Source organism: Neolamprologus multifasciatus, chromosome 22 (genome assembly GCF_963576455.1).
Source record: "Neolamprologus multifasciatus chromosome 22, fNeoMul1.2, whole genome shotgun sequence".
NCBI lineage: Eukaryota > Metazoa > Chordata > Actinopteri > Cichliformes > Cichlidae > Neolamprologus > Neolamprologus multifasciatus.
In genome coordinates this window covers 1730195-1855827 of record NC_140459.1, presented here as the reverse complement: position 1 = coordinate 1855827, position 125633 = coordinate 1730195, and the positions used below count along the sequence as shown (strand labels likewise).

The 125633-nt window shown below is 40.8% G+C and overlaps 4 protein-coding genes and 1 long non-coding RNA gene across 7 annotated transcripts in view; 2 read left to right on the top strand and 3 right to left on the bottom strand.

The window, feature by feature from the left end:
* LOC146492539 (ATPase family AAA domain-containing protein 2-like) overlaps positions 1 to 5105 on the bottom strand; it is a 17693-nt gene extending 12588 nt beyond the window's left edge. Inside the window, exons 1-8 of the mRNA XM_085149186.1 lie at positions 4715 to 5105; positions 3784 to 3872; positions 3515 to 3543; positions 2958 to 3042; positions 2542 to 2614; positions 765 to 843; positions 558 to 683; positions 319 to 385 (exon numbers count right to left, since the gene is read on the bottom strand). Of these exons, the coding sequence (XP_085005312.1) occupies positions 319 to 385; positions 558 to 683; positions 765 to 843; positions 2542 to 2614; positions 2958 to 3042; positions 3515 to 3543; positions 3784 to 3872; positions 4715 to 4852 (686 nt within the window). The 5' untranslated portion in view covers positions 4853 to 5105. The remainder of the gene's footprint in view (positions 1 to 318; positions 386 to 557; positions 684 to 764; positions 844 to 2541; positions 2615 to 2957; positions 3043 to 3514; positions 3544 to 3783; positions 3873 to 4714) is intronic.
* A 1295-nt stretch (positions 5106 to 6400) lies between these two features.
* Positions 6401 to 28730, bottom strand: LOC146492538 (uncharacterized; the record flags this gene model as incomplete). The annotated part of the gene is made up of 16 exons (XM_085149346.1): positions 6401 to 6749; positions 9234 to 9277; positions 9404 to 9442; positions 10019 to 10051; positions 13664 to 13693; positions 14331 to 14441; positions 14868 to 15152; positions 18048 to 18338; positions 18593 to 18868; positions 20914 to 20988; positions 25066 to 25156; positions 26093 to 26160; positions 26503 to 26559; positions 27069 to 27353; positions 27970 to 28260; positions 28451 to 28730. Coding segments are annotated over 16 exons (2346 nt in total), but the record flags the coding sequence as incomplete, so codon positions are not given.
* A 17078-nt stretch (positions 28731 to 45808) lies between these two features.
* LOC146492535 (uncharacterized) lies at positions 45809 to 111808 on the top strand. Of its 3 annotated transcripts, XM_085149246.1 has the most exons (7): positions 45809 to 46372; positions 47238 to 47348; positions 47959 to 48006; positions 48616 to 48678; positions 48758 to 48862; positions 49118 to 49257; positions 49400 to 50622. In XM_085149246.1, the coding sequence occupies exons 1-7, from the start codon at positions 46216 to 46218 to the stop codon at positions 49523 to 49525; spliced, it is 750 nt and encodes a 249-aa protein (XP_085005372.1). In that variant the 5' UTR covers positions 45809 to 46215; the 3' UTR covers positions 49526 to 50622. The 3 variants fall into 3 exon arrangements, with proteins under 3 accessions (XP_085005372.1, XP_085005373.1, XP_085005374.1); XM_085149247.1 differs by lacking the exon at positions 47959 to 48006 and having other exon boundaries at positions 45810 to 46372; XM_085149248.1 differs by lacking the exons at positions 48616 to 48678; positions 48758 to 48862; positions 49118 to 49257; positions 49400 to 50622 and adding exons at positions 111256 to 111366; positions 111524 to 111592; positions 111673 to 111808 and having other exon boundaries at positions 45817 to 46372.
* On the bottom strand, positions 48575 to 54583 carry LOC146492537 (uncharacterized). The gene is made up of 3 exons (XR_014872055.1): positions 53801 to 54583; positions 53593 to 53654; positions 48575 to 51755 (listed from the first exon to the last, which is right to left on the bottom strand). It is a non-coding gene; the product is annotated as an uncharacterized LOC146492537 (long non-coding RNA).
* Positions 71161 to 94033, top strand: LOC146492536 (uncharacterized). Its single transcript, XM_085149232.1, has 7 exons — positions 71161 to 71705; positions 72573 to 72683; positions 73994 to 74062; positions 74143 to 74238; positions 74494 to 74633; positions 74888 to 75015; positions 93656 to 94033. Exons 1-7 carry the CDS (start codon positions 71549 to 71551, stop codon positions 93774 to 93776), a joined length of 822 nt encoding a protein of 273 aa, XP_085005358.1. The 5' UTR covers positions 71161 to 71548; the 3' UTR covers positions 93777 to 94033.
* Positions 111809 to 125633: the final 13825 nt, after the last annotated feature.

The window sequence follows — 125633 nt, the reverse complement described above, 5'->3', positions numbered from 1 at the left end:
TGGCTGCTGAGGTTACAGCACTAACAGGGCTGAGCTCCAGTTTGGTGAAATTGTAGGACTTTAAAAGCAAGTTTGCAAAGGTTTTAAAAGCCAGTGATGTCACAGTTTATACATCAGTCTATGGTGGCCCCTCAGGATCAAACGGATACAGGAACATTTGTGAGGGAAAATAAAAACAAGAATGCAGAAAAAGTGTGACCTGAGTTTTTGAGGGTTTAGCCTGTGCAGCTAACCTGCTTCAGATTACATCATACTTCAGCGTTCAGCTGTGTCCTGCTTTATTTGAAGGAGAGAGGAAAGGCGTGTCCACGCTCTGACCTGAAGGCTGCTCTGCGGGTCGTGTTCGCTCCGGAGGCGCTGACCGGGAAGGTTCCTCTCAGGAAGTCTAATCGATACCAGAGAAAACAAAATCATCAGAGCTGGAGCTTCAGTAAGTTTCAAGTGTGTGGTTTGATTTTTCTCCTGAAGAACCCGTCGTTCACCGATTTGTAGTCTTTTAGGGTTTTTATTGTATTACTCAGCATGTACAGACGGCGTGTTTGGAGCGGCGTACTGACCGCTGGTCGGGCCTTGGTACAGCGACGAGGCTCGGCTCAGTTTGGCATCAACGTTGTGGCCGACGCTGCAGTTGCTGTCTTCATCTGCTGTTACGGCCTTCCTGCTGTCCTCATCAAAGCTTGCCCCTGGAGACACCAGAGAAGACCTTTTTACCACCTCGTCTCCCTCTCGTCATCATTCCTCTGCTCCTAACCATCTGCACTGACCTCGGCTGTCCTCGCTGTCGCTGAGCTCTCCTCGTAGTGGGACCGGTGTTTTACTCCTCTGGGCTTTAGAGTAGATCTTCTGCAAATGTATCAGTTATTAGGTGTGTAAAGATCAGTTAATCATCCCGTTGTTTATCATAGTAATGCATTTTTCATCTGATTAAAGTGACCAACGTGACAACGAGGGATGGGACTGTTTTTGGACATTTCACAGATCAGTTAACTCGTTACTGAGGAACATTTCAGAATCGCTAATATAAACTCCCACTCTGGACACAGAGCTGTGGGCCTGTGTGATGTCACAGCTCTGACACGTTCTGCTCGTTTCCAGCTCCATGTTTGTGTTCTAACCGTGACCCCTAATGAGGATGCAGGTAATCACTGATTGATATGTGGCAGTGTGGTAAATATGTTAAATGGTCACCTCGGCAACCAGAGCCTCGAATGTCCGCTAGGGGCCAACCGCGAGCTACAAAGTGATGATAGGTGGACTGACATTAGACTGGAGCACAGTGCCTTAGAATAACACGCAGTTTAAAGTAATCCTTATTATTCTGGGCCTTGCAGCCCCTCAGGTCATCCTCTGTCAAGGTGTTGTAGCTCCTCCCCCTTTAAGGTGCACTTTAGGATTACACAGACATTACACAGATCCACGAGTAGAAGAAAACTTGACCAAACTGAGAGTTTCAAGCAAGCTTTTGGTTCACTGGGATGACTGCACATACAACAAACTCATTATTAGAAACCTGACTGATGTGAACATCCACGGCTGGGACAGAAGATCTGTGAGCCTGCTGTTGTTCTCTGACAGGATGTAAAGCACACGCCACACTTCACACACTCTGATTACAAACGTCTCAACGACTCTCATTGTTTTACTCATTCAGAGCAGGAGAAACTCCATGTGAGGAGGAAATATGAACATGTGAACACAAAAATAAGGGCTGGTGCTTGTCGGCTGCTTTCCAATATGGTGCCAGCTGATATAGACGTTGCCCCCTCCCCACAAGCCGCGAGCAGAGGGAGGGGGGTGGGTGCAGCCGGGTCCACCGCCCTCACAAAGACCTGATAAGAGAGGCAGCGCCCACCGAGACGGCGGCCTCAGCTGAGGGTTTACAGCTGACTCGGGATGTAAACAAACTCTCAGCGTTGATTATCAGCGTAAAAACATAAACACAGCTCCACGGCAACAGTGACGCCACAAAGCGCACACACGCGTGTGCCTTTATAAACACTGCAGCTGCCTTAGATGTTTGTGTTGCAGTGCAGTCTGGGTAATGATGCCAAAAGGTTACGGTGAGGAAAACATGTCCTCTGTTCAGTGTTTTCTATTTGATCCTTAAAGACTGTTTGTGATGATGAAGACGATCACAGACGATTACAGTTACTGACTCCAGAACAGCTGGTGACCAGCGCACAGCTGTCTGCATCTGAGCAGACTGTTTGAGCCGACGTCACTCCTGGTCAACGGGGTCGTGACCTTTGATGACCTTGGACTTGTGGCAGAAAATACTTGACACAGCGTCTGGTTTGAGTCCTCGCTCATACAGATCAGCATCTGTGAGCTCTTTAATTACAGCACTGTGTTGACCCTCCCCTCGTTTCTTTATATTTTTCTTCCAATGAGCCAAAAGTCAAAAAGGTTTTCTTTTTCACTCATTTTCAGTCCAGTCCTTCTACCTGAGCGTGTTCAGAGGAATGACTTTGCCTGTAATAACTGAGAAACAGGCAGGATAAATACTTATAATCACTGATCCACTCTAACGGCTCTACTCACTCCTTCATTGTTGTTACTGAGCCGCCTCTTCTTCTTCATGCTGTCCATCCTGTTCAGGACCGACCTGGCGGCGCTGCAGAGAGAACAGCGTGGACGTCACCACGATTCAATCTACCGTATTATCACAATCGTACAGGTTTGTGGCATAAAGATCAGTGCAAACATGGCAGACGGCCACATGTGGCCTCATTCATCACATCACTCTGAGCTCCTCAGGTTAAACTTCAGACTTTTAATGTATCAAATACATCCGTGAACCCCAGCAGGGACGATAAAACACAGACCTGTTGTTCTGTGAGCTTCTTTCTTTGGCTGTCTCAGTGTTAACAATCATCATAACCTGAACTCATCTCAGTTTCTATGTCACTGCTTTTACTGCACGTCCATCACCTCACATGTCAGGAGGATTTTCTTACTTGGTGCTGATGCCGTCGAACATGTTGGAGGCCTCGTACCTGCTCGTCCCTTTGGTCAGCCTCGTGCTTCTCCTCAGCCGGCCACCTGACACACACACACACACACACGCACACACACACACACACACACGGAGGAGAAACTACAACCTTTAATTCCTGAGCTCGTGTTTCCGACTGATGCTGGACTGTTTTACATTAAGAGGTGTTTCTAATGTTGTGTCCAACGCATCATCAATATGAAGTCATAATATTAGAGACATGTGCAGGTACACAGCACTGATGAGTAAAACCACCACTGAAGCTCAGCATATTTTAAATACATATTAAAACCGTTTCCCCTCATGAACATATAAAATATCAGGACTTCAAATGATGCTCTTACATAAATAAATATTCAGAGAAATGTTTTGTTCTGCAGCTGGAAAAATAACGGACCATTTTGTGGTCTTGCGCTGTTCCTGTGTGAGATGTTTTCCTGTCTTTGTGTGTAAAGTTTAATAAAGTGCACAGTGTAAACTCTGAGACCTTTCGGAGCGTGTTAGCGTTGTTTTTCTCACCTGAACGCTTCTGGAGCCGCTGAGATTTCCTGCCAACACAAAACAAACGTCAGTGACAGTAAAATGAAAGATTCACGTCATACACTGACTCATGAACCACTGTTAGAGCCGGTTTAAAAGCACCGTTCACATCTGTATCCTGTGGCCTGCAGCTGGATTGTTTCTGAGCGCAGTTCCTACTGCACGCCGACACAGGTGCCATGATGAATTGTAATTTTAGCTCTGAGCATGCTCAGTAAAACAGCTTTAACTGGTGACTTTTGTCTGACCTGATGACGCTTCCTGCTGCTTTCTCATCTTCATCCTCGGGTGTTTCGGAATCGGTGAGGTTCTGCTCCTCATCCTCAGATTTACATACCTGAGGAAGATTTGAGAGGTCGGGTCACTCGCACTCATCTGGAGGCGCCTACAGCACTACACGTGATACACGCATCACAGACAGTTTTACACTCAGTGAGCTTCACACGACTGCAGCTGTAAGACCAGAGTGTTTATTTTACACCTGTCATATGACCAGGAAACCTGCTGCACCATGTGACCTTACAGTGGATTACATGAGGCTGATGTAAAGTTAAGAAAAACAAAATAAGAGAGTGACCCGCTCAGAGCCACCTGAATGTCCGGTACTTTGTGAATGACAGTTAAAGATGACCCTGACGTCACATGCAGGTAGAAGGAGAGCGCTCATGTGTGAGGAGGCAGCTGTAAGCCGCTTCTCTGTGTGCGGCTGAGCTCAGAATAAGCTAGTAAAATATCTGCAGCGTAATTAAAAAACGTTAAGTTTCCGATTTAAGCCCCAACACTAATGATAATATCTGGAAGTTTTTTTTAATATTCATAATAATGATGATAAAAATATGGTTACTTTTAAATGTAATTTATACATTTAATTTGTTTTTTAAACGTATTTCTTTCCATTTCGTTCTCAGAAACTAAACTAAGCTTCGCTTTCACACGGCGGCCATCTTTAAACAGGGTTTTTATTTATTACCCGGACTTTTACTAAAGCTCGTTAAAGCAGAGCGAGTGCGACCAGGAGGAAACTCCAACTGTTTACTGATTTTTACTAAAATAAGTTTAAAAAGCTGCCCCCCAGTCCTCTCCCGGTCAGTTTAACGTTTTCCTCCCTCCGGTTAAACTGACGGTCATTTAAACGTCGCCGTGAGTTAAACCTTACACACCGAACACGGACACACTCACATCGGACCGTCCGGACTCTTTAGTCCGGGGAGCCTTCTTCCTCCTCCGGGTCTTTATCTCAGATCGTGCCGGGGTCCCGGTGCTCGAGCTCAGCCCGTTTCTCCGGTCCGCGTCCCCTCTGTCTCGGAGCGTCACCATGGTAACGACGCAGGCATAAGCTAACGGCGTTAGCCTTAACGACAAAATTAAAGAAGAAACTCCGAAGAAACTCAGACCTCCGAGTGTCCGCCGGCTGTTTGTTCCCGAAGAGCGTCTCCGACTGTGGAGGATCAGCTGAAGCTGCAACACACCCAAACACGAGCTCGATAAGCCGACAGACCGCACAGCTACACCGCTGTGGTTCAAACGCGAGGGTTCTGCCGCCACCTGCTGACGTCATGCCGTAATGCGCGTGGTGCGTAAACTGATAATAATAATAATAATAATAATAATAATAATAATAATAATAATAATAATATAGATGTTTTAAAAGCTCTGTCCTGTCGGCAGCTGTTTAACTGTGTCGATCTGCGGCTGTTTGCTTTATCAGTGAAGATAATTAATTATTTTAGTGAATAGAAATCCAGTTTCTCTCCCCCCTCTGTTCTCAAACAACCAGTAATAATGGTTAAATTAAGAAATCTACTTGGAACCTGAAGTTTTCAATTAAAATAAATCACATCGAGTACCTCAAAGCTGCACAAGTACAGAACTGTGCAGCTAAAGTGATGCCACTTTATCAGCCACATAAATGATCCTTTAATTCAAAAGATGAACTCATGTCATTTTTCATACTTCATACTGTCTTTCATTTTCCTACTTAAACACTCAGTACAGATGCTCACTAAAATCTTTTTCTCTTTCCTTTCCTGAAAACTTCCCTCCAATGGGACCTTTGTTTGTCCAACCAAACATCCAACAATTTACCATCTACAAGCCACTGCTGCACTGTGGTAGTATTTTGTATGCAGGCAAAATAACCTGAAAGTTGCGTTTTATGGTTTATTTATCCAGTTTGGCAAACAATAACAAAGATCCATTTCTGTTGCTTACTGCTGCTTCTCCTGTTTTGATAAAAAAAACAAAAAAACATAGGCCCTCCCCAGTGCATGCTGGTCCTATACCAGTCTCTTAATTTATAGAAAAAATGGCCCCACAGTTCTTCCTGACTGACTTAATAAGATAACAAAAAACAAACAAAAAAAATGATGCAAGTATTAACCTACAAATAAAATGTGTAAATAACAAAAAATATAAGTAAACCAACAACAAACTTTAACAAATTTCAAAATAATAAAAATAAAGAACAAATCGCTCCAACAAGGACTGCATGAAATTCTCCATCCATCCTTTTCTGGATGCACGCTGCACATGTGGTCAGTCTGCAGGGCTCACTTGAAATTATACCAGGAAATACAATAATAATGAAAAAAGACTTATGAACAAACTGAGATAGTTTTATTAAAATACATAAAATCCTGAATTCACCTCTGACTGAGGTTCAGCTTAAAGAGGAACGTTTTAAAAACTCATTTCAAAGGACCTCATTTTAATGCTGACTCATCAGTTTCTTAATCTGTAAAATGCATTAAAAGGAAAATATTCCACTTTTAAAAAAGCAAAAACAAAACAGTCTTAATGCTATATATATATATATATATATATATATATATATATATATATATATATATATATATATATATATATATATATATATATATATCATTAACGTAGTGTATATCACTGTGTTTGCCTAGAAAGTTGATTCTGTTCATCTGGACGTTTTCAGTGGGAGAAACGTTTCATCATCATCAGGTGACGTCTTCAGTCTCAGCTGACTGCAGGTTTCAATCTTATAAACAGGACATTTGCATAATGACTGAAACCAGCCCACTGAAGGAACAATGGGCAGGGAGGTCAGTTCTTTGATCATTAATGCAACTTATTCTGTTGTTCCTGCAAGTCTTTAAGTCCTCTCTGATGGAAGTTCTTGTTGCTGGTCTGTAGAAGAAGATTCAGGATGGCTCCTGGGCTTGAGCTTGTTTGGCAGAATCAGCTGCAGGGATGAACAACAGCATTATTTTACATGTAACACAGACGCTGATCTGCTCTGGCTTATTCTCATATTTTCTTTGGCAAAGCTGTTTTCTGCCCTCGCTCTAACTGTGGTTCAGATCCTGAAAACATACAGCAGGCCGGAGTCGTCTCTATTTTCTGAGGTGGCTGAGGTTTTTAAACATTTTTTACAAGTCACTTGTGGCCAGTGCCATCATTTATCCCATTGCACGTTCTGCATGACTATATACACATGAACAGTATTAACGGAAACATTTTTTAGTATGTGGATCTGGTGGGGGTCAAATTCTGGGGGGGATGTAATCCTTGATGTGCTGAAGGACTAGTCTCTCAAAGCATTTCATGATTACCGTCGTGAGGGCCACAGGGCGGTAATCGTTCAGGCTGAGATGGGAGACTTCTTCGGCACTGGGATGATTGTGGCTGATTTTAGACAGGATGGGATGGCTGCCTGATCCAGTGAGAGGTTGAAGAGTCTGGTGAAGATGAGGGTGAACTGGTGGGCACACGCTTTCAGCACCTTGCCAGGTCCGTCTGGACCGGCAGCCTTCCTGGGATTCACTGCTAGGAGCGTCTGACATCGTGTTACAGTGAATGGAGCGGTGCAGGAACCAGGTGAGGATGAGGATGGGAGCAGGGCTGGAGGAGATGCATGCTGCTGTTGTGGTGTTTCAAAGCGGGCGAAGAAGCTGCTTATCTCCTCTGCCAGCTGCACACTCAGGTTTTCTGCTCTCACAGCCTCTGTGGTTTATGATGTCTTGTGTTCCTGCCACACCTCCCGTGTGCTGTGGCTGGACAGGTGGGACTTGATGTTTCTTTTGTGGTCTGTCTTGGCTTTTTTAATTCCCCTTTTCAGATCGGCTCGAGCAGCCCTGTACAGAGCTCTGTCACCTGACCTGAAGGCGGCATCGCAGGCTTTGAGGAGTGATCGGCCCTGGTTGGTCATCCAGGGTTTTTGGTTTGTCCACAGTCACATTTCCAGTCTGTGAAGCAGTCCTGTAGTCTTCCAGTTCTATAGAGTCTTGTAATGACCTACTCCTTTTATTCAGGTGAGCTGCAACAGGGACACGTGTAAAAGTTTCAGGACACCAGCCCTCAAGCCTTGAGTTTGACACCTGTGCTTCTGTGCTGGGGCAGCAGGTTGAGGATCGCAGATGTCAACAGACTCAATAAACTGATCACAAGCCCAGTAATGTTGTGGGCTCCTTTAGGGTGGTGTCTAAGATATGGGCAATGCTGGACAACACCTCCCACCCACTCCATGATGTGCTGGTCAGTTACAGGAGCATGCTCAGTGAGAGACTGAGATTACCCATAATGCACCACTGAATGGCACAGGAAATCCTTCCTGCCTGTGGCCGTCTCCCTGTACAACTCCTTCATCTAACACAGTGAACACTGCAATAGTTACACCCTTTTTGCACATCATCTACAATGAAAATAAAGTTTTACAAGTTAGAGTAAAAATGTCAATAATATATATTTCACCTTTGTAATACAGGGGTCCCTCGCTATAGCGCAGTTTACTTTTCACGACCTCGCTGTTTCGCTGATTTTTTTGGGTGGAATTTTGCACGATTTTTTTTTCAGCACATTGTTTTCTGCATCCAATCTCGTGCCGTGTCTCCTGTACAGTACAGAATGCGTTCAGTTTGTCAAATTTACACAAACCTTAGATTGCTAGCAGTGTGACTCTAAAGTGCTGCACTGTATGTTTGTAAGTTTGTAAAGTGCATTAAGCAAAATGAAACAGTCAGATGAGTCAAACTTTACTCAACTCATTCTTCTTGCTTCCTCTACTTCTGTACCATTGATTCATTAATGATTCATTAGTGTTGAACTCTCTCACAGCTGCTCTGTTTCCATGTTCTGGACCTAAAAACAGGGTTTGATCTTTGGTTTCATCCTATAATACTGGACTTATTTTTCTACAAAGGTTTGAACTTTGAGAGTTTAAACAAGAGAGAAAATGTGAAAATGTCCATGCCTGTCTGAGAGAAGTGTGTAGTGACGGGTTTTACAGCCTTAAAACATCTGTAATAACTGTAAAACATTTAAGTTGGCTACTTCCTGGATTTCACCTATCACAGGTTATTTTTAGAAAATAACTCCCGCAATAAATGATGGACCACTGTATTCTGGATATTTATAATTGAATTTTTATATATCAGAGCTACTTCTTATATTTTGTAAACTTTGTAATATGTTGTATTATATAATTTAGTTCAGTTAATTTAGTTTAGCTCAAAACCTACAGGTTCGATATTTATTAGTGAAATAAATGAAATCAAATTTAAAAAGATGTCATATCAGTCACATTTATTAATGTGTAACAGCTAGCAGCGATCGTCTAGCTGTGGGTCCAGCGTTGTGAGACCGATCCCACACTGGTGCATCCCCCTCTGTATGTGCACTTTTTACTATCCTATGTTAACAAACTGTGAAGTGCATCAGAGATACTTACAAGAGACGCCAGAGACGCTAAAATTCTGTTCGTATATCCATGGACTCTGTGAAGGGAAAAAAACAAAGTATTCAGCTGCAACATGAGTTTAAAATCAGTCAAACCAGAGTACAAAATTATGTGACTTATAACTACACATTGATACAACACATTAGCTGAGACAGACTTACTGTTGCTGCCTCTGAAAAGTTCGTCGTCAGCATCACGATCTACAAACAGACACAAAATGTTAAAGCTCATCCTTTGTTGTATGTGCTGCTACATTTCCTGTAAAGACGAGAAACATTTTGAGCTGAATGAAGCAAAACACCAAACTTCAGTCACAAACTGATGTGATGTAGTGATCGTTCTGACGTGAGGTCATTCCTTTCATTGCTTATTGATCTGTTTCCAAATGGTTATGGTGATAAGTGGTGCTGTCATGTAGTTAAGAGTGGAAGAGTATACACTAGGTTATATTTGTAATCATAAATAAAAACATGGTAATTCCCCAGTGTTCCTGAACATCTCACATCAAAGGGTCCTTGAGAAAACTGGAAAAAGGACCAAAGACTGCAGAAAATGAGTCGATGTTCCTAAAAACATTTTTTGTTCCCCACAAATGTGAGGAAACATTTAAAGCTGATCTGTTTCTTTTATTTATGAACTTTAAAATCAGCTCTAAGGTTTTCAGCTGCTGCTGTATAAATATTATTACCACATCAAATAATAAGAGCTTATGTGCTAAAACTTAAATTAAAAGAAAATGTTTACCAAAAACCAGAGCAGAAAAATAAAGTGCTTACGTGGTGTAGTAGTGTAAACAACCTGAGGAGAATCTGTAAACAAACACAAAAGACCAAAGGACATATTTATTCAGTCAGTGCTTCATGTTTGATTCTTTTGATCTGTTCATATAAAAAATTACATTTTAACAGAGTTAAGTTAAAGAGCAGTGACTCCACAGAGACACTGAAAGTCAAAAGTACGTCTGAGTTTTTCTTCTGTTTGTTTCATAAAGAGAAACTGAGCAGCGCAGTCACAGAGAGGAACCTCTGTCCTCTGCACACACCTGACAGCAGCCATGTTTCACCTGTCGGGCTCAGGTGTGAACCACTGCAGGGTGGAGCCAAAGCTCACAGCTGGCTGTGTGGAGCCCAGCTGTTGTAAAGGAAGGAGCTCAGCAGCAGACTGACAGACCGTCCTCTAGTGGTTGGAAGAAAAAGTAAGGGAGACTTAAGACTTTGTGTGGATCTGCGTGAACCTAACAAGAGTGTGATCATGGACTGTTACCCTCTTCCTCACATGGAGGATTTGTTCGCACAGCTGGCTGGGGCTACACATTTTAGCCAGATTGATTTAAGTTCAGCTTATCACCAACTGCCTCTTCACCCTGATAGCCGAAGCCTCACAGCATTCATAACCCATGAAGGTCTCTTCCAGTTTACCAGAGTTCCATTTGGACTTGCTTCAGCCCCTTCTGCCTTCCAAACGATGATGCAAACAGTCCTAAAAGACCAGACAGGAGTACAGAGCTACTTGGATGACATAATAGTGTATGGACATTCCAGAGAAGAGCATGATGAACGGTTGCAGGCTGTCCTCCAACGCCTGAAGGATGTCGGTCTGCAGATCAACTTCAACAAAAGTTCATTTGGACAGACATCTATTCCGTTCTTGGGACACATCATTTCCAAGGATGGCCTGAGTCCCAGCCCAGACCACCTGACTGCCATTGCCAAAGCCCCTGCACCAAAGGACATGGCTGCTCTTCGTTCCTTCTTAGGCTTGACTTCGTGGTTCAGCAAATTCTTAGCGAACTATGCAACTGTGGTTGAACCACTCCGTGAGTTACTTCGGACAAGTCAGACGGCTGAACTTCAATGGACTGATACAGCAGATAAAAGCTTCAACAAACTGAAGGAAATGCTACTAAAAAGCCCAGCACTGGCAATCTTCAACCCAAATCTGCCAACGTTCATCACCACTGATGCGTCAGATTATGGTCTTGGAGCTGTGCTGACCCAGATGAACTCAAACAATGAGGAACGGGGAACGGGAACGGCTTTTGGTTCCCGCACCTTGTCCCCAGCCGAGAGGAAATACTCAACAATTGAAAAAGAAGCCCTCGCCTGCGTATGGGCCGTCGAAAGATGGAGGACGTACATATGGGGACGCAGATTTACTCTGAGAACTGATCACCAGGCCCTCACCACCCTGTTAAGTACTAAGGGGATGAACAGAGGTGGCATGAGGATAGCACGTTGGTCAGCCAGACTGATGTGTTTCCAGTATGACTTAGAGTACCGTCCAGGAAGCCGAAATGTTATAGCTGACTGTATGTCCCGTGTTCCCCTGCATACCACAAACACAAGTGAAGACTCTGAACAGGACTTAATCACAGAGATTGCTGAAATTTCTCCTCAGCTAACAGCGCTTCCACTGGCTGACTTCAACGCAGAATGTGAAGACTGTCCTGAATTAACAAAACTAAGACAGATCGTTCTTTCGGGCTGGCCGAAAGTAAGCAAATCCTTACCAGATGATGTCAAACCCTACTTCCTGGTCCGACATGAACTGGCAGCAGAGTCACCGCTGATATTTAGAGGAACACGGCTGATCGTTCCCAAATCTCTGCGAGGGAAAATGGTGCACCTAGCCCATGAAGGACATCAAGGCATGGTCCGAACCAAACAACGCCTGAGAGATCTATATTGGTGGCCAAACATGGATGAGCTGGTCCATGAAATATTGTCCACATGCACAACCTGCCAATCATGTGACAAGACAGCAGCTGTTTCACCTGCACCGTTACAACCCATCAAATTCCCAGAGGGTCCGTTTTAACATGTTGCTGTCGACATTGTTGGTCCGTTTGAACAAGGAACCTATGACTGCAGGTTTGCCATCACATTAGTTGACTATTTCAGTAAGTGGCCTGAAGTTGCATTCACACCAAACGCCTCAACTGCGACAGTGATTGCATTCCTGACTTCTATTTTTGCCCGTGAAGGAAACCCTTATGAAATTACAACTGATAATGGTCCGCAGTTCACCTCAGCTGCCTTTGCTGAGTTTCTCGCTGAAAGGGGCATAAAACACATCAGGACAAGCGTCTATCATCCTCAAGCAAATGGATGTGTGGAGCGCTTTAATAGAGTACTGAAGGACTCCATACAGACAGCACAAGCTACTCAGCGACCTGGAAAACTGTGGTTACAGAACTGCTTCAAAATTATCGAGCGACTCCCCATGCTACAACCGGTGAGTCTCCTTTCCAGCTCCTCAGAGGAAGAGCCATGCGGACTAAACTCAACATCCTGCCACCACCGAAGGATGCTGGACAATATGACCACATCAGATCCAAAGTGACATTGACACAGAAAAGAAGTGCACTTTATACAGACAGAAAGAGAGGTGCTAAACCTACTAAAGTGACTGTGGGTGCTTCAGTGAGAGTACGAAAGCCATTCCATGTGGGAAAAGGAGAGCCACAATACACCAAGCCGCTGGAGGTACAGCAGCAGACGGGTGAGAGTTCTTTCATCCTCAGCGATGGGAGAAGATGGAATGCAGCGCGTCTCTCACTCATCCCAGAGAACTCAAAACACACACAAAGAGCTGATACAGAGGCGGAAAACATCAGCTCAGCACAGACAGCTACACATCCCACCCTGCAGAGGGACAGACAACCACCAAGATGGACAAAAGACTTTGTTATGAAATAGTTCAGAGGTAAAAAGAAAGGTGAAATATGCAGATGTGAGAAATGACTGTGAATGGAAAGTGCATTTGAGTTTCATTACCTATCTTTAATTCCAGCTGTGACTTCTGATAAGCCGAGAAGAAGGCACATGGTTGTTCCTTTTGATTCAGGGTTGATCCGGGGCACGTTTACTTTGCCATTACAGTTCTTTTATCAGGATATATATAATACTGTTCTGAAGTTACTAATTGCCTCAAAAGTAACAGGCTGTTGAATGTTCATGTTTTGCTGCAAGGGAGAGAGTATTATTTGAGAAAAGGGGGAGATGTTGTGTTTACAAGTTTCTATAATAAAGGAAGCAAATTAGCAAATTAACATGCTGTTACCCTGTCAGACCAGGGGTGCCGCTAATGAGGCTGGGTAAGAAAGAGGGGAGAAGAAGAAAGTAGAGAGAGGTAACAAGATGGAGTGCCGCTGTAAAGCCTGAAATAAAGTGTTGAACCCAGACGTCGCCTCCGCTGCCTGATTACAAACTCAACACTGACCTACACTGAACACAGGGACCAACATGAGAGCAGAGCTCTCTGAAGGGACCTGAATCACAGACTGTCTGTGATCCTGCAGGGACCAAACTGACAGACAGCTACTGTCCTGTTACTGTCAGATTAAAGGTGTTAAAGGATCGGCTCAGACTGACTCGAGTCTCTGAGCATCAAACTTCATAAGAGAAAAATAAAGATGTTACCTTGGTTGTCGTTGGCTCCACGTCTGCGTCCTGTAAACAGACGTAACACAGACTGTCAGTGATCATGGATGAACTCAGTGGTTTGTTCTGCATGTGTGAAGCAGCTCAACTCTGATGTCATCATCAGACCTCAGCAGCATGTTCATTAACATGCAGTGTGAATGAATCACATGCTGAAGTGTAATCCTACAGTTTACTGTGATCCAGACTGACTGTTGTTGAAGAGTTTCACAGTTCTACATGCAGATGTGTCTGAGTGGAGACGCTGGAGGAAACGAGCTGCACACTATCAGCAAACATCAATCGTTTCTGTTCTGCACAGAAAAACTACATTTATGTCCCAGAGGGGTCAAAGTTATTGGATCAGAAGCTGCAGACAGGAAAGTCTGACATCATGTCACATGACTGTGACCTTTGACCTCCTCATGGAGTCCTAATAAAATAATAAGTGAAGTGTTTGAAGGCTGAAAGACTGGAGCAGCTGATATTCAACATTTCTTACATTCATTTCAATGATTTTCTTCATGTGTTTCAAATGTGATGATCAGTAACAGAGCTCCATGTTATCACTGTCTGAGACCAGGACAGTTTCATTTTTACAGGATACAAAGACAAACATTTTAACTCCACTCAACAATAATTACACACAACAGCACACTGGACTTACCAAGATAGAAGATCAGACCCACAACTACAGCAACAACAACCACGACTCCTCCCACTGCAACACCGATCAGAGCTCCAGGTCCTGCTTCAGGTTCTGGAAGGTCACCGATGTCTGAAACACAGACACAAGTTTCAGGTTGAGGTCACTGTCAGTTACTTGCTGCTGTTTGTTACTGAGATGTAGATTTGAAGCCACAGTCATGATGGAGTCAGTGATCTGACAGCAGTGATGTGGAGCAACAACAGGTGGAGCAGAGCAGGAGGTCAGTGAGAGGGGACGGCACTGAAACAGAAACTGTTCATATCTGGAACTATTCAGTGATGCTCTGGAGGAGATCGCTCCTCTGCTTCTTCAGGGCTGCAGAGCTGGGCTACATGTGACATGCTAGCTTAGTTCTAGATGGACTGACATGGATCTGACCTCAGGACTGTGATCAGGACAGTAATGATGCAGATCTGCTGGACACAGAGGAGCTCCAGGCTCTGACTGAAGAAACAAAGTTATGATCAACAACAGAGACAATAAAAAGTTTCTTACACCAAGTCTTTGTAACATCCACACTGGTCGCCTCGTGAACGACTTCACAGCTGAACTTTGACACGTCAGACTTCAAAATCTCCACGTGGTCTCGTCTCTGGAAGGTCTCATCGTTATTTGGAAGAACTCCTGAGGTCATCAGGCCGTCGTCTGCAGTCAGAACACGTCTGTTCCTTCTGATCCTCACGATGATGTCTTTGGGGTAGAAGTCTGTGGCGAGGCAGGTCATGATGAGGTTTGTCTGCACTTTGGCCTGCTTTGCAAACAGGTAAACGTCAGGTGGAGCTGGAAGCAGGAAATGGAAAACTGTGTCACCACATGTGGTAACTGTAACACTGATTTAATGAATTTATCTGTGACACATTAAAGAATGAATCAGCTGGTACTGGATGTCTTATATGAGCTGTAAGTATTAAAGGAGCAGCTTCCATAAAAGACAGACTTGTTTGTTTATTTATGAAAGTGGTTTAATTCTGTACTGTGATTCTGGTCTGCAGAGATCTCACAGACTGTGTGGAAGGAGCCGCAGATACTTCACAATACAGCTTTCACAGAGTGAGACCTGATCTGTTAAAGTCTGATTTCTAGTTTAAACCTGCAGAGAGGCTCTGCTTCATTTTACAAAACATGTTCACACAGGCTGCAAACATGCAGACAGTTAACGCGACACAATTATTGAAGGAATATTTGGTTAAATGTTGTGAGCATTTATTTTGGTTCCACAAAAACTGATATTTCTGCTAAACAAAGGACATTACATACAGCTCATTTATACTTAACTTATAAAACTTTAAAAATAGAATCAGTTATTTTTTAATTGTTCTTTTTCATTCATCCATTTTTTTTTTTTGCTTATCCTCCTCCAACTTCTTTTGGAAAACACCAAGCTGGCCCTAGGGAGGGGCATCCTCCCCTCCCTTCTTTTCCTCCCCATCCCCGGCTACCTCCCTCTTCCCGCTCCACCACACCCACCCACACAGGTAGGGCCTTGGGGTGCGGGTGTGTCACCAGGGTGCAGGGGAGACATTCCCCCCCCTCTGTCCTCTTCTGGCCACCTGTGCCTCAATTTTATCTCACAACTTAGACATCCACATTACTTACACTCTCATAACACACACATATATATATATATAGGGCCTTGAGGGTGGGCGGGCACGTTAACGGCATCCAGTAGACGGTCTGTGTATTCAAACCTGCCTCTGGCGCCGGTGCCCACCTCTCAATTTTAAATCCATGTAGACATTGAGGGTTCTCGGGAGGGGCCGTGCTAACACCTGCTGCTCTCTGGCAGCAGCACCATGCTCTCCCTTGTTTTAAATACACTTTAGAGCAACACGCAGCAACACTACACTTGAGCGGGAGGAGGGAGGTATGGGGTCTTAACACACCCCCGTTCTCTACTAGCCATCAGGGCGGGGGGGCTGGGAGGAGGTGTTGGCTGTCCGATTGGCCTCCCTGCTGCTGCGGAGCCTGGGGCGGTCTGCTTGCCTCCACCCCGGAGGGAAGGGTAACATCTCTTGGGTCTGGGTGCCGTTTCCCCCTCTGGGGGTGAGGATACCTGGACCCAGGGTATAGAGTATGTTTGGGGAGTGTGATTGTGTGTACATGTCCATTTATGTTTATTCCTGCGTTGGGTGAGTGCTGAGTGTTTGTATATGTGTGCATGAGGGTGGGAATGCATGTCTGTGTCTGTGTGTGCCTGTTTGTCTGTGTCTATATGTCAGGTCGGGTCTTAGACTCCACCTCTCTGGGAACTCCAAGGCCCTCCAAAGTGTGGAGGCCTATCTCCCCTCACCACACTCCCTGCCGGTGACTGATGCCCTCAGGGGTCGGTGCATTGGTGGTTCTTGGTGTCCGGGGCTGGGCGCTCAGGTATGTACCAGCTCACTCCCGGTGACTACTTGGCGGGGCCTGGTGCCTGCTGCTCGGTCAGGCCTCTTCCGGGGTGTAGGGGGCCCTCGGGCCTCCGGCCTCTGGGCCTGCAGCTCGGTTCACTCTGGCACAGCTGGCTGCCGGCAGAGCCGGTGGGCACGCCGGTGCAGCCCCCTCTAGCTTCTGCCCGGTGGCTACTGGGTGACCCCTCATCTGGGGATCCTCAGCCCTTCCCATGAAGGTGGCACGGATGCCCCTCCGGTGGTCCTCCTTGGGCTCTTGCACTCTGGGGCCTCTGGATGTCTGGGGCCTGGATCTCCTCCATGCCTGCTTCATGCCCTGGGGGACGGGGCTATGGCTCTCTACATCCTCTAGCAGACCATTACATGGGGAAACCATTTGAATACAAGCGCGCCGATCCACACAGGTGTGCACACAGGTGTTCACTGTTCGTAGACTTAAATCACACCTTTCTTGGCTGCTACTTCAAAGCACATTGTGCGCTGTCTGTCCTGCGTGCTGCACAACAACATTCAATATTTGGTATTTACTGCTGTTTACACTTAGCTAGATTAATGCGATGGTGTTGTGTTTAGTATGTTGCTTTGTTTTTTTTGCTTATTTTCTCTTCTTTTTCTCTCAACAGGTGATCCAGGAGATATTTTTCCCCCTTTCTCACTGTCCCTCTCCCCTTCTGTTTTTCTTTTCCTTCCTCTTTCTTTCTCCCTTTCCTATCCCTCACTCATGTCTGTCCCGTCTGTAACAACTGAAAATAAAATAAAATAAATAATAACAACAAAGGTCGATCAAATGGACCAATACGGCAATGCCATGATGATCCATTTGGCAAAATAAATCCATTGGGTATCCTTGTTGGTCTTCAGACAACAATTCTGACGACTAAAGAACCAAATGGGACAGAAAAAACAACAACAAACAAACAAAAAAAAAAGGAAAACACCAAGGTGCTCCCAAGCCAGCCGAGATATATAATGTCTCTCCTGTCCTGGGTCTCCTCTGGACACCTACATCTATGCTGATCTCACCTGGACCCCCGACACCAACACCCTGGTAAAGAAGGCCCAGCAGTGGCTGCACCTCCACCTCAGGAGGTGCAACAGTTAAAAAATAGACTAGACAGAAATAAAAAAGCAACATTATTGATACTTTTTAATGTGAAATGTTGTCACACACTGAGCTAAAAATTTAAAAAAGGGTTCATGAATTTATAACTTTTAAAACTAAAACTACTCTACAGGCTCCACTAATAATGAATTTAAAAACACAATTTTTTCATGTCATACATACATTTCCTTTTGAGCTGCTTCTGTCCATAATTCACAAACTTGCTCAGCCAATCGATGCACTCGTTCTCCAGGTATCCCTTGGTGTACTTTTCCAGCATCTGGGCGCCGTCCCACTTCCTCTTGGTGGGTTCTGCCTCCAGAGTCGGAGCGACCCAGACTCCGTTTTTATCATCGAAGGACAGGAAGTCGTCTCCATCGTAGCTGTACATGTGCACGCCTCGGACAAACCTGAGCGTGCCGTCAGGATTCGTTTCAGCCTCACAGCCCACCATCCTCTGAAGAACGTGGAGGTCTGGAAGCAGGAGCGTGAAATAAATAAATAATGTTTAAATAAACATCAGAGGAGAAAATATGAACATAAATCAAATCATTAAAACCTTTTTAATTTAAACCAGTAAGCAGGAACAATTTGTTCCTGAGTTGAGGAACTTCAAGCTCAAACATTCCTCTACAGACAGTTTAGTTCATTTCATGCTTCGTTATTGATCATTCAGATTTCATGGATTTTACCTGAGTGATTAAATCATTAAAACAGCAAAGACTTACTGGCTGAGTCATTCTGTCTCATTCGCTCCATCAGGATGCCGATGTTGACCTTGAACCACTGCTGCTTGCTCTTGCGGGACTGTGTGCCTCTTTCCCAGTAATCAGCAGGTAAACGCTCTCTCATCCACTCCTGTCTGGGAACTGTTGCCTGATGTTCGCTGTCAAAGTAGTCGATCATCCTCTTATCCAGCAAACCCATGGCTGTGAACTGGTGGATGCCCGGGAGGCCGACAGGTTTGGAGAGCGCCGTGTAGATGTAGGTGAGGGAGTGAGTGTCTGAAAGTCACACAGGAGGAAATGTTTTTATCCCACACAATTTCCTTCTCTCACCCCAACCAATCACAGCAGATGGCCCCGCCCCTCCCTGAGCCTGGTTCTGCTGGAGGTTTCTTCCTGTTAAAAGGGAGTTTTTCCTTCCCACTGTCGCCAAAGTGCTGCTCATAGGGGGTCATATGATTGTTGGGTTTTTCTCTGTATCTATGAAGCGCCTTGACGTGACCTTTGTTGTGATTTGGTGCAATATCAATAAAATTGAATTGAAACTGAGAAGCTCCATGTTCAGGATGAGCTCTGATCTTTGTACTGGGCAGGTATGTTTGCAGATCCATGGATCAGAAGCTCTGGCCCTTTGGTATTTCAGTCATGAACAATCAGTGAGCAGCAGTAAATAATCAGCTGTGTTATTTCTGTCACAGTTTGGAACTGAACGATTTTTCTGTTCTTGCTTCTTTCAAACTGTGCAAGTCAGAAATAAATCAGAGATTTTGACCCAAACCTTCGTCTCCAACATCATAAACACGTCTTTCTTTAAAGCTTCAATCTGTAATGCAGTGATTTCAGTCTCAGCTACAAACTTAGAAATGTAAACATCCAAATACACTGATAATAACTGAACTATTTTCTTTAATTGTTAAAGGAAATAAAAAGCTTTGTTAACAAGTGTTTTTTACCCTCCCACCATCCCAAACTTTAACTCAACCTCAGCATTACTTTAAACTCAGAGCCTGGATCCTTTTTATTAAATGTTTAATTGTTTTTAATAGTTCCAATTTTACATGTTGAGGTGAGTTTGTGTCCCTGTTTTTGTAAATGGAGTCCAGTCCTGCCACCAGGTGGCAAAGAGGAGTGATACACCTCCTGCTGTCGGGCCTGCAGGTTTATCCCTGTGCTGTTCTCCTCTGTCTAGTGGCGGACAAATCATTTTTTCTTTTTACTGGCACAAATAATTTGTGGGGCATCTTACTGTGACACCTGATTGTTCTCTCGTTTTAGTTTTAGTAATATTTTTTATTAAAAGGTTTTGTATTATTCCGCCAGATGCATTTTTAGATAAATAGTTGTATACAGTGGTCCCTCGTTTATTGCAGGAGTTACATTCCAAAAATAACCCGCAAAGTTGTGTTGTGTTACTAAAGTATGTCAAAGAAAAAATAACTGTAAATTCAGACAGGTGAGGTTGAGCTGAAAAGAATGATACCAAGCAAGGCAAGGGGAAAAACAACATAAAATAAAATAAAATGAAACAATTTAAAGGTGAAATACAAACGTAAAATCAAAAGGAGTCAAAAATGGACAATTATATTTGGACCTCAGAGGGTTAACCCAACAAATCATTAAACATTAGATTTAAAGTTTTGTTCATCACAGTGCAGATTTCTGACATTTTGTGTATATTTAACCAACAATTTGATTATTTCTAGAAAAACAGTGAAACTTCAGTTAGACTTGTGTTTGTAAATGAACCGCCCCATGTTGTGCAGCTTTCTGGAGTTTATACTTATTGGGCTCCATATTTATTTATTATACAGGCTGTACAGTACATAAAATCAAAACTCACATGTTTTATGTAACTAAAGTGTGTAATTAACTGGGCTGCAGAAAATAAGTTAATAAGTTATAGACTATATTTATATGAAACGTGTATGCTCAGTGCGTTTGAATCAATCTAACCACATGTAACAACTGCATATGTGTTTGAAAAACAAACAAACATTTGATTTCCATCACACCCTCATGCTACCTTCAGAACATTTCTCTAGCTCCGCCCCTGATCCGGGTTATACGCCATTTTGGAAACACCCGCTATCCACTTCTTAAAGTTTCTCTCTGACACATGACCACATTAAACCAGAATAACAGTGAAACTAATGAATAACCTCCACATTTAAACGAACATAACTAAAAGTAAAGTTAGCTGAAAATAAACTCATTAAAACTTTATAAAAGTTCAACTCGTCTGAAATGTTTATTTTTAACAACGTCGCGCTTTACTTTCGATTTGAACCCGCCTCATCAACGAGTGTAAAAACACTAAAACTCACCGCTGTTTACCGTCAGTCCTGCCCCCACAAGGAACAAAACCGAGATCGCGAACATTTTAATCCAAATGAAGTCATCTTATCCGATATGAATGGAAATTTATTCCCCTCGGTTGGACCGGCTTCACCCCTCCATCTCTGCTCCTCTCTGCTTCCTTGTTGTCTGCTGAGTGATGCATTCAGGGGCCGCGCGTAAACTAAAGACGCATTCAGGCCCACCTGTCTCCGTTTTTTCGTTTAACTGACAAAAAATAAACTTTACCTTTACTGCGCTTTAATAGAGAAATGTTCAATATTCAGAGGTGAGCGTGAAACTGAAAGCTAACCGAAGAAAGACGCAGGTGAGACTCTACATATATATAAAAAAGAAAACTCAGTAAGACCTGCCACAAAAGCTGCTGTGGGTTGTTGCAGTGTGTCTCACCCTCATTTTTAAGGATGTTTCATGAACAAATACTCATACACTCATTAACACTTCAAATCTTAGCGAGTTAACGCAGCTCGCACCATGCGAGGGCTGCACGGGGGCAACGCGTCAACGCAGTTAGGTTGTTAATGCGTCAGCGCCGTGCAGCCCCTCACATGTGGCAACCCATCTAAGCCAAAAATTGGCACTTTTCTAACCCGTTAGGTTAACAAATGGCGTAATAAAAACGCCGTTTAATAATTTAAAATGCTGAAAAACGGCGTTTGCCCCGACAGAACACCGTATATTACGCCAGAGACTGGCGTCTGTCTTTGAACGCGTCTGTCTTTGAACGCCGCTTTTTATGTCACTCAGCAGAAAGCAGCGTTCAAAGACAGATAAAAACGGTGTTTTGTCTCAGCTGTGATGGTGTTTAAAACGCCATTTTGTTTAAATTATGCAGGGCACTCCCCATGGTTCCCTCATCCAATTACTTTCAACACCTTTCACCCAATCAAAGAAGTGCAGACCACACTAATGCATCACAGATTCACCTTGCTGCTAAGTGACTGCCTATATGGTCTCAAAATGTCGTCATAAATATTTTGTACTTGTAAATCGGTTTTGTATGTGTAAAAAAAATTTGTGTGTGCGTAAAAAAGATTTGTATGTGTAAAAAAGATTTGTGCGTGTGTAAAAAAGATTTGTGTGTGGACTTAGCCAAAAAAACCCTGCAAGTTACAAGTACGAATTTTGACCCTATTTTTCTTCCTTTCATCTGATTGGTCAATGTCATGTCAATCACAAATGTAACAATCCAACCAGAGAACAGATGGGTTTGGCTGTCGGAGGGGCGCTTTTTTGAACTGCAGGTCCTTGAAGGGTAATACAGGTTGAAGCTGGAGGATCTCTATATAAATATCCGATAGCAGCTAGGTCCCCTAACTTTCAGTTGCTGTTGAAAGGATAAAGTTGTGGTATATCAGTGGTTAAAAATACCATTATTACTTTAGGATTAGTTTAACACAAAGTCAGGGCTGACCCGGGACCATGGCTGTGAGTCACAGTGCGCAGCATAAAAGTCCTTTCACATCGGACACAGGATGTGCTGCTAATGCTAACTGCTAACTAAAAGCAAAGGATCCAGAATTTGTTGCTGGCTGCTGAGCTCTGTGGGTTTTTGCAGCAGCTCTACCTGCACTAGATGCAACTGCTCCTTGTCTTTTCTATCTCTGACTTTATGTCCTCTACAAGAGTTTGTTTTTTTTGCTAGTTCTTCAAATGTTCAATAAAAACATCTATGCTAATTCATAACGAAGAAAGCTTTGTAATGAAGACTGTCATTTCCAAAACACTGCCCGCCCCCACCCCGCGGTCCGCAGCGCTGTTGAAAAGGCTGTGGAAGTCCCTATATTAAACACGTCGTGACACAAAAATCACCAAACTCGGACGACCACAGACTGTTTTCCTTCGCGGTGATGAAGGAAAACGCTGGGTTGGCATGTAAAAGGGCATTTATTCCCTTCAAAGACCTGCAGTTCAAAAAAGCGCCCCTCCGACAGCCAAACCCATCTGTTCTCTGGTTGGATTGTTACATTTGTGATTGACATGACATTGACCAATCAGATGAAAGGAAGAAAAATAGGGTCAAAATTCGTACTTGTAACTTGCAGCGTTTTTTTTGGCTAAGTCCACACACAAATCTTTTTTACACATACAAATCTTTTTTACGCACGCACAATTTTTTTTTACACATACAAAACCGATTTACAAGTACAAAATATTTATGACCACATTTTGAGCCCATATGCCTATTTGGTACCAATGCTTGTCACAGTATCTACTTGTATTATAATCCCACTATGCACTTTGATGTGTTTAAAGCATGATCAGACAAACAAATGACAGAATGCTTTTTCTGAAACCTTAGCTGTGTCTGTTACGGTATTTCGGCCCATTTCTGAGCTTCTTTCTTATTTTCCTCTTTACATCTCTTAACTTTTAACTTACGTCTTGGCGATTAGATTGTGCCATCGTGTACCGTTTCGTGCTAGTTCTTTTTATTTTTCTCTGTTTTTTCTCCACTTTTTTCACCCATGTTTAGAGAACCAGTGCTCCTTTGTTTACGTTTGGGATCAGCTGTTAGCACTGCTCCCTGCAGCTGCACTACTGGCAGACAGACCCGACATCCCCGGCGAGCTGAGGAGGAAGAGACGGGGGTGATGTCACCTGAGAAGGAGATGTTACAGACCATCTCTCCCTCCTGTAATCATTGGAAATGTGAGATTGCTCCCTAATAAGATTGAGGAGCTAATGACCCGGTCACAGAGTGTTCTGACAAAACACCCTACCTATAAAGCTGTCCTACTTGTTGTTACTGCGCATGCGCACAACTCAAAACGGCCGTATTTTTGGTGTTAATAGTGGACGCCTATTATTTGATCCTACCCTGCCATTCCTTAAAGAACACGTTTCTGTACAGCAGTGTTGTTCCATAGCGAGGTGTAAGGTTATCTTAAATGAGATGCTCCACACATCAAGCACTATTGAAAAGGAAGCCCTTGCCTTGTTGTTAGCCCTGCAGCATTTCGAGGTGTACATCGGACCCAGCTCTATCCCCGTTCAAGTATTGACCACAACCCATTGGTGTTTCTCTCCCGGATGCAAAACTCATAATGCGTTGGTCCCTTCTTTTGCAAGATTTTAACCTGCGAATCAAACATAAGAAAGGAACAGAAAATGTCATCGCTGACGCCCTGTCGAGAGCAATCTCATAGTTTGGGAATTAAACAATAGGAGGGTTGTTTAAATCACATTGTAACAAACGGATTTGTTTCCTGTGGCTGCTTGGGTCTTGGGGGGGAAGCGAGTGCCTCACTCATGTTATTGCCTGGCCCTAGACGGGTCGTAACACCCAGATTTTCTTTAAATTCACTCTTGGCTTCTTGTTATTCCACAAAACATCTTTAATTAGCTTCTCAAAATTAACTAAATATATGTAAAGGAATTCTTACAGGTAACATTGTGGAAACATAATTGAACTGCGGGGCCACCGTCATGTTAATCACATTAATTTTACCCCATAATGTAAGATTTGATTTAGCCCATTTATCCAGATTTGTTTGTATCTTTAGGAGAGGTTCCATCTTTGGAAGCATAATATCCTCCAGTTTGGGTTTAATATTATTCCTAAAGACTTCATACCTGAAGGTAAATACTTAAAATTGAATGGAGTCATGCATCTAGAGTGACATGATGCTGATAGTGGCATGCCTTCTGATTTGTACCAATTTATCTTATAACCTGACAACCTTAAAAATGACTCAACGCATGTGAGCAGCGCCGGTAGAAATTAAGTGTTATCCATTAAAACTGCTAAGATGTTGTCAGCATATAAATAACTTGCTCCCTGCCGCCTGCGTGAACACCTCTGATAGCCATGTTAGCTCGATTAGCTAAGATCAGTGGTTCCAGAAATATCGTGAAGAAGAGCGGGGACGAAGAACACCCCTGCCGGGTCCCACGACTGAGATGGAAAAACTCTGACACCAATCTATTTGTCAAAACTGCTCAGGAGGACATTTTGTCAATAATCAGGTTCTCTGGCAGCAGGTCAGTCACATGACTGAACAATGAGTATGTGTTAGTCCCTGTAGGGAAATGACTCCTCTGCATTTAACCCATTCACCCAGTGAAGCAGTGGGCAGCCACCAATGCAGCGCCCGGGGAGCAGCGTGTAGGGACGGTACCTTGCTCAACCTCAGGGCCCTTCAGTGGAGTTGAACCACCGACCCTCCGATCACGGGCAACTACTCTACCTACTGGGCTATCTCTGAACAACTGGGTATAAAAAGAGGCGGAGTTTCTCAGGAATTAAAGATGGACACAAAAATATCAGAATTATGTTCTTCAGTGTTAAATTATCTACAGGAAATAATCCAAACGTGCTCATCATCGTTTTATTTTGAAATAAAACGTTCATGCTGTACGGTGGTATAATCACTCACTTTGGTCACTGGAGGACTTTAAAACTGCTTCAAACGAAATAATTATAAAAACTGTCATTGTTTGGATGCAGGAAGAAAAAGACTGAAGACAAATGAAAGGATCCATCAGCAGCACCTGACGCTCGTCGCTCCAACATCGATAAAAACACTCAACTCATGATTCACACATTAAGTTCAGTTTATTATAAGAACAACACAAAAATACTTTTATTTTCTGATCCTTCACATTACGACTGAAACACTTTTTAAACAGAAGCTGTAAATATTTCTGACAAATATGACTGTCGTTCACTATAATGACGAGGTTTCAGGATTGTGGGAGAGTTACACTGAAGGTCCTGCAGCTGATGTGTTGCTGATGTATAAAAACAGATTCCTGTGTTTCTTGACTTTTCGGAGCTTGTTGTCAAACACTGAGTGGATTTTTCTCTACAATCTTCTCATCTTTCATGAATCATTTCCTTCCAGCGGCTCTGAATCAAACTGCTGCTCTGAGGTTTCCAGGCTTTACTTTCTGAGCTCTTTCAAAGAATCCAGTTTATATGAAACTGCAGCAGCTTTGAAAGTTCGATTCACTTTTTTATTCTCACTGCTGCACAAACCTGATTTGACATGTTTGAGTAAAAACTCCAAGTTTAAACTGTAAAATGCAGCAAATGTGAGCCTCCTCTTAGTCTGCATGTTGGGACATGTGGTAAATACACTTGTTTTGGTAAATGTGGCTTCAGGGAGCCTTCAGGCGCTCTGACGGACGTTCTTGCAGACGTCAGAACATCAGCTGGACGGGCTCCAGCAGCAGTCTGCCTGAACCCGGGCCTCGGCTGTCGGAGTCATCGGCTGCAGGGATGAACAGTGTTAGAGTATCACAGAGGAGCACGTGCTCTGGCCTCTTCTTCTGCTTTGACTTTTGAAAACCTGCATTGACTGTGTGTTTGCTGTGAGCATGACTCAGCAGGAGGAGGCAGTCACATGACAAACAGCTGTATGAATGAGATCTGCTCAGTGCATGATTTCTGTTCTTTATAAGGAACTGAAATATTGACTCTATGAAAGACGAATGAAGCAGAAGATATAAGTGTGACGCACAAACAGCAACACCTCACAGTAATCAGATTACTAGATTAAGGTTAGTGATTACATTTCCTCCACACACTGATTTCCTTAATAAACGATACTTACAGGAGACACCTGAGTCAGAGGCGGAGTCAGAGGCGGAGTCAGAGGAGCTTTGAGAGTCTGAAGGAAAGAAATTAATTCAGGTAAACTTGTGAGTTGAATATGTAAAAATAACAATATCATGATAAAAAATAATTAACATGACTTTCATATTTACGCATCACTGCACAGTTGAAAACACACAAACCTGAAAAACTTAAAAAAATAAATAAATTGCTGCACAACCAGTAAATTTTTAAGCTAATGTTCAGGAAAAGTATTTCCTGTTTAGAGTTCAGGTTGGACTTTTCCAGAGAAAATCTAAAGGAGCCGGCAGAGACCCTGTAGCAGACTGACGGATGATCCACAGTAGACGTGCACACAGGAAACTCTCCACACTGTGGACCTAACTCTGGATTCACCCACTCAAATTCAGTTCAGTAACTGACTCTGAGTTCAAACATTGGCCTGAACAGAAAAGTGATTGTGGTCAGAAAACTAAAGCTGCAGGGATCTGCTGCTCTCCAACACAACGTTAAACAAAGAGGAAAACTGTGACAAATCAAAAAAACAAAAATAAAGTGTCTCACCCCAAACTCTGGTAACGCTCACAGCAGATGCTGCATGAACGACTTCACAGCTGAACGCAGACAGGTCAGACCTTAAAACCTCCACATGGTCTCTCCTCTGGAAGGTGTGGTCTTCATTGGGAAGAACTCCTGAGCTCATCAGGCCGTCGTCTGCGGTCAGGACACTCTCATTCTTTTTCATCCTCAGGACGATGTCTGCTGGGTAGAAGCCTGTGGCGAGGCAGGTCAGCACCACGTCTGCATCCACTCTGGAGGTCTTTGCATACAGGGACACCTCGGGTGGAGCTGGAGGAGGAAATGTAAAGAGGTGTGTATCTCCTCAGCTATCGCTGCAAACAGGAACCGTTCAGCTTTCTTTGACCCCTAACGACTGAGCACAGCTGTGGCAGACGTGTCGCACGCTGACGTTTAGTTTGTGGCTTCCACACAAAATGCTTTCACATCTGTAGTCTCACATCTGGAGCTGAACGTCACTGAGCACTTGGAGAGACGCTCGTTTATCTCGTCTCTGTGACTTTTTTATCCACCAGGTGTTTCTGTAGGTGAACACCTGCTGTGTGTGGGGAGGGCGCAGCGAGGTAGTACAACGACAGTTTGAAGATAAAAAGTCAGTTTATGACTGATTACTGATTTTGCTGATAGGTAGTCGTGTGTTCTTTCATTTATATTGAGCTGTAAATCTGCATTACTGCTGCCATAATGACACTGTTGTGTTCAAATAAAGGAGGAAATAATCTTTAAGCTTTTTACATTTATTTGACCTGAACTTAGAAAAGTTGGAAGTTTAACTGAAGGTTCTTGGATTTCTGAATGTTATTGAACCATAATCACACACAAAGCCTCCTCTGTGGAGTCTAATAATAATAAATATCAAAATACAGAAACTAGATGTCATACATACAGGTGTTTCGTGGCTGCTGTTGTTCATAATTCAAGAACTTGCTCAGCCAATTGATGCACTCGTTCTCCAGGTATCCCTTGGTGTACTCTTTCAGCACCTGGACGCCGTCCCACTTCCTCTTGGTGGGTTGTGCCTCTGGAATCGGAGCGACCCAGACTCCACTTCTATCATCGAAGGACAGGAAGTCGTCTCCATCGTAGGCGTACATGTCCACGCCTCGGACAAACCTGAGCGTGCCGTCAGGCTGCGTCTCACCCTCACAGCCGTGCATCCACTGAAGAACGTGGAGGTCTGGAAGCAGGAGGGCGAAATAAAGGAAGAACAAACAAAGGACAAGGAAATGAAGATTCAGAGGAGATAAGATGAGGAAGCAGGAACAACTTGTTCCTGACCTGAGGAACCTGATCTCAAATGGAAGCATTTTTCAATAAAATGTTATTTTGTTGATGTCATGCAGGTCTTCAGCTTTCGAGGGTCTGACCTGAGTCATTCTGCCTCATTCGCTCCATCAGGATGCCGATGTTGACCTTGAACCACTGCTGCTTGCTCTTGCGGGACTGTGTGCCTCTTTCCCAGTAATCAGCAGGTAAACGCTCTCTCATCCACTCCTGTCTGGGAACTTTCACCTGATTCTCGCTGTCAAAGTAGTCGATCATCTTGTCGTCCAGCAAACCCATAGCTGTGAACTGGTGGATGCCCGGGAGGCCGACAGGTTTGGAGAGCGCCGTGTAGATGTAGGTGAGGGAGTGAGTCTCTGAAAGTCACACAGGAGGAAATGTTTTTATTCCAGCCAGCTGAGAAAAACCATCTGAATATTTACATCCACTATGAATCAGGAAGCTTTGCTCTTTGGTATTTTAGTCAGTCCCTGATAAACAATCAGTTGATAAACTTGTTCTTTTCTTGGAAAAACTAGGATTGTTTAATGTGACAGTTCTGAGACCCGACCCATCGTTCTTCTGTTCTTGCTTCTTTTCTCGTGACTGTTTCCAGAACACAAGCTGCTCTCTGAGGTGAGCCTGTATCTGTGTCTTCATGCTTTAGCTCCAGCTCTTCCCCACCACAGAGAGGATGACACAAGCACACATTTACAAAACACACAGTCTGATCCAAAACAAAATATAAGAACACAATTTTCCGCTGTGTGATACATGAACTAGTTCAGCATCACTCTGAGACAGGTGACCCTGAATCCTCCCTTAGTTATGCTGCAATAGCTGCCGGGGATTCCCATGATGCATTGAGTTTTTCCTTTCCAGTCACCTTTCTCACTCACTATGTGTTCACAGACCTCTCTGCATTGAATCATATCTGTTATTAATCTCTGTCTCTCTTCCTCAGCATGTCTTTATCCTGTCTTCCTTCTCTCACCCACCCAATCACAGCAGATGGCCCCGCCCCTCCCTGAGCCTGGTTCTGCTGGAGTTTTCTTCCTGTTAAAAGGGAGTTTTTCCTTCCCACTGTTGCCAAAGTGCTGCTCATAGGGGGTCATATGATTGTTGGGTTTTTCTCTGTATCTACTGTACAATATAAAGCCCCTTGAGGCAACTGTTGTGATTTGGTGCTATATAAATACAACTGAATTGAATTGAATTGAACTGTCAGAGGCCATAAGAAGATCATTTGTAACCTTCACTAAAGCTGTTTCTGTGCTGTGATGAGCTCTGAAACCTGACTGAAACTCTTCAAATAAGCCATTCCTCTGCAGATGATCTGTTAGCTGTCACAGACGGGACAGACATGGCTGGGGGATAGGAAAGGAAGAAAGATGAAGGAAAAGAAAAACAGACAGGAAGGAGGACAGTGAGAAAGGGCACTTAAAAAGAAAAAAAAATTCCCAGATCACCCGTTGAGAGAAAAAGATAAAACAAGCAAAAAAGAGAGAAACATAATAAACACCATCAAAATAATCTAGCTGGTGAGGGGAGGTAGGCCTCCAAACTTTGGACGGCCTGAGATGTTCCCAGAGAGGTGGGATGAGGTGGAGAGGTGAGTTACATTAGAAAGATTAGAAAGTGTGTTTGGATTGACAACAACTGTGATGACACATTATAACCTGTAATCTAAGTTCTGCCCCTGCTTTGATCAAATGTGGGTTACTGCTGGTTAGTTAGTGTGACTTCATACAAACCTGTGTGTTACACCAGTGGAAGAAGCTTTTCCTTCATCAGTCTTCTTGTTTCTTACTATAGGGGTGAACAGCTACACTAACACTCTCTGGCTCTATGCTGCCCCCCTGTGGTCACAGTTGTAGTCAGAGTTGGTATGAAATGTTTGAAAGCTTCAGCACCACAGACAGCTACAGGCAGCTCCACCCTCTCTGTACCATGTCTGCAACCTGTAACTTCAGTGTGTTGATTTAAATAATGAAATAAACTCTGGCTGCACATCGTTCTGCTTTTCTTTAAAAACAAAAACAAAAACGGTTAAATAGTGTAAAATATGTAAATGTACAAACAAAATGTACAAAAGTTAGTGGTCCCAGAATAACTACAACTTTAAATAATTATAATCATAGCGAGGTTTGGCCTGATGGTGGCAGTAATGGAAACATTAGAGTACCACCATCATCAGTTTAAATTTACCACATTTGATTTGAAGAACACTCAAGGACACTGTACACAGCAGAATAATAAAAGCAACAGAAAAGCAGGCAGTTTACACAATCATAAAGTCATAAGGCCTAAAACTAATTTAACATAGCAGAGTGGAGAGGTTATGTGGGATAAGCTATTTTGAACGAGTGAGTTTTTGTCTAGACTTAAAGAGAGAGAAGGAAGAGATATTTCTTAAATCAGGAGGTCGAGAATTCCAGAGTTGAGGAGCAGCTGAAAGCCACGGTGGCAAGACAGGGGGAGGGGATAGAGAGAGAGAAGAAGAAGATCTAAGACACCGAGATGGGATCATCATCAGAGATAGATGATGAACAGCCTTAAATGTATACAAAAGTTGTTAGGTTTAATGTATGTGTTGTAGGTTGCCATTTAAAAAGCTAGAATGCTTCTGTTTGCTATCTATGTAACCTACGCATATGACTACGTGCACGACATTGATAAGGGGAACAAGCAGCCTTGAGAAGAACAGATTCTACCAACAACAATCTGGGAGAGCTGCACTCCCATCATATAACCACATACAATGTATAATCATGATTGCACAGCACAATCACACTTTGTAACCAGAATACAGCAACAAGCTTTATGAATATTAATGTGTGTAACCAATAAAAAAAACATGCAGGGAGAAAGCAAGTTGAAGTGGGTTGGAAACAACAAAGCTGCTGCAGGACAGGAGTGATGTGATCTATAGAAGGGGTCCTGGTGATGATACGAGCCACAGAGTTCTGGACACATTAAAGCTTATTAATGGATTTTTGAGTAAGACCAAAAAGAAGTGAATTACAGTAATTGAGTCGAGCAGTAACAACGCTGTGAACAAGAACGGCAGCGGCATGTGGAGTGAGAAAAGGACGGAGACGATTAATGTTGCACAATTAAAAATATACAGACTGAGTAACATTGTTAATGTGTGAATTGAAAGATAGAGTACTGTCAAGGATGATACCCAAACTTTTCACAGAGGAAGAAACGGAGACCGGCAAGTTATTGATCGTAATAGAGAAACTGTTGGTTCTGAATAATGTTGATTTAGAGTCGACCAAGAGAAGCTCAGATTTGTTATTGTTGAGTTTAAGAAAAGTAGAAGAGAACCATGAATTTAGTTCGCAGAGGGTGAGGGAGGATGGGGGGAGAGCAGAGTAAGGTTTAGTGGACAGATAAAGCTGGGTGTCATCAGCATAACAGTGAAACTGGATATTATATTTATGAAAAATGTGTCCAAGCAGAAGAAGGTAGATAATGAAAAGAAGTGGCCCCAGGACAGATCCCTGGGGCACGCCAGTGACCAGAGGAAAGGGCTGAGAAGTGAAGGATTTGAGTTGAATGAACTGAGTGTGATCAGACAGGTACGATTTAAACCAGGCTAGTGGAGTATGGGAGAGACCGATGGAGGCTAGCCTACTGAGAAGTACAGAGTGAGAAATAGTGTCGAAAGCAGCGCTCAGATTGAGGAGAATAAGAATGGAAAGTAAACCGGAGTCAGCTGCCATAAGAAGATCATTGGTTATTTTTATAAGTGCTGTTTCTGTGCTGTGGGAGGGACGAAAACCAGACTGGAAATGTTCATACAGATTATTATTAGTTAAATGTGAGTGGAGTTGTGTGGCAACTATCTTCTCAGGAATATTTGAAAGGAATGGTAGATTGGAAATAGGACGGAAATTATCAAAATTACTGGGATCTAGACCATTTTTTTTTCACTATTGGGGTGATGGCAGCAATTTTGAGGGAAGCAGGAACAGTTCAAGTTCAAGTTCAAATTTTATTCACCACATGCAGTGGCAGGTTGCCCTGCAGTGGAATGAACCCGCCCCCCGACCTTACACACACGACACAGACATCACATGGAGATACAAGTCAGAGAACAGTTGCATTACAGAAAAAACACTGAAATATACACTACAATGGGAAAGTACAAGAGGAAAAAAAGAGACCGTTACGGTTATCGTTATCAGGGAGTTTTTTTCGTTCAGCTCCGCCCTTGAGCCCACAGTTGGCGCCGAAGGGGTAGCCGCATCATAATGGTGATTTTTCTTTTACAAACAACTCATGAGAATTTCAAGCTGTTTTCAACACTCCAACACTGGTCTCTCAATCTCCCGTTGGATAGCTGCGAGTTTCTCCATGATGTTATTTACCTTCAATTCTGTGGTCTTTTCAGTCTTTTGCTCACAGAGCAGATTCTGAGACCTCACGACCGCAGCCAACTGATCCGCGATGTAATCCAGCTTCTGCCCAGAGGTGTTGTTCCGAGTGGATTCTTCCCTGATTTAATCCAATATACGCTAAGAGGTGTTATTCTGAGTATTCACTGCAGCCGTAATTGCCTCCAAGGTCTTAACCGTGCTGCACTCAGTGAGCCCTTTCTGAGAAGCTGCACCTCATCCCATCATTTCAATCCCAGCGGGCAGCCTTGTGGGGGTTTGAACAGCCGGTTCCGCTTTCTTAATTCTTCGATAAGCCAGGGCCAAGCCAGCTCCGATCAGCAAGAACCCTGTTATCATGGTTCCGAATAGGTAGATATCTTCAGCGAAGACTGTCAGGACTTTCAGCGTCCTCGATCGACAGTCCCGCCAGGTGCACGATCCTCCATATCTGCCACCTGTCCATCGTGTATCCGAGTTCTTTCGAGCCCAGACTTCTCGTTGAGAAAAGGGTGTCAATAGCATTCAGAGACCAGTTGATCAAATCCATAATTCTCTTTAGGTTTTTAGACACAGACTGTGAGAGACTGATCCAGGGAAGTGAAATACACACGAGACAAGACAAGGACACAAGAGGCTAAGCAGGGAAGATAAGGGGAAGGAGGAGAGGAGAAAAGTGCAACCGCCTTTGCCGAGAGCCAAACGAGTTCCAGTGGTTAATGAAGAATAGACGATAGCAGATATGAGGGGAAGCAAAGAGGGCAGACAGGCATTGACCAAAACTGTAGGAATGGGGTCTCGCTGACAAGTAGAAGGTTTCGACTTACAGATGAGATCTGAAATATCAGTAACAGAGGGGAGCTGGAAAGCAGAAAAACAGTGTGATGGGAGAGGAATCATGAAGGAAGAGCTACAGGGAACATTGGAAACCAGGTCTTTGTGTATTGTGTGAATTTTCTCAATGAAAAATAACATCAGAGAATCACAGAAGGAAGATGAGTAAAGGTGAGCAGGTAAAAGATCTACTGACCTGAAAGAAGAGTTGGACAGTGAAAACAGTATCTTGGTTGAGTCATCATTTGAACAGATAATGGTGGAGCAGTAAGCAGAAGCTTTTGTTGAGCAAATAAAATGTATTTATTTTCTGCTTGATGTTCAGATTTTCCCCTCAGTGGTTTCATTCGTGTAAACATTGGATGTTTAAACATCTCTAATTAGGAAAACAGCTGAAATTTCCATGAAACTAAATTGTGTGTTTCCTTAAACGACCTCATTTCCAACCTGTTGCAAGATTTCTCTGCCTGCCCACTAACAGCAGTCGGTAAGATTTTTACCCAGAACTTAAATGAAAACCAGAGAGCAGAAAAGTAAAAAAAACAAAAACAATGGTGGGGTTGGCCCGGAACCAGAGAGGAGAAGAAGGTCAGAACGTGTGGACAGTATGAAAATGGAGGAGGTGAAAGAACTTCTCTGGAGGTCGGACGTGTTGCTAACAGTGGCTGCATTGAAGATTGGCTGCAAAGGCAGAGTTTCTCTGGAGACTTGGAGGCAGACAGGAGCCCTCCTGGGGCTTGGCTGGATAACTCAGAGGTCTCAGACAAATAGAAAGGAAAATCTTTAGGCTCGCTGGCTCTGGTTCCATAGGGATACCCGGCTGGGGTACACTCACTGGGGCAGTGTGTCCACGCTCAAACTCCAACCAGTTACTGGGGATGCCCCTGGTGGAGCAGTCACTGAGCTGGAACTGGTTTCATTATGGGACCTCTCACCTCTGACAGACCTAGCAGCAGCATCAAGGTTTGAAGGCTGCCTGACTCAGACTGGGCTTGGATGCTGGATGGCTCAGGTTACAGGGAGACACACTTCCACAGCCACCTCCTCCAGCTTATCCAAGGGAACATGAAGGCGTTCCCAGGCCAGCCAAGAGATCTAATTTCTCCAGCTTGTTCTGGGTCTATCCAGTGATTCTACTATAGAAGCATGAACAGGTGGAGACGGAGGCTGCAGCCTGACTGCTCATCAGTTACCTGCTGAAGTTCAAGGTCTGGCTGCTGCGCTAGTTATGGTGTTCTTTTTTTTTTTTTTTTTTTTTTGCCTGTCCCGTTTGGTTCTTTTGCCATCAGAATTATTGTCTAAAGGCGAAGAAAGATGCCCAACGGATTTACTTTACTAAATGGACCATCCCAGCCTTGCCGTATTGGTCTATTTGATTCACCTTTTATTGTTTATTTTATTTTCACTTGCTGAATATGGGACAGACTTGACTGGGGGAAAGAAAGAGGGAAAGAAAAACAACTGAGAAGAGGGACGGGGGAGAAGGGCAAAAAACAAAAACCAACAGAATAAGCAGACAAAAAATAAATAAATAAATAAATAAATATATCGATCACCTGGATCACCTGTTGACAAAGAGAAAAGAAAACAAGGAGAAGAAAACGAGAGTAATAGAATAAACAACATCACAATGATATATGGGAATATAAAAGTAAATAGTAAATATTAAACATTATTGTGCAGCACGTAGGATTGACAGCGCACAGTGTGCATTGAGGTAGGAGCCAAAAAGGGTGTAGTTTGTGTGTGTGAGCACCCGTGTGTACACCTGTGAGCATGGACGCGCTTGTTTTTAAAAGGTTCCTTCATGTAATGATCTGCTAGAGGGTGTGGGGGGGCCACAGCCCCGTCCTCCAGGGCATGAAGCTGGTATGGAGGAGATCAAATCTCCAGACATCCAGAGGCCCCCAGAACACAAGAGACCAAGGAAGACCAACAGAGGGGCAGCTGCACCACTATCCCAGAAAGAGCTGAGGAGAGCCCCAGATGAGGGGTCACTCAGCAGCTGCGGAGCAGAAGCCAGGGGGGGTTACAGTGACGTGCCCGTGAGCTCCGCCGGCAGCCAGCTGTGCCTGAGTGACCGAGCCCAAGGCCGAGATGCCGGGGAAACCCCACCTCCGAAGTGGCCCGAGCGAGCCCGAGGCTCCAGGCCCCAATAAGCAGCCGCCAAGGAGTGAACCGGTGTGCACCTGGACGCCCATCCCCGGACACAAAGAACCACCAACGCACCGATGTCTGAGGGAGTCCGCCACCGGCAGGGGAAGTGGTGGGTACTCTACGAACCGGGTCTAGGTTCCTTGCCCTTTCCTTGCCCCTGGTAAAATTGAGGCAGAGGCAGCCAGAAGGGGACAGGGGACGGGGAAGGGTGGGGGGGAGGGGGGGAACGGTGGGGGGGGGATGCCTCCTCTGCACCCTGGTGACACACCCCTACTCCAAAGCCCTGCATGTGTGGGTGGTTGTGGTGGAGCGTGAAGAGGAAGACAGCTGGAGATGAGGAGGGAAGGAAGGGAGGGGCAAGTGACCCCTCCCTGGGGCCAGCTCCCCCGCTGTCCCCAGTAGGCACCCCCATACTCCACGACCCGCCAGGGAAAGGGGGCCCAGGCCCATCCGGACCGGGGCCCAGTGCAGCAGCGCTGCCCGGGCCCACAGAGCCCGGGATAGTCCACCCGACCCCACTACAGAGAAAACTGGGGCCCCCATACACCCACCCGCCAACAACCCCGGCAACACACAATTGAGCCTCTGATGGCCCCAGACAGGAAACTCTTTGAGGATCGAGGTGGAAGAGCTTATGAGGAGGCAGGCCAATGAGCGGGCAGCGGAGAGACTGATCAAGAACAGTGAGCAACCAGAGATGGGTGGATGATGCCCACTTTCAGCTGCAGAGGATCAGGTGCAGGTGGGGCAGCAGGTGGACGAACACGACGTCTTTGAGGACCCCTTAGTGCCCGGTGAGTACCACTGAAAATGTTCTCCTACCAGGGGTGAGCCAACACTTCCACTTCAGCTTTTCCTCAAGAAAGGAAACGGCTACTTGCTGCCACTTGTAGGCCGGAGTCTGCTGCTTTATTTTAGTGCTCGAGATCTCCTGTCATGTACCGCTGTGTGAGGCAAGGCAGGATAGCAGATAAAATGTGGGAGTCGGAGACAGAAACCAAACTTAAAGACAATTTATTACTGACTACAAAAACACCATAACTAGACCAAGAAATACTAAACAGACGAACACACAGCTGGAGGGAATGAAGGAGGCTGTGAGAAGAAACACAAGGGAACAGATCACAGGTGGGAACAAAGCTGAACATAATCAAACTAACGAGACCAGGAAGCAAAACTAAACAAGATGCACACAGGACGAGAGACTGTCAGAGTAAAACAGGAAACAGCAGAAACACACACTGAGACACAGACTGACTGAACACAGAGAACAGAGGGAGTGAGAGAAACACAGAGACACGACTGGGGAACAGGCCAATCAACATGGAGACAAGACTGACTTCACAGAGAGATACTAACACAGGAAGAGGGCGGGGACACAGAGGAGGGATGATAACAGAAAACCTGAGGCTAGATAACAAACTAAGACCTGGGGACACAAACAGAGACACAACAATCATAACCAAAACTTCACCTCAGAACATGAAATGAACCAGAATCAGACGTCAAACACAAACGCTGGCTCACAGACCAGGACCATGAGCCTCCACACAGAAAGACTTTACCCAAAACAGGAACTCTCTTTCTGAGAAGTGATGGTGCTCACCACTGCAGCACCACGCTGCCCTGTTAGTTTCTGTGCTGGTAAAAATAAAGATGAATAAATAGTTCACTCTGACATATTTCCTGTGTCACAAACACTTCTTCTCTCTGCTGCTTCTATGTACTTACAGTTTGTAGAAGGCAGGGTCTAACAAAGCCGTGTTATTATAAACATACTGCAGCTGCTGAGTTAAAGCTTATTATCTCTGTGATAGAAAATATTAAAAACAAAACTTCTTTCAGTGTTTTACATTCTTGTAACTGAACTTCAGATCTTGTTGAATGTTGTTTTCATTTGTACATAACTGACAGTTTGACGCCTCCTGATGTGTCAGAAGAACTGTGACCTGTCCTGTTTTACTTCCTCTTTGTTTTCTCTTCAAAGCTGTCGGACTTAAAGACACAGACAGACGGTGAAGCTGCTCAAAGATCTTTCAGCTCAAAATGTCTACAGAAATTCAAAGTGTTGAAGATTTCAGGGTGAAATACAGCAGAGGGTCCCAAGAGGATGGAGGAGTGAGAGAGCAAAGTGAGGTGGAGGTGTTAGATGATGGAGAGCAGCACCCTGACGTCGGCCTACAAGAAGCTGGTAAGCAGGAAATCATCAAAGTGACAAAACCAAAGAAAATGTTGATGATGAAAGTGTTGTTCAGTGTCTTTTAAAGCTCTGATATCCGATATTAAACCCGATTCTTTTGTCCCCATGATAGAACAGAGAAAACCGACTCTGTGTGTTAAAATATTGATATTTCTTTTATTCAATCATCTTCCGGAAGAGAGAGACCTCTGCACAGCTCAAACGCCAGTTGCAAGAGCTCTAACATTAGAATCATAAACTGTGCTTCATATAGGTTTTATTTTGGTACTTTACACATCACACATTCTCAAACATTGCTTATATTGCAAGTTCCTCATTTCAGTGTCTTAAATATTAATATGGCTGTGCACTAAAACTTCCTGTTTTTCACTTAGTTTGTGAGTTAAAAGTGGCCTTGCTCTACAAGCCTTTATTAAAATACATAAAACAATATAATGAGCAGATACACATTAAAGATATTTCTCTTAACACCGACGACTTTAAGACATTTTAGTGTTCGTGTCACATGTCCCCAGAATATGTTTCCAGTTTCAGTCCAAACTGGCACTTTTGTAACAAACTCGACTAATTTGTTTGGTAAATCTGATTTACTTCATTTCTCCTGGGATCATTCCTTCAGTGAGGATTAATAAAAAGCTCCAAAGTCTCTCATTAGTGCTTCATAAACTGACTTTTTGTTTTATCTTTGTAGATCTTCACACCGAGAAGAAGCTTCCAGCTGTGAGAAGAAGCTGGTTCAGAGCTTTTGAAGTGAACCTGGGAGTGCTGTATCTGCTGATTGTGGTGGGAATCATGACACGCTGTGAGCAATTTTATTCCAATATGTTAGATGTTTGATTTTAAACATTTGAAGTGAAATGATTTGATGCTGCAGACCTGATTGTGTTTATTTCCTGTTCCCACACTGCTGTGTTTCTGCTACTTCACTGGAAAACACACAAACAGCAAACTTGTTACTGTAATGTTATTGTAGGGTCTACCTCACAACATAAAGCACCTTGAGGCTGTTGCTGTGATTTGGAGAAGTAAAACTGAATTGAATGATTAAGACAACGTGTGTCCTCCAGTTGGACAAACCTCAAACACCTCATCTAAGTAGCACACAGGTGTAATCCTAGTCAGGAGCTTTCAGTGTGGAGGAGCTCCAGCTCCTTCGGCCCTGCCCAGAAATTCTGTCTATTTGGCAAATCTGATTTATCTATTTATTTGCCAGTGATGCGAACCGAGGTCTGATCCTGGTTGTACAGGCAGCAGATAGCCGACAGCAATGGTGGGACTGATACATCAGACTCCTTAATCACCCCACACAGGCCCAGCCAAGGATGTGGTTAAGTGTCTTCTCTCCACAAAACACTTGCAGACTATATGGGTAAAGTCCTACACATCCTTGAGAGCATGAAGAGTCCAGTGTTGCATGGAAACCACATTGTTGCTCTGAGTTTGAGATTTCACAATTGGATGGACTGTCTCCTTCAATATTCTGACATAAACCTTCTTAGGGAGGCTGAGGAGTGTGATCTCCTGAAGTTTGAACCCACCAGCCCAGATTTACAAATCCAGAGGCCGAGTACCCGACTCTCATGTAATGTTGCAGAGGTGTGTTAACCAGGACGGCCCAGCAACAAAGTATGAATGAAATGCATCAGTTTTTCTGCGCAAAATGTAGAAATGAAAGGAAAAGTTAGTGAATGACATAAAAAGGGAAGAAGTGAAATATAAATTGTTGTTCATTTAAAGAGTGACTGAGACGTGGTTCAAACTTTCCACATCGACTGGATGAACCTCAACAGTTCAACAGTTTGTTTCTCTATAAGGCAACAGCAAGAAAACAAACTGTAACTGAGAAAATAACACTTCCTGGGTCGAACCAACTGTGACACTGAGGTGTGACTGTGTTTGTGCTTTTATGTGTGAACGTTCAACGTCTTTAGAAAAAGAAGTTTATACATTTTCTGCTTTATGCAAACTCAGTTTGATATTTTCTCAAAAACTCAACAAACTACACATATTGTACAACACAGAGTTTTATCTGTAGTTAAGAGAAACACAAAATACAGTTAAGAAATTTTTATGCAAATTAATCACAGGGTCTGTGTTTCTTTACATGCTGCCACTTCCACTTACTGAATCCCAGCAGCCAACAAACATGCAGCTTCACAACCAGAACGTGTCGTTCTGCCACAGCAAATACAGGAAGTACCAAAAACTGCAGTTCCTTTAATGACCACTGGAGGCTGATGCTGAAAGCGAGTCAGTCCCCACAGACTCCCATGATTATATCAACAAAGCAGACAGGCAGCAGCATCTGCTGCAGACTGATGCAGGTGCAGTCACACTATGTTAGACAGTGGCCGTCTGTCATTGTGCGACTAGTTAGTTCACTTGGTGTATTAAGCAGGTAGCTAACAAGCTAATGTTAGCTCCATTCATCTGCTGGGATATATCAATTAATCTTTTTTTATTACATCAAATCACATCAACAGTTGCCTCGAGGTTCTTTATATTATCAGGTAAAGACTCCACAAGAACAAAAACAACAACACAGAGAAAACTCCCAGCAGCTGCTGATGTTTGGATTTTAAGGTGGTTTGATTCTAGGTTTTAAATCAGTTGATGATCTTCAGCTGACCTTTAGGCCCTGGTGGAGCTGTGACAGACTTAATGCTGAATCAGGAGAAACATCACAAATCACTAATGTGAGAATAGAGACGCCTGCAAAAGGACGTCTGAAAGCAGGAAAAACTGTAACAGGAGTTCCTGGAAGCTGCAGGAAGAAACATTTATTAATTATAAATAAGCAGAAAGAGGAAGTGTTGAAGCCTCAGAGCAGCTTTGACTGAATGTAAAAAGACATATTTTCAGTGAGAACAGGCACATGTCACATGAGTCAGAATCTATTCTTTCAAAGCATATAGATAACATCTCTGACTACAGGTGTAGAAATGCTGTTTGATTCTTCACCTTCTTCCTCCACACTGAAGCACAATTATTCTGAATCTTGTCAGTGGTTTTTGTTCACAGTTGATACGTATTTAGCTCATCAGATTTCCTGTAGTTCTAACACCTCCACCCACAGGACATGTTAAAGAACAATGGCTGCAAGTTTCTGACTCTTATTGATATTTGACAAAGCAGAGGAAGAAGATTATTTCTGTTCAATGTTTCACTCATTTTATTTTATTTTATTTTGATTTCACTGAAATATTTCAGATGCTTTGAACAAGAGTGAATTCAACAAACTTCAAATCAAACATGAAGAATTTCAGACTAAATACAACAAACTGAACCACAGTTACAACGAGCTACACACTGAACATCAAGGTAAGAAAGTATTTAAAATTAACAAGAAAATACTAATGTCAGATAAAATTTATATTTACATTTATTAACATGTTTTTTTCTATAGAGAGAAAACGACCCAACAGTCAGTTTCACTCATTTTATTTTATTTTATTTTGATTTCACTGAAATATTTCAGATGCTTTGAACAAGAGTGAATTCAACAAAATGAAGAACAGCCACACTGAGGATGAACTTCAAGGTAAGCAAACACCAAGTTCTTATATCACAGATATATTTGCAGAACATTTTAACTTAATTTGAATCTGTTTTTCTCTAAAGACACAAAAACCAACCTGACTCAGTTACAGAGCCGTTATGATGAACTGAGTAAAAACCACAGTCAGCTACAGGAAGAAGTGAAGAAGCTGAAGAAGAAGATAGAAGGTAATAAAGTTTGAATAACTAATAGAAAACATCAGTGTTACACAGTGATAACCTGATTGTGTCTTTGTTTTGAATCCTAAATGTTTGATGCTGTGCAACAGTTTCTCTGTATAAATGTAAGTTTCAGTTAATTATGAATAAGAGAGAAAACCTGAGTTTAAATGAAGTATTTACAGGGAAAATGACAGGGACCAAAGATTAATGTGATACAACATGACACAAAGTCTGACTTTAAAACATGTGTTTGACTTTAAGGGAAGTGGTGTCCAGAAGGATGGACGAGATTTGGATGCAGCTGTTACTTTAAATCCACTGAGAGGAAAACTTGGTCTGACAGCAGGAGAGACTGTCTGTCACGGGGGCCGAGTGGCCTGTACTGAAAAGGACTCAGGTGCAGAAACCCAGAGCTGAGACAGCAGATGATGTGACAATTTATTAGGCGTAGTGCAAAGAACGTAGCAAAGACAAAAAAAACAATAAGACGTGGAGTTTGACGAGGCGTGGCCTGGGAAACGTGGCTAGGGCGAGGGAACGGGATGCAGAGTGGAGCTGAGCAGGGAACAGTCACACTGAAGAGAGAAGACAGTGGAGTTAGGGAGGTAGTGGAGGCAGCTCTGAAGTGGCAAGTTGTAAGGGTAGCAATTCTTACTTGCAGTAGGGGACATGGAGTGTTGAGAGGGGGGTGAGAGAATCCAGGGAGGGCTGAGTGGCGTAGAAAGGCTGACCTGAGATCCGGGGCTTCAGATGGAGTGTGATGGCAGGAGGGCAGGCAGGTGAGGCACAGAGGGATTTTCAAAATGATTGCTTGGTATCCTGAGTCTGGAGGTGGAGCGTGAGCCAAGGTGAAAACAGCAACTGCAGCACAAGAGAGTCTGGTTAACAAGATACACAGCAAGAACTTGAAGTATAAGGCCTGTTACCAACATGTGTTGATGACGAACTGGCAGTGAATGAACATCAACGTGTGGCTTAAATCCCTCTGAACAGGCATCGCCCTAAACAATTTAACCTCATGGGCAGTGTAGTCCGTGCTGCAGGGAGAATGGACTGCCATACCCGTTATGTGTCTGTGAGCGAGGGAGGGAGAAAAAGGAAAAGTACGAGCTGTCATCGAGCAGAAACGGGAGCTGGAAGCATGTAAATATAATAATAACCACTGCAGCCAAGAAGAGAGCCTGACGAGCCCAGCTGTAAGTAAGCTATTAAGACTCGACTGTACACCGTGTTCGTGTTTTCCTCTGAAACAATAAGTTCTGTTGGAGCAGCCTTTCAACGCCTCTCTCTGTCTCTGCTAGCAAAGTTGACCCAGACAACAAAGTAAAGCTAGTTTTCAGCTACGAGCCGACACAGAACCCACCGTATTAGCCAGAGGTCCCTTTACTACGGTTCGGAGCCGCGGACCTTCAGTAACAGTAATAAATCACAGCAATAGTACATTCATGTAGTTGTAAACAGCATGATAATATATTAAGTAATCCAAAGTATTCAGAATACGTTACTCTCATTGAGTAACGTAATGGAATACGTTACAGAATACATTTTGGGACATGTAATCTGTAATCTGTAATGGAATACATTTTAAAAGTAACCTTCCCAACACTGCCTGTGGAGCACCAGTGTTCAGTGTGATGGGGGATGACGTGATGCTGCCCAGTCTGACCACTTGGAGTCTGTCAGACAGGAAGTTAAGGATCCAGCTGCAGAGGGAGCTGCTCAGTCCTAGATCCTGCAGTTTCCTGTCCAGCTTCGAGGGAACGATGGTATTGAATGCTGAGCTGTAGTCTACAAACAGCATTCTCACATACGCGTCTCTCTTCTCCAGGTGTGAGAGGGCAGTATGTAGTGTCAGGGCTATGGCGTCATCGGTGGACCTGTTGTGGAGGTATGCAAATTGTAGAGGGTCCAGTGAGTCGGGTAGTGCAGAGCAAACGAAGTCCCTGACCAGCTTCTCAAAGCATTTGCTCACAATGGGGGTCAAGGCTACAGGTCACCAGAAGTTCAATGAGGAGATGGTGGAGGATTTGGGTACAGGGACGACGGTGGCCATTTTGAAGCAGGCTGGGACTACAGACAGAGAGAGGGAGAGGTTGAAGATGTGTGTAAACACTCCAGCCAGCTGAGCCGCGCGTGACTTCAGGACGCAGCCGGGAATCCCGTCCGGACCAGTAGCTTTGTGTGCGTTCACCTTCCTGAAGCACTTCCACACATCCTCCTCAGACACAGTGTGCACACTGATGTCATTTACCGCGTAATATTTTCTCTGAATGTGGGACGATTCCGTTTGTACGGGACGGCAATTGGTAATTGGTAATTTATTTCAACATGTGAACAATATACAAGTACATTTAGAAAAGAAAACAAGAAAGAAAAAAAATACTGTACAAATTACATACAAAAAAACGTTCTGATTAATTTACATGTTGAAAGGGAAGAAGTAAACACTTATTTAATCCCACCCCTTTGCCATAAATGATCAGTTAATATTTAGTCAGCTTCCTTACTGATATAATTTGTAATACAAATAGTGAACAGATTTCTGATATACTATATACTATAATATCACATCATGAGGTTTTTTTGTTTTTTTTAAAGATGACAAAGCAACAAGGTGACATATACCAGTTTGTAAACTGTGTTGATAGGCCAGTAAAAGCAGAGTCATGATAAACAAGATATACGCAGCGTTGTTTCCTCAATAGTTTCGTCACGTTTGCTGTCTAAGGACAGCGCAGCGAGACCTCTCTGCTTATGAGCAAAAAATAAAAAAACAAAACAAAAACACCCATTTTGTGTTTGTGGAAAAATGCACCATGTCGACCAAAAAATGATATGGCAACATGACATTTGGTTGTTTAGGAAGAGGGGGAAGTTTTAGGAGTGACAGAGAGAGAGAGAGAGAGAGAGAGAGAGAGATTAGTGACGTTCAGCGTGTTTGCAGTGTGTAGTTAGTGTGTTGTTGTGTGTAGTTAGTGTGTAGTGTTGTGGATAGTTTTGTGTTGTGTGTCAGAACAATGAGGCGACTGCTGTCTCCAGGTAGAAACAGGAGTGACACACCTGCTGCTGTCAGACCTGCAGGTATCAGGCTGTGATGTTTCCTTTATAGTGGACAGAAATATTTGCAGTGGCACAAATAATTTGTAGCATCTTGTTGAAGAACAGCTGATTGTTCTGTAAATAGTTTGAAATGGTTATTTAAAAAATCAAGGTAAAATTAAATGGATGCAAATAACTTTGTTGTTTGCAAAACTTGTGCATATGATTTTAAAATTGACAGTTTATATTTGCATTTAAAGTTATGAAATATGATCATTAAACATGTTTGTGGTTGTTACAGTTTTTTGTCTGATTTTGATCAATTGTGTTAACACAGTTTGTCAAAATGAAAACATGACTGTAAATTCAGACACGTGAGGTTGTGCTGAAAACAACGAGACCAAACAAGGCAAATAAATAGTTTTTAAAGGTGAAATGTGGAGGAAACATCAAAAGTAGTTGGACCCCAGAGGGTTAAACATTTTTTTAAAGTAACACAAAAGTTACTTTTCAAGTAATTAATTACTTTTAGAATCTAGTAACTCAGTTACTAACTCAGTTACTTTTTTGAAGTAGTAACTAGTTACTATAATTAATTACTTTTTCATAGGAACTTGCGCAACACTGCTATCCACACACTCCAAACACACGAAACATGACAAATCTCTCACATCTCAAGACTCTCTCTCTCTCTCGCTCTCTCTCTCTCTCTCTCTCTCTCCACTTTATCTCGGCTGTAACATCTGATGATGTAAAATGAGGACACGAGGATGCGTGGCACATTAAATGTTGCACAACGTATTTGTGAGTTTCATATCAGATAAGAAAAACATTTTCAGAAACCGTTCAGATGCACTTTTATCATGTTGTCCTATAAATTTGTTCCATCATGTGACTCGGCTGTCATATAAACACTTCTGTGTTCTTATTTAGTCACAGATCAGATCATCACATCTGTCAGGACAGAAAAACTAGCAGCAGTAAAAAGTACTGCAGAGTCTCAGGTTCGTGTTCAGCCCAGGCTCTGTGCTGCAGCTCAGCCCCTCTCTCTCCCCCCACTTTCTTTACTGTTTCAATGGTCTCTGTCCAAAAACAACAACAAAGAAACATCTGTGAAAAAGTAGAGTTCATAAACTCAAATCATGAATGAATAAATAAATAAAATAAAATGCAAACATTTTATTTTGAAGGAAATTTAGTTTAATTTGTTGAACAAACCTTCAATAAACCCAGAAAGTTGATTCTGTTTATCTGGACTTTGTGTTATCAGTTTTAATTTTAACTATGAAAAAAATGTGGTTCAGCTTTTCCTGTCATAACGTCTGTAGTTCCTGTTCAAAGCAGCTCACAGAGAGACAGAGGAAGCGAAGCGACAGCAGCATCAGAATACAGAGGACCAACATTTACTTATGATTTACTGCAGAATCAGAATCAGCTTCACATAGAAAAGCTCCAGTTAACAGAGAAACACAGCGACTGAGTGACAGCTCTGCTGTACAGGAAACTGATACTGCTGAAAACTGAGCATCTTAAAATGTCTTCCATCATCGATGAGGATCCAGAGTTGAGCATGAGTGTGAAATACAGCAAAGGAGAGGACAGAGGAGAGAGACTGGAGGGACTGGTCCTCCTCCATGAGAATGTGGACTCCAGCACAGACCATCAGGTCCCTGTTTCAACACAGGACGGAGGTAAGTATCAAATACTGAGGGATCAGGAATCAGGAGAGACTGTTTCCATCTTCTCAATAAAATATCAAACTAATACAGATCCATCAAAGCTTTTGGGTCCAGAGACTCAGTTTATTCATAGTGTGGAGGAAAGTTCAAGCTTTGGTGAAGGTGTGCAGTCTCTGCTCTTATTATGGTTTATATGTTTCTATATTTTTAATGTTTTCTGTTTATTTAGAGAATAAATGATAAAAATTGTCTAGTTTAAAGTATCAGTGTGTTATTTTAGTAAGTGTAGAAACTCTTCAGTCTCCACAAGCTGACAGAAAAGTGTTGGAGGAGTTATCTCACAGATCAGTGGTGAAGGCAGAAATAGAAGAAACAAGGAAGTGTTGGTCGACACTGTGGAGCGAGTATAACCACGGAAACTGCTCAAAGCACACTTTTCACAGCTAGTTTTAGCTGACAGGAAATCAGACCAATGAATAACAACTCTGTTTTCATTTCAGCAAATCATGGAGATATTGTTTTAATGACATAATATTCATATTATAATAACCAACATTGTCTTCATGATCTGGTCTTTGTGTGAAACACGGCTGATACACATTCGTCTGTTTCTGAGTCACATCAAAGCGTTTCTCTGTCAGAGTCTCTGTTCTCACATATGTAAAAGTCACCTGAAGACAAACATGTGACAAAGTCTCCTGTAAATATCAAAACTGCTAGAATGAACTTGTTCAGCTCATCATCAGGTCGGCTGCAGGTGGAAAGTCTTTCTGACGATAAACCAATAAAATACGCTTGAAAAATGGGAAACAAATTATGATTAAAACATGTTTAATAATTAAATTAACAAATGATTTTCTCCATTTTGCCTTCGTAGAAATAAAAGCCCAGGAGAAGCTTCCAGCTGTGAAAAGAAGCCGTTTCAGAGCTGTTGAAGTGAAGCTGGTGGTTCTGTATCTGCTGATTCTGGCTGGAATCACAACACGCTGTGAGGAGTTTTATTATCATGCTCATGATACACTCCCATGTTAAAATGAGCACCTTTGCTGCCTTAAAAACATGTTTCCATTCAGGACCAAATGAGTTTTGGTCTCTAAGGATAGTTTCCTCTTCATAAAAACTGCACGGTGGCATTTTAAATGGAATTCTCTGATCAATAATATGAGCTGCTGTGTGGTACAGCCTGACCAACACGTTGGTTTTGCTGACTGAGCTTCTAGTATTTCATGAGTCTGTTACTTAGCACTGATTAGCAGGTGTGTGTCTGTGTGCATGATTCCTGGCTCATATCTTGTGTGTGTTGTGGAGGTGGAGTGAATGTTCTTGTTGTTCCTTCAAACTCTTCACTCAACACGGTGATTCTGTGATTATATCAACAAAGCAGACAGGCAGCAGCATCTGCTGCAGACTGATGCAGGTGCAGTCACACTATGTTAGACAGTGGCCGTCTGTCATTGTGCGACTAGTTAGTTCACTTGGTGTATTAAGCAGCTAGCTAACAAGCTAATGTTAGCTCCATTCATCTCATAGGAAAATGAAAAACTTTATTTAAATCATTTTAAATTTTAAATCTTCGGTTTTGTTGCATTTCTAACCAGATATTTTGGTGAGTTTGGAAAACGAGCAGCTGAAGGACGAGATGGAAGGTAAGAAACTATTAAAAACTGTCAGAGTTGGAGATGGATTTGAAAGGTAACTGATTTTACATTTTGAATCAGCTTCTTGTGTTAAGATAAAAAAAGAAACAAACCAAATTACAGCAGCTGACCTCCCAAACTAACATAAACAGGAGAAACTGTTCACAGTCAAAGGCAGCTCAGCCCTACAAACTCCTTCGAAGTGAAACAGGAAACACACAGTGAGAGCTGCACTTCCACAGGAAGTACCTGATCACATGGAAACACCTGTGATATGAGGAAGTGTTGATTCCCAGTGTTGTCTGTTCTTTCAAAGCATATAGATAACATCTCTGACTACAGGTGTAGAAATGCTGTTTGATTCTTCACCTTCTTCCTCCACACTGAAGCACAATTATTCTGAATCTTGTCAGTGGTTTTTGTTCACAGTTGATACGTATTTAGCTCATCAGATTTCCTGTAGTTCTAACACCTCCACCCACAGGACACGTTAAAGAACAATGGCTGCAAGTTTCTGACTCTTATTGATATTTGACAAAGCAGAGGAAGAAGATTATTTCTGTTCAATGTTTCACTCATTTTATTTTATTTTATTTTGATTTCACTGAAATATTTCAGATGCTTTGAACAAGAGTGAATTCAACAAAATGAAGAACAGCCACACTGAGGATGAACTTCAAGGTAAGCAAACACCAAGTTCTTATATCACAGATATATTTGTAGAACATTTTAACTTAATTTGAATCTTTTTTCTCTAAAGACACAAAAACCAGCCTGACTCAGTTACAGAGCCGTTATGATGAACTGAGTAAAAACCACAGTCAGCTACAGGAAGAAGTGAAGAAGCTGAAGGAGAAGATAGAAGGTAATAAAGTTTGAATAACTAATAGAAAACATCAGTGTTACACAGTGATAACCTGATTGTGTCTTTGTTTTGAATCCTAAATGTTTGATGCTGTGTAACAGTTTCTCTGTATAAATGTAAGTTTCAGTTAATTATGAATAAGAGAGAAAACCTGAGTTTAAATGAAGTATTTACAGGGAAAATGACAGGGACCAAAGATTAATGTGATACAACATGACACAAAGTCTGACTTTAAAACATGTGTTTGACTTTAAGAGAAGTGTGATGAAGGATGGACGAGATTTGGAAGCAGCTGTTACTTTATATCCACTGAGAGTAAAACTTGGTTTGACAGCAGGAGAGACTGTCAGGATAAAGGAGCTGATCTGGTGATGATAAACAGCGAAGAGGAACAGGTGGGTGTGTTTGTTCATGTCTGTATGGAAGAAAAGTTTCATCACATTTATTCTTCCTTCAGACATATTCACAAGATGATGTCACTATAACAGAAGTGCTGAATTATGACTGGAGACAATATTTGTGTCTCTTCTCAAACAGGAATTTGTCAATCAACTGAACAGCAAATCAGTCACAGGATTCTCTTGGATTGGTCTGGAAGCCAAACACACATCAGGAAGATATAAATGGGAATGGGTGGACGGATCAGCGCTGACAGAAACGTGAGACATTAGTTTGTTTCTATTCCAGAGTTATTATTTAGAAGTGAAACATTGATGTTTTGGAAGATAGATCAGCAATACATGAGTTGAGCTATTTTCCAACAGCCCCACAAACTGAATGTAAAGAAAAGCAGAAATCCTCCTTTGAATGAACAGCTGTGCTTGAACTCTCTTCATCTGCAGTCTGTGATGACGTTCAGTTACAACAAGTCAGTTTGAAGAAATCAGGATTGAAACATGTTCAAAGCAGCGACCGACACATTTCACTTTGTTCAATTTGTCTTCATGTTTTTTGTGCTGTAATGTTTCTTTTCTCACAGAACAAAAACTGTTTCAGAGAATTCCTGTCTCTTCTTCTTTGGTGTTTGTAAAACTTCAGAACATATGAAGGAAGAAGCTTCAGTAAATATGACCTGATAGACACACATTTCAAAGTGATGTCTGTAAACAGCTGACAAAACAGTTTCAAACAGCAGAAAGTCAGCTCTGACGTCTTTTTATTCTCCATTTTTACAGCAGGAAGATTTCATATTCATCAAAGCTTGAAAGCTGTTTTAGTGTGCATGATGATTCTCAGAGAAAAGTCTAAAGGAGGGAAAGTGGGCGAGAAACCTGGGAAAGAAATACAGGAAATATTGGAAATATTCCAAAAGAGACTCATATTTATATGAATGTGACAATAGTTATGAGTTTAGTCCAGTTTCATATCAGATTTGATCGCTCTGACAGGATCTGGAAAGCAGGACTTGGGATTCCCGGTTCCTGTGGAGTCTGCTGTCACCGTGATGGGAGATTTTCTGAGTTCAGTTCTTCTACCCCAATGACCTTCATCTGTGAGAAATGAGTTTGGTGCTTTGATGTAAATGTTTGAATAATCCAACCAAAGACACCTCACTATGAAATGTCCTGCATGAGCCTCAGACTCAGCTTACAGTCTTTACTTGTTCATTCTGCATCATATATTGATTACATATATTGTCCCTCTGTGCTCTGTGCTGTACAGTAAGGTTGGAAGTCATCCACACAAAACCTTGAAGTACTTCATTACTCTGTAGTTCCAGCAAATTGTTCTAATAAAAGTCAAAGTGCAGCTTGTCTTTACTTTGGTTTACTTGGTTTATTCATCAGTCTGTTGGTCCTAAAACTTCAGTAAACGTCTTCTTCAGTTTCTCTCAAACAGCTGAAAGTAGCTGCTTCTTACTTTTAGCTACAAATCAGGAACCAAGAGACTGAAACCAGCACAAATTCAGTTTGTCAAACTTAAAATACTGAAACACAACATTTTCCAGATTTCTGCCCTAAATTTCCCACAGAAAAAGTTTTTCTATTTTAAAACAAAGTTTCACTGCAAATGAATATTTAAGGCACAATAAAACAATAAATGTATTTACACAGACAGACTGTAGTTTTTGTAATCATCTAGAAGTTCACTCAATTTGGCCAAAAACTCATAAAAGCCATAATAAAAAAGGAGATAATCAGTTTATGCCACGCCCCCATTACAATGATCACACCAGAGTATCTAAAATCATTTAATTCTCATGAGCACCTGAGGTCTCGCTGTTTGTAAAGGTCTGATTCATTAAGCCAACTTACAGTGAAAGGGTTAAAGCACCAACCTTCACATTACATTTATGCTTTGTTTAGTATCCAACCATTTTATTTTATGTATTCACTTCTAAATATTATGATTTTAATTATATTTCTCCTACATAAAAACATTATATGCATTAACAGACGTCACACTAAAACATTTTCTTCCACCTGCCTGGAGATGTTTCCTGCAGAGGCAGCAGGTGTGACTGCTGAGCTCCGCCCACTTTATCAGATGCAGACTTTAGCGTCTGCTTTGTGTCCAATCGGTATGAACTATTCTCACAGGTGCATAAACCAGTGACAATGTTTCAAATATCTTTACAAACATGTTTTCAGATTTATGATTTACTCTAAAAGTTTTAAACTTATCAAAACTGACTCATAAATTTTGCTGTCATGAAGGTTCAGATTGAGGAAGCATGAACACTTTTAAAACCCATTTCATGGAAAGTTAAAGAACCACATTATACCTCAGATTTTTAATCTGTAAAGTGTAAAATAAACTATTTATATTTATCATTATTATTTTTAATTATTGTAGCCTGTATGCCAATAATCTAGTTCATGCGAGCCGTGAAACTTGATGTAGCTGAAGATTCAGGACGACTCCTGGGCCTGAGCTTGTTTGTCAGAATCAGCTGCAGAGAGGAGCAACAGTATTATTTTACATGTAGAGTAACAGCAGGTTCTCAGTGAGGGATGCACCAACTTAAACTCTTATGTGTAATCACACAGAACTTTTTTAACTTGAAATCAGTTAAATATAACAAAGACTTCAACAATAGAAACCTACTGATATTTATTAGAAAATGTAAAAGTCCAAAAAAATAAATAAATTAAAAAGTTGTCACATTCATTTGACCTCATTTCACTTTAATCGGTCTTTACAGCTCACTGCTCTTATTTACACTCACACTAGTGTCTTCTTTCAAATAAAGTCTCTAAAGTTTGAAAGGGAACATAACGAGAGAAACTGAAAGACACACACACTGAACTTCAGGTAAGAAGTTATGACCTGCAGTCTATCTGGTCAGATATAAACCAAGTTTAGGTGGAGTTTATTTTCGTTGTGCTGACTTTTTACAGTCAGTTACAATAACTCGTACTGCGTGCTAGCTAGCATGACGGAGTTTCTATACAGCTGGGTGGTGCTATGATGTTACTGATGTTGATCTTATTTTATTTATAAGGTTATTTAGTAGAGTTTCCAACCGTCCCGTACAAACGAAATCGTCCCACATTCAGAGAAAATATTACGCGTTTCGTGTTGAGCTGAAAAGGAACAGTTTGTCCCGAACTTCAGCTAGAATGGAAAAAGACACAAAGCCGGAGTTATTCTGTCGTTACGCTGCACAGCTGCCTCTTCCCCTGTCATTCTCTCCCCTCTCTCGCCTGTTGCAACTTCAATCATGAAACTGATCAATGATCAGCTGATCGGCTTTTCTCTCTTGTTTGTTTATCACTTTGAACCAGAAAGAGGAAACCAGTGGATGTTGCTAAACAACAGCAGCACGTTTAAGCTTGATCAGCTGTTGTTAGAATTGATTTAATATTAATTTCTAGCATCAGCTGATGTTTGCTGGAGCCACAGCTGTAAAGCTGCTGGTCATGATGGTTTGGATATGTGGTGAGAGGGAAACATGAAGATGAAACCAGGAGATGTCCTTACTGAATCATCAGAGCTGAACAGGTGATGGAGAAACAGGTTTACCTTTTAGGTGACATGGATGAGTTGAAGTTATGAACTGTTTCTGTTTTCTAAGTAGCTGACAGCTGGTAACTGTGCAGGGGCGGATCTAGCAAAGTTTTGCCAGGGGGCCAGGTAGGGCATTAACAGGGAAAGGGGGGCACAAAGAAATACTTTTCTTTCTTACTCTCATATAAAATATTTAGCTTTTATTAAACAGTTATCTGAATCTTACAACCAAAGTTTGTATATTAATTCACAATATTGGCTGTAGACCATTGTTAATCATTCAGAATAAAGAATAAAGAATAAAGTAATGCTACAAAGCGTGTTCATGCAAACATTGTTGGTCTGCCGTGGTACAATGGGACTTCTGCTCATGAACCTCTGTGCACAGCGTCTGCAAATCGGGGCTGTACGAAGTCACCTCATCTTTACACAAAACTGTAAGCTGTCATCTGTGAGGCGCGAGCGGTGTTTGTTTTTACCATAGTTCATGGTGGAGAATGGCTGCTCTGCTGAGTTTTGCTCTCTGTAGCCGTATGAATGGCAAACTACACTGATTAGCAGCGGCATAGGCACACTTAAAATTTCTTCTGAAATTTTCGCTTTCTAGTTAGTACAATAATTCCAAATGTCATAATCATCACGTTCATTAATGTCTAACAACTTATTGATCCAGCTTTGCAAGACCAATATCAGGCTGGTGCATCCCTCTCCATATGTCAACTTTCTAATATCCTAAATTAACTCATTGTGAATCTGTGAAGCACATCTGAGATACTTACGAGAGATCAGTCAGAGACACCAGAGTCAGAGCTATCGTAATCACTGTCTTGGTCAATGGACACTGTTAAAGGAAAAAAAGCACAGTATTCAGCTGCAACATGAGTTTAAAATCAGTCAAACCAGAGTACAAAATTATGTAACTTTACACACAAAAATTACACAAAAATATTACACATTGATACAACACGTTAGCTGAGAAAGACTTACTGTTGCTGCCTCTGAGAGCTTTGACTTCATCAGAGTCTTCATCAGCCTCCTCGTCATAGTCAGTGTCCCCTCCTAGAAACACACACACAAAATGTTAAAGTTCATCCTTTGTTGTATGTGCTGCTACACTTCCTGTAAAGACGACAAACAGTTTGAGCTGAATGAAGCAAAACACCAAACTTAAGCCACAAACTCATGTGATGTTAGTGATAATTTGTTTCTGCAATTCACTCAATTTGTCCCAAAACTCATCAAGGCCTTATTAACAAAGAATCAACTACTGTCACCCCATTACAATGATCACACCTGTGTACCTTAAATCCTCATAAGCTGTCCTGTGATCTCACAGTTTGTAACACTCATGTAATTTACTGTCTATTAATTTTATTTATGATGTATTTTGGTTCTATGTTTTATTGTAAAAAGTATGTATTGTGATTGTAAGCCCAACAAGGGACAATGGTTGAGATTAGCAATAGCTATAAGAGAGTGATATTATACCCCTTATGTCAAACTGAGTGATTTATGACCACTAGAATGATTTATGGTCCTAAGAAGTAATAAAGTAATAAAGGAAGTAATAAAAATATGATATTCATAAAAATATGATATTCATAAAAATATGATATTCATAAAAATATGCTAGTTCATAGCTCATTGCTTTTTCCCCCTAAAAAGAACTAATTGATTATTTAAGTTTCTTATATATCAAATAGCATTCTTTTATTTTTTAATCCATTAAAACAAAAAAGTTTTTATTTTTTTTATGCTTAAAAAACTCCATCTGGTGGTGGCTCAGCGTGTGTGCGAGGGCGCGTGCCCGAGGTCGTGTGTCTGTGTCTCCGGACTTTGTGTGTCTCGGGCTCCGTGCTTATGTGTGAAAACGTGTTAATAATACATAGTAAAATAGTGAAACTGTTTAGTTAAACTTGTGCTTTTGTAACGTTCAGTATGGCCAGAAATACAGGCTGCATGCCTTGGGGGAAAACTTTATTTCAATTTATATGCATTTGTTTAATCCGAACAAGGAGATTTAGAATAAAACTCAGAATCGTGAAAAAAAAACCAAAACTCTGGCGATCCCCAAAAAACGCACCGCGGCTCCCAACATAAAAAACTCTTTTTCTCCAAAAAAACCCCTGGTAGGTAGCCCCTCTTTTCCCCAAACCTTATATTTTGGAAACAGAGAAAAAATCCTGAAAAAATCCTCCGTGTTTTCTCCAAAACACCTGAAAAAACCTTACTTGTTTTTCTCAAATTCACCCCGATCCTTAGACTAAATAACCAGGGAAAAACTCCTGAAAACCCTGCTAGCTACCCCTTTTATTCCCAAAAACCTTATATTTCGGAAACAGGGGAAAAATCCTGAAAAGTCCTTAGTCTGTTTTCTTCAAAACGATCCCTCTTACCAGCTACCTCTAAAATTCAACGCAGAGTCTAAGTTCTCCCTTTGCTCTTAATCAAACCGCAACCACTTCCAGAGCACAAATATTTCCTGCTTGTTCGCTCCACATCTGCCGCACAATGATTCTGGCTATTCGTTCGAACTTTCCGCCAGAGACCAACTCCGCCTAACTTAGCCCCGCTGCCAATCACATAACAATGGGGCGGCTCCCCTCGCACCCCGGTTAGCCATTCGGCTGCACGAGCTCGCAACAACCACGAACCAGGGATCAACAACTGCCGTCGCTTTCCCTATGTGCATATCATTAGGTAAGTGTTAATCTTCCTCTCTAACTACATTTTTGCATTTTCCTTTTTACCATTCTGTCAATCCTTTCATTTAAAAAATATCACAATGGTTTGTAACACATACAATACACCATCCGTCCATCCATTCGCTTCCGCTTATCCTTTTTTTCAGGCTCGCGCGGTGCGCTGGAGCCTATCCCACGTACAATACACTTTAAAATATATATAAGCTCGACTTTAACTCCCGTAAAAGTTTATACATTACATGTCTACATCACCTATCATGGCCTCATCAGGTATCTCATATCATCTTGTTATTGTTATGTTATGCTCCTTTGATATTTTGCTAGTTTGCGTGTTTTAAAACTCTTTTTGTTTTTCTTTATATTTTTAGACTCTGATTTAAGCCAGATGTGTTAACCTGATCGCTGCGAAACACCAGCTCTGCGTGGATTTTGACCGCGAGTGACCGGATGTTGTTTCCGGCCTGAGGTTACCTGAAATGCCGTGAGGCTCGTTTGAAAGATTGCGCCCGAGACCAACTCCGCCTGCAAGGCGTGCCTACCTTTAGCTGCCACCAGTGAGATATCAGAGCCGGGCTCCACATATCCAATCAGGAGCACGAGCAAGACAGCTTTTGCAGACTCTCCAGAAATATACAAGTCCTTACCAACTGCTCTGCAACCCAGTGTTTCTGGTCCCCGCACTAACATCGCTTTTTGAGATATTTTTTATGAACCACTAAAAGAGCCATTTTACCCCCCAGTACAGAAGACTGCATCTGGATCTGAGGGCAGCAGCGGGGACAAATGATTGTAATGAAGCGACGGACATTTCATGGCTGGTCTTAGATAATCGTGAGTTATTGTGTCTTATGGTGAAAAGTACATAGTTTTGCAAGAGGCATACAAGTGCTGTGGAAAAAGTAATCATAAAACTGTTTTTGTGAACACTCTGCTCCCTACGTTATGCTTTAAAGAATGTGATAATGTGATCATCAAAGAACATGATTTTTTTTTTTAAAAACTTTTATTCTTATGCTTTTAAAGTATGTCAGATTATCTTAAAACACTTATTTGTATGTTATAATGTTTTTCTTACACCATGTGTAATTTTCATAGACACCTTGTTCATTGTATCAATGTGTAATTATGTGTCTTTGATAAATAAATAAAATATTTAATCTTGTATTTGTGTACTTTCTGCTGATTCAATAAAAAATTAGTCACATATCGCTCTGATAAACACAGATGTCTGAAAGAAATGTTTGATGGAACAAAGGAAACAAGTGTCTCGCTGCTAAACTTTTAAGTCACCATGGTTCAAATGAGAAAATGCCACTAGGAAACTAGCAGCCCTTTATGTAACACATGAAAAACACCCTTTTCAGTGATATCTACAAAGGTGTACTCATTTCTTTGTTATGGTACTTTACTGTTCCAATGAAACAAAAAGAAAATCTCATTTTAAAGTACATTTTTCGGCCATCCTGACCTATTTTCAGGGGCAAGAATGTTGATGTTAGACTGTGTTTTAAATCAGGTTTTGATCTTAAACTAACTATCACAGCATTGATTTTACTGATTACAGTTGTAATCTCAATTAGATTACCAAACTGGCTTTTCTCCAGTCAGTGTTATGGTGAAATTTAACTTGTTCTTTTGTGTAATTGCACATGGCCCATCACAGGACCCCTTAGTAAGCTGTAAAGCATAAGTTTTCAATTCACCTTTGTCAGAAAACTTCACAGTATGAGAAGTTACAGCAGTTTCTCCAAATGTGTGCTTCTTTTTCAGTCAGCGTGCTTTTAGAGCATCTGCATTAGCTCATGTAGTAAAAGTACAATCAGTAAGTGTACTTTAACATTTGAGATTCCAAGTTACTCTTGCTTAGATTGTGTGAACTATGTCATGAGCCTTTTTCTTTTTTGTATAATGCATCAAACCTGTTCAAATCAGTTTATTTTCAATTTATTTCAACTAATCTAGAGACAAGCAACTCCTGTTTAGCTTCTGTTATGCATTTACCTCTCACACGTTAAACTAAATGTTAGAGTTCTCAGAGTTAACATGTCTCATGTTACCATGTTGTATTTCTAATACCCAGCCTCAGTGTTTCGCCCTGTTGACCCTCAAATCCAAACACCAATGATCTAGATATTCACAAAATTCATCAGGACATCTCTAACATCTAAAGTTTTTGTTGTTTTTATGTTTTACATAAAAAACTTTTAGATTTTCAAATGAAAGTGACATGCAAGGATATTTTTCTTTAGTGATGTTGCTTCAGCAATCTCAAATACTAATTATTCTGGGAATTTTTATGGTCAAACTATGTGATTTTCCAAATGTGTGTTTGTGTGTGTGTGTGTGAGTAAAATGACCTTCTTCTTATGATGTTGTCAGCATGAATCATTCAGGATTAACAACACAAATTGTATCGATAGCAGAAACAGTCTTATAACTTATAATTCTCACACGTTTCCGCTAGTTTTACAAACACAGTCTTCTTCAGCTCTGTTTATCTAGCTTTTATAAAACTGATTTTCCATAGTACACGTAGAATTTAAGTTTTCTTTGCTCTCCAGTATAAATGCAATAATTTGCAGGCTTTTTACTGAAACTCTCACAATGCAAAACTCAATGCTCAGAGCTTCATATATCAACAGCTCTGAAAATATCTTCTTTTTTTTTTTAAAGTAATGCAGGACAGGCTCTCTGTTACTCTCTGTGTCTCTAAAAATCCCAACAAAACTGGCAATCACCCTGTAGAGGAATTTCTTTCATTTATGTATTGATCACTTTGTTTATTGGTAATGCTTTTAGGTCACTGTTTTAGCATGTCTGCCTCATGCTCCATTCAAACAGTTAGACAGGTGGTGGGGGTCTGGTAACAAAGTTGTCTTGATTAAAGAATGTTAGCTACCGCTCATCGCTTGTCTGCAGGCTTTATTAAATGGAAAACTTCCACAACAACCTCTAAACAATGGTTTATGGATTTTTATCACCTGCAACACCATGTAACACTTGGATGTTAGATTCTTTTACCAGTCAGTGTTGTTAGCCCCAACCCCAGGCTCCAGGTGTCTGAGCTCTAATACTTTATCAAACCTTTACTCGAGTGTTTTTGACACTAGCAGCTGTACTTCTACTTCAGTAAAAATTGCCTGCACTTTTGCCACCTCAGTTGCCACTTTTCTGGAGTTTGTGCAGTTTTTATATTGACACTTTCAACGTTTTAGTTCTAAACAAATTAACTTTTCTTGACATCAAAGTAACCCAAAAATGCAACTATATGTCCAGTTCTCTTTACTCCAAAACTAGTTTAAGGCTATTCTGTTGGCTACCTGTTCAGAGAATTTGCAGGCTTTTATGGAAACTGTCACAATGTAACACTCACACTATCAAAACAGGGTTGATCCATGTTTCTATGAGCAGTGATTCATATATCAACAGCTCTGAAAATCTTTTTTTTTTAAAGTAATGCAGAACAGGATCTCTGTGACTCTAAAAAACCCAACCAAACTGGCAATCACCTCTAAACAAATGGAAGTAGTTTTATGGCTCTTTATCACCTGCAGCACCATGTAACACCTAGATGTTAGACTTTTTTTTTATCAGTCAGTGTTGTTAGCCTCCCAACCTCCAGGCTCCAGGTGTCTGAGCTCTAACCCTTGCTGCCAAATGTGCCTCTGAGGCCTTTGTGCCTTTTATGACCACACTAAGTTTGTAGTCCTATCTACTAATATTATTTAATTTTTTTTTATTATAGCACACGGTTCAGTTAGGTTACTACTTTGACTTTCTCACTTTGAGCACATTTCTGACCCGATACTTTATCAAACTTTTTACTCAAGTGTTTTTGACACTAACAGCTGTACCTCTACTTAAGTAAAAAAAATTGCCTGCACTTTTGCCACATCAGTTGCCACTTTTCTGGAGTTTATACAATTTTTACATTCACATGTTCAAGGGTTTATGTGTTATCCTTGATCACAGTTCTAAAAAAGTTAACTTTCTTGACATAAAAGTAGCCCAAAAAAGACAAATATATGTCCAGTTCTTTTTACTCCAAACCTACTGATCGGAAAACATTATGTGATGCTGGAAGTTTTTATCCTATCCACCTCCAAAACAAGTTTACCTGTAAGCCAACACATTAGACTTAAACAAATTTGTGAAATTCCTGAACAATATGCTTTGTGCAGTAGCAGTAGTACTAGAACTAGTGCTAGTAGTCCTAGTACTGTGCAGCAACCAGGCTTCAAGAGTGATCACTATTCTGGCTTGCAAATGGTGAAAACATGTCACAGTCTTAGCTGCAAATCAGAAATGTTGGTAAATTTAAAAAAGGAGTTTAAACTTCAGGTTTGGCATAGACACAGACTTTATTAATGCCATACTGGGGAAATTCACATGTTACACATGATTTAGCTCACCTGCTAAATCCCTGTTTAACTAAACAGTTTCACTATTTTACTATGTATTATTAACACGTTTTCACACATAAGCACGGAGCCCGAGACACACAAAGTCCGGAGACACAGACACACAGCCTCGGGCACGCGCTGAGCCACCACCAGATGGCGTTTTTTAAGCATAAAAAAAAATAAAACCCTTTTTTTTTTTAATGGATTAAAAAATAAAAGAATGCTATTTGATATATAAGAAACTTAAATAATCAATTAGTTCTTTTTAGGGGGAAAAAGCAATGAGCTATGAACTAGCATATTTTTATGAATATAATATTTTTATGAATATCATATTTTTGTTACTTCATTTATTACTTTATTACTTCATAGGGCCATAAATCATTATAGGGGTCATAAATCACTCAGTTTGACATAAGGGGTATAATATCACTCTCTTACGGATTAAATAGCAAAGCCCAATACTTATGTACTGAAACCAACTACTTCTGCTTGTCAGCTTAAGTTAAAATGTTACATTTTTCCTCTGATTATTTTTTTTAGCATTTTTTTTACTGAGTTTGTTACAAATATTCAGGTTAAAATATTTTTAATGAATTATGTTCACAAAGTCACATGTGCAGTACTCTGTACAGCTTGCATCCTTTAGGACAAATAATTTGAAACATTAATATTTCTTGTTCAATACTGAGCTGATAACACCTCTGTATGTTGTGACCAGGATGCAGCAGCAGACTGAACCTCGACTGAAACCTGCTCCATCATCTCATCTTTGCAGATGTCCATTTATAAAGCATCAACAACTCAAAGGTAAACATGATATTAGAAAATGTGTTAGTATATAAGGCCTTTAAAACAAATAAACAATAAACAGCTGTCGGCAGAACTGTAGGACTGAACAACTTCAGATCCCGAGTGTGTGAGGACAGAGAAGGATCAGCTCTATTTCAGATTTCAGATAAACTTTATATTTCTGTTTGTGATTACAGGAGCTGCCCTCAGATTCAGACCTCAGCACCACCCAGTGACAGCAGACAGATCATCTTATATCTTCAATCTTTCTAGTAACTCCAAAATTAACTGAATGTGCTGTCAGTGAAAGCTGCAGCTGTTTTATCGATAAATTTAAAGACAAAAAGTCAAAAGGATTAATCACCCCTGTAACTGTGTCACTATACATCAGCATTAACAGGACCTCAGTTTGGTGTTTCAGAAAACTGCTGATCTCAGACCTGCACAGCTTCTGTTTTAAACACTGAATGTACTCAGCTACATGAAGAGCACATGATGTTTTCTCTGACACAATTAAATAAAACCTGATTAAAGTCAAAGGTTGTTACTTGTATTTGAACTAAAACGTGTGATCTGGAATTCTTTCACTGTTTTTTGACAATAGTGTGTTATTTATCATAAAGTAATTCAGAGTCATTCATACCAGAGTAACCAGAGAGCACAACATATATTTAACTTTCTACAGGACTTAAAGCTATTACTATAGCTTATAGCTATAGCTATTACTTAACTGCACTACTGTATAGCTCTGTGTAAATAATCATTCTGTACATACGATAATTTTTAATCCTACAACTGTTTATAACTTGCATAGTTCACATTTCTGTATAACTGTATATCTCAGATTTCTGTATAGTTTTTTATTTCATATTTATATCCTGTTCATAGCCTGTACATAGCTTGTACTCACTACAGCCTGTACATACTTATAGTTATAGCATATTCATAACATACTTCATACCGTGTACATTATAACATACCATAATAGACCCATTTCTGTAATATACTTACATATTTATTAGGGGTGCAACGATACACAAAATTCACGGTTCGGTTCGGTTCGATACTTTGGTGTCACGGTTCGATATTTTTTCGATACAAAAAAAAGTTCATGCCTTTTTATTAATTTGTCATTTATTAAATTTTCACGGCACATTCTGCACCACATCTCTGTGCGTTCATCATTTGTTTGAAGCCAGCTCACCTCCTGCAACCACTTTTCCGAGAATACGCGCTTCTTTTGTGGTTCAGACTCCTGACATTTCTTTGGAGGTGGAGGAACACCACAGTAATTGCTTAAAGGAGCTTCTTCGACATCTTTAAGAGTTCTAAACAAATGTCTGTCCTCCTCCTGAAAATCTTATGTACGCAAACACCCGTTGCAACTTCTTATCTTGTGCGGGTTTTTATTTTGACAGCGAATGCGCACCTGCGGACCACTTATGTGCAGCCCTGGTTATTTAGCTCGTCATATTGCAGCCACAGAAATTCTTTTGTCCATGAAACCATAAAGCTACACTTTCTTTTTGCCTTATAGTCTGATTTGTCATAACCTTTCCGTTTTGTGGTAAGCTTTTCTTTGGCTGTCACTTCTTCACCCTGACCTGTCTTATTTGGCTCAGCAGAACTAAAATATATATCCTGCTGCTTTTACACACACACTCACTTTAACGCTCAGCGATTCTCTGCGCGATCAACCTCTCACATGTTTAAGCTGCGGGAGATTTCACTTGTCATGTTTGCATAGTAAGCTAACGATCGATAAGATGATGTCAGAGGAATTGGTGCGCAAATTATCGTCACTCACCAATCAGTGCTGTCGCTCTCTATACACAGTTCACGCGATTGCAAAGTGAAAGCAAAAAACAAGCGCAAATTCAAACGCGATTTCAGTATGTCACATATTGACAGTGGCCGAGGCCAATGACATAATTACCCAGCTACATTTCCGAAAGAATGCAAAAGCATTGACATATATTTTTCCTTCCTACGATAGGCCGACGGGCAGGGCAGAGATAGATTTTGGTAGCCCGACTGGAAAAAAGCCCCAGGACATCGGGCTAGAGATTTTGAGAGCCCTGTATCTGATTGAGGAATCACTCATCTTTGGAAAAGAGAGTTTATTATGGAGAAATGTCTCTTTCCAAAATAAAAGCTCTACTATATGCTTCTTCTGGGCTATATTCTCAGCAGCATATTAAACATATCAGGTCCCCATAAGGAGAATCATGTGCTAACGGCTGTCTAAATGACTCGGGTAAAGTTTGTAGCATGCGTGCTTGTTGTTTTTGTCTGCTTCCACTTGTCTTTGCACTAGGATGATGTCGGAGTAAATGTGCAGTCATATTCGTTGTGTTCCCACTAGTGCTGTCAGCGTTAATCTGAAATGACGTTAACGTCACAACACGGCAAATCTCCGTTAACGAGCTACCGCGGATCGCCCCGTGCGTGGGGCTGGAAGACCTCAACACATTAACGAGCTAACTGCGCTAACGCACTATTTCCCACCAATTGAACATTGCTGGCACATCCAACATACTGTTTTACTTTTGTCCATGACGCGCTTACCTTCAGGGTCATACGTCACATGAAAACCAAAATAGTTCCAAACGCCAGATCTGAATGAGGGTGGGGGAGGTTCAATTTGCCATGTTGCAACTAGCTTAGCTTCTGTCTCGCTAGCTTGCCCTGCGCTCAGTGAATCTGTGTTCGACTACTCCGCCTAGGCTGCACTGTCGAGCGCAGATCCACTGAGCGCTCAACACAGACAGCATCGTCAGAAGGAAAGTTGATAAAATAAATTAAAAATGTTGTATTGTTCGATACATATGCGTACCGAACCGAAAGCACTGTATCGAACGGTTCGATATCGATACGAGTATCGTTGCACCCCTAATATTTATATTATTGCTAATATATATTGTAATATATCTATATCAGGGCTAAAGCACTTCTGGATGGATGCAAACTGCATTTCGTTGCCCTGTACCCGTGCATGTGCAATGACAATAAAGTTGAATTCAATTCTATTCTATTCTAATCTATTCTATTATGTAAAAGTCCAGAGCCTCTGAGGATTATCTGAGTACTTCTAACATTACACAAAGCAAAGGTCTCCATCAGTGTTCATGAAATGCTGGGTTTATCCTTCTTGTGAGGGAGCTGCTGGTGAAGATCACGAGCCCTGCTTGATCCCGGCGATGAGTTTCATTCTTCCTGGTGTTTCTGAAATGATGCCTCTCACTGTGGGTCAACAGAACATCTGGCACAGGACAGCTGTAATGAAAGAAATTGAAGAAGTTTTGAAAAAAAAATCTTGGAAATGCCCTATATGTGAGAAGCAGATTTTGTATTTACTTTTCTTTTCCAATCAAGATAACTAAAAGTATAATTTTCACCACACAATTACTAACCTTGTCATCTCCTGCACTTTTTGTTTTGGGCTCTGGGCTTGTCCTTCCCAGCGCTCATGAGACTGCTTTGCTGCACTGTGGTATGAGGTGCTAACCTGTTGACAGTGTTGGGAAGGTTAATTTTAAAATGTATTCCACCAAAGATTATAGAAGTAATGTATTCTGAATACTTTACAACTACATGAATGTACTATTGCTGTGTGATTTATTACTATTACTGAAGGCTACTCGCCATACCAACACCAACTAGATGTTAAAATCATAATATAAATGAGTAACAGTAGGTGGACATTAGGTAAGGCTGCACTTTTTGTAGCGATCTCGTGTAGAAAACTATTCCGCGCGTATATAAAACAGGTCAGCGGCTCCGAACCGTAGTAAAGGGACCTCTGGCTAATACGTCGACTTCGTGTCGGACTTGTAGCTGAAAACTAGCTTTACTTTGTTGTCTGGGTCAACTTTGCTAGCGAGAGACAGAGAGAGGCGTTGAAAGGCTGCTCCAACAGAACTTATTGTTTCGGAGGAAAACACGAACACGGTGTACAGTCGAGTCTTAATAGCTTACTTACAGCTGGGCTTGTCAGGCACTCTTCTTGGCTGCAGTGGTTATTATTATATTTACATGCTTCCAGCTCCCGTTTCTGCTCGATGACAGCTCGTACTTTTCCTTTTTCTCCCTCCCTCGCTCACAGACACATAACGGGTATGGCAGTCCATTCTCCCTGCAGCACGGACTACACTGCCCATGATGCTACATTGTTTAGGGCGATGCCTGTAACACTCTGCTATTGCCTTCATATTAAATCATTTTTGTATAATCATTTTTAGAGGCTCTTATTGCGTGTTTTGTTTGGGTTTCCACCGGCGTGGAATTACCAAAAATAGAGAGACCATAGCCTAACATATGAAACAGGAAAATACCGCCATGTAATCCATTTATTTCAACAAACTAACTGTATTCTCAATATCACCTATTGAACGGTAACTGTAACGGATACATTTACTCATATTTTGTATTTTAAATATGTAACGCCGGTGCATGTATTACGTTACTGCCCAACACTGCCTGTTGATGAGATCTTGTGCCGTTCCTAAAACACCGGCCTCCAACTCCTAAAGAGACACGGGTGTCCCTAAATTTAGCTAATATTAGCTTCGGGCTAGCTTGCTACGACGAATAGGCTAATACCAGCATTTTACCACAACTTCACCAGATGTAGCTAAAAAAAAACTAAACTAATGTCCAGTCCAGTGGGACAGCAAGGAAAGATGACAAAAATGATTACTTACTTGCAGTTTGGAGGGTCCAGCTGAAATTGAAGCAGCCATTGAAAGACGGGAAGAGAGAAAGATGGCAGCTTGGTCAGCACTAGTGGCCTCTATAATGTATGCAAATACACGCAGGCCGGAATCCCCGGGTTTCAAATTTTTTTTCGGTTTCAATACAAGATTTTTCAGTACATTTATTTCAGTTACAATATTTTTTTTCGGTTTCAATATTTTTTTTGGTTTCGTTTCAAGGTGGCATCGTTCTGATTCCACAGAAATGTCCCTCAAAAAAAACAGTCTGCACACAAATACGCAGAATGTTAGACGTCCACATTCCTTAAATGTCCTTGTTCCTAATGTCCTTGGTTCTTTTTAAATATTAAAATAAATTTGCATCTTGTGACACATTAAAAGTAAATACACTGGCATTACTGTGCATCACCTGCAGTTACAGCTACAGCACAGCTGTTGCGCGTGAACTGCGCATAACCACTTAGCTGGCCGCGGCTGAACTAACAGGCCCAAGAAAGGAAAAAACACTAAGCACTCATAATAAACAAAAGTGTCACAACATTGCAATACTATGAAAACACATCTTAAACATAATTAAATACATTTACTACTATTCTGACTGGTTAGTTGTTTTTTTCAGTGCATTAAACTGCAACAGCGGTGCTAAGTGAGCTAGGCTAACTCACCAGAATAGTTCAAAAAGTTCGAAGAAACACTCCAACTCCTTCGAGGTAGGTACCCGTCTGTGGTTCACCGCTAACGACAGCTCTCTCACAAATATTAATTGAACCTCTTTTCTCTCTTTCAACTGGGAAAAACCGTGCTCCGCGGCAGCATGGAGTTTTTCCTTGCCGTCTTTATTCTTCTACACCACACACTGCGCAACGAGCTGCAGGTGATGCCTTCAGGGCAAGCCCGGAAATTAAAATATCAGACGAGAACTACGATGCATTCAAAGAACCCTGTACTTCTGATTGCTGTAAATCTTACCAGGGTTACATTTGTTTCTTTTTTCATTCTAGCTGAAGTCCGGGAAAAACTGTGTTCCTTTTCAAATCAAATCAAATCAAATGACTTTTATAGTCACATCACATGTGCAGTTACACTGGTACACTACATGTGAGTGAAATTCTTGTGTGCAAGCTTCACAAGCAACAGAGGTGTGCAAAAATACAATACCATAAGAACAAGCAAAATATAAGAATGGCTAAATCTGAGAATTATATGAATAAATATATGTACAATATAAGAGTGTATGCATATTACTGAATGTGTATACTAAATATGTTTTTCTACGTGTGTGTATATGTGTGTGTGTGTGTGTGTGTGTATACATATTTTACAAATTAAATAGAGTAAACAATAAAATTTAATATATAAAATATACAGACGTTGGTAGTTGGACATGTGCAAACCAAGTGGCATTTATATACAGTGTGGAGTGCATAATGTTGAAGTTCCAGTAGTGAAGGTGAGGTGTCTATGAAGTGTTCAGCAGTCTGATGGCCTGGTGGAAAAAGCTGTCTCTCAGTCTGCTGGTTCAGGACCGGATGCTGCAGAACCTCCTTCCTGATGGAAGTAGTCTGAACAGTTTATGGCTGGGGTGACTGGAGTCCTTGATGATCCGCCTTTCTCAGGCACCGCTTCCTGTAGATGTCCTGGAGGGAAGGAAGCTCACCTCCAATTATCCGTTCAGAGCACTGCACTACTCTCTGGAGAGCTTTGCTGTTGTAAGCGGTGCTGTTGCCGTACCAGGTGGTGATGCATCCATTGAGGATGCTCTCAATGGCACAGCGATAGAAGGTCCTGAGGATGCGGGGGCTCATGCCGAATCTTTTCAGTCTCCTGAGAAAGAAGAGGTGCTGCTGCGCCTTCTTCACTGTTTTGTTTATGTGTACTGACCACGTAAGATCCTCAGCCAGATGTACACCAAGGAAGCAGAAGCTGCTCACTCTCTCCACAGCAGCTCCGTTGATGGTGATGGGGGGGGTGTACTTCTCTGCACCTCCGGAAGTCCACTACAACTCCTTTGTCTTTGCGACGTTGAGGGTGAGATGGTTGTCTTGACACCAGTGGGTAAGGGCGCTGACCTCCTCCCTGTAGGCCGTCTCATCACCGTTGGTGATAAGACCCACCACTGTAGTGTCATCCGCAAACTTCACAATGATGTTGGAGCTGTTAGTGGCCGTGCAGTCGTAGGTGTAGAGTGAGTACAGGAGAGGGCTCAGTACACACCCCTGTGGACAGTGTTGGGGAGTAATGGAATACATGTACCGCCGTTACGTATTTAAATACAAAATATGAGTAACTGTATTCTGTTACAGTTACCGTTTAAAAAGGTGGTTTTTAGAATACTTTTACTTTGTTGAAATAAATGGATTACACGGCGGTACTTCCCTGTTTCATATTGTGGCGGGTCAGGACTGTTTGGGTTTTGTTTGACAGCTACGTTCTGTTGTTCCAGGCAGCGTTACGGTTGCCATGGTTACAGGGTGACGCTCTCTCTCTGCGTGTTTCCTCGGTGAGAGAGCGCCTGTTGTTGTTGTTATGCTAAGCTAACAGGCAGAATGCAGAATGTAGCATCATGGGCAGTGTAGTCCGTGCTGCAGGGAGAATGGACTGCCATACACGTTATGTGTCTGTGAGCGAGGGAGGGAGAAAAAGGAAAAATACGAGCTGTCATCGAGCAGAAACGGGAGCTGGAAGCATGTAAATATAATAATAACCACTGCAGCCAAGAAGAGAGCCTGACGAGCCCAGTTGTAAGTAAGGTATTAAGACTCGACTGTACACCGTGTTCGTGTTTTCCTCTGAAACAATAAGTTCTGTTGGAGCAGCCTTTCAACGCCTCTCTCTGTCTCTGCTAGCAAAGTTGACCCAGACAACAAAGTAAAGCTAGTTTTCAGCTACGAGCCGACACAGAACCCACCGTATTAGCCAGAGGTCCCTTTACTACGGTTCGGAGCCGCGGACCTTCAGTAACAGTAATAAATCACAGCAATAGTACATTCATGTAGTTGTAAACAGCATGATAATATATTAAGTAATCCAAAGTATTCAGAATACGTTACTCTCATTGAGTAACGTAACGGAATACGTTACAGAATACATTTTGGGACATGTAATCTGTAATCTGTAATGGAATACATTTTAAAAGTAACCTTCCCATCACTGCCTGTGGAGCACCAGTGTTCAGTGTGATGGGGGATGAGGTGATGCTGCCCAGTCTGACCACTTGGAGTCTGTCAGACAGGAAGTTAAGGATCCAGCTGCAGAGGGAGCTGCTCAGTCCTAGATCCTGCAGTTTCCTGTCCAGCTTCGAGGGAACGATGGTATTGAATGCTGAGCTGTAGTCTACAAACAGCATTCTCACATACGTGTCTCTCTTCTCCAGGTGTGAGAGGGCAGTATGTAGTGTCAGGGCTATGGCGTCATCGGTGGACCTGTTGTGGCGGTATGCAAATAGTAGAGGGTCCAGTGAGTCGGGTAGTGCAGAGCAAACGAAGTCCCTGACCAGCTTCTCAAAGCATTTGCTCACAATGGGGGTCAAGGCTACAGGTCACCAGAAGTTCAATGAGGAGATGGTGGAGGATTTGGGTACAGGGACGACGGTGGCCATTTTGAAGCAGGCTGGGACTACAGACAGAGAGAGGGAGAGGTTGAAGATGTGTGTAAACACTCCAGCCAGCTGAGCCGCGCGTGACTTCAGGACGCAGCCGGGAATCCCGTCCGGACCAGTAGCTTTGCGTGCGTTCACCTTCCTGAAGCACTTCCACACATCCTCCTCAGACACAGTGTGCACACTGACGTCATTTACCGCGTAATATTTTCTCTGAATGTGGGACGATTCCGTTTGTACGGGACGGCAATTGGTAATTGGTAATTTATTTCAACATGTGAACAATATACAAGTACATTTAGAAAAGAAAACAAGAAAGAAAAAAAATACTGTACAAATTACATACAAAAAAAAAGTTCTGATTAATTTACATGTTGAAAGGGAAGAAGTAAACACTTATTTAATCCCACCCCTTTGCCATAAATTATCAGTTAATATTTAGTCAGCTTCCTTACTGATATAATTTGTAATACAAATAGTGAACAGATTTCTGATATACTTTATACTATAATATCACATCATGAGGTTTTTTTTTTTTTTTTAAAGATGACAAAGCAACAAGGTGACATATACCAGTTTGTAAACTGTGTTGATAGGCCAGTAAAACCAGAGTCATGATAAACAAGATATACGCAGCGTTTTTTCCTCAATATTTTCGTCACGTTTGCTGTCTAAGGACAGCACAGCGAGACCTCTCTGCTTATGAGCAAAAAATAAAAAAACAAAACAAAAACACCCATTTTGTGTTTGTGGAAAAATGCACCATGTCGACCAATTAAAAAATGATATGGCAACATGACATTTGGTTGTTTAGGAAGAGGGGGAAGTTTTAGGAGTGACAGAGAGAGAGAGAGAGAGAGAGAGAGAGAGAGAGATTTGTGACGTTCAGCGTGTTTGGAGTGTGTAGTTAGTGTGTTGTCTTGTGTAGTTAGTGTGTAGTGTTGTGGATAGTTTTGTGTTGTGTGTCAGAACAATGAGGCGACTGCTGTCTCCAGGTAGAAACAGGAGTGATACACCTGCTGCTGTCAGACCTGCAGGTATCAGGCTGTGATGTTTCCTTTATAGTGGACAGAAATATTTGCAGTGGCACAAATAATTTGTAGCATCTTATTGAAGAACAGCTGATTGTTCTGTAAATAGTTTGAAATGGTTATTTAAAAAATCAAGGTAAAATTAAATGGATGCAAATAACTTTGTTGTTTGCATAACTTGTGCATATGATTTTAAAATTGACAGTTTATATTTGCATTTAAAGTTATGAAATATGATCATTAAACATGTTTGTGGTTGTTACAGTTTTTTTGTCTGATTTTGATCAATTGTGTTAACACAGTTTGTCAAAATGAAAACATGACTGTAAATTCAGACACGTGAGGTTGTGCTGAAAACGATGAGACCAAACAAGGCAAGTAAATAGTTTTTAAAGGTGAAATGTGGAGGAAACATCAAAAGTAGTTGGACCCCAGAGGGTTAAACATTTTTTTAAAGTAACACAAAAGTTACTTTTCAAGTAATTAATTACTTTTAGAATCTAGTAACTCAGTTACTAACTCAGTTACTTTTTTGAAGTAGTAACTATTACTATAATTAATTACTTTTTCATAGGAACTTGCGCAACACTGCTATCCACACACTCCAAACACACGAAACATGACAAATCTCTCACATCTCAAGACTCTCTCTCTCTCTCTCTCTCTCTCTCTCTCTCTCCACTTTATCTCGGCTGTAACATCTGATGATGTAAAATGAGGACACGAGGATGCGTGGCACATTAAATGTTGCACAACGTATTTGTGAGTTTCATATCAGATAAGAAAAACATTTTCAGAAACCGTTCAGATGCACTTTTATCATGTTGTCCTATAAATTTGTTCCATCATGTGACTCGGCTGTCATATAAACACTTCTGTGTTCTTATTTAGTCACAGATCAGATCATCACATCTGTCAGGACAGAAAAACTAGCAGCAGTAAAAAGTACTGCAGAGTCTCAGGTTCGTGTTCAGCCCAGGCTCTGTGCTGCAGCTCAGCCCCTCTCTCCCCCCACTTTCTTTACTGTTTCAATGGTCTCTGTCCAAAAAACAACAACAAAGAAATATCTGTGAAAATGTAGAGTTCATAAACTCAAATCATGAATGAATAAATAAATAAAATAAAATGCAAACATTTTATTTTGAAGGAAATTTAGTTTAATTTGTTGAACAAACCTTCAATAAACCCAGAAAGTTGATTCTGTTTATCTGGACTTTGTGTTATCAGTTTTAATTTTAACTATGAAAAAAATGTGGTTCAGCTTTTCCTGTCATGATGTCTGTAGTTCCTGTTCAAAGCAGCTCACAGAGAGACAGAGGAAGCGAAGCGACAGCAGCATCAGAATACAGAGGACCAACATTTACTTATGATTTACTGCAGAATCAGAATCAGCTTCACATAGAAAAGCTCCAGTTAACAGAGAAACACAGCGACTGAGTGACAGCTCTGCTGTACAGGAAACTGATACTGCTGAAAACTGAGCATCTTAAAATGTCTTCCATCATCGATGAGGATCCAGAGTTGAGCATGAGTGTGAAATACAGCAAAGGAGAGGACAGAGGAGAGAGACTGGAGGGACTGGTCCTCCTCCATGAGAATGTGGACTCCAGCACAGACCATCAGGTCCCTGTTTCAACACAGGACGGAGGTAAGTATCAAATACTGAGGGATCAGGAATCAGGAGAGACTGTTTCCATCTTCTCAATAAAATATCAAACTAATACAGATCCATCAAAGCTTTTGGGTCCAGAGACTCAGTTTATTCATAGTGTGGAGGAAAGTTCAAGCTTTGGTGAAGGTGTGCAGTCTCTGCTCTTATTATGGTTTATATGTTTCTATATTTTTAATGTTTTCTGTTTATTTAGAGAATAAATGATAAAAATTGTCTAGTTTAAAGTATCAGTGTGTTATTTTAGTAAGTGTAGAAACTCTTCAGTCTCCACAAGCTGACAGAAAAGTGTTGGAGGAGTTATCTCACAGATCAGTGGTGAAGGCAGAAATATAAGAAACAAGGAAGTGTTGGTCGACACTGTGGAGCGAGTATAACCACGGAAACTGCTCAAAGCACACTTTTCACAGCTAGTTTTAGCTGACAGGAAATCAGACCAATGAATAACAACTCTGTTTTCATTTCAGCAAATCATGGAGATATTGTTTTAATGACATAATATTCATATTATAATAACCAACATTGTCTTCATGATCTGGTCTTTGTGTGAAACACGGCTGATACACATTCGTCTGTTTCTGAGTCACATCAAAGCGTTTCTCTGTCAGAGTCTCTGTTCTCACATATGTAAAAGTCACCTGAAGACAAACATGTGACAAAGTCTCCTGTAAATATCAAAACTGCTAGAATGAACTTGTTCAGCTCATCATCAGGTCGGCTGCAGGTGGAAAGTCTTTCTGACGATAAACCAATAAAATACGCTTGAAAAATGGGAAACAAATTATGATTAAAACATGTTTAATAATTAAATTAACAAATGATTTTCTCTCCATTTTGCCTTCGTAGAAATAAAAGCCCAGGAGAAGCTTCCAGCTGTGAAAAGAAGCCGTTTCAGAGCTGTTGAAGTGAAGCTGGTGGTTCTGTATCTGCTGATTCTGGCTGGAATCACAACACGCTGTGAGGAGTTTTATTATCATGCTCATGATACACTCCCATGTTAAAATGAGCACCTTTGCTGCCTTAAAAACATGTTTCCATTCAGGACCAAATGAGTTTTGGTCTCTAAGGATAGTTTCCTCTTCATAAAAACTGCACGGTGGCATTTTAAATGGAATTCTCTGATCAATAATATGAGCTGCTGTGTGGTACAGCCTGACCAACACGTTGGTTTTGCTGACTGAGCTTCTAGTATTTCATGAGTCTGTTACTTAGCACTGATTAGCAGGTGTGTGTCTGTGTGCATGATTCCTGGCTCATATCTTGTGTGTGTTGTGGAGGTGGAGTGAATGTTCTTGTTGTTCCTTCAAACTCTTCACTCAACACGGTGATTCTGTGATTATATCAACAAAGCAGACAGGCAGCAGCATCTGCTGCAGACTGATGCAGGTGCAGTCACACTATGTTAGACAGTGGCCGTCTGTCATTGTGCGACTAGTTAGTTCACTTGGTGTATTAAGCAGGTAGCTAACAAGCTAATGTTAGCTCCATTCATCTGCTGGGATATATCAATTAATCTTTTTTTATTACATCAAATCACATCAACAGTTGCCTCGAGGTTCTTTATATTATCAGGTAAAGACTCCACAATAACAAAAACAACAACACAGAGAAAACTCCCAGCAGCTGCTGATGTTTGGATTTTAAGGTGGTTTGATTCTAGGTTTTAAATCAGTTGATGATCTTCAGCTGACCTTTAGGTCCTGGTGGAGCTGTGACAGACTTAATGCTGAATCAGGAGAAACATTACAAATCTGTGATGTGAGAATAGAGATGCCTGCAAAAGGACGTCTGAAAGCAGGAAAAACTGTAACAGGAGTTCCTGGAAGCTGCAAGAAGAAACATTTATTAATTATAAATAAGCAGAAAGAGGAAGTGTTGAAGCCTCAGAGCAGCTTTGACTGAATGTAAAAAGACATATTTTCAGTGAGAACAGGCACATGTCACATGAGTCAGAATCTATTCTTTCAAAGCATATAGATAACATCTCTGACTACAGGTGTAGAAATGCTGTTTGATTCTTCACCTTCTTCCTCCACACTGAAGCACAATTATTCTGAATCTTGTCAGTGGTTTTTGTTCACAGTTGATACGTATTTAGCTCATCAGATTTCCTGTAGTTCTAACACCTCCACCCACAGGACATGTTAAAGAACAATGGCTGCAAGTTTCTGACTCTTATTGATATTTGACAAAGCAGAGGAAGAAGATTATTTCTGTTCAATCTTTCACTCATTTTATTTTATTTTGATTTCACTGAAATATTTCAGATGCTTTGAACAAGAGTGAATTCAACAAAATGAAGAACAGCCACACTGAGCTCCAGGATGAACTTCAAGGTAAGCAAACACCAAGTTCTTATATCACAGATATATTTGCAGAACATTTTAAGTTAATTTGAATCTGTTTTTCTCTAAAGACACAAAAACCAACCTGACTCAGTTACAGAGCCGTTATGATGAACTGAGTAAAAACCACAGTCAGCTACAGGAAGAAGTGAAGAAGCTGATAGAAGGTAATAAAGTTTGAATAACTAATAGAAAACATCAGTGTTACACAGTGATAACCTGATTGTGTCTTTGTTTTGAATGCTAAATGTTTGATGCTGTGTAACAGTTTCTCTGTATAAATGTAAGTTTCAGTTAATTATGAATAAGAGAGAAAACCTGAGTTTAAATGAAGTATTTACAGGGAAAATGACAGGGACCAAAGATTAATGTGATACAACATGACACAAAGTCTGACTTTAAAACATGTGTTTGACTTTAAGAGAAGTGTGATGAAGGATGGATGAGATTTGGAAGCAGCTGTTACTTTATATCCAGTGACTGGAAAACTTGGTCTGACAGCAGGAGAGACTGTCAGGATAAAGGAGCTGATCTGGTGATGATAAACAGCAAAGAGGAACAGGTGGATGTGTTTGTTCATGTCTGTGTGATCTTTGATGGAGCTGACAGTCATCTGTTACTTGTGTTTTTGACCTGCTGTCAGTCTGTGACCTGCTTCCTGTTTCCACTCTGATGGATTTCTCTCTGATTTCTGCACAATGGAAGAAAAGTTTCATCACATTTATTCTTCCTTCAGACATATTCACAAGATGATGTCACCACAACAGAAGTGCTGAATTATGACTGGAGACAATATTTGTGTCTCTTCTCAAACAGGAATTTGTCAATCAACTGAACAGTAAATCAGTCAGTATATTCAGATACTCTTGGATTGGTCTGGAAGCCAAAAACACATCAGGAGGATATGAATGGGAATGGGTGGACGGATCAGCGCTGACAGAAACGTGAGACATTAGTTTGTTTCTACTCCAGAGTTATTATTTAGAAGTGAAACATTGATGTTTTGGAAGATAGATCAGCAATACATGAGTTGAGCTATTTTCCAACAGCCCCACAAACTGAATGTAAAGAAAAGCAGAAATCCTCCTTTGAATGAACAGCTGTGCTTGAACTCTCTTCATCTGCAGTCTGTGATGACGTTCAGTTACAACAAGTCAGTTTGAAGAAATCAGGATTGAAACATGTTCAAAGCAGCGACCGACACATTTCACTTTGTTCAATTTGTCTTCATGTTTTTTGTGCTGTAATGTTTCTTTTCTCACAGAACAAAAACTGTTTCAGAGAATTCCTGTCTCTTCTTCTTTGGTGTTTGTAAAACTTCAGAACATATGAAGGAAGAAGCTTCAGTAAATATGACCTGATAGACACACATTTCAAAGTGATGTCTGTAAACAGCTGACAAAACAGTTTCAAACAGCAGAAAGTCAGCTCTGACTTCTTTTTATTCTCCATTTTTACAGCAGGAAGATTTCATATTCATCAAAGCTTGAAAGCTGTTTTAGTGTGCATGATGATTCTCAGAGAAAAGTCTAAAGGAGGGAAAGTGGGCGAGAACCTGGGAAAGAAATACAGGAAATATTGGAAATATTCCAAAAGAGACTCATATTTATATGAATGTGACAATAGTTATGAGTTTAGTCCAGTTTCATATCAGATTTGATCTCTCTGACAGGTTCTGGGCAGAAGGACGTGAGATTCCCAGTTATGGTTACTGTGGAGTCTGCTGTGACGTTGATGGGAGATGGATAGGGTCACGTTCTTCTACCCCAATGTTCTTCATCTGTGAGAAATGAGTTTGGTGCTTTGATGTAAATGTTTGAATAATCCAACCAAAGACACCTCACTATGAAATGTCCTGCATGAGCCTCAGACTCAGCTTACAGTCTTTACTTGTTCATTCTGCATCATATATTGATTACATATATTGTCCCTCTGTGCTCTGTGCTGTACAGTAAGGTTGGAAGTCATCCACACAAAACCTTGAAGTACTTCATTACTCTGTAGTTCCAGCAAATTGTTCTAATAAAAGTCAAAGTGCAGCTTGTCTTTACTTTGGTTTACTTGGTTTATTCATCAGTCTGTTGGTCCTAAAACTTCAGTAAACGTCTTCTTCAGTTTCTCTCAAACAGCTGAAAGTAGCTGCTTCTTATTTTTAGCTACAAATCAGGAACCAAGAGACTGAAACCAGCACAAATTCAGTTTGTCAAACTTACAACGTGTGAATAAGTGAAGATGAATCCGTTTAAAACAGCTTTCCTTCTTCTTCTTCACTTACATCAAAACACAACTTTACCTTCCTGCTTAGTTTGCAGCGAGCTGCCTGCACAGCGTTAACACACTGAAGGTCAAAGTTCATTTCAGCATGACAGAAAGGAAAAGTCCAGAAACAACAACCCTCACAGTGGACACGGTTAAAGTCTGTTGATTTAAAAAAAATTTTTTAGGGGGCCTAGAACTGAGCCCTGTGGGACACCCCACAAGAGAATAGCAGAGGACGACACATGGTCACAGAGACAGACACAAAAAGCTCACAGAGTCAAGTTCTTCTCTTTCAAGGCTCTATTTTTCACCAGAGCTACAGTATCCAGAGTCGTACGTAGTGAAGAGTCAAAGTTATTAACAAGATAATCGACCTTTGTTGGAGTAGCGTTCAGATAGCTGCTCTGCTCTATGAGCATTGAAGATGATAACAGTGGGTGGATTATATTCTTAAACTTAATTACAGCACTTTCACAAAGACATCTACTGTGATAAAGTCTGCTCTCCACTAGGGATGGTACCGGTAATAAACGGTAGTAACCAGACCGAAAAGCAGCGCACATTTCGGTGCTTTATTTTCCTGAGATGTCATACGCTTCAGATTCTAGCCAATCATTTTACGTTTCCGAGGATAGTAGGCGGGCCAAGGTACGTACGTTCTTTTAGAGCACGTTATTACATTAATGCATGTAAGGTGAACTAGCAAACACCGTCGTAGTTACATGCAGCTGTCTTCTTGTTTGATGGCAGATACTCCCTTCACCCTTCTGGTTAAAAAGGCTAAAATGACCAAAGAAAAAGTGGAAAACAGTTAAACATGAGAGGTTTTTGGACAAAGTTTGTGTTTTTTCCATTGTTTAAGCTGCTTCCAGCCAAGAGTGATACCATATTTGCCCCATAGCTGCAGAAAAGGCTAACATTGTTATCTTTTTACAAAAAAAGCAAAACATGAGAGGTTTTTGGACAAAGTGTGTGTTCTTCATTCTTTAAACACCGTTTAAGCACCGGCACCGTTTCAAAAGTACCGGTTTGGCACCGGTATCGGATAAAACCTAAACGATACCCATCCCTACTCTCCACTGCTGTGTAATCAATGATTGTAAATGTAAATGTTATCAGGAAATGATCAGACAGGAGACGGTTTTCAGGAAACACTGTTAAATGTTCAGTTTCTATGCCATATGTTAAAACAAGATCTAGAGTGTGATTAAAGTGGTGGGTGGGTTCTTTTACATTTTGAGAGAAACCAATTGAGTCTAACAACAGATTAAATGCCATGTTGAGGCTGTCATTTTTAGCATCTACATGGATGTTAAAATCACCCACAATAATTATTTTATCTGAGCTCAGAACTAAATCAGATATAAAGTCTGAGAAATCAGACAGAAACTCTGTGTAAGGCCCAGGTGGACGATAGATGACAACAAGTAAGACTGGTTTCTGAGTTTCACAGCTGGGGTGGACGAGGCTAAGCATCAGGCTTTCAAATGAATTAAAAGTCTTACGCTTTCTTATTCTTATATTTTTTTATTACAGAAAAAATAGAAACAAACAAGTGAAATTTTTATTTTTAAATGGGGAAAAAAGAGTAAACAGAATAACTTTTTTAAAGAAAGAACACAATCTTCAAATATACGATGCTTTACAATCCATCATTATTATCAGTAAACGCCCACACAATGGAAGACATTTCAGGATTACAAGAAGAATTTGAGTCTTACAGCAAATATTTCACTGATTCATCCACAGACAGCTTCATCATGTGGACTGAACCTTTTACCGTAAAGTTCAAACTTAAAATCTAGAATATAATTAAAGCATCTTATCCAATCAATAAAGTAATCTTGGCTCGTGCTGAATAAAAGTAGAAATTACCTTGGAAACAGAACTTTTCAAATTAAGAGCTTACATGTAAATGCAAGAAAATACTGAAACACAACATTTTCCAGATTTCTGCCCTAAATTTCCCACAGAAAAAGTTTCTCTATTTTCAAACAAAGTTTCACTGCAAATGAATATTTAAGGCACAATAAAACAATAAATGTATTTACACAGACAGACTGTAGTTTTTGTAATCATCTAGAAGTTCACTCAATTTGGCCAAAAACTCATAAAAGCCATAATAAAAAAGGAGATAATCAGTTTATGCCACGCCCCCATTACAATGATCACACCAGAGTATCTAAAATCATTTAATTCTCATGAGCACCTGAGGTCTCGCTGTTTGTAAAGGTCTGATTCATTAAGCCAACTTACAGTGAAAGGGTTAAAGCACCAACCTTCACATTACATTTATGCTTTGTTTAGTATCCAACCATTTTATTTTATGTATTCACTTCTAAATATTATGATTTTAATTATATTTCTCCTACATAAAAACATTATATGCATTAACAGACGTCACACTAAAACATTTTCTTCCACCTGCCTGGAGATGTTTCCTGCAGAGGCAGCAGGTGTGACTGCTGAGCTCCGCCCACTTTATCAGATGCAGACTTTAGCGTCTGCTTTGTGTCCAATCGGTACGAAACTATTCTCACAGGTGCATAAACCAGTGACAATGTTTCAAATATCTTTACAAACATGTTTTCAGATTTATGATTTACTCTAAAAGTTTTAAACTTATCAAAACTGACTCATAAATTTTGCTGTCATGAAGGTTCAGATTGAGGAAGCATGAACACTTTTAAAACCCATTTCATGGAAAGCTAAAGAACCACACTATACCTCAGATTTTTAATCTGTAAAGTGCAAAATAAACTATTTATATTTATCATTATTATTTTTAATTATTGTAGCCTGTATGCCAATAATCTAGTTCATGCGAGCCGTGAAACTTGATGTAGCTGAAGATTCAGGATGACTCCTGGGCCTGACCTTGTTTGTCAGAATCAGCTGCAGAGAGGAGCAACAGTATTATTTTACATGTAGAGTAACAGCAGGTTCTCAGTGAGGGATGCACCAACTTAAACTCTTATGTGTAATCACACTGAACTTTTTTTAACTTTAAATCAGTTAAATATAACAAAGACTTCAACAATAGAAACCTACTGATATTTATTAGAAAATGTAAAAGTCCAAAAAATAAATAAATTAAAAAGTCATCACATTCATTTGACCTCATCTCATTTCACTTTAATCGGTCTTTACAGCTCACTGCTCTTATTTACACTCACACTAGTGTCTTCTTTCAAATAAAGTCTCTAAAGTTTGAAAGGGAACATAACGAGAGAAACTGAAAGACACACACACTGAACTTCAGGTAAGAAGTTATGACCTGCAGTCTATCTGGTCAGATATAAACCAAGTTTAGGTGGAGTTTATTTTCATTATGCTGACTTTTTACAGTCAGTTACAATAACTCGTACTGCGTGCTAGCTAGCATGACGGAGTTTCTATACAGCTGGGTGGTGCTATGATGTTACTGATAGTGAACTTCATTTTATTAGTTATTTAGTAGAGTTGCCAACCGTCCCGTACAAACGAAATCGTCCCACATTCAGAGAAAATATTACGAGTTTCGTGTTGAGCTGAAAAGGAACAGTTTGTCCCGAACTTCAGCTACAATGGAAAAAGACACAAAGCTGGAGTTATTCTGTCGTTGCTGCACAGCTGCCTCTTCCCCTGTCATTCTCTCCCCTCCATCTCCTGTTGCAACTTCAATCATGAAACTGATCAATGATCAGCTGATCGGCTCTCTTGTTTATCGCCCACTTTGCACCAGAAAGAGGAAACCAGCGGATGTCGCTAAACAACAGCAGCACGTTTGATCAGCTGTTGTTAGAATTGATTTAATATTAATTTCTAGCATCAGCTGATGTTTGCTGGAGCCACAGCTGTAAAGCTGCTGGTCATGATGGTTTGGATATGTGGTGAGAGGGAAACATGAAGATGAAACCAGGAGACGTCCTTACTGAATCATCAGAGCTGAACAGCTGATGGAGAAACAGGTTTACCTTTTAGGTGACATGGATGAGTTGAAGTTATGAACTGTTTCTGTTTTCTAAGTAGCTGACAGCTGGTAACTGTGCAGGGGCGGATCTAGCAAAGTTTTGCCAGGGGGCCAGGTAGGGCATTAACAGGGAAAAGGGGGCACAAAGAAATACTTTTCTTTCTTACTCTCATATAAAATATTTAGCTTTTATTAAACAGTTATCTGAATCTTACAACCAAAGTTTGTATATTAATTCACAATATTGGCTGTAGACCATTGTTACTCATTCAGAATAAAGAATAAAGAATAAAGTAATGCTACAAAGCGTGTTCATGCAAACATTGTTGGTCTGCCGTGGTACAATGGGACTTCTGCTCATGAACCTCTGTGCACAGCGTCTGCAAATCGGGGCTGTACGAAGTCACCTCATCTTTACACAAAACTGTAAGCTGTCATCTGTGAGGCGCGAGCGGTGTTTGTTTTTACCATAGTTCATGGTGGAGAATGGCTGCTCTGCTGAGTTTTGCTCTCTGTAGCCGTATGGATGGCAAACTACACTGATTAGCAGCGGCATAGGCACACTTAAAATTTCTTCTGAAATTTTCGCTTTCTAGTTAGTACAATAATTCCAAATGTCATAATCATCACGTTCACTAATGTCTAACAACTTATTGATCCAGCTTTGCAAGACCAATATCAGGCTGGTGCATCCCTCTCCATATGTCAACTTTCTAATATCCTAAATTAACTCATTGTGAATCTGTGAAGCACATCTGAGACACTTACGAGAGATCAGTCAGAGACACCAGAGTCAGAGCTATCGTAATCACTGTCTTGGTCAATGGACACTGTGAAAGGAAAAAAAGCACAGTATTCAGCTGCAACATGAGTTTAAAATCAGTCAAACCAGAGTACAAAATTATGTAACTTTACACACAAAAATGACACAAAAATATTACACATTGATACAACACGTTAGCTGAGAAAGACTTACTGTTGCTGCCTCTGAGAGCTTTGACTTCATCAGAGTCTTCATCAGCCTCCTCGTCATAGTCAGTGTCCCCTCCTAGAAACACACACACAAAATGTTAAAGTTCATCCTTTGTTGTATGTGCTGCTACACTTCCTGTAAAGACGACAAACAGTTTGAGCTGAATGAAGCAAAACACCAAACTTAAGCCACAAACTCATGTGATGTTAGTGATAATTTGTTTCTGCAATTCACTCAATTTGTCCCAAAACTCATCAAGGCCTTATTAACAAAGAATCAACTACTGTCACCCCATTACAATGATCACACCTGTGTACCTTAAATCCTCATAAGCTGTCCTGTGATCTCACAGTTTGTAACACTCATGTAATTTACTGTCTATTAATTTTATTTATGATGTATTTTGGTTCTATGTTTTATTGTAAAAAGTATGTATTGTGATTGTAAGCCCAACAAGGGACAATGGTTGAGATTAGCAATAGCTATAAGAGAGTGATATTATACCCCTTATGTCAAACTGAGTGATTTATGACCCCATATAATGATTTATGGTCCTATGAAGTAATAAAGTAATAAAGGAAGTAATAAAAATATGATATTCATAAAAATATGGTAGTTCATAGCTCATTGCTTTTTCCCCCTAAAAAGAACTAATTGATTATTTAAGTTTCTTGTATATCAAATAGCATTCTTTTATTTTTTAATCCATTAAAAAAAAAAAGTTTTTATTTTTTTTTATGCTTAAAAAACGCCATCTGGTGGTGGCTCAGCGTGTGTGCGAGGGCGCGTGCCCGAGGCCGTGTGTCTGTGTCTCCGGACTTTGTGTGTCTCGGGCTCCGTGCTTATGTGTGAAAACGTGTTAATAATACATAGTAAAATAGTGAAACTGTTTAGTTAAACTTGTGCTTTTGTAACGTTCAGTATGGCCAGAAATACAGGCTGCATGCCTTTGGGGAAAACTTTATTTCAATTTATATGCATTTGTTTAATCCGAACAAGGAGATTTAGAATAAAACTAAGAATCGTGAAAAAAAAAAAAAAAAAACTCTGGCGATCCCTGAAAAACGCACCGCGGCTCCCAACATAAAAAACTCTTTTCTCCAAAAAACCCCGATAGGTACCCCTCTATTCCCAAAAACCTTATATTTCGGAAACAGGGGAAAAAAATCCTGAAAAAATGCTCCGCGTTTTCTCCAAAACACCTGAAAAAACCTTACTCGTTTTTCTCAAATTCACCCCGATCCTTAGACTAAATAACCAGGGAAAAACTCCTGAAAACCCTGCTAGCTACCCCTTTTATTCCCAAAAACCTTATATTTCGGAAACTGGGGAAAAATCCTGAAAAGTCCTTAGTCTGTTTTCTTCAAAACGATCCCTCTTACCAGCTACCTCTAAAATTCAACGCAGAGTCTAAGTTCTCCCTTTGCTCTTAATCAAACCGCTTCCAGAGCACAAATATTTCCTGCTTGTTCGCTCCACATCTGCCGCACAATGATTCTGGCTATTCGTTCGAAATTTCCGCCAGAGACCAACTCCGCCTAACTTAGCCCTGCTGCCAATCACATAACAATGGGGCGGCTCCCCTCGCACCCCGGTTAGCCATTCGGCTGCAGGTATGATGGAGGAGAGATTCAGGCTCAACACCGGTGGGCTTTGGGGCTAGACAGCCTTAGAGAGAACGAAATCTATTTCTACCAGCTAAAAGCGGGTGAAAGTTTTGGTCACACCGCGGATCGCCTTTACTTTGTCTGATTGGGGTGTTTTGAGCCTCATCGCTACGCCCGAAGTGCAGAAGAGCCTGCGGGAAACGAGCTCGCAACAACCACGAACCAGGGATCAACAACTGCCGTCACTTTCCCTATGTGCATATCGTTCGGTAAGTGTTAATCTTCCTCTCTAACTACATTTTTGCATTTTCCTTTTTACCATTCTGTCAATCCTTTCATTTAAAAAATATCACAATGGTTTGTAACACGTACAATACACCATCCGTCCATCCATTCGCTTCCGCTTATCCTTTTTTTCAGGCTCGCGCGGTGCGCTGGAGCCTATCCCACGTACAATACACTTTAAAATATATATAAGCTCGACTTTAACTCCCGTAAAAGTTTATACATTACATGTCTACATCACCTATCATGGCCTCATCAGGTATCTCATATCATCTTGTTATTGTTACGTTATGCTCCTTTGATATTTTGCTAGTTTGCGTGTTTTAAAACTCTTTTTGTTTTTCTTTATATTTTTAGACTCTGATTTAAGCCAGATGTGTTAAACTGATCGCTGCGAAACACCAGCTCTGCGTGGATTTTGACCGCGAGTGACCGGATGTTGTTTCCGGCCTGAGGTTGCCTGAAATGCCGTGAGGCTCGTTTGAAAGATTGCGCCCGAGACCAACTCCGCCTCCAAGGCGTGCCTACCTTTAGCTGCCACCAGTGAGATATCAGAGCCGGGCTCCACATATCCAATCAGGAGCACGAGCAAGACAGCTTTTGCAGACTCTCCAGAAATATACAAGTCCTTACCAACTGCTCTGCAACCCAGTGTTTCTGGTCCCCGCACTAACATCGCTTTTTGAGATATTTTTTATGAACCACTAAAAGAGCCATTTTACCCCCCAGTACAGAAGACTGCATCTGGATCTGAGGGCAGCAGCGGGGACAAATGATTGTAATGAAGCGACGGACATTTCATGGCTGGTCTTAGATAATCGTGAGTTATTGTGTCTTATGGTGAAAAGTACATAGTTTTGCAAGAGGCATACAAGCGCTGTGGAAAAAGTAATCATAAAACTGTTTTTGTGAACACTCTGCTCCCTACGTTATGCTTTAAAGAATGTGATAATGTGATCATCAAAGAACATGATTTTTTTTAAAAAAAATTTTATTCTTATGCTTTTAAAGTATGTCAGATTATCATAAAACACTTATTTGTATGTTATAATGTTTTTCTTACACCATGTGTAATTTTCATAGACACCTTGTTCATTGTATCAATGTGTAATTATGTGTCTTTGATAAATAAATAAAATATTTAATCTTGTATTTGTGTACTTTCTGGTAATTCAATAAAAAATTAGTCACATATCGCTCTGATAAACACAGATGTCTGAAAGAAATGTTTGATGGAACAAAGGAAACAAGTGTCTCGCTGCTAAACTTTTAAGTCACCATGGTTCAAATGAGAAAATGCCACTAGGAAACTAGCAGCTCTAAGTCTTTATGTAAAACATGAAAAACTCCATATCAGTGATATCTACAAAGGTGTACTCATTTCTTTGTTATGGTACTTTACTGTTCCAATGAAACAAAAAGAAAATCTCATTTTTAAGGTACATTTTTCGGCCATCCTGACCTATTTTCAGGGGCAAGAATGTTGATGTTAGACTGTGTTTTAAATCAGGTTTTGATCTTAAACTAACTATCACAGCACTGATTTTACTGATTACAGTTGTAATCTCAATTAGAATACCAAACTGGCTTTTCTCCAGTCAGTGTTATGGTGAAATTTAACTTGTTCTTTTGTGTAATTGCACATGGCCCATCACAGGACCCCTTAGTAAGCTGTAAAGCATAAGTTTTCAATTCACTTTTGTCAGAAAACTTCACAGTATGAGTAGTTACAGCACAGTTTCTCCAAGTGTGCGCTTCTTTTTCAGTCAGCGTGCTTTTAGAGCATCTGCATTAGCTCATGTAGTAAAAGTACAATCAGTAAGTGTACTTTAACATTTGAGATTCCAAGTTACTCTTGCTTAGATTGTGTGAACTATGTCATGAGCCTTTTTCTTTTTTGTATAATGCATCAAACCTGTTCAAATCAGTTTATTTTCAATTTATTTCAACTAATCTAGAGACAAGCAACTCCTGTTTAGCTTCTGTTATGCATTTACCTCTCACACGTTAAACTAAATGTTAGAGTTCTCAGAGTTAACATGTCTCATGTTACCATGTTGTATTTCTAATACCCAGCCTCAGTGTTTCGCCCTGTTGACCCTCAAATCCAAACACCAATGATCTAGATATTCACAAAATTCATCAGGACATCTCTAACATCTAACGTTTTTGTTGTTTTTATGTTTTACATAAAAAAAACCTTTAGATTTTCAAATGAAAGTGACATGCAAGGATATTTTTCTTTAGTGATGTTGCTTCAGCAATCTCAAATACTAATTATTCTGGGAATTTTTATGGTCAAACTATGTGATTTTCCAAATGTGTGTGTGTGTGTGTGTGTGTGTGTGTGTGTGTGTGTGTGTGGAGTAAAATGACCTTCTTCTTATGATGTTGTCAGCATGAATCATTCAGGATTAACAACACAAATTGTATCGATAGCAGAAACATTCTTATAACTTATAATTCTCACAAGTTTCCGCTAGTTTTACAAACACAGTCTTCTTCATCTCTGTTTATGTAGCTTTTATGAAACTGATTTTCCATAGTACACGTAGCATCTAATCTTTCTTTGCTCTCCAGTATAAATGCAAGAATTTGCAGGCTTTATTGAAACTGTCACAAATGTAACACTCAATGCCAAAAACAGGGTTGATTAATGTTTCTATGAACACTGCTGCGTACATCAACAGCTCTGAAACCCCCCTTTATTTTTTTTTTAAAGTAATGTAGGACAGGATCTCTCACTCTCTGTGTCTCAAAAAAACCCAACCAAACTGGCAATCACCTTGTAGAGGAATTTCTTTCATTTATGTATTGATCACTTTGTTTATTGGTAATGCTTTTAGCTCACTGTTTTAGCATGTCTGCCTCATACTCCATTCAAACAGTTAGACAGGTGGTGGGGGTCTGGTAACAAAGTTGTCTTGATTAAAGAATGTTAGCTACCGCTCATCGCTTGTCTGCAGGCTTTATTAAATGGAAAACTTCCACAACAACCTCTAAACAATGGTTTATGGATTTTTATCACCTGCAACACCATGTAACACTTGGATGTTAGATCCTTTGACCAGTCAGTGTTGTTAGCCCCAAACCCCCGAGGCCCCAGGTTTCTGAGCTCTAACCCTGGCTGCCAAATGTGCCTCCAAGGCCCTTGTGCCTCTTACCACCAGACTAAGTTTGTGGACCTATCTACTAATATTATTTTATTATAGCACAAGGTTCAGTTAGGTTACTATTTTGACTTTCTTACTTTGAGCACATTTTGTCAACCGATACTTTATCAAACCTTTACTCGAGTGTTTTTGACACTAGCAGCTGTACTTCAGTAAAAATTGCCTGCACTTTTGCCACCTCAGTTGCCACTTTTCTGGAGTTTGTACAGTTTTTATAGTGACACTTTCAACGTTTAACGTGTTATCCTTGATCACAGTTCTAAACAAATTAACTTTCTTGACATAAAAGTAACCCAAAAAAGCAACTATATGTGTAGTTCTCTTTACTCCAAAACTAGTTTAAGGCTATGCTGTTGCTGTGATATGGCCATACAAATAATATTAAGTTGAATTATTCTTGAGAAAAATATGGTTGCTTCATGGCTACCTGTTCAGAGAATTTGCAGGCTTTTATGGAAACTGTCACAATGTAACACTCACACTGTCAATTGCAATACTATGAAAACACATCTTAAACATAATTAAACACATTTACTACTATTCTGACTGGTTAGTTGTTTTTTTCAGTGCATTAAACTGCAATAGCGGTGCTAAGTGAGCTAGGCTAACTCACAAGAATAGTTCAAAAAGTTCGAAGAAACACTCCGACTCCTTCGAGGTAGGTACCCGTCTGTGGTTCACCGCTAACAACAGCTCTCTCACAAATATTAATTTAACCTCTTTTCTCTCTTTCAACTGGGAAAAACCGTGCTCCGCGGCAGCATGGAGTTTTTCCTTGCCGTCTTTGTTCTTCTACACCACACACCGCGCACCGAGCTGCAGGTGATGCCTTCAGGGCAAGCCCGGAAATTAAACTATCAGACGAGAACTACGATGCATTCAAAGAACCCTGTACTTCTGATTGCTGTAAATCTTACCAGGGTTACATTTGTTTCTTTTTTCATTCTAGCTGAAGTCCGGGACAAACTGTGTTCCTTTTCAAATCAAATCAAATCAAATGACTTTTATAGTCACATCACATGTGCAGTTACACTGGTACACTACATGTGAGTGAAATTCTTGTGTGCGAGCTTCACAAGTATGGAACGCCAGGACTGCCATAATGAATTAATTAAATACACCATTAAATAATTAATTAAATGTGGCAATAATTAATTAAAATGGGAAATAATTAATTAAATAAATAGTTATGACACATGTAATTATTAATTATTGAGACATTTAATTAATTATTTATGTATTTCACATTTTAATTAATTATTGACACATTTAATTAATTATTTAATGATATATTTATTTATTTCATTTTGGCAGTCCTGGCGCCTGGCTCTCATCTTGAATTAATTTTATCTGTCAACCTCACCCATCAAACGCAGGGGGCGGGGTTAACGCTGCCCATGCAGCTTCTCTAACATTTGATTGGTTGCCGTGCAAAGTAAGTCAAAATAGGTCGATCCTAGATAATCGATTGCTTGTGTAGACTTGGGGCAGCCAGGTATCCCAGAATGCATTTCAAATCACAGGCAGCAATGGTGGTGGTGTAGTTTTAAAATACCCCGTTTTTCTGTCACCAACTACACTTTTAACAGTGTTTTAGCCGCGAATGTCCTAGAAACAGGAGTGATACACCTGCTGCTGTCAGACCTGCAGGTATCAGGCTGTGATGTTTCCTTTATAGTGGACAGAAATATTTGCAGTGGCACAAATAATTTGTGGCATCTTGTTGAAGAACAGCTGATTGTTCTGTAAATAGTTTGAAATGGTTATTTAAAAAATCAAGGTAAAATTAAATGGATGCAAATAACTTTGTTGTTTGCATAACTTGTGCATATGATTTTAAAATTGACAGTTTATATTTGCATTTAAAGTTATGAAATTTGATCATTAAACATGTTTGTGGTTGTTACAGTTTTTTGTCTGATTTTGATCAATTGTGTTAACACAGTTTGTCAAAATGAAAACATGACTGTAAATTCAGACACGTGAGGTTGTGCTGAAAACAATGAGACCAAACAAGGCAAGTAAATAGTTTTTAAAGGTGAAATGTGGAGGAAACATCAAAAGTAGTTGGACCCCAGAGGGTTAAACATTTATTTAAAGTAACACAAAAGTTACTTTTCAAGTAATTAATTACTTTTAGAATCTAGTAACTCAGTTACTTTTTTGAAGTAGTAACTATTACTATAATTAATTACTTTTTCATAGGAACTTGCGCAACACTGCTATCTACACACTCCAAACACACGAAACATGACAAATCTCTCACATCTCAAGACTCGCTCTCTCGCTCTCTCTCTCTCTCTCTCTCTCTCCACTTTATCTCGGCTGTAACATCTGATGATGTAAAATGAGGACACGAGGATGCGTGGCACATTAAATGTTGCACAACGTATTTGTGAGTTTCATATCAGATAAGAAAAACATTTTCAGAAACCGTTCAGATGCACTTTTATCATGTTGTCCTATAAATTTGTTCCATCATGTGACTCGGCTGTCATATAAACACTTCTGTGTTCTTATTTAGCCACAGATCAGATCATCACATCTGTCAGGACAGAAAAACTAGCAGCAGTAAAAAGTACTGCAGAGTCTCAGGTTCGTGTTCAGCCCAGGCTCTGTGCTGCAGCTCAGCCCCTCTCTCTCCCCCCACTTTCTTTACTGTTTCAATGGTCTCTGTCCAAAAAACAACAACAAAGAAATATCTGTGAAAAAGTAGAGTTCATAAACTCAAATCATGAATGAATAAATAAATAAAATAAAATGCAAACATTTTATTTTGAAGGAAATTTAGTTTAATTTGTTGAACAAACCTTCAATAAACCCAGAAAGTTGATTCTGTTTATCTGGACTTTGTGTTATCAGATTTAATTCTAACTATGAAAAAAATGTGGTTCAGCTTTTCCTGTCATGACGTCTGTAGTTCCTGTTCAAAGCAGCTCACAGAGAGACAGAGGAAACGAAGCAACAGCAGAATCAGAATACAGAGGACCAACATTTACTTATGATTTACTGCAGAATCAGAATCAGCTTCACATAGAAAAGCTCCAGTTAACAGAGAAACACAGCGACTGAGTGACAGCTCTGCTGTACAGGAAACTGATACTGCTGAAAACTGAGCATCTTAAAATGTCTTCCATCATCGATGAGGATCCAGAGTTGAGCATGAGTGTGAAATACAGCAAAGGAGAGGACAGAGGAGAGAGACTGGAGGGACTGGTCCTCCTCCATGAGAATGTGGACTCCAGCACAGACCATCAGGTCCCTGTTTCAACACAGGACGGAGGTAAGTATCAAATACTGAGGGATCAGGAATCAGGAGAGACTGTTTCCATCTTCTCAATAAAATATCAAACTAATACAGATCCATCAAAGCTTTTGGGTCCAGAGACTCAGTTTATTCATAGTGTGGAGGAAAGTTCAAGCTTTGGTGAAGGTGTGCAGTCTCTGCTCTTATTATGGTTTATATGTTTCTATATTTTTAATGTTTTCTGTTTATTTAGAGAATAAATGATAAAAATTGTCTAGTTTAAAGTATCAGTGTGTTATTTTAGTAAGTGTAGAAACTCTTCAGTCCCCACAAGCTGACAGAAAAGTGTTGGAGGAGTTATCTCACAGATCAGTGGTGAAGGCAGAAATAGAAGAAACAAGGAAGTGTTGGTCGACACTGTGGAGCGAGTATAACCACGGAAACTGCTCAAAGCACACTTTTCACAGCTAGTTTTAGCTGACAGGAAATCAGACCAATGAATAACAACTCTGTTTTCATTTCAGCAAATCATGGAGATATTGTTTTAATGACATAATATTCATATTATAATAACCAACATTGTCTTCATGATCTGGTCTTTGTGTGAAACACGGCTGATACACATTCGTCTGTTTCTGAGTCACATCAAAGCGTTTCTCTGTCAGAGTCTCTGTTCTCACATATGTAAAAGTCACCTGAAGACAAACATGTGACAAAGTCTCCTGTAAATATCAAAACTGCTAGAATGAACTTGTTCAGCTCATCATCAGGTCGGCTGCAGGTGGAAAGTCTTTCTGACGATAAACCAATAAAATACGCTTGAAAAATGGGAAACAAATTATGATTAAAACATGTTTAATAATTAAATTAACAAATTATTTTCTCCATTTTGCCTTCGTAGAAATAAAAGCCCAGGAGAAGCTTCCAGCTGTGAAAAGAAGCCGTTTCAGAGCTGTTGAAGTGAAGCTGGTGGTTCTGTATCTGCTGATTCTGGCTGGAATCACAACACGCTGTGAGGAGTTTTATTATCATGCTCATGATACACTCCCATGTTAAAATGAGCACCTTTGCTGCCTTAAAAACATGTTTCCATTCAGGACCAAATGAGTTTTGGTCTCTAAGGATAGTTTCCTCTTCATAAAAACTGCACGGTGGCATTTTAAATGGAATTCTCTGATCAATAATATGAGCTGCTGTGTGGTACAGCCTGACCAACACGTTGGTTTTGCTGACTGAGCTTCTAGTATTTCATGAGTCTGTTACTTAGCACTGATTAGCAGGTGTGTGTCTGTGTGCATGATTCCTGGCTCATATCTTGTGTGTGTTGTGGAGGTGGAGTGAATGTTCTTGTTGTTCCTTCAAACTCTTCACTCAACACGGTGATTCTGTGATTATATCAACAAAGCAGACAGGCAGCAGCATCTGCTGCAGACTGATGCAGGTGCAGTCACACTATGTTAGACAGTGGCCGTCTGTCATTGTGCGACTAGTTAGTTCACTTGGTGTATTAAGCAGCTAGCTAACAAGCTAATGTTAGCTCCATTCATCTCATAGGAAAATGAAAAACTTTATTTAAATCATTTTAAATTTTAAATCTTCGGTTTTGTTGCATTTCTAACCAGATATTTTGGTGAGTTTGGAAAAAGAGCAGCTGAAGGACGAGATGGAAGGTAAGAAACTATTAAAAACTGTCAGAGTTGGAGACGGATTTGAAAGGTAACTGATTTTACATTTTGAATCAGCTTCTTGTGTTAAGATAAAAAAAGAAACAAACCAAATTACAGCAGCTGACCTCCCAAAATAACATAAACAGGAGAAACTGTTCACAGTCAAAGGCAGCTCAGCCCTACAAACTCCTTCGAAGTGAAACAGGAAACACACAGTGAGAGCTGCACTTCCACAGGAAGTACCTGATCACATGGAAACACCTGTGATATGAGGAAGTGTTGATTCCCAGTGTTGTCTGTTCTTTCAAAGCATATAGATAACATCTCTGACTACAGGTGTAGAAATGCTGTTTGATTCTTCACCTTCTTCCTCCACACTGAAGCACAATTATTCTGAATCTTGTCAGTGGTTTTTGTTCACAGTTGATACGTATTTAGCTCATCAGATTTCCTGTAGTTCTAACACCTCCACCCACAGGACATGTTAAAGAACAATGGCTGCAAGTTTCTGACTCTTATTGATATTTGACAAAGCAGAGGAAGAAGATTATTTCTGTTCAATGTTTCACTCATTTAATTAAATTAAATTAAATTAAATTAAATTTAATTTAATTTAATTTAATTTAATTTAATTTAATTTAATTTAATTTAATTTAATTTAATTTAATTTAATTTAGGTTCTTACAAAAATATTTTAGATGCTTTGAACAAAAATCAAATGCAGGATGAACTTCAAGGTAATTGACTCCTGGATTCTAAAATCACACGTAACTATTGTCAGAACATTTTAACTTAATTTTAATCTGTTTTTCTCTAAAGACACAAAAACCAACCTGACTCAGTTACAGAGCCGTTATGATGAACTGAGTAAAAACCACAGTCAGCTACAGGAAGAAGTGAAGAAGCTGAAGGAGAAGATAGAAGGTAATAAAGTTTGAATAACTAATAGAAAACATCAGTGTTACACAGTGATAACCTGATTGTGTCTTTGTTTTGAATCCTAAATGTTTGATGCTGTGTAACAGTTTCTCTGTATAAATGTAAGTTTCAGTTAATTATGAATAAGAGAGAAAACCTGAGTTTAAATGAAGTATTTACAGGGAAAATGACAGGGACCAAAGATTAATGTGATACAACATGACACAAAGTCTGACTTTAAAACATGTGTTTGACTTTAAGAGAAGTGTGATGAAGGATGGACGAGATTTGGATGCAGCTGTTACTTTAAATCCACTGACTGGAAAACTTGGTCTGACAACAGGAGAGACTGTCAGGATAAAGGAGCTGATCTGGTGATGATAAACAGCAAAGAGGAACAGGTGGGTGTGTTTGTTCATGTCTGTGTGATCTTTGATGGAGCTGACAGTCATCTGTTACTTGTGTTTTTGACCTGCTGTCAGTCTGTGACCTGCTTCCTGTTTCCACTCTGATGGATTTCTCTCTGATTTCTGCACAATGGAAGAAAAGTTTCATCACATTTATTCTTCCTTCAGACATATTCACAAGATGATGTCACCACAACAGAAGTGCTGAATTATGACTGGAGACAATATTTGTGTCTCTTCTCAAACAGGAATTTGTCAGTGAATTTGTCAGTAATTTCAGAAGATACTTTTGGATTGGTCTGACATCCAAACACACATCAGGAGGATCTAAATGGGAATGGGTGGACGGATCAGCGCTGACAGAAACGTGAGACATTAGTTTGTTTCTATTCCAGAGTTATTATTTAGAAGTGAAACATTGATGTTTTGGAAGATAGATCAGCAATACATGAGTTGAGCTATTTTCCAACAGCCCCACAAACTGAATGTAAAGAAAAGCAGAAATCCTCCTTTGAATGAACAGCTGTGCTTGAACTCTCTTCATCTGCAGTCTGTGATGACGTTCAGTTACAACAAGTCAGTTTGAAGAAATCAGGATTGAAACATGTTCAAAGCAGCGACCGACACATTTCACTTTGTTCAATTTGTCTTCATGTTTTTTGTGCTGTAATGTTTCTTTTCTCACAGAACAAAAACTGTTTCAGAGAATTCCTGTCTCTTCTTCTTTGGTGTTTGTAAAACTTCAGAACATATGAAGGAAGAAGCTTCAGTAAATATGACCTGATAGACACACATTTCAAAGTGATGTCTGTAAACAGCTGACAAAACAGTTTCAAACAGCAGAAAGTCAGCTCTGACTTCTTTTTATTCTCCATTTTTACAGCAGGAAGATTTCATATTCATCAAAGCTTGAAAGCTGTTTTAGTGTGCATGATGATTCTCAGAGAAAAGTCTAAAGGAGGGAAAGTGGGCGAGAAACCTGGGAAAGAAATACAGGAAATATTGGAAATATTCCAAAAGAGACTCATATTTATATGAATGTGACAATAGTTATGAGTTTAGTCCAGTTTCATATCAGATTTGATCTCTCTGACAGGTTCTGGGCAGAAAGATATGGGAATCCCGAATATGGTTACTATGGAGTCTGCTGTGACTATGATGGGAGATGGATACAGTACATTAGTTCTGGATCAAACACCTTCATCTGTGAGAAATGAGTTTGGTGCTTTGATGTAAATGTTTGAATAATCCAACCAAAGACACCTCACTATGAAATGTCCTGCATGAGCCTCAGACTCAGCTTACAGTCTTTACTTGTTCATTCTGCATCATATATTGATTACATATATTGTCCCTCTGTGCTCTGTGCTGTACAGTAAGGTTGGAAGTCATCCACACAAAACCTTGAAGTACTTCATTACTCTGTAGTTCCAGCAAATTGTTCTAATAAAAGTCAAAGTGCAGCTTGTCTTTACTTTGGTTTACTTGGTTTATTCATCAGTCTGTTGGTCCTAAAACTTCAGTAAACGTCTTCTTCAGTTTCTCTCAAACAGCTGAAAGTAGCTGCTTCTTACTTTTAGCTACAAATCAGGAACCAAGAGACTGAAACCAGCACAAATTCAGTTTGTCAAACTTACAACGTGTGAATAAGTGAAGATGAATCCGTTTAAAACAGCTTTCCTTCTTCTTCTTCACTTACATCAAAACACAACTTTACCTTCCTGCTTAGTTTGCAGCGAGCTGCCTGCACAGCGTTAACACACTGAAGGTCAAAGTTCATTTCAGCATGACAGAAAGGAAAAGTCCAGAAACAACAACCCTCACAGTGGACACGGTTAAAGTCTGTTGATTTAAAAAAAAATTTTTTAGGGGGCCTAGAACTGAGTCCTGTGGGACACCCCACAAGAGAATAGCAGAGGACGACACATGGTCACAGAGACAGACACAAAAAGTTTACGGAGTCAAGTTCTTCTCTTTCAAGGCTCTATTTTTCACCAGAGCTACAGTATCCAGAGTCGTACGTAGTGAAGAGTCAAAGTTATTAACAAGATAATCAACCTCTGTTGGAGTAGCGTTCAGATAGCTGCTCTGCTCTATGAGCATTGAAGATGATAACAGTGGGTGGATTATAATCTTAAACTTAATTACAGCACTTTCACAAAGACATCTACTGTGATAAAGTCTGCTCTCCACTAGCGATGGGTACCGGTAATAAACCGACATAAACGGTAGTAACCAGACCGAAAAGCAGCGGTGCTTTATTTTCCTGAGATGTCATACGCTTCAGATTCTAGCCAATCATTTTACCTTTCCGAGGATAGTAGGCGGGTCCAGGTACGTACGTTCTTTTAGAGCACGTTATTACATTAATGCATGTAAGGTGAACTAGCAAACACCGTCGTAGTTACATGCGGCTGTCTTCTTGTTTGATGGCAGATACTCCCTTCACCCTTCTGGTTAAAAAGGCTAAAATGACCAAAGAAAAAGTGGAAAACAGTTAAACATGAGAGGTTTTTGGACAAAGTGTGTGTTCTCCATTCTTTAAGCACCGTTTAAGCACCGGCACCGTTTCAAAAGTACCGGTTTGGCACCGGTATCGGATAAAACCTAAACGATACCCATCCCTACTCTCCACTGCTGTGTAATCAATGATTGTAAATGTAAATGTTATCAGGAAATGATCAGACAGGAGATGGTTTTCAGGAAACACTGTTAAATGTTCAGTTTCTATGCCATATGTTAAAACAAGATCTAGAGTGTGATTAAAGTGGTGGGTGGGTTCTTTTACATTTTGAGGGAAGCCAATTGAGTCTAATAACAGATTAAATGCCATGTTGAGGCTGTCATTTTTAGCATCTACATGGATGTTAAAATCACCCACAATAATTATTTTATCTGAGCTCAGAACTAAATTAGATATAAAGTCTGAGAAATCAGACAAACTCTGTGTAAGGCCCAGGTGGACGATAGATGATAACAAGTAAGACTGGTTTCTGAGTTTCACAGCTGGGGTGGACGAGGCTGAGCATCAGGCTTTCAAATGAATTAAAAGTCTTACACTTTCTTATTCTTATATTTTTTATTACAGAAAAAATAGAAACAAACAAATGAAATTTTTATTTTTAAATGGGGAAAAAAGAGTAAACAGAACAACTGTTTTAAAAGAAAGAACAAAATCTTCAAATATACGATGCTTTACAATCCATCATTATTATCAGTAAACGCCCACACAATGGAAGACATTTCAGGATTACAAGAAGAATTTGAGTCTTACAGCAAATATTTCACTGATTCATCCACAGACAGCTTCATCATGTGGACTGAACCTTTTACCGTAAAGTTCAAACTTAAAATCTAGAATATAATTAAAGCATCTTATCCAATCAATAAAGTAATCCTAGCTCGTGCTGAATAAAAGTAGAAATTACCTTGGAAACAGAACTTTTCAAATTAAGATCTTACATGTAAATGCAAGAAAATACTGAAACACAACATTTTCCAGATTTCTGCCCTAAATTTCCCACAGAAAAAGTTTCTCTATTTTCAAACAAAGTTTCACTGCAAATGAATATTTAAGGCACAATAAAACAATAAATGTATTTACACAGACAGACTGTAGTTTTTGTAATCATCTAGAAGTTCACTCAATTTGGCCAAAAACTCATAAAAGCCATAATAAAAAAGGAGATAATCAGTTTATGCCACGCCCCTATTACAATGATCACACCAGAGTATCTAAAATCATGTAACTCTCTCAAGCACCTGAGGTCTCGCTGTTTGTAAAGGTCTGATTCATTAAGCCAACTTACAGTGAAAGGGTTAAAGCACCAACCTTCACATTACATTTATGCTTTGTTTAGTATCCAACCATTTTATTTTATGTATTCACTTCTAAATATTATGATTTTAATTATATTTCTCCTACATAAAAACATTATATGCATTAACAGACGTCACACTAAAACATTTTCTTCCACCTGCCTGGAGATGTTTCCTGCAGAGGCAGCAGGTGTGACTGCTGAGCTCCGCCCATTTTATCAGATGCAGACTTTAGCGTCTGCTTTGTGTCCAATCGGTATGAAACTATTCTCACAGGTGCATAAACCAGTGACAATGTTTCAAATATCTTTACAAACATGTTTTCAGATTTATGATTTACTCTAAAAGTTTTAAACTTATCAAAACTGACTCATAAATTTTGCTGTCATGAAGGTTCAGATTGAGGAAGCATGAACACTTTTAAAACCCATTTCATGGAAAGCTAAAGAACCACATTATACCTCAGATTTTTAATCTGTAAAGTGCAAAATAAACTATTTATATTTATCATTATTATTTTTAATTATTCTAGCCTGTATGCCAATAATCTAGTTCATGCGAGCCGTGAAACTTGATGTAGCTGAAGATTCAGGATGACTCCTGGGCCTGACCTTGTTTGTCAGAATCAGCTGCAGAGAGGAGCAACAGTATTATATTACATGTAGAGTAACAGCAGGTTCTCAGTGAGGGATGCACCAACTTAAACTCTTATGTGTAATCACACTGAACTTTTTTTTAACTTTAAATCAGTTAAATATAACAAAGACTTCAACAATAGAAACCTACTGATATTTATTAGAAAATGTAAAAGTCCAAAAAATAAATTAATTAAAAAGTCATCACATTCATTTGTCCTCCCTTAGTTATGCTGCAATAGACGTAGGCTGCCGGGGATTCCCATGATGCATTGAGTTTTTCCTTTCCAGTCACCTTTCTCACTCACTATGTGTTAACAGACCTCTCTGCATTGAATCATATCTGTTATTAACCTCTGTCTCTCTTCCACAGCATGTCTTTATCCTGTCTTCCTTCTCTCACCCCAACCAATCACAGCAGATGGCCCCGCCCCTCCCTGAGCCTGGTTCTGCTGGAGGTTTCTTCCTGTTAAAAGGGAGTTTTTCCTTCCCACTGTCGCCAAAGTGCTGCTCATAGGGGGTCATATGATTGTTGGGTTTTTCTCTGTATCTACTGTACAATATAAAGCACCTTGAGGCGACTGTTGTTGTGATTTGGAGCTATATAAATACAATTGAATTGAACTGTCAGAGGCCATAAGAAGATCATTTGTAACCTTCACTAAAGCTGTTTCTGTGCTGTGATGAGCTCTGAAACCTGACTGAAACTCTTCAAATAAGCCATTCCTCTGCAGATGATCTGTTAGCTGTTACATATGGGACAGACATGGCTGGGGGATAGGAAAGGAAGAAAGATGAAGGAAAAGAAAAACAGACAGGAAGGAGGACAGTGAGAAAGGGCACTTAAAAAGAAAAAAAAAATCCCGGATCACCCGTTGAGAGACAAAGATAAAACAAGCAAAAAAGAGAGCAACATAATAAACACAACACCATCAAAATAATCTAGCTGGTGAGGGGCGATAGGCCTCCAAACTTTGGACGGCCTGAGATGTTCCCAGAGAGGTGGGATGAGGTGGAGAGGTGAGTTACATTAGAAAGATTAGAAAGTGTGTTTGGATTGACAACAACTGTGATGACACATTATAACCTGTTATTAAAGTTCTGCCCCTGCTTTGATCAAATGTGGGTTACTGCTGGTTAGTTAGTGTGACTTCATACAAACCTGTGTGTTACACCAGTGGAAGAAGCTTTTCCTTCATCAGTCTTCTTGTTTCTTACTGTAGGGGTGAACAGCTACACTAACACTCTCTGGCTCTATGCCTGGCTCTATATCTATATTTAACATAGCAGAGTGGAGAGGTTATGTGGGATAAGCTATTTTGAACGAGTGCGTTTTTGTCTAGACTTAAAGAGAGAGAAGAAAGTGATATTTCTTAAATCAGGAGGTCGTGAATTCCAGAGTTGAGGAGCAGCTGAAAGCCACGGTGGCAAGACAGGGGGAGGGGCTAGAGAGAGAGAAGAAGAAGATCTAAGACACCGAGATGGGATCATCATCAGAGATAGATGATGAACAGCCTTAAATGTGTACAAAAGTTGTTAGGTTTAATGTATGTGTGGTAGGTTGCCATTTAAAAACCTAGAATGCTTCTGTTTGCTATCTATGTAACCTACGCATACGTGCACGACATTGATAAGGGGAACAAGCAGCCTTGAGAAGAACAGATTCTACCAACAACAATCTGGGAGAGCTGCACTCCCATCATATAACCACACACATGATTGCACAGCACAATCACACTTTGCAACCAGAATACAGCAACAAGCTTCATGAATATTAATGTGTGTAACCAATAAAAAAAACATGCAGGGAGAAAGCAAGTTGAAGTGGGTTGGAAACGACAAAGCTGCTGCAGGACAGGAGTGATGTGATGGATGGAAGGGGTCCTGGTGATAATACGAGCCACAGAGTTCTGGACACATTAAAGCTTATTAATGGATTTTTGAGTAAGACCAAAAAGAAGTGAATTACAGTAATTGATCCGAGCAGTAACAACGCTGTGAACAAGAACGGCAGCGGCGTGTGGAGTGAGAAAAGGACGGAGACGATTAATGTTGCACAATTGAAAATATGCAGACTGAGTAACATTATTAATGTGTGAATTGAAAGATAGAGTACTGACAAGGATGATACCCAAACTTTTCACAGAGGAAGAAACGGAGACCGGCAAGTTATTGATCGTAATAGAGAAACTGTTGGTCCTGGATAATGTTGATTTAGAGTCGACCAAGAGAAGCTCAGATTTGTTATTGTTGAGTTTAAGAAAAGTAGAAGAGAACCCTGAATTTAGTTCGGCTAAGCAGAGGGTGAGGGAGGATGGGGGGAGAGCAGAATCAGCTTTAGTGGACAGATAAAGCTGGGTGTCATCAGCATAACAGTGAAACTGGATATTATATTTATGAAAAATGTGTCCAAGCGGAAGAAGGTAGATAATGAAAAGAAGGGGCCCCAGGACCAGGCACGTGCAGAGGGGGGGGGCTAGAGGGGCTTGAGCACCCGCCCCTTTCCTGATGGGTGCCCAAAGTGCCCTTTTGTTGAGGCAACTTTTTAAAAAAAATTATTTATTTTTTTAATGTGTGTGTGCGTGCGGAGTCCTGTCTGTGCCCCTCAACAATAATATTTAACTATTAATCACAGTTTTGCTAAATAAAAGGATCTGGCTTGCATCAGTCGCATGATCACATTTAACCAATGATCGCCCTTGACGGCGGAACGCGCTGGTTACGAGCCGGGAACGAGCTCACAAAGAGCACGCGCATTTTTTGCGGTCCGGAGCTGTAGGAGAAACACAAATTAACTCAGAGACACAGACTGATGCAACAAAACCAGTAAGTAGGTGTACAGCGCACACTGTAGTGTGTAGCACACAGGAGTGTTAGCTTATTACGGACACGTTGGTCAGCTGTCTTGTTGCAACTGACGAACTGAAACAAACGAGCGTGCTGTGTGTGCAACAGCGTGACAAACATTACCTGTCCTTTTATTAACTGCACAAGTAGTGCTGGTCATAGCTGCTGGCTACCTGTGTGAGGCTGTCATGGGTCTGTAGCTCTGTCACCGTTTTAGGGAACATATTTAGTTTTAAAGTATTTAGAACATACTTAGTTTCCCGGCTTTTCCTGCCTTTCTGGAGGGATTATATTTCACTAAAAAACGGTCTAATATGCATGTCCACATAATTATGCATTATTATAATTATAATATATTAAAAAACACGCTGTATTTTAAAGAACATACATTAAGAAGCAGATTATATTAGATTTATATTTTAAATAAGACAAAATTTGGATTTTACAGCAGTAAAATTATTGTATCTCTACAGTTTAAAATGTAATAAGCTTTGCCCCTGCACAGAGTGGATAGTGAAACAAATGGAATCATCATAAATACATTATTTCATATTTATTACTTCCCCCTCATCATTGCTTTATTATTGTAGCTCTAGTAATAAATAATAATGTAAGGATTCTGGATCAGCACCGTGATGCCCATAGTATATACAATATTCTGAAGAAGGTCTAAAATGTCACTGTGCGTGCATGTGTGTGTTTTATTTAGATGGATTTAAAAGAAATATATTACTCATGATATAACATTGTCCAGACACAGCTGGTAAGGACATGAGGAGGAAACAGTAGAGCTGTGTGAGGCTACTAAAGGCAGGGCTATAACATTTTTCTGTCATCATTTTATTATAGATTAAGTGCAAGAGTTGTTAGGTGTGGATAATTAGATTATAGTTTATTGCAATAGCAAGTTGTGCCTTGTTCTCAGATAGACAGCAAGTGGAGAGTGATATATGAGATGATGGGATGGAAGGAAGAAGAGAAGCAAAGAGTGATTCACAGGCAGAGCCTAAATTATTTCTCACAGTTTTTTGTTGCCTTATGGTTCCAAGCGCTGTCACCAATCTTTGCATTTTGTTATTATCTCATGACACTTGTTTAATCAGCTACCATCTCTCCTATGGACTTTTTAATGTCTACAGTCTCAGATCAACACAGCCCTGCCCTCCAGCACTATCCACAGCAACCCCTCAACAGCAACATTGTACCCATCAGGTAAAACATCGGCTAAGTTTTCTTTGCCTTGTTGACCATATTAGATTCTTAATGAATGTGTGTTGTTGTTATTCAGCCTGGTTCAATGTGCCCCTTTTTAACTTTGAGCACCCGCCCCTTTAAACCTCTCTGCACTGCCCTGCCCAGGACAGATCCCTGGGCAGGTCAGTGACCAGAGGAAAGGGCTGAGAAGTGAAGGATTTGAGTTGAATGAACTGAGTGCGATCAGACAGGTATGATTTAAACCAGGCTAGTGGAGCATGGGAGAGACCGATGGAGGCTAGCCTACTGAGAAGTACAGAGTGAGAAATAGTGTCGAAAGCAGCGCTCAGATCGAGGAGAATAAGAATGGAAAGTAAACCGGAGTCAGCTGCCATAAGAAAATCATTGGTTATTTTTATAAGTGCTGTTTCTGTGCTGTGGGAGGGACGAAAACCAGACTGGAACTGTTCATACAGATTATTATTAGTTAAATGTGAGTGGAGTTGTGTGGCAACTATCTTCTCAGGAATATTTGAAAGGAATGGTAGATTGGAAATAGGACGGAAATGATCAAAATTACTGGGATCTAGACCAGTTTTTTTTTCACTATTGGGGTGATGGCAGCAATTTTGAGGGAAGCAGGAACAGTTCAAGTTCAAGTTCAAATTTTATTCACCACATGCAGTGGCAGGTTGCCCTGCAGTGGAATGAACCCGCCCCCGACCTTACACACACAACACATACATCACATGGAGATACAAGTCAGAGAACAGTTGCATTACAGAAAAAACACTGAAATACACACTACAATGGGAAAGTACAAGAGGAAAAAAAGAGACCTCTGCTCATGCTGGGCTATAGAGGACAGCACGAGAACAGGAAACAAAAAACTCCTCTGCACAGAATGCACATAAATGTCCACAGCACAACATTATAGAGCACATGACAAGCCACAGGGTTGGGTAGGGGATAAGGAGTAATCCCAGGCAACACAGCAGCCATCCTGCCACTGCGCCGACTCTCCAGCGCAGGCCCAGACCCGCCTCGTGTTCCCAGGAGGCAACAAGCATCGAAGGCATTGGAAGGGGAGGGGGGATGTGTGAGTGCTTATCAGTGTATATGTATGTGTGTGTGTGTCCATAGTTCAGCTGAGACAGTGTCCTTCGCCCTAACAGGCTAAGTAAACAGTCTACCAGCCAACCCAGGTGGCCTTGCATGGAATGGGAAGGAACAGACTCAACACAGTCTTTATCAGGGAGTTTTTGTTCAGCTCCAGCCTTGAGCCCACAGCTGGCGCAGAAGGGGTAGCCGCATCATAATGGTGATTTTTCTTTTACAAACAACTCATGAGAATTTCAAGCTGTTTTTAACACTCCGACACTGGTCTCTCAATCTCCCGTTGGATAGCTGCGAGTTTCTCCATGATGTTATTTACCTTCAATTCCGTGGTCTTTTCAGTCTTTTGCTCACAGAGCAGATTCTGAGACCTCACGACCGCAGCCAACTGATCCGCAATGTAATCCAGCTTCTGCCCAGAGGAAAGTAAAAGTAAAAAAAACCAAAAACAATGGTGGGGTTGGCCCGGAAGCAGAGAGGAGAAGAGGGTCAGAACGTGTGGACAGTATGAAAATGGAGGAGGTGAAAGAACTTCTCTGGAGGACGGACGTGTTGCTAACAGTGGCAGCTTTGAAGATTGGCTGCAAAGGCAGAGTTTCTCTGGAGACTTGGAGGTAGACAGGAGCCCTCCTGGGGCTTGGCTGGATAACTCAGAGGTCTCAAACAAATAGAAAGGAAAATCTTTAGGCTTGCTGGCTCTGGTTCCACAGGGATACCTGGCTGGGGTACACTCACTGGGGCAGTGTGTCCACGCTCAAACTCCAACCAGTTACTGGGGATGCCCCTGGTGGAGCAGTCACTGAGCTGGAACTGGTTTCATTATGGGACCTCTCACCTCTGACAGACCTAGCAGCAGCGTCAAGGTTTGAAGGCTGCCTGACTCAGACTGGGCTTGGATGCTGGATGGCTCAGGTTACAGGGAGCCACACTTCCACAGCCACCTCCTCCAGCTTATCCAAGGGAACATCAAGGCGTTCCCAGGCCAGCCAAGAGATCTAATTTCTCCAGCTTGTTCTGGGTCTATCCAGTGATTCTACCATAGAAGCATGAACAGGTGGAGACGGAGGCTGCAGCCTGACTGCTCATCAGTTACCTGCTGAAGTTCAGGGTCTGGCTGCTGCGCTAGTTATGGTGTTCCACCATCCCAGCCTTGCCATATTGGTCTATTTGATTCACCTTTTAGTGTTTATTTTATTTTCACTTGCTGAATATGGGACAGACTTGACTGGGAGAAAGAAAGAGGGAAAGAAAAACAACTGAGAAGAGGGACGGGGGAGAAGGGCAAAAAACAAAAACCAACAGAATAAGCAGACAAAAAATAAATAAATAAATAAATAAATATATCAATCACCTGGATCACCTGTTGACAAAGAGAAAAGAAAACAAGCAGAAGAAAACGAGAGTAATAGAATAAACAACATCACAATGATATATGGGAATATGACAGTAAATACTAAATATTAAACATTATTGTGCAGCACGTAGGATCGACAGCGCACAGTGTGTTTTGAGGTAGGAGCCAAAAACGGTGTAGTTTGTGTGTGAGCACCCGTGTGTACACCTGTGAGCATGAGCTTGCTTGTTTTTTAAAAGGTTCCTTCATATAATGATCTGCTAGAGGGTGTGGGGGGGCCACAGCCCCGTCCTCCAGGGCATGAAGCAGGTATGGAGGAGATCAAAACTCCAGACATCCAGAGGCCCCCAGAACACAAGAGACCAAGGAAGACCAACAGAGGGGCAGCCGTGCCACTGTCCCAGAAAGAGCTGAGGAGAGCCCCAGATGAGGGGTCACTCAGCAGCTGTGGAGCAGAAGCCAGGGGGGGTTGCAGTGACGTGCCCGTGAGCTACGCCGGCAGCCAGCTGTACCTGAGTGACCGAGCCCCAGGCCGAGATGCCGGGGGAACCCCACCTCCGAAGTGGCCCAAGCGAGCCCCAAGCTCCAGGCCCCAATAAGCAGCCACCAAGGAGTGAGCCGGTGTGTACCTGGACGCCCATCCCCGGACACAAAGAACCACCAACGCACCGATGTCTGAGGGAGTCCGCCACCGGCAGGGGAAGTGGTGGGGGAAGATAGGCCTCCAAACCTTGGAGGGCCTGAGATGTCCCAAGAGAGGTGGCGTCTGATACCCAACCTGACATATAGACACAGACATACAGGCACACACAGATACAAACATCCATTCCCACCCTCATGCTCTCATATGCAATTACTCCACACTCAACCAACGTGGAGACAGACATAAAGAGACGCTGTACACACAATCACACTCCCCAAGCGTACTCTAAGAACCGGGTCTAGGTACCCTTGCCCCTGGTAAAATTGAGGCAGAGGCAGCCAGAAGGGGACGGGGGACGGGGGACGGGGGGGGGGGGGATGCCTCCTCTGCAACCTGGTGACACACCCCTACTCCAAAGCCCTGCATGTGTGGGTGGTTGTGGTGGAGCGGGAAGAGGGAGGCAGCTGGAGATGGGGAGGGAAGGAAGGGAGGGGCAAGTGACCCCTCCCTGGGGCCAGCTTCCCCGCTGACCCCAGTAGGCACCCCCATACTCCACGACCCACCAGGGAAAGGGGGCGCAGGCCCATCCGGACCGGGGCCCAGTGCAGCAGCGCTGCCCAGCCCCACAGAGCCTGGGACAGTCCACCTGACCCCACCACAGAGAAAACTGGGCCCCCCATACACCCACCCGCCCACAACCCCGGCAACACACCAACCCGGACCCAAGCCCCCGAGGCCCGGCCAGGGCCCCAGCCCAGAGCCGGAGCGCCCCCAGAACCTCACGCCCGTCCCGGACCCACCCAGGGGCAGCCAGGCTACCCGGTCAGTAACCCGCGTCCGTCAGCACAGACCCTCCCCTAGCCCCGCTGCACGCAGCCACGAGGAAACCGTCACCTAAGAGCCAACAGAGCCCCTAATAGGCCATGACCGCTACCCCGGGTTGAGCCCCCAAGGAAGATGCTCCTGGGGAACCCCCCGACGCCCTAAGCCTGTCCCTACCTAGTTATGGTGTTCTTGATTACAAAAGCACAACAAATAAACCAGGAAACACTAACTAGAACACACAGCTGGATGGATGAGGGAGATCATGACAAGTGTTGGAGTGACTTTGTTAAAAATTGTCATTGTTGTGCTTCGAATTGTGAACCTTGTTTAAACTGCATGATTGAAGATATTCTTGTTTCTATTCTCCTCCCCTGCATGTAGGATGGTGGGGGAGGCTACAGCTATAGTGTTCAACTGCAGGCACATTCCATGTAAAGATTCTGGTTTGCTTATTTGCTCAGGAACGTCCACTTCCTGCCCTTTATGGGCTCACCTATGTTTGTATATGGTGGACCATTAAGGGGGTTAAGCCATATACAGGGTGGGGGGAGATGACCCTTTTATGAATAGGGATGTTGTTAAATGGTTGTAAACATATGTTGTGTTGCAGGAAGTCACGTATACAGAGACACACACACACATACAAACACATTCACAGTGTGTGTTCTCTGAATAAAAGGCTGCGAGGGGAGTTTGGAGTTTGGAGTTGGCTACAGGCGAGCTTGTGTCAGTTCTGGGAGGCAATCTCCCCTTGCAAGCAAACCGTACCAGTGGCTCTTGTGTTCTGTTTGCAGTCTCTCGTGGTCTGAATCCAGCAGGGTCGTTTGTTTAGACCCAACAACAAGCAACACAAGGGAATGCAGACAATGAATACAAACAATAAGGGAACAGACCACAGGTGGGAACAAAGAGCAGAGTCTAATCGTCAGTTTTACTCACAGAGGGAGGATAGTAGGAGCGTCGTCTCCTCCGGCCTGAGGAAATAGGAGAGTTTGGAGCTGCTGATGCAACATCATTCCAGCTGAAGAGCCTGTGATGAGCCGGCCCGTAAAATCTCCGGCGAGCAAAATGGCATCATCCAGGTGGAGTCGGCAGCTGGTGATAGGTTGTTGCTCCACGTGAGAAGGAAATCTGCACTTTTTTTCTTCTTGGTGAAGGAAAAAGGGAAACCGGATAAATGAGCCTCTGATGGCCCCAGACAGGAAACTCTTTGAGGATCGAGGTGAAAGAGTTTATGAGGAGGCAGGCCAATGAGCGGGCAGCGGAGAGACTGATCAACAACTGTGAGCAACCAGAGATGGGTGGATGATGCCCACTTTCAGCTGCAGAGCATCAGGTGCAGGCGGGACAGCAGGTGGACGAACACGACGTCTTTGAGGACCCCTTAGAGCCCGGTGAGTACCACTGAAAATGTGCTCCTACCAGGGGTGAGCCAACGCTTCCACTTCAGCTTTTCCTCAAGAAAGGAAACAGCTACTTGCTGCCACTTGTAGGTCGGAGTCTGCTGCTTTATTTTAGTGTTCGAGATCTCCTGTCATGTACCGCTGTGTGAGGCAAGGCAGGATAGCAGATAAAATGTGGGAGTCGGAGGCAAAAACTAAACTTAAAGACAATTTATTACTGACTACAAAAACACCATAACTAGACCAAGAATTACTAAACAGACGAACACACAGCTGGAGGGAATGAAGGAGGCTGTGAGAAGAAACACAAGGGAACAGATCACAGGTGGGAACAAAGCTGAACATAATCAAACTGACGAGACCAGGAAGCAAAACTAAACAAGATGCACACAGGACGAGAGACTGTCAGAGTAAAACAGGAAACAGCAGAAACACACACTGAGACACAGACTGACTGAACACAGGGAACAGAGGGAGTGAGAGAAACACAGAGACACGACTGGGGAACAGGCCAATCAACATGGAGACAAGACTGACTTCACAGAGAGATACTAACACAGGAAGAGGGCGGGGACACAGAGGAGGGATGATAACAGAAAACCTGAGGCTAGATAACAAACTAAGACCTGGGGACACAAACAGAGACACAACAATCATAACCAAAACTTCACCTCAGAACATGAAATGAACCAGAATCAGACGTCAAACACAAACGCTGGCTCACAGACCAGGACCATGAGCCTCTACACAGAAAGACTCCACCCAAAACAGGAACTCTCTTTCTGAGAAGTGATGGTGCTCACCACTGCAGCACCACGCTGCCCTGTTAGTGTCTGTGCTGGTAAAAATAAAGATGAATAGATAGTTCACTCTGACATATTTCCTGTGTCACAAACACTTCCTCTCTCTGCTGCTTCTATGTACTTACAGTTTGTAGAAGGCAGCGTCTAACAAAGCCGTGTTATTATAAACATACTGCAGCTGCTGAGTTAAAACTTATTATCTCTGTGATAGAAAATATTAAAAACAAAACTTCTTTCAGTGTTTTACATTCATGTAACTGAACTTCAGATCTTGTTGAATGTTGTTTTCATTTGTACATAACTGACAGTTTGACGCCTCCTGACGTGTCAGAAGAACTGTGACCTGTCCTGTTTTACTTCCTCTTTGTTTCCTCTTCAAAGCTGTCGGACTTAAAGACACAGACAGACGGTGAAGCTGCTCAAAGATCTTTCAGCTCAAAATGTCTACAGAAATTCAAAGTGTTGAAGATTTCAGGGTGAAATACAGCAGAGGCTCCCAAGAGGATGGAGGAGTGAGAGAGCAAAGTGAGGTGGAGGTGTTAGATGATGGAGAGCAGCACCCTGACGTCGGCCTACAAGAAGCTGGTAAGCAGGAAATCATCAAAGTGACAAAACCAAAGAAAATGTTGATGATGAAAGTGTTGTTCAGTGTCTTTTAAAGCTCTGATATCCGATATTAAACCCGATTCTTTTGTCCCCATGATAGAACAGAGAAAACCGACTCTGTGTGTTAAAATATTGATATTTCTTTTATTCAATCATCTTCTGGAAGAGAGAGACCTCTGCACAGCTCAAACGCCAGTTGCAAGAGCTCTAACATTAGAATCATAAACTGTGCTTCTAGGTTTTATTTTGGTACTTTACACATCACACAGTCTCAAACATTGCTTATACGGCAAGTTCCTAATTTCAGTGTCTTATCTATTAATATGGCTGTGCACTAAAACTTCCTGTTTTTCACTTAGTTTGTGAGTTAAAAGTGGCCTTGCTCTACAAGCCTTTATTAAAGTACATAAAACAATATAATCAGCAGATACACATTAAAATATTTCTCTTATCCCTAACATGGACCACTTTAAGACATGTTAGTGTTCGTGTCACATGTCCTCAGAATATGTTTCCAGTTTCAGTCCAAACTGGCACTTTTGTAACAAACTCGACTAATTTGTTTGGTAAATCTGATGTACTTCATTTCTACTGGGATCATTCCTTCAGTGAGGATTAATAAAAAGCTCCAAAGTCTCTCATTAGTGCTTCATAAACTGACTTTTTGTTTTATCTTTGTAGATCTTCACACCGAGAAGAAGCTTCCAGCTGTGAGAAGAAGCTGGTTCAGAGCTTTTGAAGTGAACCTGGGAGTGCTGTATCTGCTGATTGTGATGGGAATCATGACACGCTGTGAGGAATTTTATTCCAATATGTTAGATGTTTGATTTTAAACATTTGAAGTGAAATGATTTGATGCTGCAGACCTGATTGTGTTTATTTCCTGTTCCCACACTGCTGTGTTTCTGCTACTTCACTGGAAAACACACAAACAGCAAACTTGTTACTGTAATGTTATTGTAGGGTCTACCTCACAACATAAAGCACCTTGAGGCTGTTGCTGTGATTTGGAGAAGTAAAACTGAATTGAATGATTAAGACAATGTGTGTCCTCCAGTTGGACAAACCTCAAACACCTCATCTAAGTAGCACACAGGTGTAATCCTAGTCAGGAGCTTTCAGTGTGGAGGAGCTCCAGCTCCTTCGGCCCTGCCCAGAAATTCTGTCTATTTGGCAAATCTGATTTATCTATTTATTTGCCAGTGATGCGAACCGAGGCTGATCCTGGTTGTACAGGCAGCAGAAAGCCGACAGCAATGGTGGGACTGATACATCAGACTCCTTAATCACCCCACACAGGCCCAGCCAAGGACGTGGTTAAGTGTCTTCTCTCCACAAAACACTTGCAGACTATATGGGTAAAGTCCTACACATCCTTGAGAGCATGAAGAGTCCAGTGTTGCATGGAAACCACATTGTTGCTCTGAATTTGAGATTTCACAATTGGATGGACTGTCTCCTTCAATATTCTGACATAAACCTTCTTAGGGAGGCTGAGGAGTGTGATCTCCTGAAGTTTGAACCCACCAGCCCAGATTTACAAATCCAGAGGCCGAGTACCCGACTCTCATGTAATGTTGCAGAGGTGTGTTAACCAGGACGGCCCAACAACAAAGTATGAATGAAATGCATCAGTTTTTCTGCGCAAAATGTAGAAATGAAAGAAAAAGTTAGTGAATGACATAAAAAGGGAAGAAGTGAAATATAAATTGTTGTTCATTTAAAGAGTGACTGAGACGTGGTTCAAACTTTCCACATTGACTGGATGAACCTCAACAGTTCAACAGTTTGTTTCTCTATAAGGCAACAGCAAGAAAACAAACTGTAACTGAGAAAATAACACTTCCTGGGTCGAACCAACTGTGACACTGAGGTGTGACTGTGTTTGTGCTTTTATGTGTGAACGTTCAACGTCTTTAGAAAAAGAAGAGTTTATACATTTTCTGCTTTATGCAAACTCAGTTTGATATTTTCTCAAAAACTCAACAAAGTACACATATTGTACAACACAGAGTTTTATCTGTAGTTAAGAGAAACAATAAATGCAGTTAAGAAATTTATATGCAAACCCTTTTATGACGTTAAGCTGATACAACCACAACCACAGCTCTGTTGACCACAGACTGACAGGAAATAAGCACAAACCAACATCCACACTGCTTTCTAACAGGACCACAGACTCAGAATCCTCCTTCAGTCCTGAAGGGCTCTTTCAGATGTGCTACACTGGGTCTAAGAGTGCTGTGCGCCTCCTGATGTTAGCTGGGATCATCATCCTGTCCATATGCTGTAAGATAAGATACAACCTCTGAACTTCTCCTGCAAATGAATGTATGACTGATACTGAATCCCAGCAGCCAACAAACATGCAGCTTCACAACCAGAACGTGTCCTTCTGCCACAGCAAATACAGGAAGTACATGAAGCCAACACAGAAGCAGCAAAAACTGCAGTTCCTTTAATGACCACTGGAGGCTGATGCTGAAAGCGAGTCAGTCCCCACAGACTCCCATGATTATATCAACAAAGCAGACAGGCAGCAGCATCTGCTGCAGACTGATGCAGGTGCAGTCACACTATGTTAGACAGTGGCCGTCTGTCATTGTGCGACTAGTTAGTTCACTTGGTGTATTAAGCAGGTAGCTAACAAGCTAATGTTAGCTCCATTCATCTGCTGGGATATATCAATTAATCTTTTTTTATTACATCAAATCACATCAACAGTTGCCTCGAGGTTCTTTATATTATCAGGTAAAGACTCCACAATAACAAAAACAACAACACAGAGAAAACTCCCAGCAGCTGCTGATGTTTGGATTTTAAGGTGGTTTGATTCTAGGTTTTAAATCAGTTGATGATCTTCAGCTGACCTTTAGGTCCTGGTGGAGCTGTGACAGACTTAATGCTGAATCAGGAGAAACATCACAAATCTGTGATGTGAGAATAGAGACGCCTGCAAAAGGACGTCTGAAAGCAGGAAAAACTGTAACAGGAGTTCCTGGAAGCTGCAGGAAGAAACATTTATTAATTATAAATAAGCAGAAAGAGGAAGTGTTGAAGCCTCAGAGCAGCTTTGACTGAATGTAAAAAGAGATATTTTCAGTGAGAACAGGCACATGTCACATGAGTCAGAATCTATTCTTTCAAAGCATATAGATAACATCTCTGACTACAGGTGTAGAAATGCTGTTTGATTCTTCACCTTCTTCCTCCACACTGAAGCACAATTATTCTGAATCTTGTCAGTGGTTTTTGTTCACAGTTGATACGTATTTAGCTCATCAGATTTCCTGTAGTTCTAACACCTCCACCCACAGGACATGTTAAAGAACAATGGCTGCAAGTTTCTGACTCTTATTGATATTTGACAAAGCAGAGGAAGAAGATTATTTCTGTTCAATGTTTCACTCATTTTATTTTATTTTATTTTGATTTCACTGAAATATTTCAGATGCTTTGAACAAGAGTGAATTCAACAAACTTCAAATCAAACATGAAGAATTTCAGACTAAATACAACAAACTGAACCACAGTTACAACGAGCTACAGACTGAACATCAAGGTAAGAAAGTATTTAAAATTAACAAGAAAATACTACTGTCAGATAAAATTTATATTTACATTTATTAACATGTTTTTTTCTATAGAGAGAAAACGACCCAACAGTCAGTTTCACTCATTTTATTTTATTTTATTTTGATTTCACTGAAATATTTCAGATGCTTTGAACAAGAGTGAATTCAACAAAATGAAGAACAGCCACACTGAGCTCCAGGATGAACTTCAAGGTAAGCAAACACCAAGTTCTTATATCACAGATATATTTTCAGAACATTTTAACTTAATTTGAATCTGTTTTTCTCTAAAGACACAAAAACCAGCCTGACTCAGTTACAGAGCCGTTATGATGAACTGAGTAAAAACCACAGTCAGCTACAGGAAGAAGTGAAGAAGCTGAAGAAGATGATAGAAGGTAATAAAGTTTGAATAACTAATAGAAAACATCAGTGTTACACAGTGATAACCTGATTGTGTCTTTGTTTTGAATGCTAAATGTTTGATGCTGTGTAACAGTTTCTCTGTATAAATGTAAGTTTCAGTTAATTATGAATAAGAGAGAAAACCTGAGTTTAAATGAAGTATTTACAGGGAAAATGACAGGGACCAAAGATTAATGTGATACAACATGACACAAAGTCTGTCTTTAAAACATGTGTTTGACTTTAAGGGAAGTGTCCTGAAGGATGGACGAGATTTGGATGCAGCTGTTACTTTAAATCCACTGAGAGGAAAACTTGGTCTGACAGCAGGAGAGACTGTCTGTCACGGGGGCCGAGTGGCCTGTACTGAAAAGGACTCAGGTGCAGAAACCCAGAGCTGAGACAGCAGATGATGTGACAATTTATTAGGCGTAGTGCAAAGAACGTAGCAAAGACAAAAAAAACAAGACGTGGAGTTTGACGAGGCGTGGCCTGGGAAACGTGGCTAGGGCGAGGGAACGGGATGCAGAGTGCAGCTGAGCAGGGAACAGTCACACTGAAGAGAGAAGACAGTGGAGTTAGGGAGGTAGTGGAGGCAGCTCTGAAGTGGCAAGTTGTAAGGGTAGCAACTCTTACTTGCAGTAGGGGACATGGAGTGTTGAGAGGGGGGTAAGAGAATCCAGGGAGGGCTGAGTGGCGTAGAAAGGCTGACCTGAGATCCGGGGCTTCAGATGGAGTGTGATGGCAGGAGGGCAGGCAGGTGAGGCACAGAGGGATTTTCAAAAATGATTGCTTGGTATCCTGAGTCTGGAGGTGGAGCGTGAGCCAAGGTGAAAACAGCAACTGCAGCACAAGAGAGTCTGGTTAACAAGATACACAGCAAGAACTTGAAGTATAAGGCCTGTTACCAACATGTGTTGATGACGAACTGGCAGTGAATGAACATCAATGTGTGGCTTAAATCCCTCTGAACAGGCATCGCCCTAAACAATTTAGCCTCATGGGCAGTGTAGTCCGTGCTGCAGGGAGAATGGACTGCCATACCCATTATGTGTCTGTGAGCGAGGGAGGGAGAAAAAGGAAAAGTACGAGCTGTCATCGAGCAGAAACGGGAGCTGGAAGCATGTAAATATAATAATAACCACTGCAGCCAAGAAGAGTGCCTGACGAGCCCAGTTGTAAGTAAGCTATTAAGACTCGACTGTACACCGTGTTCGTGTTTTCCTCCAAAAACAATAAGTTCTGTTGGAGCAGCCTTTCAACGCCTCTCTCTGTCTCTGCTAGCAAAGTTGACCCAGACAACAAAGTAAAGCTAGTTTTCAGCTACGAGCCCGACACGAACTCGACATATTAGCCAGAGGTCCCTTTACTACGGTTCGGAGCCGCGGACCTGTTTTATATACGCGCGGAATAGTTTTCTACACGAGATCGCTGCAAAAAGTGCAGCCTTACCTAATGTCCACCTACTGTTACTCATTTATATTATGATTTTAACATCTAGTTGGTGTTGGTATGGCGAGTAGCCTTCAGTAATAGTAATAAATCACACAGAAATAGTACATTCATGTAGTTGTAAAGTATTCAGAATACATTACTTCTATAATCTTTGGTGGAATACATTTTAAAGTTAACCTTCCCAACACTGTCAACAGGTTAGCATGAGCCTCAGACTCAGCTTACAGTCTTTACTTGTTCATTCTGCATCATATATTGATTACATATATTGTCCCTCTGTGCTCTGTGCTGTACAGTAAGGTTGGAAGTCATCCACACAAAACCTTGAAGTACTTCATTACTCTGTAGTTCCAGCAAATTGTTCTAATAATCTTTACTTTGGTTTACTTGGTTTATTCATCAGTCTGTTGGTCCTAAAACTTCAGTAAACGTCTTCTTCAGTTTCTCTCAAACAGCTGAAAGTAGCTGCTTCTTACTTTTAGCTACAAATCAGGAACCAAGAGACTGAAACCAGCACAAATTCAGTTTGTCAAACTTACAACGTGTGAATAAGTGAAGATGAATCCGTTTAAAACAGCTTTCCTTCTTCTTCTTCACTTACATCAAAACACAACTTTACCTTCCTGCTTAGTTTGCAGCGAGCTGCCTGCACAGCGTTAACACACTGAAGGTCAAAGTTCATTTCAGCATGACAGAAAGGAAAAGTCCAGAAACAACAACCCTCACAGTGGACACGGTTAAAGTCTGTTGATTTAAAAAAAAATTTTAGGGGGCCTAGAACTGAGCCCTGTGGGACACCCCACAAGAGAATAGCAGAGGACGACACATGGTCACAGAGACAGACACAAAAAGTTCACAGAGTCAAGTTCTTCTCTTTCAAGGCTCTATTTTTCACCAGAGCTACAGTATCCAGAGTCGTACGTAGTGAAGAGTCAAAGTTATTAACAAGATAATCGACCTCTGTTGGAGTAGCGTTCAGATAGCTGCTCTGCTCTATGAGCATTGAAGATGATAACAGTGGGTGGATTATATTCTTAAACTTAATTACAGCACCTTCGCAAAGACATCTACCATGATAAAGTCTGCTCTCCACTAGGGATGGGTACCGGTAATAAATGGTAGTAACCAGACCAAAAAGCAGCGCACATTTCGGTGCTTTATTTCGGTGCTTTTTTTTCCTGAGATGTCATAGGCTTCAGATTCTAGCCAATCATTTTACGTTTTCGAGGATAGTAGGCGGGTCCAGGTACGTACGTTCTTTTAGAGCAGAGCTACAGATTAAAAATGCCCAAGGCGAAGCGGTCAAAAGTCTGGCTGTGCTTCACAGCAAAAGATGCAAACTCAGCAGCTGCAACAAGTTCTTTAAGCTGATACTGTGATACTGTCAAAGGAGGTAACACCTCAAATCTGATGAAACACCTGGCGACGCATAGCGGGGGTTTTTTAAAGCCGAGAAATGCACCGTACCTACTACGGGTGTGGTGCCTGTTATCGGAGTTAGGAACATCCCCCAAGAACCCGAAGAGGAGAGTCCTGGCCCCTAGCCCTGCCAGTGTAGCAGAAATGATGAGGATGATGATGCAGCAGCAGCCGTTCTTCTCTGCGTGAGTAGCTTAATGTTGTTCGTTTGTAATTTACGTTGAGTAGGCTAACCATGTTATTACATTAATGCATGTAAGGTGAACTAGCAAACACCGTCGTAGTTACATGCAGCTGTCTTCTTGTTTGATGGCAGATACTCCCTTCACACTTCTGGTTAAAAAGGCTATAATGACGAAAGAAAAAGTCGAAAACAGTTAAACATGAGAGGTTTTTGGACAAAGTTTGTGTTTTTTCCATTGTTTAAGCTGCTTCCAGCCAAGAGTGATACCATATATGCCCCATAGCTGCAGAAAAGGCTAACATTGTTATCTTTTTACAAAAAACAGCTGAACATGAGAGGTTTTTGGACAAAGTGTGTGTTCTCCATTCTTTAAGCACCATTTAAGCACCGGCACCGTTTCAAAAGTACCGGTTTGGCACCGGTATCGGATAAAACCTAAACGATACCCATCCCTACTCTCCACTGCTGTGTAATCAATGATTGTAAATGTAAATGTTATCAGGAAATGATCAGACAGGAGACGGTTTTCAGGAAACACTGTTAAATATTCAGTTTCTATGCCATATGTTAAAACAAGATCTAGAGTGTGATTAAAGTGGTGGGTGGGTTCTTTTACATTTTGAGAGAAGCCAACTGAGTCTAATAACAGATGAAATGCCATGTTGAGGCTGTCATTTTTAGCATCTACATGGATGTTAAAATCACCCACAATAATTATTTTATCTGATCTGAGAACTAAATTAGATATAAAGTCTGAGAAATCAGACAGAAACTCTGTGTAAGGCCCAGGTGGACGATAGATGATAACAAGTAAGACTGGTTTCTGAGTTTCACAGCTGGGGTGGACGAGGCTGAGCATCAGGCTTTCAAATGAATTAAAAGTCTGTCTGGGTCTTTGGTTGATTAATAGGCTGGTGTGAAAAATTGCTGCCACACCTCCCCCTCGGCCTGTGCTTCGAGGTTTCTGGTAGTTAGAATGACTCGGGGGTGTTGATTCATTTAAACTAACATAATCATCCTGCTGCAACCAGGTTTCTGTAAGGCAGAGTAAATCGATTTGTTGATCAATTATTAAGTCATGTATTAACAGAGACTTGGAGGAGAGAGACCTAATATTTAATAATCCACATTTCACACTCTTTGCTTCAGATGTGGATACTGTATTGTTCTTTCTTTGTGATTGTTTATGTTTAGTTCGTTTTTGGTGATTTTTTTTGTCTGTTTGGGAGCTGACACAGTGTCTAAGGGGATGGTTCCATATTTCTAGAAGTGAGAGCTGCTCCATCCAAAGTGGGATGGTTGCCATCTGAAGTAACAAGTAAGACTGGTTTCTGAGTTTTACAGCTGGGGTGGACGAGGCTAAGCATCAGGCTTTCAAATGAATTAAAAGTCTTACACTTTCTTATTCTTATATTTTTTATTACAGAAAAAATAGAAACAAACAAGTGAAATTTTTATTTTTAAATGGGGAAAAAAGAGTAAACAGAATAACTTTTTAAAAGAAAGAACACAATCTTCAAATATACGATGCTTTACAATCCATCATTATTATCAGTAAACGCCCACACAATGGAAGACATTTCAGGATTACAAGAAGAATTTGAGTCTGACAGCAAATATTTCACTGATTCATCCACAGACAGTTTCATCATGTGGACTGAACCTTTTACCGTAAAGTTCAAACTTAAAATCTAGAATATAATTAAAGCATCTTATCCAATCAATAAAGTAGTCTTGGCTCGTGCTGAATAAAAGTAGAAATTACCTTGGAAACAGAACTTTTCAAATTAAGAGCTTACATGTAAATGCAAGAAAATACTGAAACACAACATTTTCCAGATTTCTGCCCTAAATTTCCCACAGAAAAGGTTTCTCTATTTTCAAACAAAGTTTCACTGCAAATGAATATTTAAGGCACAATAAAAAAAATAAATGTATTTACACAGACAGACTGTAGTTTTTGTAATCATCTAGAAGTTCACTCAATTTGGCCAAAAACTCATAAAAGCCATAATAAAAAAGGAGATAATCAGTTTATGCCACGCCCCCATTACAATGATCACACCAGAGTATCTAAAATCATTTAATTCTCATGAGCACCTGAGGTCTGGCTGTTTGTAAAGGTCTGATTCATTAAGCCAACTTACAGTGAAAGGGTTAAAGCACCAACCTTCACATTACATTTATGCTTTGTTTAGTATCCAAGCAATTTATTTTATGTATTCTCTTCTAAATATTATGATTTTAATTATATTTCTCCTACATAAAAACATTATATGCATTAACAGACGTCACACTAAAACATTTTCTTCCACCTGCCTGGAGATGTTTCCTGCAGAGGCAGCAGGTGTGACTGCTGAGCTCCGCCCACTTTATCAGATGCAGACTTTAGCGTCTGCTTTGTGTCCAATCGGTATGAAACTATTCTCACAGGTGCATAAACCAGTGACAATGTTTCAAATATCGATACAAACATGTTTTCAGATTTATGATTTACTCTAAAAGTTTTAAACTTATCAAAACTGACTCATAAATTTTGCTGTCATGAAGGTTCAGATTGAGGAAGCATGAACACTTTTAAAACCCATTTCATGGAAAGCTAAAGAACCACATTATACCTCAGATTTTTAATCTGTAAAGTGCAAAATAAACTATTTATATTTATCATTATTATTTTTAATTATTGTAGCCTGTATGCCAATAATCTAGTTCATGCGAGCTGTGAAACTTGATGTAGCTGAAGATTCAGGACGACTCCTGGGCCTGACCTTGTTTGTCAGAATCAGCTGCAGAGAGGAGCAACAGTATTATTTTACATGTAGAGTAACAGCAGGTTCTCAGTGAGGGATGCACCAACTTAAACTCTTATGTGTAATCACACTGAACTTTTTTTAAACTTTAAATCAGTTAAATATAACAAAGACTTCAACAATAGAAACCTACTGATATTTATTAGAAAATGTAAAAGTCCAAAAAATAAATAAATTAAAAAGTCATCACATTCATTTGACCTCATCTCATTTCACTTTAATCGGTCTTTACAGCTCACTGCTCTTATTTACACTCACACTAGTGTCTTCTTTCAAATAAAGTCTCTAAAGTTTGAAAGGGAACATAACGAGAGAAACTGAAAGACACACACACTGAACTTCAGGTAAGAAGTTATGAGCTGCAGTCTATCTGGTCAGATATAAACCAAGTTTAGTTTATTTTCGTTGTGCTGACTTTTTACAGTCAGTTACAATAACTCGTACTGCGTGAGCTAGCATGATGGAGTTTCTATACAGCTGGGTGGTGCTATGATGTTACTGATAGTGAACTTTATTTTATTTATAAGGTTATTTAGTAGAGTTTCCAACCGTCCCGTACAAACGAAATCGTCCCACATTCAGAGAAAATATTACGCGTTTCGTGTTGAGCTGAAAAGGAACCGTTTGTCCCGAACTTCAGCTAGAATGGAAAAAGACACAAAGCTGGAGTTATTCTGTCGTTGCTGCACAGCTGCCTCTTCCCCTGTCATTCTCTCCCCTCTCTCGCCTGTTGCAACTTCAATCATGAAACTGATCAATGATCAGCTGATCGGCTTTTCTCTCTTGTTTGTTTATCACTTTGAACCAGAAAGAGGAAACCAGCGGATGTCGCTAAACAACAGCAGCACGTTTGATCAGCTGTTGTTAGAATTGATTTAATATTAATTTCTAGTATCAGCTGATGTTTGCTGGAGCCACAGCTGTAAAGCTGCTGGTCATGATGGTTTGGATATGTGGTGAGAGGGAAACATGAAGATGAAACCAGGAGATGTCCTTACTGAATCATCAGAGCTGAACAGGTGATGGAGAAACAGGTTTACCTTTTAGGTGACATGGATGAGTTGAAGGGAAGTTATGAACTGTTTCTGTTTTCTAAGTAGCTGACAGCTGGTAACTGTGCAGGGGCGGATCTAGTTTTGCCAGGGGGCCAGGTAGGGCATTAACAGGGAAAAGGGAGGCACAAAGAAATACTTTTCTTTCTTACTCTCATATAAAATATTTAGCTTTTATTAAATAGTTATCTGAATCTTACAACCAAAGTTTGTATATTAATTCACAATATTGGCTGTAGACCATTGTTAATCATTCAGAATAAAGAATAAAGAATAAAGTAATGCTACAAAGCGTGTTCATGCAAACATTGTTGGGTCTGCCGTGGTACAATGGGACTTCTGCTCATGAACCTCTGTGCACAGCGTCTGCAAATCGGGGCTGTACGAAGTCACCTCATCTTTACACAAAACTGTAAGCTGTCATCTGTGAGGCGCGAGCGGTGTTTGTTTTTACCATAGTTCATGGTGGAGAATGGCTGCTCTGCTGAGTTTTGCTCTCTGTAGCCGTATGAATGGCAAACTACACTGATTAGCAGCGGCATAGGCACACTTTAAATTTCTTCTGAAATTTTCGCTTTCTAGTTAGTACAATAATTCCAAATGTCATAATCATCACGTTCATTAATGTCTAACAACTTATTGATCCAGCTTTGCAAGACCAATATCAGGCTGGTGCATCCCTCTCCATATGTCAACTTTCTAATATCCTAAATTAACTCATTGTGAATCTGTGAAGCACATCTGAGACACTTACGAGAGATCAGTCAGAGACACCAGAGTCAGAGCTATCGTAATCACTGTCTTGGTCAATGGACACTGTGAAAGGAAAAAAAGCACAGTATTCAGCTGCAACATGAGTTTAAAATCAGTCAAACCAGAGTACAAAATTATGTAACTTTACACACAAAAATTACACAAAAATATTACACATTGATACAACACGTTAGCTGAGAAAGACTTACTGTTGCTTCCTCTGAGAGCTTTGACTTCATCAGAGTCTTCATCAGCCTCCTCGTCATAGTCAGTGTCCCCTCCTAGAAACACACACACAAAATGTTAAAGTTCATCCTTTGTTGTATGTGCTGCTACACTTCCTGTAAAGACGACAAACAGTTTGAGCTGAATGAAGCAAAACACCAAACTTAAGCCACAAACTCATGTGATGTTAGTGATAATTTGTTTCTGCAATTCACTCAATTTGTCCCAAAACTCATCAAGGCCTTATTAACAAAGAATCAACTACTGTCACCCCATTACAATGATCACACCTGTGTACCTTAAATCCTCATAAGCTGTCCTGTGATCTCACAGTTTGTAACACTCATGTAATTTACTGTCTATTAATTTTATTTATGATGTATTTTGGTTCTATGTTTTATTGTAAAAAGTATGTATTGTGATTGTGAGCCAAACAAGGGACAATGGTTGAGATTAGCAATAGCTATCAGAGAGTGATAGTATACCCTTATGTCAAACTAAGTGATTTATGACCCCATAGAATGATTTATGGTCCTAGGAAGTAATAAAGTAATAAATGAAGTAATAAAAATACGATATTCATAAAAATATGCTAGTTCATAGCTCATTGCTTTTTCCCCCTAAAAAGAACTAATTGATTATTTAAGTTTCTTATATATCAAATAGCATTCTTTTATTTTTTAATCCATTATTTTTTTTTTATGCTTAAAAAACGCCATTTGGTGGTGGCTCAGCGTGTGTGCGAGGGCGCGTGCCCGAGGCCGTGTGTCTGTGTCTCCGGACTTTGTGTGTCTCGGGCTCTGTGCTTATGTGTGAAAACGTGTTAATAATACATAGTAAAATAGTGAAACTGTTTAGTTAAACTTGTGCTTTTGTAACGTTCAGTATGGCCAGAAATACAGGCTGCATGCCTTGGGGCAAAACTTTATTTCAATTTATATTCATTTGATTAATCCGGACAAGGAGATTTAGAATAAAACTCAGAATCGTGAAAAAAAAAAAAAAAACTCTGGCAATCCCCGAAAAACGCACCGCGGCTCCCAACATAAAAAACTCTTTTCTCCAAAAAAAACCCCTGGTAGGTAGCCCCTCTTTTCCCCAAACCTTATATTTCGGAAAGAGGGGAAAAATCCTGAAAAAATCCTCCGCGTTTTCTCCAAAACACCTGAAAAAACCTTACTCGTTTTTCTCAAATTCACCCCGATCCTTAGACTAAATAACCAGGGAAAAACTCCTGAAAACCCTGCTAGCTACCCCTTTTATTCCCAAAAACCTTATATTTCGGAAACAGGGGAAAAATCCTGAAAAGTCCTTAGTCTGTTTTCTTCAAAACGATCCCTCTTACCAGCTACCTCTAAAATTCAATGCAGAGTCTAAGTTCTCCCTTTGCTCTTAATCAAACCGCAACCACTTCCAGAGCACAAATATTTCCTGCTTGTTCGCTCCACATCTGCCGCACAATGATTCTGGCTATTCGTTCGAAATTTCCGCCAGAGACCAACTCCGCCTAACTTAGCCCTGCTGCCAATCACATAACAATGGGGCGGCTCCCCTCGCACCCCGGTTAGCCATTCGGCTGCAGGTCCGATGGAGGAGAGATTCAGGCTCAACAGCGGTGGGCTTTGGGGCTAGACAGCCTTAGAGAGAGCGAAATCTATTTCTACCAGCTCAAAGCGGGTGAAAGTTTTGGCCTGCTATCACCGCGGATCGCCTTTACTTTGTCTGATTGGGGTGTTTTGAGCCTCATCGCTACGCCCGAAGTGCAGAAGAGCCTGCGGGAAACGAGCTCGCAACAACCACGAACCAGGGATCAACAACTGCCGTCGCTTTCCCTATGTGCATATCATTCGGTAAGTGTTAATCTTCCTCTCTAACTACATTTTTGCATTTTCCTTTTTACCATTCTGTCAATCCTTTCATTTAAAAAATATCACAATGGTTTGTAACACGTACAATACACCATCCGTCCATCCAATCGCTTCCGCTTATCCTTTTTTTCAGGCTCGCGCGGTGCGCTGGAGCCTATCCCACGTACAATACACTTTAAAATATATATAAGCTCCACTTTAACTCCCGTGAAAGTTTATACATTACATGTCTACATCACCTATCATGGCCTCATCAGGTATCTCATATCATCTTGTTATTGTTATGTTGTGCTCCTTTGATATTTTGCTAGTTTGCGTGTTTTAAAACTCTTTTTGTTTTTCTTTATATTTTTAGACTCTGATTTAAGCCAGATGTGTTAACCTGATCGCTGCGAAACACCAGCTCTGCGTGGATTTTGACCGCGAGTGACCGGATGTTGTTTCCGGCCTGAGGTTGCCTGAAATGCCGTGAGGCTCGTTTGAAAGATTGCGCCCGAGACCAACTCCGCCTCCAAGGCGTGCCTACCTTTAGCTGCCACCAGTGAGATATCAGAGCCGGGCTCCACATATCCAATCAGGAGCACGAGCAAGACAGCTTTTGCAGACTCTCCAGTACAGAAGACTGCATCTGGATCTGAGGGCAGCAGCGGGGACAAATGATTGTAATGAAGCGACGGACATTTCATGGCTGGTCTTAGATAATCGTGAGTTATTGTGTCTTATGGTGAAAAGTACATAGTTTTGCAAGAGGCATACAAGCGCTGTGGAAAAAGTAATCATAAAACTGTTTTTGTGAACACTCTGCTCCCTACGTTATGCTTTAAAGAATGTGATAATGTGATCATCAAAGAACATGATTTTTAAAAAAAAAAACTTTTATTCTTATGCTTTTAAAGTATGTCAGATTATCATAAAACACTTATTTGTATGTTATAATGTTTTTCTTACACCATGTGTAATTTTCATAGACACATTGTTCATTGTATCAATGTGTAATTATGTGTCTTTGATAAATAAATAAAATATTTAATCTTGTATTTGTGTACTTTCTGCTGATTCAATAAAAAATTAGTCACATATCGCTCTGATAAACACAGATGTCTGAAAGAAATGTTTGATGGAACAAAGGAAACAAGTGTCTCGCTGCTAAACTTTTAAGTCACCATGGTTCAAATGAGAAAATGCCACTAGGAAACTAGCAGCTCTAAGTCTTTATGTAAAACATGAAAAACTCCATATCAGTGATATCTACAAAGGTGTACTCATTTCTTTGTTATGGTACTTTACTGTTCCAATGAAACAAAAAGAAAATCTCATTTTTAAGGTACATTTTTCGGCCATCCTAACCTATTTTCAGGGGCAAGAATGTTGATGTTAGACTGTGTTTTAAATCAGGTTTTGATCTTAAACTAACTATCACAGCACTGATATTACTGATTACAGTTGTAATCTCAATTAGAATACCAAACTGGCTTTTCTCCAGTCAGTGTTATGGTGAAATTTAACTTGTTCTTTTGTGTAATTGCACATGGCCCATCACAGGACCCCTTAGTAAGCTGTAAAGCATAAGTTTTCAATTCACTTTTGTCAGAAAACTTCACAGTATGAGAAGTTACAGCACAGTTTCTCCAAGTGTGTGCTTCTTTTTCAGTCAGCGTGCTTTTAGAGCATCTACATTAGCTCATGTAGTAAAAGTACAATCAGTAAGTGTACTTTAACATTTGAGATTCCAAGTTACTCTTGCTTAGATCGTGTGAACTATGTCATGAGCCTTTTTCTTTTTTGTATAATGCATCAACCCTGTTCAAATCAGTTTATTTTCAATTTATTTCAACTAATCTAGAGACAAGCAACTCCTGTTTAGCTTCTGTTATGCATTTACCTCTCACACGTTAAACTAAATGTTAGTGTTCTCAGAGTTAACATGTCTCATGTTACTATGTTGTATTTCTAATACCCAGCCTCAGTGTTTCGCCCTGTTGACCCTCAAATCCAAACACCAATGATCTAGATATTCACAAAATTCATCAGGACATCTCTAACATCTAAAGTTTTTGTTGTTTTTATGTTTTACATAAAAAACTTTTAGATTTTCAAATGAAAGTGACATGCAAGGATATTTTTCTTTAGTGATGTTGCTTCAGCAATCTCAAATACTAATTATTCTGGGAATTTTTATGGTCAAACTGTGATTTTCCAAATGTGTGTTTGTGTGTGTGAGTAAAATTACCTTCTTCTTATGATGTTGTCACCGTGAATCATTCAGGATTAACAACACAAATTGTATCGATAGCAGAAACAGTCTTATAACTTATAATTCTCACACGTTTCCGCTAGTTTTACAAACACAGTCTTCTTCAGCTCTGTTTATCTAGCTTTTATAAAACTGATTTTCCATAGTACACGTAGAAAATAAGTTTTCTTTGCTCTCCAGTATAAATGCAATAATTTGCAGGCTTTTTACTGAAACTCTCACAATGCAAAACTTAATGCTCAGAGCTTCATATATCAACAGCTCTGAAAATATCTTCTTTTTTTTAAAGTAATGCAGGACAGGATCTCTCACTCTCTGCGTCTCAAAAAATCCCAACAAAACTGGCAATCACCTTGTAGAGGAATTTCTTTCATTTATGTATTGATCACTTTGTTTATTGGTAATGCTTTTAGCTCACTGTTTTAGCATGTCTGCCTCATACTCCATTCAAACAGTTAGACAGGTGGTGGGGGTCTGGTAACAAAGTTGTCTTGATTAAAGAATGTTAGCTACCGCTCATCGCTTGTCTGCAGGCTTTATTAAATGGAAAACTTCCACAACAACCTCTAAACAATGGTTTATGGATTTTTATCACCTGCAACACCATGTAACACTTGGATGTTAGATTCTTTTACCAGTCAGTGTTGTTAGCCCCAACCCCCCAGGCCCCAGGTTTCTGAGCTCTAACCCTGGCTGCCAAATGTGCCTCCAAGGCCCTTGTGCCTCTTACCACTAGACTAAGTTTGTAGACCTATTTACTAATATTATTTTATTATAGCACAAGGTTCAGTTAGGTTACTATTTTGACTTTCTTACTTTGAGCACATTTTGTCAACCGATACTTTATCAAACCTTTACTCGAGTGTTTTTGACACTAGCAGCTGTACTTCTGTAAAAAATTGCCTGCACTTTTGCCACCTCAGTTGCCACTTTTCTGGAGTTTGTACAGTTTTTATATTGACACTTGTGTTATCCTTGATCACAGTTCTGAACAAATTAACTTTCTTGACATCAAAGTAACCCAAAAAAGCAACTATATGTGCAGTTCTCTTTACTCCAAAACTAGTTTAAGGCTATGCTGTTGCTGTGATATGGCCATACAAATAATATTAAGTTGAATTATTCTTGAGAAAAATATGGTTGCTTCATGGCTACCTGTTCAGAGAATTTGCAGGCTTTTATGGAAACTGTCACAATGTAACACTCACACTGTCAATTGCAATACTATGAAAACACATCTTAAACATAACTAAACACATTTACTACTATTCTGACTGGTTAGTTGTTTTTTTCAGTGCATTAAAATGCAATAGCGGTGCTAAGTGAGCTAGGCTAACTCACAAGAATAGTTCAAAAAGTTCGAAGAAACACTCCGACTCCTTCGAGGTAGGTACCCGTCTGTGGTTCACCGCTAACAACAGCTCTCTCACAAATATTAATTGAACCTATTTTCTCTCTTTCGACTGGGAAAAACCGTGCTCCGCGGCAGCATGGAGTTTTTCCTTGCCGTCTTTGTTCTTCTACACCACACACCGCACACCGAGCTGCAGGTGATGCCTTCAGGGCAAGCCCGGAAATTAAACTATCAGACGAGAACTACGATGCATTCAAAGAACCCTGTACTTCTGATTGCTGTAAATCTTACCAGGGTTACATTTGTTTCTTTTTTCATTCTAGCTGAAGTCCGGGACAAACTGTGTTCCTTTTCAAATCAAATCAAATCAAATGACTTTTATAGTCACATCACATGTGCAGTACATGTGAGTGAAATTCTTGTGTGCGAGCTTCACAAGTATGGAACGCCAGGACTGCCATAATGAATTAATTAA

What these genes read in the sequence shown, in the direction of transcription:
- LOC146492535 (XM_085149246.1), top strand. Translation starts at nt 46,216, where the DNA reads ATGTCTTCCATCATCGATGAGGATCCAGAGTTGAGCATGAGTGTGAAA. An exon ending in GGCTGGAATCACAACACGCT is followed by an intron (nt 47,349 to 47,958) that starts GTGAGGAGTTTT and finishes ATTTCTAACCAG; the next exon opens with ATATTTTGGTGAGTTTGGAA. An exon ending in GCTGAAGGACGAGATGGAAG is followed by an intron (nt 48,007 to 48,615) that starts GTAAGAAACTAT and finishes GAAATATTTCAG; the next exon opens with ATGCTTTGAACAAGAGTGAA.
- LOC146492536 (XM_085149232.1), top strand. Translation starts at nt 71,549, where the DNA reads ATGTCTTCCATCATCGATGAGGATCCAGAGTTGAGCATGAGTGTGAAA. An exon ending in GGCTGGAATCACAACACGCT is followed by an intron (nt 72,684 to 73,993) that starts GTGAGGAGTTTT and finishes GAAATATTTCAG; the next exon opens with ATGCTTTGAACAAGAGTGAA. An exon ending in GGATCAGCGCTGACAGAAAC is followed by an intron (nt 75,016 to 93,655) that starts GTGAGACATTAG and finishes TCTCTCTGACAG; the next exon opens with GTTCTGGGCAGAAAGATATG.